General features: G+C 40.5%; 2 protein-coding genes across 2 annotated transcripts; one reads left to right on the top strand and one right to left on the bottom strand.

The window, feature by feature from the left end:
• Window positions 1-23,617: 23,617 nt before the first annotated feature.
• On the bottom strand, window positions 23,618-28,927 carry LOC124777145. Its single transcript, XM_047252445.1, has 2 exons — window positions 28,802-28,927; window positions 23,618-24,286 (listed from the first exon to the last, which is right to left on the bottom strand). Exons 1-2 carry the CDS (start codon window positions 28,908-28,910, stop codon window positions 23,697-23,699), a joined length of 699 nt encoding a protein of 232 aa, XP_047108401.1. The 5' UTR covers window positions 28,911-28,927; the 3' UTR covers window positions 23,618-23,696.
• Window positions 28,928-29,089: 162 nt separating this feature from the next.
• LOC124777144 (GPI transamidase component PIG-T) lies at window positions 29,090-131,056 on the top strand. The gene is given in 11 exon segments (XM_047252444.1): window positions 29,090-29,340; window positions 40,948-41,125; window positions 50,739-50,973; window positions 57,574-57,660; window positions 87,555-87,737; window positions 101,285-101,489; window positions 109,169-109,321; window positions 113,805-113,816; window positions 113,819-114,050; window positions 128,199-128,360; window positions 130,744-131,056. Coding segments are annotated over 11 exon segments (1,755 nt in total). The 5' UTR covers window positions 29,090-29,153; the 3' UTR covers window positions 130,865-131,056.
• Window positions 131,057-144,179: the final 13,123 nt, after the last annotated feature.

Here is a 144,179-nt window from a genome sequence, read left to right as displayed (position 1 = left end):
AACGCTGTCCACGTCCGTGAGTTCTACAGCAATAGGTACAAAAGGTTCCCTAGACGTCTTGGTGTGCTGGCTGGTTTTCACAAGCAGCTCATCTTCTGTAAAAGGATTTGTACCCATTTGTGAAGCTGGATTGGTGTGTGCAGTCCCTTCTGTGACACTAACGAAGCTTTTTTGAGCCTGGAGCTTGAAGTTGTAGCATGTGTATGTTGTCTTGCAGCTGCACGTTTGAAAGCAGCCCCTGTAGTAAGTTACATGTTTCTTACGGCAGCTGCAGCATTGTAGCAGTTCCTTCTAGGTCCAGGGCAGTCTTTGCTGTGATGCTTGCCCACGTACTTGACACAGCTGATTGGTATCGTGTGAAATCGCGCTGCATATTCGAGACCTTGATGTGAATAACACTGTAATCCCCTACGTTTCATGACCTTGTCGAATACTTTGGCTACTGTATCCACCTGGAAAATCTTCTTGTGCTCGATATCATCGAGAAGTACTGTCAAGAAGTGAGCCATTGCCCAGTGGGTTTGGGCGATTCCATTTTGGCCGTGGAATGAGTTCCAAAACCCATATCCTTGAGTTCTTCTCTGAGGTGATCCAGCTTCATGTAGTAAGGCTTTTTATGGTTTAACACCTTGATTAGCTCCAGGGGCTCAGATCAGTAGGTGAAGCTATGCAACTGCTCTTTACTGACAATGTCCATGATCCAGTAGTAGTCTTTAGTGGTGCATACAATTACCTGGTAGAAATAACGACCAGACAGCCATATCGAAAAGTCTGAGGACACTGTCACTTTCAACTTGTTGTAGAGGGATCGAATGTCACAACAAGTGGTAGAGACATGATCCTTTTGTTCTTGCTCTTCTGATGCCTTTCTTGTTGGTGTTATTATTAAAACTGGAGAAATGGTTGTTGATATCTACACAACTGGGTGGGGACAGTGCAACTGCCTTGGTGGTATGCTACCAATTAGGCTTAACAAAGCCCTCTTCGTGGACTTAACAGGTGTTGTTTGGGCCTTTAAGAGATGTCTTACACTGTGAGCACACTTTGGAGTGGGGACACTAGTTGTTGGGAAACAAATATTTTGTAGCCTTTGAAGTAACACTCATGTGAACTGGTCACTTCAGTGATTGAAGCTCCATCTCCACAGTCTCTTCTGCTGACCAAGTATTGATAATGAGTCCCATCATAGAGGCCAGGTTGATGTCTGCTTCCGATGTCAATGGGGCAAAGTTTTCTGTCCCTGAACTCACACCATCAGATGAAGTGAAATCTAAGTTGTCGTTAGCAACAGCAATCACACCAAGCTTGACACATGACAGGCTCAGGAGCATGTGAGAGCATGTTATTGTCCACACCACCACCTTCCTTGCTGCAATAGCTGGTTTACGGGAAACTGCCTGAGTACATTGGCTACTGAATCCCTATGTCCAAAAATCTTGCTACTGCATAAGTGGGAAAGGCTTCTTCTACAGAACAATGTGCGGAAGCTCCTCTTGTTGTGTGCAAGATTTTATACTTGTCAATAGGTGTATACAAGATGCTCTCATCCATACAAAGATTGTGCACCCATGTGCTGTATCTTTTAAATTTTTCAGCAGCATCTGTTGTTGACTGAGAGGGGAGCACACCCTGGAAGGCCAGAAGGCACATCAGAGATGCTGGAGTTGGCTCTTGAAGCATGCATGGTGGGAGTCTCATCTGCAGATTGAGTAGATGCTTGAGGGCCTTGTGCTTTCACTTCACTAAACATGCATCCTCCCACATCAACATATTATCTCGACACAATGGAGCTTCACTGTGGCTAGTTGCTTTGGCTCTCCAGTTCATATACTGGTTTGCTAGAGAAGCACAGGTGCCCAGAGATGGGCCTATAAAGTCACCTCAGGGGACATTAACATCCAAAGCCCCCTGGTGGAGAAACAAACTGCTGACCCTGCATGCGTGGGAAACTTTACTGCAATCTGTGGACCACAGCATGTGCACAGCGACAAGGTGTTTGTACCTGGCTTAGGTGTCCAGGGTTTGATTCTCCATTGGTGCTCTCACTAAAATCGTTTGCTTGTTTGTGAAAATATCTTAGTTGTGGTTCCACTCAACTGAGCTGAACTCCTGTCCTCCACTAATTAAGTCATTAGTTATATGTATTTTGACAACTTCTTTATGTTGACCGCCATGAGGCTACCAGCAGCCACAGCAGAGGTTCACCCCTGAAACTACGAGCCGCCATTGGCCAGACGATTCACTCATTTAGTACAGTTTATAATGGAGTACTGTGCATTAATTTGTATTTCTTGGGGAAGTTGATGTTCAGGGACTCAGATACAGCTACGTTTTTTTGCAACTTTACACACAGTGGAGCCTGTGGCCACCAATGGTCACACAGTGCCAGGCATGAACCTCTGCTGTGTCTGCCAGCAGTCTTCCAGCAATCAGTGTGTTAATAATGGGGACCCAGTATGTCGAGGCTGACGAGAGAATCTGATCTCTCCATAGTTCATGCCACATCCCATGTCAAGATAGTGTTTAGCACTAGCAAATTTTTTTGTGTAACCCCATGTGGCGCGATGTCAACGTTCGGTGTATCTGAATTTAATAATGTGTTATATCTAGGCAAAGTATTATTTTGCACAGACAGAGGATTTTGTATATTTCTGGTCTCCTTAGACCCAGGTTGTCATTTGCGGAACCCAGCATCATTTGCATTCGTGCCAGAGGAGGATAGATAAATTTTATTCAGTGTTTCTTGAAAAGCCTGCAGATTTTTAAGGACACACCGACAACGGGGTAGAAAAGCATCATAGTGGAGTTCTCCGTTTCTCGTGGTTGCTTTAACACACGCTGGTCTAAACATGTTGTGAACTGCTTCTTAGAGCACCTGATCTGGACAAACAAAGAGCAGAAATGGCTAAGCTCTGCTGACTACCTCTCTGGGTTGGAGGTAGCCCGACCTGTACGGACAAGTATCCACAACACACTGTTGCATTCGGATGGGCAATGACATTTCACAGGTCGATGTCTGTTAATCTATGAAACAACTGTGAGTAGAGGAGCAACCTTCTTTTTTATCAACCATGACACCTATAAATAGGAAGTCTCCATTTTTCTCCACTTTGATGGTGAAACAAATACTTGGACAAAGTATCTCCACAAACATTTGTTCGTAGATTTCAAACAGCTGACTGAAGTGTTCTATCCTTGAAGTCTTCCATGAGAAGGTTAGCTACTATAGAAGATAGAGTGCTATCCACAGCCACATAATCAGTTTACTCATTTTGGTTATAGAATAAAAGGAGTCAGAGTAAGCACATTTTTGAAAAAGAGAGAAGTAGAGGAGGAGAAACAGATTGGTGGTGCTTTGGTGGAATAGAAGGCTGTGGAGTGGGACCAGGGAAGGGGATAGGTTGGTGAAGGACACAGACTAGTGAAGACTGAAGCCAGCAGGGTTACAGCCTCAACCTTCACTAGCACCTGTCTCTCACCCACCTATCCCCTTCTCTGCTCCCACTCCAGCACTACACAGCCTTCTACCCATCAACACACCCACCTTTTTTCCACTCCTAGACTTCTCTCCTTTCGTTCCCCCCCCCCCCCCCCCCCCACACACACACACTTCTCAACTACTTAGGAACACTACCCTATCCCCAACATGTCCCTGCATGCTCCCTCAAGCAGCACTACACTTTTCCCCACCCCTATCCTGCTATCTCTCCCCCTCACCATCTATTCTTTACCCCCCACCCCCCATCCACCCAACCACTCACATATTTTCTCTCCCTTCAGATAAAGTTGCCGTGTACAGCCCAGTGTACAGTTCAGCCTCAGCAGCCAGATACAGGGGACTTGTGTGTGTGAGTTGTGCCTGTGTGGACATGTGTGTGTTTTTTACTTTAGAAGAAGGTCTTTAGGCACAAATGTGTTTGTGTAGCAGTCTTTTTGTTGTGGCTGTCTGCGAGTCAATGTCTCCTCTATATGGTGAGTAGCATCTATATTTTTCACTAATGGGAAATAAAAGCCACGACACCTAAGTTGAGCACCAACAATTTGCCTGCAGACACACTGGGGTCCACAGCTTCCGACCAGCTCTACCACACCTTGTATACAGTGTCCGTGGTTTGTTACTCTGGCAGGGGGCTACGATTGTCAATGTCCACCGCAATGACATTATAGGCCCCCTCCTCTTGGTGCCTTCATTTCTTTAGTTAAACAGTGTATATACTGGTGAGCCACAACAGCTAGCAACAATCATAGCTGAAGATGATGAGCAGCTGCCATCTGAAGCAATGTGTGAGAACTTTTCAAGTAGTTTTGCAGGTTGCACGTGCTTCTTTTAAACATCTTGACAAATAGAATTTTGCAGCTATTCAGTACAAAGTCACTGAACAAAAATTTCAGTGATGATATTTACTCTGAGGTATTATGAAATACAGTGTAATGAAATTGACCATTCTGATCTATTCAAATACATTTTCGTATTTTGAGAATCAACTACCTATCTTTGTACCAAGCACTGATAATATGCTATCTTTTCTGCATTCAGCAATTTTTTTCTCTCTCTCATCTTCTGTAGACAACACCACCATACCCGGTCAACATATACATTCATATTTATCGTGCTCCATTTGTGGGTGATGAGCTGAAAGATATACTGATGGCACCTCTCTGTGTGTGGCCCAGTTTTTCTCATTTTATCCTCTTAATTGTTGATGGATGAGAAGTTGGAATAAATACTGTGTTTCTTGAATTCTAGTGGAACACCTGGGATATTTTTTATAAAAAAAAATAAGGACACTAGTACAGCCAGTGGAAGATTCAGGGATTCAGGAAGGGGTTAGCCATAACCTTCACAATGTAGCAACCTTGCTATCCATCTGAAGCGAAATATGCAGAAGGTGAAGAATACTTAAATCTAGATTGGAGAATGGTATTTCTACACTCTCCTCATGAATGTGAGTCCAACACCTTTAACAGCTGTGCCTTCCTATACTGTTGCTGGCAAGACTCCCCGAGATACCTACCATTTGGCAACTTGACTAAGGCATGTACAAATTGAGGCATAGCTGTCCTCACGTATACTGCCCATTAAAGCACTGTATCCATTTATCTAGGCACAATCAGGCATGATGAGAACTACAGCTGTGTATATACCTCACTAACCACTATACCGTGTCTTGTGGACACTTTGTATCACCATCATCAATTTTCTGTCTATTCCATTTGCATTTTTGTGAAAGTATCAGTGTTTCTTTTATGTTGTTACATTTATGTATTAGTAATGTTTGGAGGTTGTCACTTGTCATTATAGAAATTTATTCGGTTAGTTTAGAGTGTCGTAGTTGTGCTTTAGTTGTTTGATGCGTTCGTCCAGTATTGTGGTGTTTAATTTAATTTTTTTAATTTTAAGATGATATTTGGTGTTTTATCAACAATTTTTAATGAGGAAAAAAATGACTGACTGTATGCTTCTGTAGACACCATAATTTATCTTATTTTCATCAAGCCAGTGTGAGATATACAGTGGCGGCATCAGAATGGTCACACGCTCTCTTTCAAATATACAAGGTGGTTGTAATTAAACTTTTGTTACTTGAGTCGATGTAGATGCAAAAATATTTACCATATGGGTACCCAAATTTATAGGAATGATGTTCAAACTATGCCCTGCAGGATTTGCATTGTTAGTAGTGTTAATGTCATAACTTGTGTACAGCGACAAAAAAAGGGTTTGGACAAGCTGAGCAGGGCTTGACTCATAAAGCTGTTTTATCAATACAACAGCAAAAGTGGTGCTGCTCTTCATGAGTATTGATGCATAAAAGAAATACAGGGAGGTCCTTTTACAACACTGGGGTTGAAGAACATGACTCTTAAGTTCAGATTAACTGGCAATTTTGGAACTGTTCCTGGGAGAGGCCAACAGCCAATTGCACCACATATTGTTGAAGAAATTAACTGTTGCCATGACTGAGAATGCTGGATGCAATGTGTGTTTTCCATGTAGTGCATGAGCTGTGTCATGACAGCTGAACATTCCACAGTCTACCATTTGAAAAGTGTTGCAAACAACTGTGAAATGGTATCTGTACAAACTTCATGTTACTCCCCAACTTTCGCCATGTGACAGAGACATTCGAGTAGACTTTGCTCTTACATTTCTTGCATGGGTTGAAAGTGACCTGTGTTCTCAAAATATTTTGTGGAGTGATGAAGTACATTTATCCTGACAGGGGCAGTGAATACTCACAATTTTTGCATTTCGCAATCACCACCGAAAACGAACTTTCGTGAAGTTCCCCTGCATAGTGAATGCATCACTGTGTGGTGTGGCCTCATGGCACAATTCAGGACTCGTCTATTTTTCTTTGAGGAACTTAGAACCCAAGATGCAAAGACATGCAGCATGAAAGGCACTTCACCAACATGATAACCCTGCTCCACAGGAGAGAGGAACTTTGAAATCAAATGTTCTGATGCACAATGGGTCTCCATCTCACACTGCTCATGAGATCCCTCTACTACTCTGTAACACATTTGGTGAAAACCAGATCATTGGCTGATCAATCCAAGCTGTATGTCCATCAAGATCACCAAATTTGAATCCATATGATTTCTGGATGAGGCATTACCTGAAGGACATGGTTTATCAATAACACACATTGTAGGTTGAAGATGAGAATAGCAAGGGAGGTAGCCGACATCTCACCAGAGATGTTTTGGGCAGCAGTAGAGCAATCTCTAGTGCAGTTCTGAGCTGTTGTGGATGCAGGTGGTCATCACACTGAGCAAAGTTTGTAACCTCGAAGGTAAACATGGTATGCAATTAACAAATGTTACCCTCTAATGTGAAAATTAAAATGTGTTTCTTTCAATGGTTTATTCGTTATTTCTCTTCTTGATGTTCTTATTAAACAATGTAAAATCCAGGATGGAATGTAACAATACCAAAGAAGAAAAGTTGCTATTCACTATATAGCGGAGATGCTGAGTCTCGATAGGCACAATAAAAAGATTCACACAATTAAAGCTTTTGGCCATTAAGGCCTTTGTCAGCAGTACACACACACACACACACACACACACACAGTGCAGTCTCAGAGAACTGAGACCACACTGTGAACAGCAGCACCAGTGCATAATGGGAGTGGAGACTGGGTGGGGGTAAGGAGGAGGCTGGGGCGGGGAGGGGGAGGGATAGTATGGTGGGAGTGATGGACAGCCAAGTGTTGCAGTTTAGACGGAGGGCAGGAGAGAAGGTGCAGAGGGGGAGGGGTAAGTAGCAGAAAGGAGAGAAATAAAAGAAATTAAAAAAGACTGGGTGTGGCGGTGAAATGACGGCTGTGTAGTGCTGGAATGGGAACAGGCAGAGGTCTGGATGGGTGAGGACAGCGACTAACGAAGGTTGAGGGCAGGAGGGTTACGGAAACATAGGATGTATTGCAGGGAAAGTTCCCACCTGCGCAATTCAGAAAAGCTGGTGTTGGTGGGAAGGATCCATATGGCACAGGCTGTGAAGCAGTCATTGAGATGTGGGGTATCATGTTTGGCAGCGTGTTCAGCTACAGGGTGGTCCACTTGTTTTTTGGCTACAGTTTGTCGGTGGCCGTTCATGCGGACAGACAGCTTGTTGGTTGTCATGCCTACATAGAATGCAGCACAGTGGTTGCAGCTTAGCTTGTAGATCACATGACTGGTTTCACAGGTAGCCCTGCCTTTGATAGGATAGGTGATGTTAGTGACCGGACTGGGGTAGGTGGTGGTAGGATGTATGGGACAGGTCTTGCATCTAGGTCTATTACAGGGGTATAAGCCATGAGGTAAGGGATTGGGGGTTGTGTAAGGATGGACAAGTATATTGTGTAGGTTCGGTGGACGGCGGAATACCACGGTAGGAGGGGTGGGAAGGATAGTGGGCAGGACATTTCTCATTTCAGGGCATGATAAGAGGTAATCGAAACCCTGGCGGAGAATGGAGCAACTGAATTACATTCTCCGTCAGGGTTTCGATTACCTCTCATCATGCCCTGAAATGAGAAATGTCCTGCCCACTATCCTTCCCACCCCTCCTACCGTGGTATTCCGCCGTCCACCGAACCTACACAATATACTCGTCCATCCTTACATAACCCCCAATCCCTTACCTCATGGCTCATACCCCTGTAATAGACCTAGATGCAAGATCTGTCTCATACATCCTCCTACCAGTTCGGTCACTAACATCACCTGTCCCATCAAAGGCAGGGCTACCTGTGAAACCAGTCATGTGATTTACAAGCTAAGCTGCAACCTCTGTGCCACATTCTATGTAGGCATGACAACCAACAAGCTGTCTGTCCGCATGAACGGCCACCGACAAACTGTAGCCAAGAAACAACTGGACCACACTGTTGCTGAACACGCTGCCAAACATGATATCTCTCATCTCAATGACTGCTTCACAGCCTGTGCCATATGGGTCCTTCCCACCAACAGCAGCTTTCCTGAATTGCGCAGGTGGGAATTTTCCCTGCAATACATCCTACATTTCTGTAATCCTCCTGGCCTCAACCTTCGTTAGTCACTGTCCTCACCCACCCAGCCCCCTCCCTGTTCCCATTCCAGCACTACACTGCTGTCATTTCACCGCCACACCCAGTCTTTTAATTTCTTTTTATTTCTCTCCTTTCCGCTACTTACCCCCTACTCCCTTCGCACCTTCTCTCATGCCCTTCATCTAAACTGCAACACTTGACTGTCCGCCACTCCCACCATACTATCCCCCCCCCCCCCCCCCCCCGTCACCACTCCCATCATGCACTGGAGCTGCTGTTCACAGTGTGGTCTCAGCTCTCTGAGACAGTAGATGTGTGTGCAAGTTAATTACATCATCATTCTTCCAAGAATGCCCATTCAAGTTTTCTAAGCATTTCTTTGACACTTTAGTAAAGCCTATACAATCTCATTATCGTTATGATCCTAGCAGCAGATCTCTCAATTTGTCCAATGTTTGTTATTGTGACTACTTGATACAGACTTAAAACACTGCAACAGTAGATTTGGTCACACTAGCATCTTGTATCTGATTTCCTCTACAGATTGACTTCATGTTCTTAAAACCTTCACAACAAATTTAGGCCTTCCATTTATCTTCCCTAATACTAATTTTAAAAACTATCAAGTTATGAAATAAGTTTCTTGGCCAGTACATACTTTAAGATGGAGAAATTTCAGTACTGCTGATAGACACATATATATAAACACACGTATTATCCTTGTCTTCAGAACAAGTCGCTTCGTCCACAGGGATGAGACAGTGATAGGTTAGAGAAAGTCAAAAAAGAATGGGAGGTCACACAGACCCCAGGATGAGAGGTACCCACTTTTTGAGGAAGAGGTGAGCCAAAAATGTAAAGATGAAGTGGGTATGGGGTCTTAAGAGAGACAATCTGACACGTCTCCCCTTTTTTCTGTTATCTCAGCTCACCTTCACAACAGATGGGCCCTTTTCGTCCTGGTGTTTGGACCTTCCCCAGTCTACATCCCTCTCCCCCCCTGAGGATGGAACTATTAGCTCTGAAAGCTAAGATAGTATATGTAATCTTTTGTGCCTCCATTGGTAGTACTTAAATTTCACCTCTTGAATGTAAGTACTGATCAGCAATTTCCCTCATCATTTTACTGTTTTCTTGAATGACTTTACCTTTTGATACTAATACTAATTTTCCTTGTTTATCAGTGAATATTTATATGCCCACAAAACTTGGACATTGCCACAGTGAGATGGTCTGTGTGTCAATACAGAGCGCTATACCATAGGTGCAACCACAATGGAGCGGCATCTGTTAAGAGACCAGGGTTAACATGCTTTCTGAAGAGAGGCAACAGCCTGAATGATTCACTTGTCTGGCCTTGTAGCATTTAACCAATATGGCCTTGCTATGCTGGCACTGCAAACGGCTGAAAGGAACAGGTAACTACTGCTGTTATATTTCTCTACGACATACAAGTGTCCTGGATGGATTATACTATTCATGAGGATGATATCTTCGGTGGCAGAAGGATAAAAATAAATGATGTTCCAAAAGTCAGAGTATGGAAACGTATGCCTCATTGGTGTAGACAGGTTAGAGATTTTAAAACAGAAATGAGTATGTTGAAGTTGTAGTGGGAAATAGTGATATGCAGTGGCAAAAAGAACAGGTGAACAATGTGTGATCGACCACAAAATGGAATGAGAGTAATGCTGGAGTAGGGGCAATAATTAATTTGAAAGAACAAATGTGGGTGAGCTACTAAAAACAGCACAGTCCAAGCACAGGCACTGCCAAGATACACAGAGTCAACACCTACCCCAACTGTATCAGTTTCTATGCCTACTATCTCCACAGAGGATGAAGAGACTGAAACAATCTCTGATACAACAAAAGGAATTATTCAAATATTTAAGGGAAACAAAGAATTAATTTTATGGGTACTGGAATTCAATAATAAAAAAAGGAAGAGAAGGAAAAATGATAGGGAATGTGGATGCCACAGGATTCAAATTCAGGGGTGATTTAATTGCTTTGACTGTGGAATACTGTCACATGATATAAAGAAAAACATACACAGGATAGTGAAAAATGAAGGAGAAATCACCACTAATGCCCTTAGTCAGGAGATTGGAACATTTGGGAAACTCGTACATGAGGTGAATGGAAAATAGCACAGACTCATCCTCTATATAAAAATATACATAGAACTGATATCAACACTTATCATAATGTTCCTATTGTAACTCAAACTTATGTGATACTCTCAAAATTACTCCGGGCTAGATTGGTGGTGCTAGTAAAGCGTGTCTCAAAAGGAAGTTTACATTATGCCTCTGGCACTCCTCTTTAAATGATGAACAAAATTTTGCACAACAGCTCAGCATGTTGACACTGCTATGGCTCCCACTTTGCTATGGATATTTTCTGTCAATTGCTCCAGAGAAATTGGATTATTGACAAACATTTTAGATTTGACGTACCCCATAAGAAAAAAGCCATGGGGCTCAAATCTGGACGGCGCAGGAGGCAATTTATGTCACGCCTCTTGGAGATCAATTTGCAAGGGAAAATTACACAAACTCGCAATTTCAATGCATTGGACATGTATGTTGAGGCTCTGTCTTGCTGAAACCATGTTCTTTGGTTATAACCAGGAAAGTTTTGCAATTCAGGCACTAAAAAGTCATTTAACATGGGTCATAATGTTCCGAATTCATTGTAACTGCACAACTGCTCTCGTCCTCGAAAAAGTACAGGCCAATTATCCCTTGAGCTGACATCACAGCCCAGACAGTGACTTTTGGTGAATGAAGGGGCTTTCATGCTTCTGTTTAGGATTCGTTGCACTCAAGTAGTAGCAATTTTGGTTACTGATGTGACCATTTGGATGAAAATGAGCATCATCACAAAACAAGATAATGTTAAAAAAAGGGCACTCAGTTGCATCATTAATTAACTACAGCCTATGTCTAGCATCCTGAGGCACCTTCTTGCATCAGTTGGATTTTGTAAGGGTGCCATTTAAGGTATTTTTGCAGAATTTGGTACAGAGATGATCTATGCACATTTAAAGAACTTGTACACTTACAAATGGAAAGATTAAGATTGTCATGAACAGACCAATTTACGCTATCCATGGATTCACCCAAACTTGATGACCTCGGTTGCCCAGATTTCAGTTTCATCAGTGTTGACCCAGTCTCCTCAAAGATTTTGATCGATTTCCAGATAAGTGGAACACATGGAGCATCATTTACATTATGCAATCCACGATCACTGCAAAATTTCCTCCATGGTAAAGTCACTGAATCGTTGTTTTTGTTTAATTCTCGCACACAGAATGCGTGGACCGCCCTTGAGAAGCACTCCTTATCAATTTAATTCCTAAGGCCCAGGCAAGCAATGAACTTGCACCCCCCCCCCCCCCATTCTCCTGCATTCATTGTTCATCCACATAGAGCTCTTCAAATATCAACTTTGTTTTGAGACACCGTGCAGATCATCAAATTGTTAAATATCAAGCTACATTCAGGAAAAAAGAGGTCTGGCATCAATCAGAATCAAGAGTCTGAAAAGAGTTGGGGAAAACTGCATCTCCTAAAGATATGGCAGTGCCTTGTCCACCTTTAAGCATTATTATTTGACACCTTAGCAGAATTTTAAGCGGGACCAAAAGTAGTAGAAATTATTAAGCGAACTCTACCACACTTCTCTTCTTCTGTGTGTTGGAGAAGGTCATCTGAGAATGGGAAAAAGAATTAGTTGGAAAAGGTTTACTGAACGAAGTTCAAATTGGAGATTCACAGAATGGCAATAAGAATTAACAGCCTCGCATTCACCAACAGCTTGGCGGACCTGTCAAGAAACACACAGATACCTGAGGAACGATGAATTTGCTGAAGAAATGAGGAAGAAAAAGCTAACTCCAAATTTTTTTGAGAAAATAAAGTACAAGACCAATACATGAACATTTGATCACCCAAAAACAGAGTTCAGTAAACCTGAAAAGTGGAAAGTTTCAGACACTTCAATGAAATAGTATACATGAAAACAAGCGAAAAAGAAGCTAACGACAGCAGGAGAGGGACAATGTCTACTACTTTTCACAGGCAGCATGTCCTGTATAAGGTAAAGGCAATCTCATGAAAAGCTAAACTCAGGCACTATAGCACATTGATCAAAACTAAATGTCTATATGCAAGTGAATGCCTCAGAACAACAGGAAAGGCTGGGCTGAGAGAAGCCAAGAAGTTTGAGTGCATGGTCATTTGGAAAATAATAGCTCTTAAGGTAACAGACTGAGAGGAAGAGAATGGATAATGAACAGCTATGGAGTCCATAAGAAAACGGCAACTAAAATCCTATAGACATCTATTCAGTATGACTGCAATTCAACTAACAAAGCAAATTTTTAACCTACTGCACAACAGACTTTAAGTATCCAATATGTGGTTTAAGGAAGTAAGGGAGGACCTTCAAGCACATTGGACTGAATCAGGAAGACATCTCAAACTGAGCAAAGTACAGATCACTGATCAAGAACTTCCACAATGAGCAAAAGCAGATCAGTGGTTGGCAAAAGAAGGCAGGTGGCCAGAGAAAAGATGCAACACTTTTGGGCTGCAAAAAAGGCATCCAGAAATGCATTATAGTTACTTGATGTGATTTTAATTGTCCTAAACAAGAACAATAATAGATACAGGATGGATTCTGAATCAGTTTTAGGATAGCTGGAGCAGAGACTGCGATGCAGAAGTGGGCATACGGCAACTCTGGAAATTCTTTCAAGGATATGATAAATATGGTTCTAGCATTTACCTCCACCTCAGAAAATGCACAGACAATAAACTGTGTACGTAACAACTGCAGATGACAAGCTGAGGATCTGAAGATCATTATATCGAGCAAAGACATTCAACATTTCAGGGACAACTTTTAATTCAAATAAACAACTGTTCCAAATAACAGAATATATAAACATAACCACTCCCTATATAGTAGAGAAAATTAGCAGCATATACATTTGGAAAGAACAAGCTGAAGACTGAAACTCAGATTTCAACTATAAGCAGCCCACCTCCACCTACCCCTTTCTTTTCACTTTCGTAAGACAGATATTGCTACTTGATGAGTAATTAATTCTAACAATGATGTATATCATTAGGTAGGCTGAGTATGATGGTACAATGTTTGTTAAAGGATATTTTGGGATGATTACTGTTGTAATCTTTGTTTCTGGTCTATTGTTAATTAACTATTAGCCTTCTTGAATCATCACACAGAAAATAAGTAACATATCATTACACAGGTAGCATTAGAAATGTGAATGACTATGACTAGCGTTCACCATTATGAATATAAGTTTCCACTACAGTAATACTTATTGCCATAGATTTTAAATAGGGAAATGCTAAGTAATATAGACTTCTACTCCAAGGTCTTTGGGAAGTAGCCTCCACTGGTCTTGGAAGAATTACATATGGTCAAGAGATCCCTCATTTTACTGCTTTCCTCATACTGCCTTTTAGTCAATTGTATGTCATTTAGTCTTCTCGTTTAGACATTTGATTGGCGCGAACATACCCACCCCACTCTACAAGGTGACAGATTTCTTAATTAATTGTGACCATAGTGGATAAATATAGAAACTATGACAAGTGAAATAATTTGCCTTCATTGGAATTAGACAACACACACACACACACACACACACACACACATACACACAAACGCTTGACTGTGATCGTGTGCGTGACTTTGAGTGTGATGGCGACAGAGACGTATAACAACAACTGGAGGCAGTGTAGCCAGTAAAAGCTAATCGTTGGGAGTTGGTGGCTTCTGTGGTACATGGAAGTGTATCAGTGGTACTTCATGTGTAGAGGTCAGCATGGTGCCAGCGACTGATGGGAGATTTAGCCATGTTGGCAGCTCGATGCATGTGACAGGTATCATGATAGCATGGAGAGATGCCAGACTTCGCTGTAATCGATGTAAGTTGTATTTACAACATTATTAAAGAAGGGAAATTTTGTTGTAATTGCAGAGGGGATTTCATCTTGCAAATTTAGGATTTGTAAATTGCTTGTTTTGTGAATTATTTATGACCAATATGGATCCTAGTAATGATAGTAGGAGTGATGAGATCACCACTGAAGCAGATGTTGCTAATATTGAGGACAACATTGATGAATTAATTATTAATGATAATATATATGTGGAAAAATGTGCTGAAAATGGTAACCACAGTAGTATTAAGGATGAAGTAATGGAAAATGAATTTAATTATTGTATCTTGAGGGAAGCAGTAACAGAATAACGACAAATGCAGGTAACGTGGTTGAGGAGTATAAAAATAAATCAACGTGCAAGGAAAATAACAAATACTCTTTGTGACATTGTAAACCAGAACAATGACTGTAAAATCTGCAATATCAAGTGTAACTTTATTTGATCGGAGAATGATATTAATGCTGTAGTTTATGAACAGATAGATCAAGTAACAGGTTACAATGAAAATAAAGCATTACTAAAATTAATGAGAAAGAATTAGAAAATATTTTCTAAAAATTGTGTTGTTTGGAAAGACTATGCTCCCTGGTTTGAGGTGCAAGAGCACAATCCTTTCAAACAACAGCTTCAAGTCATGTCATAGTAATGTGAGAAGCTGTGGGTGATAACAATATGAAGTTGTTTGGACGGTTAAAAGTATACCTATTAATTTAGTGTTTATTGGGAGATCAATTTAATGTTTTGCTAAGATGATGTGGCACCGATCACAGATTGAGTATGTGTTACACATTTAAAATATGAGTGAGGAGGTTTTTGTAATTTGAGTGCACGAAGTATGGACTATTAAATTCAGCTGAGCACATAACAGCAGTTCTGAAGATGTGGCTAAGTAGTGCACTGTTGCAGCAAGGCCTTTGCCACAGCCTTTGACAGAACTGTAGGTGAATGACGCAACGGTGATGCATGTACACTGGATCATAAGAGGTCATTTAAAGTTTACAAGCTTGGGAGCTAGTTGCTTGTGAGTTGAAGATCAATATTTTTTTAAAATAATACTTAAGGCATTATGTTTGGACTATCATCCATTCATATAATTCATGATTTTGTAATTATGAGTTTTCAGGAAGATTGTACACACATCAAAAAAAGTTTTGTATCACCCCAGTTCCCAGAACTCCTGAAGTCAGATGTTGACTTTCGGAAATTGTATCACAGACTCAGTCCCTTTGACTGTTCAGAGATGTCACTAAACCCGTCCAAAGATGTTAACGACCATGCATGAGCAGCGCCTATTAGATGGAGGGGATCCGACAACCAATCAGTTCCAGTCCTTCAACCAGGAAGGAGGTATATAGCTTGTGTTTTCTGTAGTTCAACCAAGCCTAGATGGTCAATACTGCGATTCAATCACGTCCGCATTGTTACTTTGTGCCAGGAAGAGCTCTCAACAAGGGAAGTGTCCAGGCATCTCGGAGTGAACCAAAACGATGTTGTTCAGACATGGAGGAGATACAGAGAGACAGGAACTGTCAATGACATGCTTCGATTAGGCTGCCCAAGGGCTACTACTGCAGTGGATGATGGCTACCTACGGATTATGGCTCGGAGGAACCCTGACAGCAATGACACCAGGTTGAATACAGCTTTTCGTGCAACCACAGGATGTCGTGTTACAACTCAAACTGTGCGCAATACGTTGCACAATGCACAGCTTCACTTCCAACGTCCATGGCGAGGTCCATCTTTGCAACCACGACACCATGCAGCACGGTACAGATGGGCCCAACAACATGCCGAATGGACCACTCAGGATTGGCATCACATTCTCTTCACCGACAAGTGACGCATATGCCTTCAATCAGACAATTGTTGGAGATGTGTTTCAAGGCAACCCGATCAGGCTGAACGCCTTAGACACACTGTCCAGTGAGTGCAGCAAGGCGGAGGTTCCCTGCCGTTTTGGGGTGGCATTATCTGGGGCTGACATAAACCGCTGATGGTCATGGAAGGTGTCATAACAGCTATACGATACGTGAATGCCATCCTCCGACCAATAGTGCAGCAATATTGGCAGCATATTGGCGAGGCATTCGTCTTCGTGGATGGCAATTCGTGCCCCCATCATGCACATCTTGTGAATGACTTCCTTCAGGATAACGATATCACTCGACTAGAGTGGTCAGCATGTTCTCAAGACATGAATCCTATCGAACATGCCTGAGATAGATTGAAAAGGGTTGTTTCTGGATGACGTGACCCACCAACCACTCTGAGGGATCCACTCCGAATCGCCGTTGAGGAGTGGGACAATCTGGACCAACAGTGCCTTGATGAACTTGTGGATAGTATGCCATGACGAATACAGGCATGCATCAATGCAAGAGAGCGTGCTACTGGGTATTAGAGGTACCGATATGTACAGCAATCTGTACCACCACCTCTGAAGGTCTCACTGTATGGTGGTACAACATGCAAAGTGTGATTTTCATGAGCAATAAGAAGGGTGGAAATGATGTTTATGTTGATCTCTATTCCAATTTTCTGTACAGGTTCCAGAACTCTCGGAACCGAGGTGATGCAAAACTTTTTTTGGTGTGTGTAATATTGCATAAGTGTCTAGTGTTTGTATTATTTAATGTATGTTGTGTGTATCAAAATGTACGAGGGGCATTTGAAAAGTCCGTGCAAAGTCCGAGAGATGGCATCAAGGTCATGTTTAGTTAGCAGCATCTTTGGAAAGAACGCACACCAAGTTTCAGCCATATTGGTCTATTTCTTTTTGTTTGGTATTCGTGTAAATCAAGGAAGTCGAGTGATTGTCAAAAAATGGACGAAAAAGAATTTTGTGAGGTGATTAAACATTACTTCATGAAAGGCAAAATGCCTCAGGAGACTAAAGAGAAGCTTGATAAACATTATGGTGACCCAGCACCCTCGATTAGGACAGTTTATAAGTGGTTTCAAAATTTTCGGAGTGGCCATATGGGCATCTTTGAACATTCTGGATGCCCTGTGGAGGTTATGACTCTAGAAATCATTGATAAAATCCATGATATGGTGATGGATGACAGAAGAGTTGAGGTGCGTGAGATTGCTAGTGCTGTGGGCATCTCAAATGAACGGGTACATAATATTTTACATAAACGTTTGTACAAGAGAAAGCTATCCGCAAGATGGGTTCCACGATTGCTCACGTTTGACCAAAAATGGAATCGTGTGGTGTTGCAAGGATGGTTTGCAGCTGTTCAGGAGGAATCCACAGGACTTTAAGTGTCGTTTCACGACTGTGGATGAAACATGGATACATTACTATACTCCTGAGACCAAACAACAATCTAAACAATGGGTTACCAAGGGAGAATATGCACCAAAAAAGGCGACGACCATTCCTTCAGCCAGAAAGGTTATGGCGACTGTCTTTTGGGATTCGCAAGGGATAATCCTCATCGACTATCTGGAAAAGGGTAAAACTATTACAGGTGCATATTATTCATCATTATTGAACAATTTGAAAACTGAGTTGCAACAAAAATGCTGGCGATTGGACTGCAAAAAAGTCCTTTTTCCATCACAACAATGCACCAGCACACACCTCAGCAGCTATGGTCGCAAAATGAATGGAAATAGGATTCCAACTTGTTTCACATCCCCTCTGTTCTCCAAACTTGGCTCCCTTGGACTATTATTTGTTCCCCAATTTGAAGAAATGGCTGGCGGGACACAGATTTTATTCAAACAAGCAGGTCATTGGAGCAACTAATAGCTATTTTGCAGACTTGGACAATTCCTATTATTTGGAAGGGGTCAAGAAATTAGAACAGCGTTGGACAAAGTGTGTAAGTCTAAAAGGAGACTGTCGAAAAATAAAAAAAGGTTTAAAGTAAGTAGTTTTTATTTTCGCACAGACTTTTCAAACGCACCTCGTACTATGACAGGAGTAGAGAAAGGTTGCAAATGACATCACCAGCTGGAAGATCAACATGTAATTCTGCAACTGGCCATAGAAAACATGTGCTGAAATAATTTTATAAATATTAGAAATTTGGAGGAGCCAGATTTTATGTGTTTAATTTACAAACATTACTGTATTCCAACAGTAGGGCTGAGCACCTCAGGAATTAAACGAATTAAAAAAAAAAGGGTTGGACTTCTTTCTTTTTTTAATGTTCTAATTTTTTCACAACCAGGTTATCTCACAAAACATTTGGGGGATATGTGGCATTTATGCCACATCTCTGCCCACATTTATTACATTTTTTGTTGTTGTTATGTTTTAATGCACATTATGGGAAGATTCGGCTACAGGTGGCTATCGAGTTGGTAGGATCACAGGAGAGACTCACCAAATGACATGCCAGATGGTCACATAGTGTGACAATGGCCAGGCTAGCAAGAGCCGTATCACCCAGGAGCAAAGAGAAATAGTGGGGATTCACCTACCTTACTGGGTGCCAAGAAGCAAATCATTTATCATTTACATTTACTGTTTGAATATTAATATACAGCTCCATCTGTGCTGATCACATTACTTGCACTTAGAACATGTTAATAATAATTTCACTGTCACTCAGTTCATCAGGAAATGCTAATTACAAATTTTAGTTACTGTCAGTGCTTGTCGATGGAAAGGACGGACCAATCACAAGTGCGCCCTAGGAGGACAGGTGCCAAACTGTTAAGATATCGCACTAGTAGTCTACAATCAGTTTCAGACAAGGTGATACATGAATCCGTGTGTAAAATCTGACCTCATATAAAGATGGAACAGTTTGTTGAAGATTTGCCTTGGATGACGTACTTGTGCGATGTTGTGTTAATCCAAGGCAGTCTATGATTGGTTTTCGAGGTGGCAACATGCAAGCTAGTGTGTGAAATGCAACTCTACATAAAGATGGACTTAATTGTTTAAGTTGCCTTGGAAAACCTATTTGTGTGATTTTATGCTGATTCTAAGACTGTATGCAGAGTTTTTGTGACTTTTGCAGTGTTCGCATGCTAACGATTAACGGCCGGAAATCTAGGTATGACTATTAATGATAGACTGGCTCTGGAATTGTTTTGTTAGTTTTGCGATTCATAAAATGAAACAAAAGTAGTTGGCATCCTTTCGCGACCAACGGAGAAGAAACCAAGCAGGACAATGGCTATGGGACATCTTTAAAAGACGTGAGATAACCAAGTTGCCTCCAGTTGTGCTAGGGAAAGTGATCCGAGTCATTTCTTGCTAAAATGCATGATTTTGCTAATCCTGGCACATCATTATGGCGGGAAGTTTCATTTACTGTAACCCACTGTGTAGCTTATGGGGGTCAAAAGCACATTTACTGTGAGACTACATTTTGCCACCGACCCTAATATTCGTTACATTGTCTGCTCAGTGTGTGGTCCATGTTGAATGACACCACTCCACATAGGGGTGGACTCCCACCCACATTCCATGTCACCGGTCAGGGCAGTTTTCCCTGGCACAGCATCGCAGCATTTGCAGTAGCTTGGGCAAGTATGGCAGTCACCGTTGCTGCCACATGCAAATTTGCCGTTCACATCAGCTTTAGATCATCGTTTCAAGATATCAAAGTTAAGTTTTACAGTCCTGCTACAAACCACTGGCAAACTAGTTCAATGGCAGCAATTCGCAATGACACAAAGTCAAGTAGATTCGTAGTTGCCAGCTTTAGAATATACAAACATGCAAGGGGAATAGCTTTCAGCACTGTCAAAAACAGATTATGTAGATGAACTGTATGAAGCAAAATTAGATAACATTAATATCTCCCCTCAGGGATCAGAACACAAACTGTCGCAGAAGGCAGTTACTGGTTATTGGCAAGCAAAGTTGTTTGAAATGTTCGACAATTTACAATCTGAAGTTAGGACTAGTGCTGAACATTCTTTTCATGTGGTGGCTGCTTTCAAAAAAGAAGTTTCACATTCAATTACAGAATCGACAGACAGCATGAATAAGAAATTTTCAGAACAAAACGGCAGTAGGAAATCCTCAATATGACAAGACTGTTGGTTTGGAGAATAAACTGTCTTCTCAAATTACTAACATATGCACAGAGTAACACAGTGAGTAGAATGCATACACATGAAAATGTCAAAACATCTGTAGGCATTCAGTAATGATTACCGAGCTTCTGTGTCATAAAGTGAAATATGTCATACTAATTAATTATTTGTTGCTAATTCTATTTACAAATTGCATAAAAAGGAGGAAAAACTTACTCACTATGTAACAGAAGTTGATCGCTTGGTGGTCGCTGAGCAGTAGGCTCATGAATCACTTCAAAATAGCAGATAGGATTTAACGAAAATATAAAAAAAAAGATTACAGACATTTGCAAAAATACTGCACAATAGTTAATAAAAATTTCAAAAAGGATTGCACAGCAGGTTTCTGTCATTTCGGCAGAGACAGCATTTATTACATTAAAATCTGTAGTAGATTTGAACTGCAGTGTTTGATACATCCAAAAGCATTTGTTAATGAGTTTGACCATGTATTACTAAAATCCTGGAGTCAAAAGGAACAAACTGCTTTTATTACTGGTGGTAGGGGATGTGGCCAGATGCCCACAGGAAGTTGTGGAAATGTGTACTGGTATGGGTGAATTTCAAGAAATTCTTTTGTGGTAGTACTGATTGCAAGAAATACAACAGGAATTATTGATGGATTTCTGGAGTGGGGGAAGGTACCAACAGTGGTTAGGCTGTACGAAAAGTTTCTGTTATTATTTGTTGTCCATACTACAGTATTTAGGAAAGTTAATAGATACTACATTTTTATAATGGGCTTGGAACAAAAACTTCCATTTGATAAGAGAAGTGCTTTGGTATCAACAACCAGAGGTAATTATGACAAATTTGTCAGATTTTTAGAGTGAGTGGATGTTTACTACACAGTAATGGCCAGATGGCGAGCGCCCAGGTCATTTGAATACGGAAGGCTTGAGGCAGCACCTTAGTTTCACACTTATAGATGGTAGGAAAGTTCGGACTGGTCTTGGGCCATGCTGAGTCTAGGCCAGACAATGCCCAATAATGTGAATGGGGGCGAAACTGGGCAAGATTCTCAAAATTACCATTCTGATATAATGAGGACTGTCCATTAAACTAGAGGCAATCTCAGATATGGAATGAGCAGGAACAAGGCCATTACAGGTCCCACCAAGTTCAAGAGTAGCAAATATAAGAACAGGAGCCGAAGATGAAGTAACGACGGACATACCAGGTGAGGATATCACCACACAATGGCGGAAGGATACAGGGATTGTTCACGATGCAGTTGACAGTACGTCACGTGCATTTTCGAATGAAAAACAGGTTATTAATGATGAAATGATACTAAATCCTAATGCAGTTCTCATGGCAGTAGGCATTTCCAAAAAGACGATGAACGAAAGAGGGAAAGAAAGTAGAGCAAATTTAGTGTGTTCATTCTGGTGGGGGCCAGAGAATACAAAGACAAAGTGAGTTTTAGAGGCTGAGTTAGCCAGGGCAGGATTAAACAGAGTAAATGTTGAAGCTGTGAAATCTATGTCTACTAAAATGTCTGTAAAGCTGCAGATTTGATCTATGAAGTGATATTCAATGAGGATTCAAAATACTGAACGTGCAGAATATGCAACATTGATGAAGTGGATGTCTTATGTGGAAACACAAAGAAAGGTGTCATCACAAGAGTGTGGTTAGGTGTTAGATAGGTTAATCAAAGGACCCATTTATGTATAATTAAGAACCCCACATTATGAAAGAGCTTTCTCCAGCTTGTCCCATCATTTATACACATTCTTCATGCAATCATTATGTCCTCTGTGTTTGACATAATGCGGACATTAATCCAAGACAGGAGTAAAGGGGGTTAAACTGATGAGAAAATGCATTTCATTCTTCTATGATTTACAATGGTATTTCTTCACTCAATGTAATCAGATACTTTTATGCAAACAAAATCTTTCTTTGTTTGCAACTTGGCTCCAAACATCAAGATGTAGACATTCCTTCTAAACTGACCATTTTGAAAGTGATCAGAAGGACTGGAGAGGTCTAGGAAAAGGGGTAGATTTTGGGGAAAGTCCCCCAGACCTAAATATCTCCAGTCCTTTTCCTTTACCCTTCTTCCTTCCCCTTCAACCCTTCTGCCTGAAGAAAGAGCCACTGGCTCTGAAAGCTTGTCAATCACAACAGTCTTTTATGTGTGTGTTCTACTGCCGCTTGGTGAGTAGATTTTTTATCTATCCAACTGAATTACATAGATGGGAATTGTCATCACAACACATCCTTTGTTCCTGTAAACTCAGATAGCCCCTGCCCCACACTAACCTCCATTCCTGCACCATGAACATTTCACTCATCCTGCACTCACACCCTCCTCCTCTCCAGTCTCTCCCTCTCCCTTTGTTCTACACCCCCCCCCCCCCCCCCTACCATTTCCAGTCCACTGCCACAACCCCACCTGCCTGTGGCCAGAATATGCCCACCAGCACCACATTTCTGATCTGTGTGGCTTGAGCCCGCTTTACTACTCCCCATGACATTTTCCCCTCACCCACTCCACCCAACAGAGTCCCTCAACTCAATCAGGCTGCAGTGCTGGGCCAATGTAATCACCTGGGACAATATAGCCATACAGCTGTATTTATGTATATTCTATTATCTCCGAAGGAGGATTCGTCCAAAAGCCAACAACATCAAAAATCTTGTTTACGTGATTACTGGGGATACCTCAACAATACTTCTTCTGTTATTTACATTCCATGTTGTTAACTGCTTCACATTAGTCAGGTAAGCATCATTTCCAACAAAACAAGCAAGTCTAACACTTTTATCACACAGCTTCAATAAACATTATATAAAAAAAAGAACTAGCACAGTTTGTTAAACATTTAAATCTTATTGGCCTTCCTCAAGTTACACCAAACAATTAAACAATGTAAAAGAAATAACACTATATGTAATAATGAAGACTATTTTGGGCTAAGAGCTGGCTACTCTGAGTTCACAATCATTTACTTCAAATTTTGCAGTAGTTACTCAACAGATGACTTTTCCTGTGATAGCGAAAGTGAATATTAAAAATGAGAAAAAGATCAATGTTCTGGATTTATAAAATTAATAATTTACTATCAAAAATTCAGATTATATATACAAGATTCAGCACATGGATTAGATGTTTTACGATTTGATTGTTTGCTTTGCGGCGTGGGCTTTAGCTAATTTTTGGGCAACAAATGCCTTTGCATCAAAACTTTCTGCAATTTTTATTTTCTTTATCAGGCCCGCTTGAAATTTCTTCTCCTTTCTTAGCTCTCTTCGCTGGCGAACTTTTGCCCATTCAAATTTCATTCTTTTACGCAGTTTTCGCAATTTATGTTTCTTCATTTTTCGCCTCCTGATCACTATGAGCCGTGCAGCAATTTTCTCAGTTACATTTCCTACAGTAGGCACACTGATATCCTTCACTGGAATTTCATGTAAATAGTCAATAACACTGCAGGCTGGAAGTTCAAACATATTTGATGAAGTGACATTAGGTGCATCGAGCACAGGTGGAACTGGCCTCCTTTGTGTTACATTAGGTGAAAACTGGAGAAAAGATGTTGTTACTCTGTCATTCAACTGAAATATTTTGTAATTACTTGTTACTTTAGTGCCAGTAAAACAAATTTCTTTGAAATTTGGATTGGTAATTCCTTTTGGCATGACTGCAGTCCCAGAAATATAACTGTGGGGTGAACAGACCAATGCTCTCTGGGAGTAGCATCCTGTAACAAAAATATGAGAAAATTGTAAAGCAAACTACGGAGGAAAGAATAAAATATTTATAATGCAAAGAAAAGAGAGACTGCCACCAGCCATGAATATGACATGATAAGTTACAGGAAAGCACAACTGAAAGACACTAACACATTAGCTTTTGGCCACAGCCTTTGCCAGAAAAAGAAACACATGCACCTTCATTCACACAAGCAAGCACAACAAACACACACACGACTGCCATCCCCAGCAGCTCATATCAAAATGCAACTCTCAGGCAAAGTGGAAGCAGCAATCTGGGGGGAGCAGGGAAGGGGATGGGATAGCAGTAGGGGTGGTGGAGAGAACAGCATTGTCCAGCAGTGTGTGCAGGGACTGGACTACCAACAGGTAGATGGTCAGGAGGCTGTGGGACTGGGAGGTGGGGGAGGGGGGCACACAGAAAGCAAAAAAGGAGAAGAGCAGGGAAACGTGGGCAATGAATTGGCACAGGACGGTACACAAAGAGAATGGGAGGTGAGAATAGGGAAAAGGTGATAGGAAAGAGGGTGTGGGAAATGTTGGGAGAGGCTGTGGGGAAAGTGTGTTACTGTAGCTTGAGGGCAGGATAATTTTGGGATTGGACAATGTGTTGTAAGGATACATCCATTCTCCATAGTTCAGAAAAGCTGGTGATGGAGGGGAGAATCCAGATGACTCAGGCAGTGAAGCAGCCATTGAAATCAAGTATGTTATGTTCAGCTGCATGTTGTGCCACAGGGTGGTCCACTTTGCCCTTGGCCAAAGTTTGGCTGTGGCCATCCATCCTGATGGACAGCTGGTCGGCAGCCATACCACCAGGAAAAGCTGTGAAATGATTGCACCAGAGCTGACATATGACATGGCTGCTCTCATAGGTGGCTCAGTCTCTGATGGGATAGGATAAGCCTGTGACAGTACTGGAATAGGAAGTGCTTGGTGGGTGGGCTGGGCAGGTCTTGCAATTGGGTCTTCCACAGGGATGTGATCCTTCTGACGAGGGAATGGAATAGGAAATGTAATAGGGATGGACTAGGATGTTGTGACCTTTGTAGCAAAGAAGTGTTTAATAAGGATACTGTTTGGTGGGGTCGACCGAAGCGTCCGATCCCACCCGTCGGCTTTGACCCGTGACGTAAGGCTGTTGTGGTGTGTGATGTCACAACGGCGCGGAATTTAGTTTGTGAAAGTGGCGTGTTTTTAGGTGTCGTTTTGATCGGTGGTGCTCTCTGGTGGTGTATTAGGTGATGTTTTTGGTTTAGTTTGAGAATGTGGCGTCGTGTGTGAATTTTGGTAAATTGCTTTTTTTATGTCTTTGGTAGATATGGATATGACTGACAGGGTCAACAGTTTTCGGTTTCGGCTATGATGGGGGACAGTGCGTTGTCTCTAGTAAAATTTCTTCAACTATTCGGATTTTTGGATGAAGTCGTGAAGTGTTCAGTATGTTGTGAAGAAATGAGGCTCACTTAAAGTTCCGGTGTCTCGGACCAGGGACGGCTGTATGTGGAGATGTAAGGATAACAGGTCAAGGGAAGTGTTCTATCCCAATGTGTGGCTGTGAATGTTTGTATTGGTATCGGGAGATGTTTTCGAGCTATATAGGTCAAGGGAAGTGTTAGGTCCTAATTTATGGGATCGGGAGCTGCTGTTGAGCTACATAGGTCAAGGGAAGTGTCCGATTCCAGATGATGTTGTGTTTAGTGGTATTTGGGGAGTTTTGTGATGTCGGTTTTTTTCGTCGTTTTGTATGGGGGTGGGTGTTTAAATTTGTTTATATTTAGTTTGTCCCCACCCAAAAATGCCCTATTTCCTGCGCTTGTCCCGTTAGTGTCATTAGGCTTTTCGTTCTCATAATGTGTGTGTAACGACTTTATATGCGCCATATTGGAATCATGGTTTATGGTCGTTTCCGTCATTTGTGACGTCATGGGTCAAAGCAGACGGGTGGGATCAGACGCTTTCGTATTTCCGTTTGGTGTCCAGGCTGGAATCATTTGTAGCCAGCTCTTTAAGAAGTGGATGTACTGGCAACAACCTCACACAACACTCTCCCCCTTACGAAGTTTTTTTGTCAAAATTTAAGTCTAAATAAAATACACAAGAAGCAGAGAGGAATGCAGCATTCAGCCATAATAATCTTTGTCCACCTACCACCCTTGTGATGTAAAGATTTTAATAGATAATAAAATTAACTTCAAATACAGACTGAAATCATATCTGCTTTACAACTTCTCCTAATCTAAAGAATAACTTCTGAATGGAGACTAATATAGTATTGTGTGTGTGTGTGTGTGTGTGTGTGTGTTTTTTGCATATCTAGATTTGTGGGGCATTAGAATGTGACAGTGGCCCAATGTTGGACTGCATGGGCACACAGGGGCTGGCTTCCTCGTTGTCAAGGTTCTGGTCAACCATATCTGACCTCCACAAGAGAGGACTGCCATAGTGTGCACTGAGCACCAGTAATCTGATAAGAAGTAATGTACTCCCTGCAACATTGTGTGTCATCTTGCACAACTGGTCAGAGACCAGCAGCAGCTGGACTAGGGAATTCCATCCTATGTGTAGGCTGCAACCAACACTTCAAGACAAACAGCTATATTTGGAGTGGTGCCACGACAAGCCAGTATAGTCTTCTAACGAATTGTGTCACACAGCATTTAAGTGATGAACTGCAATTCTGCATTACCCTTGATAACCATTATCAAGCGAGACAGGAACTGGCCCCAATTTAATAAATACAAGTGTAATATGCTGCGAATGCATAGAAAGACAGATCCCTTATCATTTAGCTACAAAATAGCAGGTCAGCAACTGGAAGCAGTTAATTCCATAAATTATCTGGGAGTAAGCATTAGGAGTGATTTAAAACGGAATGATCATATAAAGTTGATTGTCGGTAAAGCAGATGCCAGACTGAGATTCACTGGAAGAATCCTAAGGAAATGCAATCCGAAAACAAAGGAAGTAGGTTGCAGTACGTTTGTTTGCCCACTGCTTGAATACTGCTCAGCAGTGTGGCATCCGTACCAGATAGGATTGATAGAAGAGATAGAGAAGATCCAACAGAGAGCAGCACGCTTCGTTACAGGAGCATTTAGTAATCGCGAAAGCATTACGGAGATGACAGATAAACTCCAGTGGAAGACTCTGCAGGAGAGATGCTCAGTAGCTCGGTACGGGCTTTCGTTAAAATTTCGAGAACATACCTTCACTGAAGAGTCAAGCAGTATATTGCTCCCTCCTACGTATATCTCGCGAAGAGATCATGAGGATAAAATCAGAGAGATTAGAGCCCACACAGAAGCATACCGACAATCCGTCTTTCCACGAACAATACGAGACTGGAATAGAAGGGAGAACCGATAGAGGTACTCAAGGTACCCTCCGCCACACACCATCAGGTGGATTGCGGAGTATGGATGTAGATGTAATCCTCATGCCACAGAGAGGATGAGTGAAATAATTGTTAGTGTCAGTGGTGTTCACAAAGTAAAACTTGTTAAAACTGAACAAGGCCCCAGGGCCTGACAGAATCCCTATATCAGATTCTATAGTGAATATGAGGTTGAGTTAGCTACTCTTCTAACTAGGCCTATAATCTATCTTAGACACCTTGACCAAAGGCCATGCCCAGTTCCCAGAAAAAAATCACAAGTCCCATCCGTTTACAAGAAAGGTACAAGAAGTGATCCACAAAACTGCTGTCAAATATCCCTGACATTAACCTGAAAGAAGCTGCATAAATATTCAGACACACCTTGATAATAATTCAAAGTGATACAAAGATTTCCAAAAGAAACATAAAATTGTGCGCTTCACAAAACGAAAAAACGTGGTATCCTATAACATCGAGTCACAGTTGGAATCGGTCATCTCAGGCAAGTACCTGGGAGTGAATAATCCGTATCTAGTAACTTGACCGGAATCAGTATATAATGCAATTAACACACATATAAAAGAAACATGCATTAGAGGCTATTACTGTTTTGGTGCGGTAAACGGCGAGACCATCAGCGTCCTTAGATACAGATGCCATGCACCTCACGGTGGTTTGCAGAGTATGGAAGTACATATATATGTCCTCATTGATAAACATGATACTGTTCTAGCTTACAGTGACAGAACAGTTCTACGCATAAAAAGTTCGACAATTTGAGTGTCACTGCTGTCACGTTCTAATGAAAATTACTAAACTTACGGGAAATGAGGGGGCATGACGGCGAATATTAACTTCAACAAGAACGTAACAAATTAAAGCAAACGACCATTTGTGCCTCAAACTGCTTAGATACAGGCAATAAATGTCATTTCAGTCGTGATCCTGGAATGAAATAGACTGGGTTTTTAATGATGTTGTATTTTACTTGTGTCTTTCATGTGTATGTGGATTACGATTTACTTCTTAGTCTGTGTGTCAACGTAATGTTGACCCTAGTTTAAACGTCCTAGAACATCATCATCAAGCAAAGTAATTATCAGGGTACCACAATATTACTTACTTGAAAGCTGACGAAAACAATCGAGCAGTTTTAGTTTATTCATAACAATGATCAACGCGTCACCGCACTCACCAAACATAAACACAACACATCTGTATTCAAAGACCATACGCGGCGAAAAAAAGACCCCAGGTTACTAGATAAATAAGCTGGCGGAATAAGTTGTTTAGGGTTGACGTCATGGCTTAGTTTCAATACAGAAATTTGGAATTTGACAACCTTAAATAATGACACAATGCATACAAAAAAATTCAACAGCATTATATTATTTTCAAGACCTTCTGTTGAAAACCGCTACCACACACCGTAGCATATCTTTCAATGAGTTTCCTAGCAGACGCTGTTTGAAACTATGGGGGAAAGTGGTTATGGTACAAAGTTAATTAGTACATTAATATTGTGTTTGACAGTTGTGTTGGCGTCATCAAAAAACGATGTGTTTAATGAAGAGCTGCTATTAAAACCATTACCTGATGATCATGTGTATGCATATTTCCAATTTACTACCGTATGGGATGTTGAACCGGACGCAGAATCTTGTGAGTTTATATTCTGTTTTTATTTACCAGGTTACAGATTGTGTATTAAAAGATTTTTGATGAACAATGGCAGTATGTTCGTTGTAAAGCTCAGAACTGCTGCATCGTCCCTGTATTAGTTCACATTTCAGAGCTACAGATCCCAGGGTAAAAAACTTTCTTTGATATGTAACGAATTGAAGACGCGTTAGGGGAGAAAATATGAGATGAAAAGCCAAAATTTGTGGTTGTGCAGTGAAGAACGCGGGCTGTTTCTAGGTATTATAACAAAGACGTTAACGCCAGACCAAAGTGAACATAGGAGAGTACTTCATAAATGTGCAATTAATCACCATTGCTTTGTTTCATCATCATCTGGGTTTACATAACTTATGTTCTGGTTCTAGAGAAATTTTCCACTAGTTGTCATACTGCACAGCCCTTAGTGACCACAATAGAAATAGGGTGTTCAGTGATCAGAGGTCAAGACATAAAACACACACACACACACACACACACACACACACACACACACACCTGTATGATAATCAAACTGAACTCTCATGCCTGAGAAGCAGAATCACATATTTCACCTAAATTCATATAAGCAAACACGACAAAATGTAAAGAAGGGCTGATGAGAACTGACACTGCTGACCTTAAATTGTTACAAATAAATCAGCTATGTCAGCGAAACTTGTTCCATCAAATGTGTATGTACTTTGATATTATATTGCTAAATATGAATAATTTATTTCCTCATTAGAAAGAGCAGGTGTTTTTATACTAGAAAATATATGTTTGTTTTTGAGACCCTCTGGATAAGGTTTAAAATCAAGCTTTAAAATACTGTTTTTATTATATTTGAAAGATTTTTGTTATTCTTAGGTGATGTAATTTTGTGTATTTGCTAATATTGTTAATTTTGATTTGTATCTATTCTCACCCAGTAAAACTGTTATAAAGAAAGGCTCAAGGTAAGGTGTAGGAAGCTTCTGATTAGACAGACTTCTCCTAGTCGTTTCAAAAGTATTTAAAAAAATTGTGGCAACTCAGATCCAGTATTTCATAGCAGAATATAATGTTGTGTAAATCAGTTTGACTTCCAGAAAGACAAGTGCTGGGGATTATGAAAGTGTCAGATTCCACCTGAATGCTATGACCCATGACTCATCAGTATTACGAAAATGTCTATTCTAAGCATCTCTAATATGGCACCTATGACATCACTATACGCACATGGCAACAAACACGAAAATACATATAAATACGACAATAACATCTCCCTCCAAAAATACAATCAAAATAACAGGACAATGCAGGAAATTGGGGGCTTTAGGGTGCGGACAAGCTAAGTATAACAATAAAAAAACACACCACAATCCAAAACCTCACCAAAAAAAAAAAAAAAAAAAAAAAAAAAAAAAAAAAAAAAAAAAAAAAAAAAAAAAAAAAAAAAAAAAACAGCATTCTGCTACACCACCAAAATCTATAGGAATCTGACACTTCCCTTGACCTATATAGGCCTACCACACCTGAGGATACCAAAACACTAACACCTACAGCTAAAAACTTCAAAAATAGGAATTGGACATTTCCCTTTACCACAGCTGACAAAACCAAAACACCAATACCTAAAACTAAAACTATGAAAATTGGAATCGGTGATTTCCCTTGCCCTTTATAACCAACCACAACTATTGATACCAAAAAACCAACACCTACAACTATGAAAAATAAAACCAAAACCACAACACCTCAGTATAAAAATCAAACATCCCTGCATAAATCAAGACATTCAGTACACCATAAATATACGAAACATCACAACTCGAGAAGAATATACCCAACATAACAATTACTTCTTACCACCGACAAATTCCAGTGCTGGAAACTAGGTCGGACCGCCTCTGAACTCCCCCCCCCCCCCCCCTCACCCCTCACACACACACACACACACACACACACACACACACACACACACACACACACCGCCACATGTACCCATCGCTGGTCCAAGAAAACGGAACTCTGATCAACCTCATGTTCTTGCGACAAATACTAAGCTTCACAATCTCATCAATCAGTCCAAATAACTGGAGGAATTTAATAATGGGCAACATGTCCTCCCTGATCTCCAGCCGCAACATAGCACTGTTACATTTCATCGTCATATCGATACCTAACAACAGAAACCACACAATAAATTAGATGTCTTACTGCACCACAAACAACAAACCAGTAACGCCAAACACATAAATGAATAAAAAATAAAATAATTGATAACTCAATGGAATAGCTTCCAAACCTTACGTCCCTAACTACAAACACTGCCAACAATTTCACACATGGTGTGGCATGGTAATTGGAGCTAGATGCATGGGGCATTCAATTCCAGAAATGGTTAGGCAATTCAACATTCAGAGATCCACAGTGTGCTGAGAATACCAGACTTCAGGCATTACCTCTCACCATGGGCAACACAGTGGCAGACAGTATTCACTTAATAACTAAGAGCAGCACCATTTGTGTAGAGTTGTCAGTGCTAACAGACAAGCAACACTGCATGAAATGACCGCAGAAACCAATGTGGGATGATCGACAAACATACCTGTTAGGACAGTGTGGCAAAATTGGGCATTAAAGGGGTATAGAAGCATATGACTGACGCGAGTGCCTTTGCCAGCAGCACATCATCACCTGCAGTGCCTCTCATGGGCTCGTGATCATATCAATTGGACTCTAGACTACTGGAAAACAGTGGTCTGGTCAGATGAGTCCCAATTTCAGTTGAAAGAGCTGATGGTAGGGTTTGAGTGTGTTGTAGACCTCACGAATGCATGGACCCAGGTTGTCGACAAGGCACTGTGCAGGCTGCTTGTGGCTCCATAATGGTATGGACTATGTTTACATGGAATAGACTGGGTCCTCTAGTCCAACTGAACTCATCTCTGACCAGAAATGGTTATGGTCGGCTACTTGGAGACCATTTGAAGTCATTTATGGACTTCATGTTCCCAAACAATGATAGAATTTTTATGGATGACAGTGAACCATGTCGCCAGGCCACAGTTGGTTTGAAGAACATTGTAGAACAAATAGAGCGAATGATTTGACCACCCAGATCACCCAGCATGAATCCATCGAACATTTATGGGACACAATTGAGAGGTCAGCTTGTGCTCAGAATCCAGCACTGGCAACACTTTCACAATTATGGACAACAATAGAGGCAGCATGGCTCAGTATTTCTGCAGGAGATGTCAAATGACTTGTTGTTTCCGTTCAATGTCTAGTTGCTGCACTACACCAGGCAAAAGGTGGTCTAACACAATATTAGGAGGTATCTCACACTTTTGTCACCTTAGTATACAATTTTTATTCAGAGAATTGTTATAATTTAGTATTTAAAGGGGTTTTTGCTCTTCTGTCTGTCCAATATTTCTTCTTTCTTCTGGATCTTTTTTTTTTCTTCATTGGAGATTACACTTCTTTCGGGAAGTCAGCCATAACTGCATGTCAGGGGAGACTTACCGGATGGGGTGAGAAGGAAAGACTGATTGTTGGGGACTGCCAACAACAAGTCTTTCCTTCTCATCCCATCCGGTAAGTCTCCCCTGATCCGCAGTTCTGGGTGACTTCCCCGAAATCGACACCTTTTACTAGACCTCTCCAATCCATTTCCTTCACCCCTCAATCCTTCTGCCTGTTTTTTCTGCCACCAGTTGGTGAGTATATTTTAAATCTGTCCAATTCAGATATTAACCTAGACCTTAGGCTATACCAATCAGCCCTTCAGCATAGCCAGTTTTCCTCCAGTCACGTATGTTGGCTTTTTCAACTCACAATGAAACTATAACACTAGAATATGAAACAATGTCCCAAGAAATCATGGCATATTCTGAGAAATACACAGAGCATAAAATAAATACGAAAACCAGTAACTAACCTTTTAATCCATAACAGCAAGATCAGTAATCATTGGTCTTGTGCTCTCCATGCTTAGAACAAAAGTAACCTATTCATATTTCTAGATTCAGCATGTATCACTGGCTAGTGTATACTATTTCCCGATTGGCACTGACCAATGGAAACAAATTTTTTTTAGTGTGTCTTTTGGCCACTCAGTGCCTCCTTTGTGGTGAATAGCGGTTGATATTAAACATTAAAATTATTATGTGTAGGACAGGTGAACTTGGATGTTGATCTTGAGTTACCATTTTGCACAATTAAACAATGGAAAATACAGGCTGGAATATCAACAATATTGCTACCCACTGTAAAGATGACACATTGAGTTGCAGACAGGCACAACAAAAAGACAGTTACATACTCAGCTTTTGACCAAAACCTTCTTAAAAAAAAAGGAAACACACACATTTATTCACACAAACAAGCAGACCTCACACTCACATAACCACCATCTCCAGCAGCTAAGACCAGAATGCGGCTGTCGAATCAAACGAAAACAGCTATCATAGGGTGCATCCCCTCCAAGGGTTCACCACTCTTTGACGAGTCTGTGCTTAGCTACCATGGGGCTCCAACCTTTGCAGCAGCACCTATTCCCTTTCCATGCTGCATGTCTCTCCTCCTCCTATTCTTTTTCCCCTCCTTCGGGGAATGTGTGTGAGATATTTTTAGGAATGTATTCTGAAGTTTTAGTAGCCTGACATTAGAACAGTCCCTCAACTGTTTTTTCTTTCTTTCTTCATTCTCCATATCCTACCCTTTCTCTGCTTCAGCATTTTAGGTTCCTCTTTGTTTCTTCCTGCTCGCTGTGTACTCCTGAAGGATGAAGGTTGGGCCATGCATTTGACTTGTAACTGGTGACCAGGTAACTTGTAATATCTGACCTCCAATCGGAAGGAGCACGCCATCAGAGACACTGCTAGTCATGGGGGATTTTCTTGCAATGAGCCAATCATCATGTCAGTCTATGTCTACTAAACATAAACAGAATGAAGCTAAAGATTCAAAGACTCTCCCAGCTGCACCTCGGTGGACTGGAGGCTTTATTCCTCCCTGGCGACCTTTGACAAATGGCATTTCCACAGTTGTGATGACCCGGTAGAGTACCTCAGGAATGTTATTTTTACCAATGCGGAAGGTTACATACGTCACACTTAGTCTCATGGTGGACTGAAGCGTGCCGTGATGCGATTCATGTGTAGAGACATGGTCTCTACATTTTTAACCATCATCCTACTATGGTGAACTGTATTTGTTATAAACAGTTGTGTGTGCAGTGTTGTTGCATTCTTCGTGATAGCTAAAAAGCTAGTTGGATTTCCTGTACTAGTGTTTTCAACAGTTCCACTCCCTCTTTCATCATGTAGGGCAGCCTTTGTTGGCTCTCTGGGACCTAGGTCTGTTCCCTGATTTTCAGCCTGACCGTAGCAGGTGATATCATTGTGGGCCCTATAGCTATCTCCAACACCTTGGGCCAATATTTTCTGGAGATTTTGAGCTCCATCCACTATCAACCCGCCCTCTTTCCTTGGAAACAAGTGGAGTCAGCTTAGATGATACCCTTCTCCTCTCAGATCGTGAATGCTACAATGCCACTATTACTATGAGGGAATTGGAGCATGCCCTTGCTTCACACCGATCTTCAGCCCCAGGGCCAGACGATGTTGGCTTTCAGATGTTGCAGCACCTTTCTCTTGCAGGCAAGCACTTTCTCCTTCATATATACAATCACATCTGGATAGACGTGTTTTCCAGATGCTGGTCTGAAGCCACTGTCATATCTGTATCTAAGCCTGGTAAGGACTACTGCCCCTTCTCTCACCAGCTGTATTTGCAAGGTCAGGGAACATATGATTCATGGCCAGTTGGCATGAATCTCACAATCTACTAACCACTGCACAATGTGGATTTTGAGCGTGCCGTTCTGCAGTTGACCACCTCGTCACTTTGTCAACCCATGTCTGGAATGTGTCTCTGCAGAAATACCAGACTGTGGCGTGTTTTCTGGTGTGGAGAAAGCCTACGATTCCTGCTGGAGGACTGGTATCTTCCATACTCTATAAACATGGAGCTTCCAGGGCTTTTTAAAAGACTGAGTTTTCAAAGTATGTGTGGGTTCTGCCTTGTCGGACATCTTCATCCAGGAGAATGGGGAGTTTCAAGGCTCCATCTGGAGTGTTGTCCTCTTTGCTATAACCATTAACACTATTATGGCCTGTCTCCCACTGGACATCTCTGCAGAGTCTTCAGTGGTTTCAATCGTCTTTACTCGTGGAGCACTGACAGTGGCTTTCGTGTTTCCACTGACAAAACTGTTTGTATGAATTTCTGGCAGTGCAATGGGTTTCTTCCACCATCTTTACACATTGGGCCTGTTGCTCTCCCGTTTGCTGAAACTCCGAAATTCCTAGGGCTCATGGTTGATAGAAAACACTCTTGGTCCTCCCATGTGTGTTACCTGGCTGCACACTGTATCCAGTCCCTCAGTGTCCTACATGTCCTCAGTGGTACCTCCTGGGGAACAGATCAGACCACCCTCCTCCATTTGTACTGATCCCTTGTCTGTTCGAAACTAGACTAGGAATCATTTTGTTTATCCATCTGCACGTCCGTCCATCTTATGTTGTCTTAACACAGTCCATCATCATGAAATCCGTTTGGCCACTAGTGCTCTTTGCACTAGCCTGGTTGAGTGTCTCTATGCAGATGCTGCAAAACTAATTCTGTCATACCGAAGTGATGTTCTCGTCAGCAGGTACACATGCCGTTTGTCTGCCAAGCCTAGCCACCCATCCTATGCCTCCTTTTTCGATGACTCACTTGACCACCAGTATGGGGCACGACCCCTCTTCTCTGTTACCTCCTGGAGTTTGCTTTCAGCTCCTATTCCAGGAGCTTAATTTCATGCTACCTGCCCGTTCCCGATGGATGTGAACCCTTCACCATGTCGGCTTTGTGCGGCGGCCTGTATTCATCTGGGACTTCATTCACTTCCAAAGGAAACTACTTTGGATTCCATCTATTGCAGCAAGTTTCTCGACCTTTGTACACAATTTAATGCCAGCATCTTCGTGTACACTGATGGCTCCAAGACTGACAGTGGTGTTGGGTGTGCCTTCATCATTGGCGCTGACACTTTACGGTATCAGCTTCCAGTACACTGCCCAGTATTTACAGTGGAGCTCTTCACCCTGTATCAAGCCATGCAGTACATCCAGTGACACAGGCTTATAAATTGTGTCATTTACTTTGACTCTCTCAGTGCCCTTCAGAGCCTGTGTGTGCTGTACATAGTCCATCCATTAGTGCGATGGGTCCAAGAAAGATTCCATTTGCTGGCTGTTGAGGCAGCCACTGTGATGTTCTTGTGGGTTTCTGGTCACGTCAGTCTGATGGGACATGAGGCTGCTGACGTTGCTGCCAAGGCTGCAATCCTCGTACCTCAGTCTGCTAGCTTTTTCATGGCTTCGGATGATGTGCGTGTTGCTGTCTATCTGCAGGTGTTGTTGCTTTGGCATCACCACTGGTCTCCTCTTCATGGTAACAAGCTCCGAGATATTAAACCTCTCTCAGCAGCTTGGCACACCTGATCTTGGCACACTCTGTGCGAGGTGATAATTTTAGCTAAGTTGCATATTGGGCATTGTCATTTTAGCCTTCGCCATTTGTTAAGTGGTGATCCCCCAACACTTTGTGCTCGTTGCCGGCAACCTTTGACACTTCGCCATTTCCTAACTGGATGACCTTTTTGTAACCATTTACGTTCTCATATATGTGTGTGATCTAAATTATCAGTGGACAATGTGCAGACTGTCAAACACATTTTACTTTTTATCCAGCAAAACAATATGGCAAAGGGGATTTAATCTTTGGTTTGGGACCTCCACTGTCCTGCAGCATATTTTCTGGACCTTTATACATGAGGAAGTTCTTGTTCTTAGCTCACTTTCTTTTCATGGACTGGGCTTAATGCATAGTCACTTTTAAGTTCTTGTACTTCTTGATGTCCTAAGGTTATAACAATGGCATTTATGACCTTAGTTGTTTTTGTGCCCTAAAACAAACAAACAAGTAGGGGACTGGGTGTGGGTGGGTGGAGAGAAGAGTGCTATCTGGTGGAGTGTGCGGGGACTAGATGGAGGCACGACAAGACTGCCCCAGGTGGAGTGTTGGGGGAATGTGGGTCAGAGAGTTGGGGATGGGAAAATGGCACGTGAAAAACAGAGGAGCAGGGAAGGGGCAAGACAGGCAGGTGCTTTGGCAGAGGGCAACATACAATGAGGGCGACAGGATGTGAATAGTCCTTCTCAATCTCAACACCTTCTCTCCCATCCACTTCACCTAGTCCTCCTAAAACCAGCATGCTACCTTCCTGGACTTTGATCTTCTCCTCTCTGATGGCTCCGTCCACACATTTGTCAACATTAAACTCACCAATGACCAAAAGAACCTGCATTTTGACAGCTGTCATCCCTTCCACAACAAACAATCCCTCCCATACAGCCTGGCCTCGGGAGACAGTATATCTACAGTGACAATAACTCCCTTGCCCAGTAATGCTAATGGTCTCACCAAGGCCCTCACAGACAGGGTACTATCGCGTAGACCTACCCCCAGACCTAGTCTGCAGACAGACTCTCCTCCTACCACCCCGAATAACCAGCTACAAAAGAGTGCCCCCTTCATCGGTCAATACCACTGCAGACTGGAACAACTGAACCACATCCTGCTTGCGGCCATTGTTTACCTATCATCGCGCCCTGAAATGAGGAATGTTCTACCGAAGATCCTTCCCACCCTCCTAAAGTGGTGTTCCGCCACCCACCGAATCTCCACATCATCCTAGCCCATCCCAATGCCACCCCAAATCCTAGTCCTAAGCACTTGTAGAAGATCCAGGTGCAAGACCTGCCCAATCCACTCACTCAGCATTTCCTATTCCAGTCCTGCCACTGGCTTACCCTACCCCATCAGAGGCAGGACCACTTGTGAAAACAGCCATATCATATACCAGCTCTGCTGCAAACATTACACAGTTTTTTATTTTGGTATGACAACCAACCAGCTGTCCACCAGCATTAGTGGCCACTGCCAAACTTTGCCCAAGAGCGAAGTAAACCACCCTGTGGCACAGCATGCAACTGAACATAACATGCTAGATTTCTGCTTCACTAGCCGAGCCATCTTGATTCTCCTCTATGTCACCAGCTTTTCTGAACTGTGCAGATGGGAGTTATCCTTAGAACAGATTCTTCGCTCCCAAGATTATCCCCGCCTCAGCCTACGGTAAACTACTATCCCCTGACCCTCCACCCGATAGTTTATGTCCCTACTATTCTGTCACCTCCTCACTATCCATTGTACGCCACCCTCTGGCAACACACTTGCCCGAATTTCCTCTTCCCTGCTCATCAACTTTTCCATCCTCGGTCCCCCCCCCCCCCCTCCCTCTTTCTTCCCCACCGTTGGCAACACAGTGCTTGAGGCAGTCTTTTCATGCTGCCATCTAGACACTGTACATGTGCCACCAGACAGCTCTCTTCTCTCTCCCCACCTGTACCCTGCTGTCCCTTCCCCTCCACCTTAAGATTACTGCTTTTGCTTCTCCGGACAGTTGTGTTCTGTCTTGAGCTGCTGGAGATGGCGGTCGTGTGTGTGTGTGTGTGTGTGTGTGTGTGTGTGTGTGTGTGTGTGTGTGTGTGTGTGTTTGTGTTTCCTGTCCTGAAGAAGGCTTTGTTCAAAAGCTAAGTGTGTAACAGTCTTTCCTTTGTGCCTGTCTGCAACTCAACATGTCATCTTTATGGGGAGTAGCAGTGATTTTTGTCCTTACATTTTGCATAATTGATTATTTTGGCAGTTCAGAGAGCTGAAAGTGTTTTTTGTAATTGCTGATTGTATTTCAACCTGAGAAACTAACGGTGGTGAAACTACACTACTGGCCATTAAAATTGCCACACCAAGAAGAAATGCAGATGATAAATGGGTATTCATTGGACAATATGTTATACTAGAACTGACATGTGATTACATTTTCACGCAATTTGGGTGCATAGATCCTGAGAAATCAGTACCCAGGACAACCACCTCTGGCCATAATAACGGCCTTGATACGCCTGGGCATTGAGTCAAACAGAGCTTGAATGGCATATACAGGTACAGCTGCCCATGCAGCTTCAACACGATACCACAGTTCATCAAGAGTAGTGACTGGTGTATTGTGACGAGCCAGTTGCTCGGCCACCATTGCCCTGGCATTTACAGTTGGTGAGAGATCTGGAGAATGTGCTGACCAAGGCAGCAGTCGAACATTTTCTGTATCCAGAAAGGCCCGTACAGGACATGCAACATGTGGTCGTGCATTATCATGCAGAAATGTAGGGTTTCACAGGGCTCGAATGAAGGGTAGAGCCACAGGTCATAACACATCTGAAATGTAACGTCCACTGTTCAAAGTGCCATCAATGCGAACAAGAGGTGAGAGAGACGTGTAACCAATGGCACCCCATACCATCACGCTGGGTGATACACCAGTATGGCGATGATGAATACACGCTCCCAATGTTGGTTCACCGCGATGTCGCCAAACACGGATGCGACCATCATGTTGCTGTAAACAGAACCTGGATTCATCCAAAAAAATGACATTTTGCCATTCGTGCACCCAGGTTCGTTGTTGAGTACACCATTACAGGCACTCCTGTCTGTGATGCAGCACAAGGGTAACCACAGCCATGGTCTCCGAGCTGATAGTCCTTGCTGCTGCAAACGTTGTCGAACTGTTCGTGCAGATGGTTGTTGTCTTGCAAACTCAGGGATCGAGGTGTGGCTGCACGATCTGTTACAGCCATGCGGATAAGATGCCTGTCATCTCGACTGCTAGTGATTCGAGGCTGTTGTGATCCAGCACGGTGTTCCGTATTACCCTCCTGAACACACAGAGTCCATATTCTGCTAACAGTCATTGGATCTCGACCAACGCGAGCAGCAATGTCGCGATAACATAAACCGCAATCGCGATAACATAAACCGCAATCGCGATAGGCTACAATTCGACCTTTATCAAAGTTGGCAATGTGATGGTACGCATTTCTCCTCCTTACACGAGGCATCACAACAACGTTTCACCAGGCAACGCCGGTCAACTGCTGTTTGTGTATGAGAAATTGGTTGGAAACTTTCCTCATGTCAGCACATTGTAGGTGTCGCCTCCAGCGCCACCCTTGTGTGTATGCTCTGAAAAGCTAATTATTTGCATATCACAGCATCTTCTTCCTGTCGGTTAAATTTCGCGTCTTTAGCGCATCATCTTTGTGGTGTAGCAATTTTAATGGCCAGTAGTGTACATTCTGGTTATAATCATGAAACAGATTCATCCATTTGCTTCTTTGTGATAGCCTTGCTTCTTACTCAGTTTGAGTTCTTGCAAAAGCATTTATACAATCCATTAGCAAAAACAACAAATTATCTCAATCGATTTTTTTTTTCCAAATTTGCTTTCATGTAATGTGATAATGGTGTATGGTATAGCCTTGAAATTTTAATAGTATGAAGGGTATAAAAAGTTGTGACTATGATCCACATACTTTCATCAAATTACTATTAGTTCCAGTAATATAAGTTTATAACACATATGTCCTAAAGGAGAAATTTTTTTAGTCAAACACAGTCACCTCTTTCCACGTCCACTGGGTGAGATTGTTGCCCAGTTTGATGTACAAGAATTACACGTGAGTCTCACAGGAGGCCTGTGGCGGCACCAACTTTGGGGATATCCTGTGCGTGATGCAGCACCAGGGGCTGAAGTTTGGGCATGGTTTAAGCCGACCAACAAGGAGTAAGTAATGCTGGTCATTGTTTATTAATTATGCTTTGTAAAGCATCTGTAATAGATTAATGTTCAGTAGTAGAATCAATAGCTATGGCTGATCTCCAAGGAAACCACACTCCTGCTATCTTAGAGTAGCAAAAGAATTGATTTTAACTTTAAATGAAATCAAAGACATAAACCATCTGAATATTTCCTTCTTTGCATTCAGTCAGCTGATGTTAAAAACAGTGAGACATTGGATTAGTATTTGGGAGAATGTTGGGAGAATGTTAATTCAAATCCCCATCTGGCCATCCATACTTGGGTTTTCCATCATTTCTCTAAATCGTTTAAGAATAATGCTTGGGAGGGGGGGGGGGGGGGGGTTCCTTTCAGAGGGCACTATTGATTTCCTGTCCTTTCCGAATCTGAGCTTGTGCTCGTTCTTTAATGACCTTGCCGTGGACTGGACATTAAACCTATACTTCCTTCCTTCCCTCCTTCACTCACTCACTACCAACCAACCACAGGGACCTTCTTTTGCAGTCTGACGACGAGCTGTGTTCATTTTGTCTGGCGTGTCCATAGGGGTCTGAGGGATAATCAGGTTGCCACCGGTGCCTTCATCTTGGCCTTCGAGGGTGACCCATTGCCCGAGAAGGTCAAGGTGATGGTCTACAGCTGTGGTGACAAGCCATATATCCCTCCCCCGATGCGGTGCTCTAAGTGCCGAGGTTCGGCCATATGTCATCCCGCTGTATTTCCAGCGTCACATGTTGAGATTGTGGACGTCCTTCGCATCCAAATACTCCATATGTCCTGCCACCCATCTGTGCCCACTGTGGAGGGCATCATTCACCTTGATCACCAGACTGCAGGATTTTACAGCAAGAAAGGAAAATCATGGCATATAAGACCCTGGATCGACTGACCTACACTGAGGCTAAGAGGAAATGTGAGTGCCTCCATCCTGTGGCTATGACCTCCTCTTATGCCACTGCTATGATAACAGTTTTAGCCCCACCAGTTCCACGAATTCCAGTTGGCCCTCCGAGTCAGAAGACTACACTTGCACCCTTGATGGTGGGGGGCACTTCCCTGTTGCTCCCGCACCACCTACCTTGGGAGACTCCCCCCCCCCCCCCCCCCCCCCCCCCCCAGCCATCGGGGACACCAGTCCCCACTTCTCAGCCAGAGAAGTGTAAGTCTTCTTCAGCTCCTCTCACCAGGAAGGGGTCCCTTGGGTCACTCCCTTCCCAGGTTTCTGCTAGTGGGAAAGATGACACCCACAAGCAGCTGGTCGTAGGGCTTCACGATTATCCTCAGTCCTGGAGACTGAATCACAAAAGCCCTGCAAGCCAGAGAAACCGAACGAGCAGTGAGAGAAACCCATAAAGAAGACCCCCAAGACCAAAGGGAATTCTGGTGGCTCCCACACCACCGCTATCTACAAGTTCTGCATATGAGGATGGGGTGGAGATTGTGGGATCACTGAGGACCTAGATCTTGCTGGACCCTCAGACACAATGGATATAGACTGTTCAGGAAATAAGTTGGATGCGGCAGGTAACCCTGAGGCATAAACTGCCTCATTGAATGTTCCATGCCTTCCCAGCCACATGATCACATTATTCCCCCGTGGAAATGAGGCAGTTTTTTCCACCACCTGGTTGAGCTGCAGCAATTGTTAAGCTTTACACCTGCTTTCTGCGTTGCCCTCCAGGAAATCTGGTTCCCGGCATTGTGGACCCCTGCCCTTCTCGACTACAGGGGTTATTAACAAGAACCGTAGTGAATATAATAGAGAGTCAGGTGGAGTTTGCATCTATTTCCTGAACTTGGTATGTAGTGAGCCTGTGCCCCTTCAAACCCCTCTTGAAGTTGTGGCTGTCAGGATACATATGACGCAGGAAATAACTGTCTGCAACATATATCTTCCTCCAGATATTGCAGTACACCTGAACACATTGACTGCACTGATTGCTCAACCCCCTGAATCTTTCCTACTTTTGGGAGATTTTAACGCTCATAACCCCTTGTGAGGCGGCACCATGGTTACTGGCCAAGGCAGAGATGTCAAATCTTTACTGTCTCAGTTCGGCCTCAACCTCTTAAATACTGGGGCCATCACACATTTCAGTGTGGCTCATGGTAGTTACTCTGCCATTGATTTATCACTTTGCAGCCCAGGACTTCTCCCATATATCCACTGCAGAGCACATTACAACCTGTGTGGCAGTGACCACTTCCCCACCTTCCTGTCATGCCCCTGGCGTCATGCTCATGGACGCCTACCAAGGAGGGCTTTCAACAAGGTAGACTGGGAAGCCTTCACCTCTGCTGTCACCGTTGAATCTCCCCCGCATGGTGCCATCAATGTTGTGGTTGAGCAGATAACTACAACAATCATATCTCCAGTGGAAAATGCACTCCCTCGTTCTTTGGAGTGCCCCTAGCAAAAGTCGGTACCTTGGTGGTTGCCAGAAGTTGCTGAGGCAATTAAAGATCATTGGCGAGCTCTACAGCAACATAAGGGGGCACCCTTCGCTAGAGCACCTAATAGCCTTTAAAAGGTTCCGAGTCCGCATTCACCAGCTTATCAAAAGGCGGAAACAGGAGTGTTGGGAGAGGTGTGTCTCGACCATTGGGTGCCATACGTCACCTTCCCAAGTCTGGATGAAGATCAGACGTGTTTTTGGGTACCAGACCCCAACAGGTGTCCGTGGCATTACCATCGATGGCGTGTTTTCTAGCGATGCAAACATGATTGCCGAGCACTTTGCTGAGCACTATGCTCAAGGCTCTGCATTGGAGAATTACCCCCCAGCCTTTCGCATTCATCTGGAGCCAGAATTTTACCTTAATGACGATCCACTCTCTGTAGTGGAGACATATCGATTCTTAGTACTAGTTTTCGATGCCCGATTGACTTGGCTTCCTCACCTTTGACAGCTTAAGCGGAAGTGCTGGCAGCACCTCAATGCCCTCCGCTGCCTGAGCAACACTAACTGGGGTGCAAATCACTCTACACTGCTGCAGCTCTACAGAGCCCTTGTTCAATCCCGCTTTGTCTATGGGAGTGTGGTGTCTGGTTTGTCGGCACCTTCGCCATTGTGTTTACTCAACCCAGCACACCATTGTGGCATTGGACTAGCGACGGGAGCTTTTAGGACAAGTCCAGCGACCAACATCCTGGTGGAGGCTGGAGTCCCTCCATTGAAGGTTAAGCATGCACAACTGCTGGCCAGTTACATTGCACATGTTCGTAGTTCCCCTGCATATCCGAATTACCGTCTCCTTCTCCCACCCACACCGGTTCATCTCCCACATCAGTGGCCCAGGTCAGGGCTTACAATTGCAGTTCATGTCCGATCCCTTCTATCCAAACTGGAGTCCTTGCCTTTACTACCTAATTTTGGGGTCCATTCACGTACATCTCCATGGTGTACAACCAAGCCATGGCTTCGCCTGGACCTATTACATGGCCCTAAGGACTCAGTTAACGCCGCGCTCTCCGCTGCCACTTCTTGTCGATTCTTTACATGTACCGAGGCCATGAAGCAGTTTACATTGACTGCTCGATGGCTGACGGTCACATCGCCTTTGCGTATGTCCATGGAGGACATATGGAACAGCATTCCTTGCCTGATGGCTGCAGTGTTTTCACTGCAGAGCTGGTGGCCATATCTCATGCTCTTGAGCACATCCATTCATGCCATGGGGAGTAGTTTCTTCTGTGTACTGACTCCTTGAGTAGCCTACAAGCTATCGACCAGTGCTACTCTTGTAATCCTTTGGTAGTGACCATCCAGGAGTCCATCTATGCCCTGGAATGGTCTAGTCGTTCAGTGGTCTTTGTCTGGACCCCAGGTCATGTCGGAATCCCAGGCAATGAACTTGCCGACAGGCTGGCCAAACAGGTTACATGTAAACTGCTTATGGAGATCGGCTTCTCTGAACCTGACCTGTGTTCTGTCTTATGCCACGGTGTTTTTCAACTTTGGGAGACAGAATGGCATAACAGTACGCACAACGAACTGTGTGTCATTAAGGAGATTACGAATGTGTGTAAGTCTTAACATACGTGCCTCTCGCAGGAAATCAGTTGTCCTCTGCCGGCTCCGTATTGGCCATATGTGGCTAACGCAAGGTTACCTTCTCCATCGTGAGGACCCACCTCAGTGTCACTGTGGCTCACAAATGATGGTCGTCCATATCTTGCTGGACTGCCCATGTTTAGTCACTCTGCAGCGGTCTTTTAACTTACCCAACACCCTACCTTAGGTGTGGGGGCAACAATGCCTCAACAGCAGCTTTAGTTTTATGTTTTATTTGTGAGGGTGGGTTTTATCATTTCATCTAAATTTTTGTGCCTGTCCTTTGTCCCTCTGCGTCGTCCGCCCTAGAGCTTTTAGGGTGGTGGTTTTAATGTGTTGCAGAGTTGTTGGCTTCTCCTTTTTATTCTTGTCGTCGGCCAGCCACTGTAATCTGCTTTCTTGTTTTACTCTCTTCTAACTGTTTCTCCTGTTTCTTTGTTGTTTGTTGTCCTCTTTTGCTCCTTATAGTGATTGTTACTTTCCTTCGTTCTTGTGGTTTTTCCTTTCTTTCCGTTTTGTGTTGCATGTCTCGTTTGTTTTATTCTCCCTCGTGTGGCATTGTTTTATTCGGAACAAGGGACTGATGACCAAGCAGTTTGGTCCCTTCCCCCCCCACTTTTAAACCAAGCAGCCAACTACCAACAACTTGATCCACTTGGAGTCTGCCATCCGATCGGCCTTCTCCTGGCGACAACACCTTATTGCTGTCTTTTTCGACATGATGAAAGACTTCGATACCACTTGGCTACACCGCAGTCGTGCTACTGTGCATGAGTGGGGCCTCCAGGCCCACTTCTGATTTTGATACGGAACTTATTGTTGCTCCACACCTACAGACTTCGAGTCGTACTTCCTACAGTTCGCCCTATATCCAAGAGATGGTGTTACGCAGAGCACTGCCCTGAGCTTCCCACTCTTTTAATTGCCGTTAATGGCCTCCCACTATCATTGGGGTCCTCAGTATCTCCCATCCTATAAGCTGACAATTTTTTTATATCCTTCTGCTCCTTTTCTATTGATGTGGCTGAACATTGACTGCAAGGAGCCATATGAAAGGCACAATCGTGGGACCACACTCATGGCTTTCAGTTTTCAGCCACCCAGACTTGCGTCATGCACTTGTATCATTGTCATACTGTCCACCCCTATCCAGAACTTGACCTCGATGAGCAACTACTTAATGTAGGGAGACTTACTGCTTTTTGGGACTGGTCTTCGACACCTGTTTAACTTGGTTTCCTCATCTTCATCAGCAAAAGGAAAAGTGCTGGCAGCATCTTAATATGATTGGATACCTGAGCCACACCACCTGGGATGCTAATTGCCCTACACTGCTGCAGCTGTACAAAGCCCTTGTGCAGTCCCGTCTTGGCTAAGGGAGCTTGGTGGTTGGTTCAGCATTGCCCTCAGCATTGCGGCTGCTTGACCCTATACACCATTGTGGAGTTTCGCTTGTGACGGGACTTTCTGAACCACCTCAGTGAACAGCCTCCTCTTAGAAGCTGGCATTCCTCAGTTGGATACTAGGTGAAAGTAACTGCATGTGAATTATACTGCCCACATTCATAGTTCACCTCACCATCCAAATTATTGTCTCCTTTTCCCTCACACTGCAATCCATCTCCCACAATGGCAGCTCAGGTTGGGGTTTCCAATTGCAGTCTGTGTTTGGTCAATTCTTACTGCACTCAACACTTTTCCTCTACCACCTTTCCTGTGGGTCAACTCACGTATGTCTCCATGGTCCATGCCTTGGCCACAACTTCATCTGGACCTATCACAAGATCCAAAAGGCTCAGTTCCACCTGAGGCCCTCCACCGTCACTTTTTCTCTATTCTTGATGAGTTCCAGGGCTCATAAATAGTCTATACTTATGGCTCAGTGGTCGATGGTCACGCTGGCTTCACTTACGCTCACGCTGGCCATACTAAACAGCGCTCCTTGCCAGATGGCTGCAGTGTATTCGCTGCAGAGTTGGTGGCCATCTCTTGCACTCTTGAGCATATCTGCTCCTGCGCAGGTGAGTTCGTCATTTGTAGTGACTCCTTAAGTAGCCTACAAGCTCTCAACCAGTGCTTCCCTTGCCATCCCTTGGTAATGACTATCCGGGAGTCTCTCTATGTCCTCACAATACTTACTGACGGACTGGCCAAACAAGCTACCGATAAACCAACTCTGGAGATCGGACTCCCGGGAACTGATCTCCGATTGGTCCTACACGGCAAAGTTTTTGGGATCTGGGATACTGAATGGCGCACCCTCAGTACACCAAATAAACTATATAGTGTGAATGTGGTCATCCATGTGACCACTCAAAGGGACTCCATTGTCCTTTGCCAGCTCTGCATCTGCCATACTTGACTGGCTCATGGTCACCTCCTCCATTGCAAGGCCCCGCCTCAGTGTCGCTGTGGTTCCCACTTGACAGTCGTCCACATCTTATTGGACTGCCAACTTTTAGCTGCTCTGTAGCAGACTTTTCACCTTCCCACCGCACTGCCAGTGGTGTTGGGAGACAATGCCTCAACTGCTATTACAATTTTATGCTTTATTTGTGAGGAGGGTTTTTATCCCACAGTGTTAAGAGTGAACATCTGGCCTTTTTCTCCCAGGCCTCCACCCAACCTCCATTTTAACCCTTCCTCACTTTTTCTTTGCTGTCTGTTGCCACCAAGAATAGTTCCGAAGTATGATAGTAGCTGAAAAGTTTGTGGGACAAAAGTTGCTTGGGACAATGGGGGCCATAATATGACTTTCGTTTTTTGTTGCTAGATTGGATCACGTCAGAGATATGAAGGTCAACTTTGTTTTTTAAATGGGATGCTATAGTTTTATTCCTATTTTCTGATAGTGGACATTGAGACAAATCCAATGATGTGTAACAGTAAGGTCTTTGAAGGTCTTTGAAGGTCAGTGAAGGTCACAAAGGTGGCATGAACATCCATCTACAGAAGGTGTCCGAAGTGATACCCATTGCTATGAATGCAGTGCTGCAATCTTCTTATCGTGGATTGAATGGTGTTCCTTATCACATCAGCACTTATCAAAGTGTATGCACTGACAATTCTCTCTCGCATATCTTCAGTTATAGTTGGAACATCTTTATAAACAATGTCTTTTACGAATCACAATTAAAAAAAAAAAAAAATCCATAGGCGTCAAGTCTGGTGAATGAGCCAGCCATGACACATCTCCTCCGTGTCCAATCCAACAATTTAGGAATTGTCTCTGCAACTCATTTCTAGCCATCAGCAAAAAATGTGCCAGACACCCATCATGTTGATACCACATTCTGTTCCTTGTTCCTAAAGGTATTTCTTCCAATAATGGACCTATTGTTTCTTGCAGGAGTGTGGTGTACTTCCTACCATTAAGATTTCCTTCGATGAGGGGTCTATAATTCTGTCCTCCAGAATACCACACCATACATTCACCGACTATGGTTTTTGGTGTGCAACTTGCTGCACAAAATAGGGATTTTAAGTTGCCCAATAATGCATGTTATGAGAATTGACATTTCCATGGTTTGTGAATGTAGGCTCGTCAGTAAATAAAATCAAATTAGTAAATGTGTCATCCCTCTGAATCTGAAGTTGAGCCCATCGGCAGAATTCAATATGACACATTCAATCCGTACCGGTTAATTCTTGGTGGAGACTGTTACGGTACAAATGATATTTATGGCGATGCAGAACACGAACAACACTACTCTGGCTCATGCCAGATTCCCTTGCGATTTGACGTGAACTAACACAAGGATCTCGAACCACAGTGGCAAGAGTATCGATTCCTGTTTCCTCATTGGTAACTTTCCTTTGCCAGATATGTTTCAGATGTGTTAAAGATCCAGTTGTTCTCAGTTTGTCATACACATATTTAAATGTACAACATTTAGAGTGAGTACGTTCAAGATGTCTTTCAGCATATAAGTCTCTAGCTCTCACCGAATTTCATTGTCATTCTCCATAAATGAGAAGCATGTAGACTTATTCTTCGAAACAATGCATCATTCACATTCACTTGATTCGACATTACTAGTCTTACTGTTCCTATTAGTGTTGTATTGTAAAACCATCGAATGGTGTTTACATGTTAATGGCATGTTAGATGGATACGCTGTATTCGGCGAATATTTATTATTTGCATGATATACGAGAGAGAATTGTCAGAGCATGTACTTCGATAAGTGCCAAAGTGATGAGGAATACCGCTCAATCCATGTAAGAAGATTGCAGTACTGTGTTGATACCAACGGTCGTCACTTCAAACACCTTCTGTAAATGGACATTCATGGCACCATTTTGACCTTCGTTGACTTTCAAAGATCTTATTGTTACACATCATTGGATTCATCTTGATAGCCGCTATCAGAAAATAAGTACCAAACTATAGCACCCAATTTAAAAAAACAAAGTTGACTATATCTCTGATAAAACCCCACCTAGCAACAAGAAACCAACATCATATTATGGCCCCCATTTTCCCATGCAACTTTTGTCCCACAAACTTTTCAGCTACTATCGTACTTTCGGAGGTATTCTAGGTGGCAACAGTTAGTGACTTGCTTTGTATATGAACCATAATAAATTCCGTGTCCTACATCTAAATAAATACAGGTAAAAAAAAAATAGAAGCTCCATTTGCATGTAATGTTTGGATAATTTAGCCGTTATTTGCATCTCAACAGATGTGAACTATACTTCTAAATGTTATGGTAATATTTGATATGTAATGTATTGCCAAAAATAATCCGGTTACAATTTGAATTACTAAACATAATGCTAGTAATAGTCCAAAATTTCATTAGTTCTTGCTGGTAAATCAAGTAAAGAGTAATTAAGAATTTTAATTAAAGGGTGACTGAGTGAAGTGGTGCTGTGATTAGCACACTGGACTTGCATTCGGGAGGATGACGGTTCAAACCTGCATCCAACTATCCTGATTTAGGTTTTCTGTGATTTCCCTAACCTTTCCCCGTCCTTCCCTAATCTGATGGGACCAATGACCTTGCTGTTTGGTCCCCTACCGTGAATCAACCAACCAACCAACCAACCAATTTAAAGGGCTTCTTAGTCATAAGGGCTTACTTAATAGTATAATTATCTTATTTTATGGATATATCCTTGATTAATATTAGTAATTAACTGTGCAGGGAGTTGTTACCTTTCTCACTACCATTATTTAAATGGTCAAATGTGCATTTAATTCGTATTCTGTTTTGTCAGTGGTGCCACTGTTAAATAACATCTGAATTTTCATGTCGGCAAGTGGTATCCATAAAGTAAACAATGCGGTGCTTCCTAAAAGTTTCCTGTCAGAGAGATTGCAGTAAAAGCTGGAACACCAAAGAGAAGTTGAGGAGAAAAGTTCAGTTGTGTGTTGTGAATTTGGACAAGTTTACTCCTTCTGTATTAATTGAAAGTCATATGCTACTTCTCATCTAGTTTTTGGAATGTAGTTTATAACATTATAAAAGAAAGTAAGGAAATAAGGAGCATTTCGAGTAATTTTGATTACTACCTTGTCATATTTTGCATTTCAGCATTGATAAGCTGTGGAAGGAACTGACGGGTGCTCTCTCTGGTCTGCTTTGTGCATCCTTGAATTTTATTGACAAGTCCAACAGTCTACAGCCTGAATACAGCCTCAGGCCATCTGGTGTGACACTTGATAAACAGTTGAATTCTAGCCTGCTTCGATATGCTGCCCTACCAAGGGAAATTGTATGCACTGAAAATCTGACACCGTGGAAAAAACTACTTCCTTGTGAATCAAAGGTACAGATTGATTTTAAATTTAATTTATCACACAGTAATCGTATTCAGAAGGGATTTATAATGCATATTTCAGTGTACACAATGAAAACCATTTTTACATTCATTTCACTGACTGATTTTTGTATGATCTAGAATAGCAGACACAGAGATTTATGTAAACTCAGTGAAAAATTTGGAACTTGATTGTGGCTGATACTTAACTGGTTAACTGTTAAATAAGTAATATGTCAGTCCACATGTGATCTTTGGGTAGTTTCCTTGATTTTTTATTTAGTTATGTGACAGTTTGTTCTGACGTATTTGGGCGTATGTTACTAATTATCAGTAGTGAGTCATTTCCTGTGATACTGTGTTGTTGTCTTCAGCTACCACTCATTTTCGAATACGTGTTTCTCTCCTGCAGTCTCTTGAGGGTATCGTCATCTCTGTAGAAGCAATTGGGAAGTTGTGAGACCAATCGGTGCCTAAAACAAGTATCCACATATAGTACACTTGATTATAGGTCAAGGAAGTGAATGAATTTGTTGGAGTTTCTGCCCTGTAATAGTGTTTACTGTAATCGTATTTGAACAAATCAAGTAAAGCAGATGTAATTAAATGCCAGAAGATGTTATCTTCTAGCAGAGTGTCCAAAGTATTTAAAATTATGTTTGTGTTCTTAATGGTCCTTTTTGAACAAGACATGGCTGTATTTTAGAAGTACATTATAAGGTCTTTTGATAATACTGAACTCATCGTAGAGGAAGTCTTACTACTTATGCTGTTGGTTTGGCCAATCCATGCTAGCCTGCAGTTATTGATGGCACACTTACATTTCCTTGGGAATTATAACTTGATTATGTAGTTCCTCTATTTCGTGATCATAATTGCCTGAAGCTTCTGCACTTTCAACCACACAAGTTTCTTGTCGTCATGATGATAAGTGTCCACATGTCATATCCAACCCACAGTAGTGTTGATATGACTATTACCTGCTTCTGTTGTGTATGAAACAAGGAAACAGTGAAAACTCTTTTTAATCATACTTTTTGTAATCTTCCCATTCTTCATCATGAATTAATAAATAAACCTATCATCAACCCCGAGATAGGTTTGAAAACTGCAGAGCTTTAGTAAGCAACCTTTTTAATGACATACTGTTTGGTTTTTGAAGTGCAAGAAGTACCATGTTGGACATTACAGAGTTCACAAAAGTGGTACTCAAAGCTCTTGACAAGGTTGACTGTGTTACAGGTAGATTCTTAGGTTTGTCCAAGGCTTGTGAAACTGTTGACCATAAAAATACTACTAAACAAGCTAAAAGCACCAAGTAAAACAAGTGGTTCCAGTTGTACCTGGAAAATATGCACTTCAGCACAAAGATGGAAAACAACTGTTGCATAAAACAAAGATGACAAATCTAGAGATTATGTAACAAACACAAAAATTTTTGGGGCTGGATATTAATGGTAATTTAACATGGAACAAACAAACGAAGATACTAATAAAGAAATATGATCAGCTTGTTATGTTCTTAGGATTCTACCAGTAAATCCCAGATTCTTTAAAGAATTGAATGAACCATCAACCAAGTTAAGCGATAAGCAAAAGAGATCTTCAATTTGGAAGAGCCAGTGTCTTTGGGTGACATACTATTCCAATGTACACTCAATTCTTTTCTGGGAGTTGAAGGCACAAAATATTTACACGGTTTTTAAACTGTGGAAAAGAGCCATGAGTATAATACCTAGGAGCATTAATCAGACTCTTTGTAAGTAACTATTCAAAAACTGAACAGTGAATAATCCAAGATGGACTAACAAAAATATGGAAAATAGATTGCTACTTGTGATATAAAGGAGGCGTTGATTATCAATGCCCACCCCCTCTGTAGTGAGTAGCAATCTAACCTGGTCATATTAAACAAAAAAAAAAAAAAAAAAAAAAAAAAAAAAAAACTGGGCTTCCTTCCTGCACCAAGTGAGTACATCTATCAGTCTGTTGCACAGATCAGGAAAAAAAGTTACTAGGTGTTTCACTAACCACTTTCTATGTAATTACAGGAGAAGAACTGAGGAAAAATGAATAAAAAACTGAAAACAACACTTGCTATTGGGGAATAAAATTTTATAATAAATTCCCCAAGGAGATGAAAAAGATTACTAAAATATATCTGTTTAAAATGCAACTAAATGTAATGTTTACTACTCAGTTAAAGATTACTTAGAAGGCTCAGAGTAGTAGTTAATAAAGAAAGGCACTAACAACAGGACTCTGTCACATTACAGTGCATGATCACGTTGTAATGCTGTTACAGGGAAACTGTGTCAAATTCTGCAGTGCATGGTAGTAATGACATTCTCCCTAGCTCAACATCTTGCTCATCAAAGGGAGGTGGGGGGCAGAGGAGGGTGTTGGATGCAGTCTGTTTTTCAGGCAGACTGAGGGGAGGACATGAAGATTTGCAGGGGCATAGTTGAATGTTTATGGGCATGTAGTTAGTTTTCTGAACATACTGGAGGAGTGCAAGGGACGTAGCAGCATGTTCGTGGTCCAGAGGTCACCAGCAGGTGTCTTTAGTGTGTTCAGTGCTGTAGTGCAAAACTGTTTTATATTATTAAGCTATGTGGTGCAAACTGTGTGTAAAAGAACGTTGTACAATAGGGACTAATCAAATCAGGTAGGGCAGTTGTTAAGACACTGACCTCATATTTGAGAGGATGGAGTTTTCTGTGTCCAGCTATCCCGATTTAAGTTTTCTGTTGTTATATGAATCATTCCAGGCAAATGCCAGGATGGTTCCTTCATGAAGGGCATGACTGACCACCTGTCCTATCCTCAAAGAAACCTACTTATACAGTCTGTACGTATCTAAATTCTAAGTTATTGATTTCCAATGTAATATGATGACAAAATGAGAAAATCCTTGGATGAGTAAATAAAATAAAATCAGACATGGTACTTTTATAAGTGATGAGAGCCTTGCCTCCCTCTGACCTTTGAAATAACTTATGCAGACAGTTATAAGAGGACCTACAGTTGACCTTGAACTCTAAATCAAGATAACATTTAGCATTTTTCATACATACTTATCTTTGGCAGAGGTAAAAAAAAAGTGAAAGGAAAAACATTCTAGTACTTATTGTTATGAGGCAAAATTCTAAGTACTGCCAATAGGCAGATATAACAATAGAAAAACTATCGTACTGAAGTTGCAAATCGTCCACCTGTAGTGAGGACGAGGGGAAACAAAAATGAATGGACGTGTTTATCAGTGGTACTGGCAATTTTGCCACCTGATAGTAAATACTGACCAGCCATTCTGTCTCCTTGTAATTCTCTAGCTTTTGTAAGTGAATTTTCATTGTAATAAAGAAATAATTCAAGGATGGACTAAGAATTGAACTGTGAATTTTTGTAAATGTATTAATTTCAACCCCCCTATCATATCAAATAATGGAAAATCCAGGTTGGAATAATGACAATATTATGAAAAGGATAGATTGCTACTGACCATGTAACGGAGATGATGAGTCGCAGAGGGACATAATAAAAAGATTGTCAAGCAAGTAAGCTTTCAGCCAAAAAGGCCTTCACTCACTCACTCACACGCACACACACATGTACGCGCGCGTGCGCGCGAGCGAGACTACTGTCTCTCTTCTGGCTTCAGCAGCCAGAAACAGTGGTTGTGTGTGAGTTGCATCTGCATGTGTATGTGTACATTGTCTAATTCATAAGAGGGCCTTTTTGGCTGACAGCAGACTTGCTTGACTGTCTTTTTGTTATATGCCTATCCGTGTCTCAACATCTCCGCTATATGGCGAGTAGCAATCTATGCTTTTCATAGTATTGCCGCCACATCATATTTACATGCAACTAAATATTTTTAATTTAGATGTTGATACAAATATCCTTATTTGCATTGATCTGCATTTCCAAAATATAATTTGGAATGCAGACTCCACAGGGTACTCAATATAGCCTTGAAAATATTATATGAGGGGCCCAGTGGAAAAGGGGACATGCCACCAAAGTATGTTGTGTCAGGAAATGGGAATTAAGGAAATATGATTTTTTTATAGTAATATGAACTCGTGCTGTGATACTAACAGTTGTTACATTAAGTAGATGGTGTTTTCAAATTCTGTTAAATATTAGGCCACTTTATTACAATTTAAAGTACAGAAAATGAAATGCTTGACGTGTAGACACATTACATAACACACCATCAATAGTCAAACTCTTCATCAATGTTTTCCTGTTCCATTGAATCGTCACTACCATCACTTATCAATGACTGATAAAAATTTGAATATATTGGAGGCACAAATTGCAGTAAGCTTTGAAGGTCCTTGAACATTGTTGCCTTAATTTGACGTCCATTTGGATACTTAGGAACTAACTGGCAGTCTGCAAACTTCGCAAATCGTCCATGACACTTCTGTAAACTAGCTTGTACAGGTTTCTCAGTTTGATTATTTGAATATCCGATATATACAGAATGTTCACCACTCACTAATCTAAACACCATTGCATTTCTGATGTCTGCAGGCTTTTTGTCAACAGTAACTTTACGTTTGACGATACTTTTCGTGGCATGAAGATGTCTTTCTTCATTTCAGCCACAATGAATGGGTTCTTTTGATTGCCCTTTCATGTAAGCTCAACCCATTTTGCTGGAGTGTCCACAGCCTGTCTCTTTCTTTTCAGCTTCTCAATAACTCCAAAATCCCTGTCACGTGGCACAAACATGTGACCAGGGAGGAGAAATTTGTGCTCAACACCACCAAAACATTTTTTATCTAGGAGGTACAGCCACAGACCTAGGATAATATAGTTATTATTTTGTCCAACACACAAACCAGAATAAATGATGATATTTCTGCACCATGTCTAAAGCCTTTAAAGTGCAGCTAACTACTTCATCATCGGCCCCTCTAGAAGCAACATTCTCGGTCCATACACACATCACTGCCTTCTCATTACTACAGTGGTGAATACAGAAATCATATGTCCAAAGTTGTCTCTTATAAAAAACTGTTTCTGTCAAAATATATGGTGTTGGCAGTGCATGTTGTAAGTCCATGCACAAAACGTTCAGTTTTGACTCATTTGAGTCACTTTTCAGAGCACTATATGCAGCTTCAGCTTTCTCAAGGTGTAGTGTGATGTCTGTGGATTCACTGGGACTTCATCTGTATTTTTAAGATCTTCACAGTACAAACTATACATTCCAGCAATTGAGTGAACAGATTTTGCATTCTATTAAAATGCGATGTGTACCTTGGAAACATTTCGATGTGATTTCTAACCTTATTTTTTCTCTTGTTATCAATGGCATGAGGTCTGTTAGAATGCTGGCCTCTTCTATCCTGTCAAGGTGTATGTACAGATACATTTATTGTAGATTCATTACTCTCAGTTCATTGCTATGGGCAGTCCTCAAACATTTAACAGAAATGGCATAAACGGTTAAAATGCGGCACTACACATTTCCGCCTCAGTAACTGGAGTGTCTTGAATAAAATACCTGAAAGAAACCTTGTCTGGCTTACTGTTGGAACCTTCCTCTTCCTTGGATATACTTTTTTGCACCTATTAGGTTGCACAAATCCAGATAAATAAGCATTGTGCTTACTATAATCTCCCAATTGATAAAACTCTAAATATTGCTTCCTTCTGTCGTTCATTCAGTGTTGAGTATTTGCAGAAACTAGTTTTGCAGCATGGGTCAGTGTCACTACAAAACACTTTCTTGGGCTCAATCTTATTTTTTCAGGATTTATATTCTTTTCCATTGCTTCTTAACCTCTTCCTTTCATTATCTTCCCACTCATTTTCTTTATAATTTTTTTTTTATTTTTTTTTTTAAATGTACTGTTGTATTTTCTTCATGGGTAACATTAATAGCAACACCTATTGCGGCCATCTGGGAAACATATGAACAATATTTGAGAAATCCTTTCTGATTGTCTTTCCAAAACCAAGTCAACCAATCAGATGAATCGACTCGTGAGACACAGAAATACTATTGGCATGGGTCTCTTTTCCACTGGAAATGCATCAGTCCTGAATAACAGAAAATATAATATGCTCTCTTTAAAGGAACGGGCACATGCCACTGTGCTACAAGTTCCCACCTACAACACTAGATGGCATCGGCTGTCGTCCTGTACTAAAATCACAGTGGCATGTGCCCTTTTTCCACTGGGCACTCGTTTGTCACATACATTATGCAAAAATAAGTAATTAATTCTAGCATATTTAGTGTCATATTAATGACACTGAATGTACTAGAATTGATTACTGGGTACAGAAACGTGTGGTTTCATTTTAAGTGGGACTGATGAGCTACATTTCAGTTTAGAAAGTAATGTCTAGGAAAATGATGTTGAACATCTGAAATTACTACTAAATAGAGGTGAAAGAAGTCCAGTGAGTAAAAGTTCTTTTCTGTGTTCACTTTAATTTAATTTCTATTATCTTTGTAATTAATTAGAATTAGTCTTCCTGGTTTTGTACCTGAAATATAGACGTAACTGTAGTTAACATTACTTTCTCACATGTTGAAGCCAACTTCTTATTTTGCGTTACTGTATTGTCTTTTTTATTCCACAGAGAGGTTTGGCAACACTCTTAAATGCTGGGTTTATACACAATACAAATTACCACTCTCTAGGAGTTCACCTCAGACCAATTTGCAGGGTATGTATCTGTTTATGCATTATGATTATGTTTTTGATTTTTGCTATGAGCTTGGAAAACATAATTTTCAAGCAGATTCAATGCCATAGATTTTGCAGAGAGCATCCATTCTCCTCTTCTTTTTCACTTGAAACACCAAACTCAACACTGGCACTATGGAAGGCAAGATTTGTTTATTATGATTACAAGTTAAAAAAGACCCACGTTGCTTGGTCTTTATTGTAATTTGTTTTCTGAGAATATTCCAGATTAAGCAAAAATATTGTAAAAATGAATATTCAGAGGTATCATAATAATGTTAGCATTTCATGCTCAGAAATACTCTTGAACGCTCAGAAATACTCTTAATTACTTTTGAAGATTTCTTTGTGACCCCTGACTGGAGCTCGTTGCTTTCTTAATTGAAAGATTCATCTTGTTGCATTCCACATATAGCATGATGGTTCATCAACATATAGCAGTGTTCTTGTAAATGGATCATTTTGACAAAGTTGGAAAAATGTAATTAATGTTATATTCACAGCTGGTTCACTGCCTACTCTATCTGCAGAGTCTTTTGTAAGAATATGTGTTGACCATTTTCTAAATGCACTGTTTATCAACTAATGCTGGTTCTTTATCATGTATTGGGAAATCCAATATTCGCTAAGCCCCATCATTACAATGTATATATCTGCCTACTTGATACTGAAATATAATATTGTATGCAAAGTTCTGTATGAGAATAACAAATTATTTAGGAATAAAGGAGACGACTCACAGAAAGGCAGAACACTGTGTCATTGACATGTACACAAGCAAAAGGTGCAGAGCTTTGTTAGTTTACAGAATGAAATTCCTTTCTCAAGCTGTAAGACAAACACACACACACACACACACGCACACGCACACACCTGTCTCCCTACACTGCACTCAGCCAACTGAGCACAATTTAGGGAGACAGGCGTATGTGTGTATGTGTGGGGGGGATTTCTCCTACAGCTGTAGAAAGGAATTTCATTCCAAAAGCTAGCAAAGCTCTGCACTTTTTGTTTGTGTACCTGTCAATGACACAGCTCCTCTGCCTTTTGGGAAGACATCTCCTTTATTCCTAAATGATTTGATACTGAAGTATTTCATCTTTTGAATGTTATTTGCTGTTGTCTCTGGTTATTGTGAACACACCCATATCGTTTCCTTTGTGAACAACCCATATCATTCCCTGTGTTAATGTATTTGCACACATGATTAATTGAGTTCACTGAGTTGCAGTACCCCATATTTGTGTGTGCTTGTGATATCTTTTGATAGAAGCAGGTTGTATTGAACCACCCGTGATTATCTAAGTCTCTCTCTTGATTATCCTGTGTTAGTATTTTGGCAATTTTTGGTACTCTGATATCCATCTTCTGTTTGTGTCTCATTTAAATATGATCTTGCATATCACTTTGTCCTCCCCCCATGAACCATAGACCTTGCCATTAGTGGGGAGGCTTGCATGCCTCAGCGATACAGATAGCCGTACTGTAGGTGCAACCACAACAGAGGGGTATCTGTTGAGAGGCCAGGTATCTGTTGAGAGGCCAGACAAACGTGTGATTCCTGAAGAGGGGCAGTTGCCTTTTCAGTATATGCAGGGGCAACAGTCTTAATGATTGACTGATCTGGCCTTGTAACACTAACCATTGACCTTGCAGTGCTGGCACTGCAAACAGCTGAAAGCAAGAGGAAACTTACAGCCGTAATTTTTCCCGAGGGCATGCAGCTTTACTGTATGGTTAAATGATGATGGCGTCCTCTTGGGTGAAATATTCCGGAGGAAAAATAGTCCCCCATTCAGGGCTCCGGGCGGGGACTACACAGGAGGACATCGTTATCAGGAGAAAGAAAACTGGTGTTCTACGGATTGGGGTGTGGAATGTCAGATCCTTTAATCAGGTAGGTAGGTTGGAAAATTTAAAAAGGGAAATGGATAGATTAAAGTTAGGTATAGTGGGAATTAGTGAAGTTCAGTGGCAGGAGGAATGAGACTTCTGGTCAGGTAAATACAGGGTTATAAATACAAAATCAAGTAGGGGTAATACAGGAGTAGGTTTAATAATGAATAAAAAAATAGGGGTGCAGGTAAGCTCCTACAAACAGCATAGTGAATGCATTATTGTGGCCAAGATAGACACAAAGCCCACGCCTACCACAGTAGTACAAGTTTATATGCCAGCTTGCTCCGCAGATGACGAAGACATTGATGAAATGTATGATGAGATAAAAGAAATTATTCAGATAGTGAAGGGAGACAAAAATTTAATAGTCATTGGTGATTAGAATTCGATAGTAGGAAAAGGAAGAGACAGAAATATATTAGGTGAATATGGAATGGAAGTATGGAATGAAAGAGGAAGCAGCCTCGTAGAATTTTGCACAGAGCATAACTTAATCATAGCTAACACTTGGTTCAAGAATCATGAAATGAGGTTGTATACATGGAAGAGGCCTAGTGATACTGTATTGTTTCAGATAGATTATATAATGGTAAGACAGAGATTTAGGAACCAGGTTTTAAATTTTAAGACATTTCCAGGGGCAGATGTGGACTCTGCCCACAATCTATTGGTTATGAACTGTAGATTAAAACTGAAGAAACTGGAGAAAGGTGGGAATTTAAGGAGATGGGACCTGGATAAACTGACAGAACCAGAGGTTGTAGAGAGTTTGAGAGGTACCATTAGGGAGTGATTGACAAGAATGGGGGAAAGAAATACAGTAGAAGAAGAATGGGTAGCTTTGAGTGATGAAATAGTGAAGGCAGCAGAGGATCAAGTATGTAAAAAGATAAGGGCTAGTAGAAATCCTTGGGTAACAGAATATATATTGAATTTAATTGATGAAAAGAGAAAATATAAAAATGCAGTTAATGAAGCAGGCAGAAAGGAATGCAAATGTCTCAAAAATAAGATCGACAGGAAGTGCAAATGGCTAAGCAGGGATGGCTAGAGGACAAATGTAAGGATGTAGAGGCATATATCATTGGGGGTAAGATAGATAATGCCTACAGGAAAATTAAAGAGACCTTTGGAGAAAAGAGAACCACTTGTATGAATATCAAGAGCTCAGATGGAAACCCAGTCTAAGCAAAGAAGGGAATACAGAAAGATGGAAGGAGTATATAGAGTATCTATATACAAGGCTGATGTACTTGAGAACAATATTATGGACGTGGAAGAGGTTGTAGATGAAGATGAAATGGGAGATATGATACTGCATGGAGAGTTTGACAGAACACCGAAAGACCTAAGACGAAACAAGGCCCCAGGAGTAGACAACATTCCATTAGAACTACTGACAGCCTTGGGAGAGCCACTCCTGACAAAACTCTACCATCTGGTGAGCAAGATGTATGAGACAGGCGAAATACCCTCAGACTTCAAGAAGAATACAATAATTCCAATCCCGAAGAAAGCAGGTGTTGACACATGTGTAAATTACCAAACTATCAGTTTAATAAGTCACAACTGCAAAATACTAACACGAATTCTTTACAGATGAATGGAAAAACTGGTAGAAGCCGACCTCGGGGAAGATCAGTTTGGATTCCGTAGAAATACTGGAGTACGTGAGGCAATACTGACATTACAACCTATCTTAGAAGAAAGATTAAGGAAAGGCAAACCTACATTTCTAGCATTTGTAGACTTAGAGAAAGCTTTTGACAATGTTGATTGGAATACTCTCTTTCAAATTCTGAAGGTGGCAGGGGTAAAATACAGGGAGCGAAAGGCTATTCACGATTTGTATAGAAAGCAGATGGCAGTTATAAGAGTCAAGGGGAACGAAAGGGAAGCAGTGGTTGGGAAGGGAGTGAGACAGGGTTGTAGCCTATCCCAGATGTTATTCAATCTGTATATTGAGCAAGCAGTAAAGGAAACAAAATAAAAATTAGGAGTAGGAATTAAAAATGCATGGAGAAGAAATAAAAACTTTGAGATTCGCTGATGATATTGTAATTCTTTCAGAGACTGCAAAGGACTTGGAAGAGCAGTTAAACAGAATGGACAGTGTCTTGAAAGGAGGATATAAGATGAACATCAACAAAAGCAAAATGAGGATAAAGGGATGTAATCGAATTAAGTCAGGTGATGCTGAATGAATTAGATTAGGAAATGAGACACTTTGCTATTTGAGGAACTAAATAACTGATGAAGGCCAAAGTAGAGAGGATATAAAATGTAGACTGGCAATGGCAAGGAAAGCGTTTCTGAAGAAGAGAAATTTGTTAACATCGAGTGTAGATTTAAGTGTCAGGAAATCGTTTATGAAAGTATTTGTATGGGCTGTAGCCACGTATGGAAGTGAAATGTGGACAATAAGTAGTTTAGACAAGAAGAGAATAGAAGTTTTCAAAATGTGGTGCTACACAAGAATGCTGAAGGTTAGATGGGTAGATCACATAACTAATGAGGAAGTATTGAATAGAATTGGAGAGAAGAGAAATTTGTGGCACAACTTGACTATAAGAAGGGATCGGTTGGTAGGACATGTTCTGAGGCATCAAGGGATCAACAATTTAGTATTGGAGGGCAGTGTGGAGAGTAAAAATCGTAGAGGGAGACCAAGAGATGAATACACCAAGCAGATTCAGAAGGATGTAGGTTGCAGTAGGTACTGGGAGATGAAGAAGCTTGCACAGGATAGAGTAGCACAGAGAGCTGCATCAGACCACTCTCGGGACTGAAGACCACAACAACAACAACATATCACTTTGTACTCTTTCCATTACTCATGCATGGTGAATTCATATTTACTCTTCCACATGCACCATGAATCATATTTTCACTCCTATATAGTATAATTCTGGATCCTGTTTTGGCTTCAGAAATTCAGTTCAAATTTTCGATCAGTTTGATTTGGACAGATTTTTTCATGTGACCAAATTAAATTGTGTGAATGAGATGATCCTCATTTCTGTGATTTGAGTGTGTACATCCAGCATATAATGGTTTCAAAAATATGGTACCTTTTAATAACAACCGCGAATCTTATTTGTTTGTATAGAAAAACTCAAGCTATTATGTCATGAGAGCCCATAGGAGCTTGTCCATAAATCATCTTGTCTTTGATCTCCAACCAATATGAATTGCAAGTGAATGTTATGGATAAATCAGGGTGATCACATTTTCTTCAGTAGGTCATAGCATCTAATGTGTACTCGTGCGTGTGTCGTGGACTTCCGTCATAAGGTGACGGTAAAATCACTAGTCTTCCTATGCCATCAACGTTGCCATCATTTGTGAATGTATATCTCAAGTGAATATACTCTTCGTATGGAGTTTCTTTCTATTCTGGCGTATGAATATCATTTGTTTTTCCTCGCCTTTTGCTTATATGTCAACTAAAAAGTGTTCAGATAAATTATGGGGATTGGTAATATGAGTATATCCCTAGTTGTCTTTGATCGTTATGTGATACATGTAAAATTCTTTCAAAGTTACTTCGTTTGTTTGTTTCCACATCTGTATTTAGGTTCACTTGTTAAAACTGAAATTGTGATACATTGTAATCTTTACCATCTTCATTGAACGATTATATCACAACTTGTGTACTCACCGTTGACAATTACATTGGCAATTATTTTTAACTTGAGTTCTCCAACTGCTCTTATCTTATCTTTTGAAGCTACGTATGCTTCTCACTCTCATCTGTTTCCTTTTTTACAATTCACAACTAACAAGATCTCCTCATCTACATCTACATAGATACTCCGCAAGCCACTGTAAGGTCCATGGTGGTGGGTACCCTGTACCACTACTTGTCATTTCCCTCCTGTTTCAAGCACAAATAGAGTGAGCGAAAAACAACTGTCTGTACGGCTCTGTGTGATCCTTAAACGATGTATGTTGGCAGCAGCAGAATTGTTCAGCAGTCAGCTTCAAATGCTGGTTCTCTAAATTTTCTCAATAGTGTTTCCTGAAAAGAATACCGATTTTCCCTTCAGGGATTCCCATTTGAATTCCCGAAGCATCTCTGCACCACTTATGTTTTGTTCGAACCTACTGGTAACAAATCTTGCAGCCCTCCTCCGAATTACTTCAATCCAACCTCGTATGGATCCCAAAAACTCAAGCAGTACTCAAGAATAGGTCACACCAGCATCCTGTATGTGGTCTCTATTACATGTGAACTGCTCTTTGCCAGAATTCCCCCAGTAAACTGAAGTCGACGATTTGCCTTCCCTACTACAGTTTTCACATGCTAGTTCTACCTCATACTGCTTTGCAATATTATGCCCAAATATTTAAACGACTTGACTGTGTCAAACTGGACACTGTATCCGAACATTACAGGTTTGTGCTTCCTACTCATCTGCATTAATTTACATTTTTCCGCATTTAGTACTGCCTCCCATTCATCATAACAAATGGAAATTTTGTGTAACTCATCTTGTATCTTCCTACAGTCACTCAACTTTGAAACCTTACTGTACACCATGGCATCATCAGCAAACTACCACAGACTGCTGCCCAACCCGTCCACCAAATCATTTATGTAAATACAGAACAACAGTGGTCCTATCACACTTCCGTGGGGTGCTCCTGATGATGCCCTTTCAGCATACTGTTAAATGTTATTACTACTTAATACACCTGTTAATCGTGATGGGGGCTGGAGGGTTCCACATCATACAACCCCCGTGGGTCTGTGGAGCTGGGTTGCAGAGTTTAGCAGCACTCATGGACAAACCAAGCTTACATTCATTGTATATTTTTATTGTTTACTTAATAATTTATTCTTTCTATTATGTTGTTGTTGTTGTGGTCTTCACTCCTGAGACTGGTTTGATGCAGCTCTCCATGCTTCTCTATCCTGTGCAAGCTTCATCATCTCCCAGTACCTACTGCAACCTACATCCTTCTGAATCTGCTTAGTGTATTCATCTCTTGGTCTCCCTCTACAATTTTTACCCTCTACGCTGCCCTCCAATACTAAATTGGTGATCCCTTGATGCCTCGGAACATGTCCTACCAACCGATCCCTTCTTCTGGTCAAGTTGTGCCACAAACTTCTCTTCTCCCCAATCCTATTCAATACTTCCTCATTAGTTATGTGATCCACCCATCTAATCTTCAGCATTCTTCTGTAGCACCACATTTCGAAAGCTTCTATTCTCTTCTTGTCCAAACTATTTATCGTCCATGTTTCACCTCCATACATGGCTACACTCCACACAAATACTTTCAGAAATGACTTCCTCACACTTAAATCTATACTCGATGTAAACAAATTTCTCTTCTTCAGAAACGCTTTCCTTGCCATTGCCAGTCTACATTTCATATCCTCTCTACTTCGACCATCATCAGTTATTTTGCTCCCCAAATAGCTAAACTCCTTTACTACTTTAAGTGTCTCATTTCCTAATCTAATTCCCTCAACATCACCCGACTTAATTCGACTCCATTCCATTACCCTCGCTTTGCTTTTGTTGATGTTCATCTTATATCCCTCTTTCAAGACACTGTCCATTCCATTCAACTGCTCTTCCAAGTCCTTTGCTGTCTCTGACAGAATTACAATGTCATTGGTGAACCTCAAAGTTTTTATTTCTCCTCCATGGATTTTAATACCTACTCCGAATTTTTCTTTTGTTTCCTTTACTGCTTGCTCAATATACAGATTGAATAACATCGGGAAGAGGCTACAACCCTGTCTTACTCCCTTCCCAACCACTCTTCCCTTTCATGCCCCTCAACTCCTATAACTGCCATCTGGTTTCTGTACAAATTGTAAATAGCCTTTCGCTCCCTGTATTTTACCCCTGCCACCTTTAGAATTTTAAAGAGAGTATTCCAGTCAACATTGTCAAAAGCTTTCTCTAAGTCTACAAATGCTAGAAACGTAGGTTTGCCTTTCCTTAATCTTTCTTCTAAGATAAGTCCTAGGGTCAGTATTGCCTCACATGTTCCAGTATTTCTACGGAATCCAAACTGATCTTCCCCGAGGTCGGCTTCTACTAGTTTTTCCATTCGTCTGTAAAGAATTCGTGTTAGTATTTTGCAGCTGTGGCTTATTAAACTGATAGTTTGGTAATTTTCACATCTGTCAACTTCTGCTTTCTTTGGAATTGGAATTATTATATTCTTCTTGAAATCTGAGGGTATTTCACCTGTTTCGTACATCTTGCTCACCAGATGGTAGAGTTTTGTCAGGACTGGCTCTCCCAAGGCCGTCAGTAGTTCCAATGGAATGTTGTCTACTCCGGGGGCCTTGTTTCGACTCAGGTCTTTCAGTGCTCTGTCAATTTCCTCACGCAGTATCGTAGCTCCCATTTCATCTTCATCTACATCCTCTTCCATTTCCATAATATTGTCCTAAAGTACATCGCCCTCGTATAGACCCTCTATATACTCCTTCCAACTTTCTGCTTTCCCTTCTTTGCTTAGAACTGGGTTTCCATCTGAGCTCTTGATGTTCATGCAAGTGGTTCTCGTATCTCCAAAGGTCTCTCTAATTTTCCTGTAGGCAGTATCTATCTTACCCCTAGTGAGATAAGCCTCTACATCCTTACATTTGTCCTCTAGCCATCCCTGCTTAGCCATTTTGCACTTCCTGTCGATCTCATTTTTGAGACATTTGTATTCCTTTTTGCCTGCTTCATTTACTGCATTTTTATATTTTCTCCTTTCATCAATTAAATTCAATATTTCTTCTGTTACCCAAGGATTTCTACTAGCCCTCGTCTTTTTACCTACCTGATCCTCTGCTGCCTTCACTACTTCATCCCTCAAAGCTACCCATTCTTCTTCTACTGTATTTCTTTCCCCCATTCCTGTCAATTGTTCCCTTATGCTGTCCCTGAAACTCTGTACAACCTCTGGTTCTTTCAGTTTATCCAGGTCCCATCTCCTTAAATTCCCACCTTTTTGCAGTTTCTTCAGTTTTAATCTACAGGTCATAGCCAATAGATTGTGGTCAGAGTCCACATCTGCCCCTGGAAATGTCTTACAATTTAAAACCTGGTTCCTAAATCTCTGTCTTACCATTATATAATCTATCTGATACCTTTTAGTATCTCCAGGGTTCTTCCATGTATACAGCCTTCTTTCATGATTCTTAAACCAAGTGTTAGCTATGATTAAGTTGTGCTCTGTACAAAATTCTACCAGGCAGCTTCCTCTTTCATTTTTTAGCCCCAATCCATAGTCACCTACTATGTTTCCTTCTCTCCCTTTTCCTACTACCGAATTCCAGTCACCCATGACTATTAAATTTTCATCACCCTTCACTATCTGAATAATTTCTTTTATTTCATCATACATTTCTTCAATTTCTTCGTCATCTGCAGAGCTAGTTGGCATATAAACTTGTACTACTGTAGTAAGTGTGGGCTTCGTATCTACCTTGGCCACAATAATGCGTTCACTATGCTGTTTGTAGTAGCTTACCGGCATTCCTATTTTCCTATTCATTATTAAACCTACTCCTGCATGACCCCTATTTGATTTTGTGTTTATAACCCTGTAGTCACCTGACCAGTAGTCTTGTTCCTCCTGCCACCAAACTTCACTAATTCCCACTATATCTAACTTTAACCTATCCATTTCCTTTTTTAAATTTTCTAACCTACCTGCCCGATTAAGGGATCTGACATTCCACGCTCCAATCCATAGAATGCCAGTTTTCTTTCTCCTGATAACAACATCCTCTTGAATAGTCCCCACCCGGAGATCCGAATGGGGGACTATTTTACCTCCGGAATATTTTACCCAAGAGGACACCATCATCATTTAATCATACAGTAAAGCTGCATGCCCTCGGGTAAAATTACGGCCGTAGTTTCCCCTTGCTTTCAGCCGTTTGCAGTACCAGCGCAGCAAGGCCGTTTTGGTTATTGTTACAAGGCCAGATCAGTCAATCATCCAGACTGTTGCCCTTGCAACTACTGAAAAGGCTGCTGCCCCTCTTCAGGAACCACACGTTTGTCTGGCCTCTCAACAGATACCACCTACGCTGTGGTTGCACCTACGGTACGGCTATCTGTATCGCTGAGGCACGCAAGCCTCCCCACCAACGGCAAGGTCCATGGTTCATGAGGGAGGGGGGGGGGGGCTTTCTATTATGGCTATGGAAATTCCGGGATGAACAAACAAAAATAGGATAGAAGAGCAGACATTAGTTGCAGAGGAGTCATCAGCAGTAGCTAGTAATTAAGGCTTTCTAAAGTAATGAGAGACATACAAAGAATTAAATCACAGATTGACTTTAATAGCAACAACTATTTTAGCATTTTCTCTGGATATTTTTCTCATTCCCCAAGCATTTCATCCCTTTAACCACATACTGTGAGATTATAGGAAAACTATTTGTTTTCCGTTGAAATCCAGATATTATTTGCTGCTGTATGTATTTAGCCTGTCTTAGATGTTGTGGTGCTTTTAGTATGTGTAAAATGCACTGTTTGACTTCATTATCAAATTATACACTGCTGGCCACCGTAAATACAACACCCTGAAGGAAGCATCCGAATCAAGTGAAATTTACACCATGAGTTTGCAGCGATGAGATATGCAACTTATTAGAATTTCAGCGCAGACGCACATCACGCACGCCTGTGGCGCCACCTCATAGCGCCATTTAAGGCTTGGCGATTTCGACGAGCGTACGTTCGGCACGTGTGTTTACCTTGTGGTTGTTTCACAAGACAATCAGTTATGCCTCGTAGACAACAGCGAACATCTTTTGATCAAGTATCCGAGTTCGACAGAGGAAGGATAGTGGCTTACCGAGATTGTGGATTATCATACAGAGAAATCGCTAGTCATGTTGGACGAAACCAAACAACTGTAATGCGGATATGTGACCGTTGGATGCAGGAGGGTACGACGGACCGACGTGGTCGATCGCATTCACCTCGGTGCACCACTGCACGTGCTGATAGGCAAACTGTGCGCATGGCAGTGACGGATCGCTCAGTGAAATCCCGAACCATAGCACAGTACATTGTGTCTGTAACGCATCATCCAGTGTCTGCGCGTACCATTCGACGTCGTTTACAGCAGAGTGGTCTGTCCGCAAGACGTCCATTGCTTTGTCTACCATTGACGCAGAACCATAGACGTCTCCGTTGCCAATGGTGTGATGACAGACGGATGTGGACGGCAGAATGGAATGACGTTGTCTTTACTGACGAGGCACGCTTCTGTCTGCAGCACCACGATGGTCGGATTCGAGTGTGGAGACACCGTGGAGAGAGGATGCTGGACAGCTGCATTATGCACCGCCACACTGGTCTTGCACCGGGTATTATGGTATGGGGCGATATTGGATATTACTCTCGCACGCCTCTAGTACGCATTGCCGGTACTTTAAATAGCCGGCGTTACATATCCAAGGTGCTGGAGCCAGTTGTCCTTTCTTACCTTCAGGGCTCGGCCACAGACATATTTCAACAGGATAATGCGCGACCACACGTGGCACACATTGTCCAAAGGTTCTTCGTCAATAACCAGATTGAATTGCTTCCCTGGCCGGCTCGCTCCCCGGATCTTTCGCCGATAGAAAACATATGGTCCATGGTTGCTCAACGAGTGACCCAGATTACATCCCCAGCTGCCACACCGGATGATCTTTGGCAACGTGTGGAAGCTGCTTGGGCTGCTGTACCCCAGGAACACATCCAACGTCTCTTTGACTCAATGCCGAGACGTGTGGCAGCGGTGATCTCCAACAATGGCGGCTACTCTGGCTACTGATTCTGGCAGGAACCACATGTCACACACGTCTGTAAACGTAATCATTTGATACTTGGTCAACATGTTATCTACAAAATAAATTTTGTTGTGCTACCCCTTGTCTTTCTTGGTGTTGCATTTACGGTGGCCAGCAGTGTATAATCCATGCATTTGTGCTGTGTTTTTGCATGATGGAGCATTATCATAACAAATACTTGTCAGAAAAATCTCACATGAGATTCACTTCTTCACAATGTAAAGTTATAAGTAAACTAATAAGACTTCATCGTTAACCACTTTTGATGATGTATTGAGAGATGACCATTTGTTCCTTCACAAGACAAATATGTAATTTGTAAGGTTACTGCTACCCAAATATTAATATGTGCATACGAGCCTAGCTATCAACAACATCAGTGATGTGTGAGAATAATTAAAACTACACCTGTGGCCGCAATAATTGATGGCTTTTCATTTACGTTTACCAGGACTCTTGGCAGAGTTGTTGGCAAATGATCATGATGAATGATTATTTACATCAGTCAAGAGAATTTGACTTGAGATGATTCATGTGTCGATAAGAAAGTTGATCATGCGAAATGGTTCAAGGTTTAGTTAATTTGCTAATCAGATGGTTCATTTAAGAGCAGTGACACATACTCTTCAGTGAAGCGTAGGTATAGTAGAAAACATTAACAGTAAATGATTATCATCAATCGGAAAGACAATTAAATGAATTTCACGATTCTTACTGTATCCTGTTTTAAGACAAGAGGAAAAGAAGATATTGGCAGTCAGCCAGAGTATAAAGGATGGAACAGTATGAACTCTACTGGCATACATCCAATGATCAGCCCACAGACTTTGCAAGGAACTGTGCATAATAAATAAAATATTAGAATAGCTGGAGTATTTCTTACTCCATATATTCTGATTTTCTCGCCCATTTCTTATGGTTGTTCACTTTCTGGTAGTGGTTCCTACAGGTTATTAGTAATTTTGTTATTTTCCTGTGTAATTGAAAATAAGACTTTTCTCAGTTTTTAAACTATTAAACACTACTGCTTACCCCCCCCCCCCCCCCCCCCCTCTCCACAGTCTCACAACTCTTTTATATGTGCTGCGAAAACATGGTGCCCCATTGCTTGCTGTACTACTACTTCTTCTGTGCTATGTGCCTTTTGTTCTACCAGTCTCTCTTAATAAATGATGCAAGTTGGCAACCTTTATTTTTCAAGGAGCCAAATGCTGTGTCCTCATTACGAATGATAAAATGAAAAATGATAAAGGATGGAAGGTCGCCAAAGAGATCTGCCACCATAGGAATCTGGACAGGCAAGCAAAAGATTAGTTGGCACAAGAGCACTTTAAATAAATATATTTTATTCAGCTTCTTGTAGAAGAACTGGTACACTGATGACAACTTGCGGCAGCTGTGGCTAGCTATAAGCAGAGGCCTGGCACAGGTGTGCATCTATGGACACTGAATAAGGTAATTAGATAGATAATCTACTCACCAAGAGTAGATTATAATTAGGCAAGCTTGCAGAGCCAGTGGCTCCTCCTTCAGGCAGAAGGATTGAAGGGGAAGGAAGAGGGGTGAAGGAAAAGGACTGGAGAGGTCTAGGAAAAAGGGTAGATTTCGGGAAAGTGACCCAGAGCCACAGGTCATGGGAGACTTACTGGACAGGATGAGAAGAAAAGACCCATCTGGTAAGTCTCCCCAGTTCCCTGGTGGACTCAGGAATGCCAAGATGCAGTTTGTCCACAAAGATATGCTCTCCCTGTCTTTGAATGCTGGAGAACTGTAACTGCTATAAACAAATGCATGCAAAGAACTGTCAAGTTAACAGATATAACAAAACAGTGTCTAGCATCTGTTTTTGTTAACTCTCTTAACCATTTTACTCCCTCTTCTTTTGTTTGGGATAAACTTTGCTGTGTTGCTGGCAAAAAGGTCCATCTTTCAACATTTAGTCTGACCATTGTGGGTAGTATCATTGTGGATCCTTTCAGTGTCTCCCAACACCTTGGGCCAGCACTTTGCCAAGACCTCAGGCTCTATTAATTACCATCCTGCCTTCCTATGTCGGAAACAAACAGCAAAGGCTTAGGAAATCTCTTTTAGTTCTCATAATAATGAGTAATACAACAGTATTTTTACTCTGAGGAAGACTGATTATGCCATTCATCATTATGAGGGTGTAGGGTTGTTTGGGGGAGGAGACCAAACAGCGAGGTCGTCGGTCTCATCGGATTAGGGAAGGACAAGGAAGGAAATTGGCCATGCCCTTTCAAAGAAACCATCCCAGCATTTGCCTGGAGCGATTTAGAGAAATCACAGAAAACCTAAATCAGGATGACCAAACGTGGGACTGAAGCATCGTCCTGCCGAATGCGAGTCCAATGTGCTAACCACTCCACCACCTCGCTCGCTCATCATTATGACCATCTGTCCCAAGACCAGATGACATTCACATTTAGAGATTGCAGGACCTATTTCCTGATGGGAAGTGCTTTCTCCTCCATACATACAGTCGTGTCTGGAAAGGCTTCCTGTCTCCTGCATAGTGGTGTGAAGCCACTGTATAGCCAAACTTGGCAAGGATAGACACCTTCCTTCCAGCTACTGTCCCATTTCCTTTACCAGTAGTGTCAACAAGATAATGGGAAGTTGATATGGTAGTCAATAGACAGTGTTAACAAACATTTGCTGCAGCTTTTGTAGACATCACACTGCAGCTAACCATCGTCACAGACCTGTTCACTCCATTGATAACCTCAGCATGTCATGACCGTCTCTACTCCAGATAAACCATCAGTATTAATTTTTGGGGAGCCAAAGGAATTCCTGCCACTAATCTTGCAACTTGATCCAGCTGCACTTCTGTTTGAAATTCTTGAGGTTAACACTTGATAGAAAACTATGTTGATCTCTAATTTATCATACTTGGCAGCAGATTGTGTCTGTTTTCTGAAAAGTTGTACACATTCTAAGTGTTACCTCATGGCGAGCAGATGAGGCAGTCCTTTGTTTCTATCAATCATTAGTGCAATTGAAGCTGGACTATGGGTGTGTAGTCATCTGCACAGCCATCCATGTTACATCACGTTAACACAACTGATCATTGCAAAATACATTTGCCCATTTGTGTGTTACCTACCAGTCCAATAATGAGTTTCTATGTGGAAGCTGCCAAACTGCCATTGTCATTCCCGTGCAATGTTTGCCACTGGAGCTATATTTGCCAATTGTACTGTATCTCCAACCACCCATATTACACTTCTTTTTGTGATAACTCCCTTGACTACCTACACAACGTAAGTTATGCTTCCCTGTCACCTCCTAGAGGTGTGTTGTGGCCTTCTGGAGTTTCACACACAGCTTTGGGACAGCACCTTCATTTATGCCAATGGCTTGAAGGATAACTGCCGTGTGAGACATGCATTAGTTGTCAGTGAACAGTGTTTTAGGTATTATCTTTTGGACCACACTGCTCAATTTTTACTGCAGAGCTTTTTGCTCTTTATCAGACCACCTTGTACATCTAGCATCACAGTCTTTTAATGCGTTGAATGCTCAGATTCCCTCAGTGCTGTCCAGTGCCTCTGAGCACTGTACACGTAGCACCTTTTAGTAACACTGATCCAGGCTTACTCAAGTGGCTGTTGCTGCTACTGCTGCTGTTGTGTGTTTGTAGAGATTTTGGAGTTGCAGCCAGTCATCATAAACTTAATTCCATGATATTTCATTTGGACACCTGCCAGTCATCTTCAGGTGAGCCATCAAAGACTGACAAAGACGATCTCCACTCCTCCTTATATAGTGCACTGATAGTATTGCCACGTGTGCATTGGAATCATGGTGACAGAAGGACTTTTTGGTGTTGACACTCGCCATGATTATTGGAGTACTCTGGCATCTTCATCTGGAACTCCAGTAACTGCGGTGAGCAGCAACGCTGAAGACAGTTGATCCTTGCAGTTACAACAGCAGGGGCGCTGTCACCATGATTCTGACACGTGTGCGGCAATACTATCAGCGTTTTATATAAGTTGGAGTGGAGAACGTCTTCGTCAGTCTTAGAGGGCTCTCCTGAAGGTGACTGGTAGGTATCCAGTTGAAATCTCGTGGAATGAAGTTTACGACGACTGGCTGCAATCCCAAAATCTCTTCGAACAATTAATTTACTGGAAGACTTTTAATTTCACATCATATGCATTTATGTGGAGGAGATGGCCTCACACGTAAGAAGTTTTGACAAGCTACATGGTAATAGAACAAAACTTTTAAGTTCTTGAAGGTTTTTAAGGAGATATCAGGACCATGGTGTTATACCAAAAATTGCGAGGGACACATTTTATTAAGATGGCCACTGCACGGAAGATAACAGAGAAGGCGAGTCATGCTATTCTGAAGGAGATAATTTGTTATACGAAACAAAGGTTGGATGCCATTTCAGAGGAACTATTCCACCTACATCTGAAGATTGTAGCACTGCTTTCTCCTGTATCATGGAACTGGGTTGATGGTGTGACTTCGGCCAAGTTTGATTGTGTATATAAGGTTGCAAGTTATCAGCAGATGTCGAAATTTGATCACTTGGTGCCAAAACAGCTGTTGCCACAGGGAGTAACTGCACGGCGTTCTATTGTTAATTGCACCGAAAAGGATTTGGATGATGAAACACTGTCTGTTTTGGGTAAAAGACTCAATTTTGCACCTATACCAACTGCAGTATCTGTGGTGTTGAAGAAGCTGTATGACCCCTCCTCAACACAGTAATGTAACCTCTGAATAAAGGACTGCATTACGCAGTCTCAGAGAGGATCCGGACATAGTGGTGCAGATGGCTGATAAAGGTAACTCAGCTGTTCAGTTCCCTTGTTGATCACTACCCTACAGCATGTGACTGAGCGAGTTGGCACAGTGGTTAGCATACTGGACTCATATTCAGGAGGACAACATTTCAAACCTGCATCAGGCCATCCTGATCTAGGTTTTCAGTGATTTTCCTAAATTGTTCCAGGCAAATGCCAAGATGGTTCCTTTTGAAAGGGCACAGCTGAATTCCTCCCGTATTCTTCCCTAATCCGATGGGACCAGTGACCTCACTGTTTGATCCCCTCCCTCCAAATCAACCAACCAACAACCAGTCTACAGCACATGTGCAACGGAAGATGTGTACTCTCCTGAATTCTTCCTCGTTATCTCCACAGGCCTTCAAGTGGTTAAGACCACATGGCAGCATACCACCAAGACTGTATGGTCTTCCTAAAATGCACAAAGAAGTTCTACCTTAACGGCCTATAGTGTGTAATATTGACACCCCCACATATGATTTAGCTAAACATCTTGCTTTCTTACTGAGGCTATTGGTTGGCAAATGTCCACTTCATATACAGAGTCCGCAGCTCGTGGTCTAGTGGCTAGCATTGATGCCTCTCGATCCCGGAGTCCCGGGTTCAATTCCCGGCCGGGTTGGGGATTTTCTTTGCCCGGGGACTTGGGTGTTTGTGTTGTCCTCATCATTTCATCATCGTCATTGTCGCCATCATCATCATCATCATCATTTCATGACTGGCTAGATTGGACTGTGTAAACAATTGGGACTTTGTACGGGCACTGATGACCACACAGTTGAGCACCCCACAAACCAATCATCTTATATGGAACTCTGGCGATTTTATCAACAGACTGGGGGTTCTCCACCTAAGTAGTTCAGATCTTCTAGTGAGTTTTGATGTAGTATCTCTTTTTACTTAGGTACATCTTGCTGATTCCTTGGTGCTAATTGGTAAACAGTTTGTTGGACATCACTGCTTTGTTCCAACTTGCTCTTTCCTCAACCTATTTTATGTTTAACCATGAATATTTTGAACAGACTGATGGTGTTGCCATGAGCAGCCCCTTGTCTCCCCTAGTAGCTAACTTTTTTATGGAGGATTTTGAGGAAAGAGCACTTGAATGAGCAGTTTCTAAACCAACTGTTTTTGTAGATACGTGGATGATACTTTCTTATTGTGACCCCACGAAGAAGATAAGTTAATGGAGTTTTTACATCATCTTAATTCCATTCATGAGAACATTTGATTTACTTTGGAATTAGAAATGAAATGATTGTATGGCATTGTTGACCGGGTTTGGAATTAGAGAAAGTGGTTGTCCCACATTCCTGGATGTTTTCGTTAGACAGAAGAGTGACAGCTCTGTGGGGATATTCTGTTTACCATAAGCCCACTCACAATGATTTGTACTTGTACTCTTCAGTTTTCCATCACCCATCCCAAACCATGAGTATGCTTAAAACCCTTGTACACAGGGCCCATACAGTGTTGGATATAGATAGTTTACCTAAAGTGCTTGCGCAATTAAGGACAGCATTCAGAGACAATGGATACTCGACCCGGCCAATTAACAGGGCATTCTCGGCTAAGAACCGGGAACGTGGATGAAGAGGAGAACACACCAGGAAAGTCCCCAGGTTTTCTTCCCTTCGTTGGAGATATTTCCTTCAAAATAGCAAGAATCCTTAATAATTTTCAGGTGAAAGTGATTTTCCACCCACCATCTAAGATTTCAGACCTGCTGGGATCAGTGAAGGATAATTTGTTATTGCGGGAGGCAGAAATTTACAAGGTACCTTGCCGGTGTGGTATAGCCTATATAGGACAAACAACACGCACAGTGGAAGAATGTTGCACAGAGCATAAACGTTGCACTCACCTTCTGCAACCTAACAATTGTGCAGTTGTGGAACATTGTATCTCCAATGGACATTCAAAGGAGTATGGCAGAGCATTAATTTTGGCCACAGCAATGTCTTTTTGGGACTCAGTTATAAAAGAATCCATTGAAATACACATCGCGGAAAATCTAATGAACTGCGACAGCAGCTACCAGCTGGATAAAGTGTGGAATCCCATTATTTCCAAGATTCGCTCCAGATGAAGATGCCAGAACACTCCAATAACTGCAGCAAGCCTCAACGCCAAAGACAGCTGAGCCTAGCATTTCCACTGGCGAGGGCACTGCCACCGGGCAGTGTGGTCCTTCTGTCACCGTGATTCTGATGCATGCACAGCAACACTATCAGCGCACTATATAAGGCAGAGTGGAGAATGTTTTCGTCAATCTTCGATGGCTCATCTGAAGATGACTGGCAGGTGAAATATCGTGGAATGAAGTTTACGATGACCGGCTGCAATCCCGAAATCTCTTCGAACATTTAATTTGCTGGAGAAATTTTAAATTTCACATTTCAGTGTGTGTGTCATGTGAGCTATCAGAGGCTCTAAGCACATACAGCAAAGCCTGTATAATGTGTTCTACTATTTACGTGCTGTAATGAAATTGCAAAGGAAGTATAATTTTCCACCACGAATACTGGTTGTCTTAGAAACTATCTCTGAGCGGCCTGAGCGTTTATTTCATCTCTCCATTATGTTTGTCACTTTATAAGCAGCATTTGAAGTCCATCATTTGCCCTTAAAGTTTTACCAACCTGCTAATGCCATCTGGGCCAGATTTTCCTTTCTTATACATACAAAATGATATTCATTTGCCTCCTCACTTCTCCATCTCAAAACGCAGAATTGAAGGAAAAAGAAGAATTGTTATATATTAGACAGATAACGCTGTTTCAGCAGACACAACAGTTTCAACAGAAACAGAAATAAATATTGTAATTAGCAGAAAAATAATAGAGAAGCAGATTATAAGTATGATGTTTGTGACTGGACGTTCCTTTGTCAGAAATGAAATAAAGGCAATAGTAGGTATAGCAATGAAAGATGTGTGAATTGTGTGACTTTGCCTTTATCAATTATTTGATCTCTTTTCTTTTGTTTGTAACTGTTGTAAGATTAGGCATTTAATCAAAATGCTTTAAACTGATTGCCTTATCTTTTTGCATTAGTAATGCTGTGTTTGACACAATTTTGGGAGGCAATACGTGAAATTTGTGTAGAAGTACAGGTGCTTTGTCCTGGTCCCTATTGATAGTACTGTTATGCATTAATTGAACATATGGGGCTTTTTTAATAATTGAATCCCAGTAGGGTGTTGCAGTTTCCATGCAGTGTAGTGCCACTGATGACTTGTTTAGCTCTCTTTGTTTTATATGGTACATGTGTTCAGCAAAACATTCAGAAATAGTACAGTTAGTATGTCCCATGTAAATACTTTTATGTTCACAGACAATACTGCCTCCGTCAAGAATGCTAACACTTAAAAGGAGAGGTCCCCAGTTGGGCTGTCTTTTTGGAGTAATTGATGAAAAAAAAAATGTGGAGTTTTTTGTTTCTCTCAATACCATTTAAAAGTTATATTACACAGACTGTTTAAGAATAGAAATAGTCAGTCATCAGCTGCATGCATTTTTATTAAATTAACTTCTTGACTAGTTTCGGCAAATTAATTTGCCATGCTTACAATATCATACAATTAAGCTTACATCAAAAAGGAATTGTCTAGTAAACTGTGGATGATGGAGCCCTTCATTAAAATTTTTACGTAGTACTGTCAAGCAGTTAAAAAGAAACGTAAAAAAATGTGAAAATATGGTGACCAAAAAAAACTTCGCATCATTACTTCAGATCAGTCTGTTGATATTAATCATCATATATACTGTGGTTTTTTAATGTTTTGCTTATGATGCAAAGTTTTTTGTTCACCATATCTTTGCATTTTTATGTTATTTTTTAACTGCTTGACAGTACTATGTGAAAATTTTAATGAAGGAATCTATTGTCAAGAGTTTGCTTGACAATTGCTTTGTGATGTAAGCTTAATTGTATGATCTTCTGAGGATATCAAATTAATTTGAAAAAAATGGACAAGAAATTAATTTATCAAAAATTTGTGCAGCTGATGACTGATTATTACTGTTCTTAAAACGTGTACTTCACAGCTGCTTATTGACAGCCATGAATAACATTTTATATAGACTGGTTGTGCGGTGTAATGGATAGGATAAGGGCTTCACATGCAAGAGGTTGTAGGTTTGAATCTTCTCATGTGCTTTAAATTTTTTTATCTTTAAATATTTATCGAAATGACTTTGACCATCACTTTTATTAATTAACTGATTTAGATGTAATTTTTTATTTGCTTTACTTTGTTGCATCATTTTAATGATAATATCAACTTCATTATTTGCTCTCATTTTTCTTCAAATAATTCTTTTTTCACTTGAAATTTTTGTTCTCGTGATTTTAATTAATTTTATGTATTAATTTTGATTTAATTTCATTTGTTTTATTATCCTATTTTTTTCATCTAGGATATTGGATTCATTATGTCTCTTCCTCATTTTGCTTGAATTTCATTTTGCTTATAAAGCCTTCTTTTGTTTAAATCTTCATCAGCATTATTTTCTCCATAGCACAATAGGAATGTTTGCTGTGTTTTAAATGTATTACCATGCAAAGAAAATTGCACCTCTTGTAATGAAAAATACATTTTTCAGACCATTGTACAGTCAGTACAAAAAGGTTATTTCATCTTTTGTTTTTTCAACCAATAGATCATCATTTTCAGATAATTGAATATTATAATAGATACATGTAATTAAATTAACATTCATAGAAATTCGGAGTGGAAAATGAATGATATAAAGAAAAAATTAAACAAAAGAAAGAGTTCATACAGTGATTAAAATGATGTGACAAAGAAACAGAAATAAAAAAGTATTTTTAAACTGATTAACTGAATAAAAATAATGATCACACTCATTTTGATAAAGATTTAAAAATGAAAAAATTTAATGTGCCCAACGAAGTCCGAACCCACAACCTCATGTGAATGAAGGTCTTGTCCTATCTATTACACCACACAACTGGTCTATGTAATATAATTTTTTTAACGCTGTTGAGTGCCACACAATATTCTGAATTTTGTTTCCTCAGTTACTTGCAGATGAGAGCCCACCAGTGTCAATGGCAGCAAGGTGTGATACCTGGGATCTTAACCTAGCTCGCCATATATTTGGTTACAAAAAGTTGGTCCCACCACTGGGGACCTCTCCTTGCTTAGTCTTTACTCCTGCATAATATGACCTGAATCTTCAAAGTCGAAGAGAACACAATTCTCAACTCTTCCTTGAGAAGACATCCTGTTGTGGTGGTCATTGCTCCATGGTAAGAAAGGAATGCTGTTGGCTAATCCTAGTCAGATTATGAATCAACCATTACTGATTGCACCTAAAAGTGAACAATGATCTATCTAAAATATATCTTAAACTCTTGACTTCAAGTAGGAGACGATCATTGTCGAAAATTATGATAGCCCTATGAATTAATGTGCAAGACAGATTTATTGTGCACAGGGTGATGGAAACCTGTCAGCATGGATTGGCTTTCACACTGAGTAACCAACCCAGGTGTCCATATTCTGCTTAGTTTGCCGTCTCTGTCTTCACAGTATATTATTTTAATTTTGGGATTATCAGTATTCATTGAGTATTCATGCTGAAGTGTCATTCCACAGTGAGACCGTATAAAGAATGTATTGTGGAGACACCTAAGATACAATGCCTCTGAATTTTTTGGGTGAAAACTCTTAAAGCTTTTTAAGTAAAACAAATGTTATTAACATTCTACACCTTTATTCTTAATTCTTCATGTGCACATATTTAGAGGCCTCTGCCACTATAGGACCCTGAATTGAAGTGCATAACATGGTGGTGTGTAACTTAACTATGTTGGTGCATGAAAAACAGTGTGCCGTAATCGAATATTTAATTCGAAGAGATTGTCCACACATGGAGCACTCTCTCCTTCAGGATGACATTGCACACACAAGTGCTGCGACATCTACAAGACTCGGACACCTTGGGCCAACTGTCATCGATCATCCTCCATACAGTTCCAACTTGCTCCCATCCAATTTTCAGTGCAGCCTCGTAACAAAATAGGTGCATTAGTGTGGACTTTAGAGCACATTTCACAGAAAGTCTGTTCCACACAAAAATTTGTAACAGCCAATGACAATCGAGGTCACATCTTTGGGCCATCTGTCATTTTGTAATCTTCATTTCAGTATAGAAAGTACATTGTCATTAGAGTGTGACAGAACAGTTTGACAGTGCATGGTTGAAACTATTTGACCCATAGTCTGAGTGTCTTGCAGAGAAATCCTTGTAGAAATTAACACTATATCCAGGTTAAGCAGTATGTTGCTATGACTTATCTTAAGTTTCTTACATGTTTTCATAAATGTTCCTGAATTAATAATGTGGTGCACTCTGTCCCACCTTGGGTGCAGATGTTTCAGACGTCTGTAAGCAACCAATAACAGTGGAAGTTCTTTTTTATGTATCTTTAGCAATCCATAAATCCTTGGAGGCTGGATAGCAGATGGCAGTAATTTATTAATTACTTCATCTCACACACCAGAATCATTTGAATTTCCCCATCATTTTGTTAATGCACTGTGTGGAATCATGATTGAACTTCTGGTACGTGCCTTCATCCAGTAAAAATGATAGTTTCTGATGATAATTTTCAGTGTGAAGAACTGTTGCACACTTCTTTGGACATCTGATCAGAACGCCAGTAAATGGAATTAGTAAGAGGCTATTAGGAAACTTGAGGATTAGTTAAGAGTAAAAAAATTAAGGAAGATGTAAGAGAAATCAAAATTACAGTAGATGACTTAAAAACAAAAGACAAAACCTAAATACTGCTGACACACAAACCAGGCTGTAAATGAAGATAAGTAAAATATCTACTTAAAGGGTAATCTTAAATTAAGAAAAAAAGTAGAAGAATGAAGAAATACTGGGTAGACAGAGGAGCAAAAAACACTTTATAGAATAATAAATTATAACAATTGTACACTGAGGTGACAAAAGTCGTGAGATACCTCCTAATATTGCGTCGGACCTCCTTTTGCCCAGCGTAGTGCAGCAACTCGACATGGCATGGACTCAAAAAGTCATTGAAAGTCCCCTGCAGACATATTGAGCCATGCTGTCTCTGTAGCCATCCATAATTCTGAAAGTGTTGACAGTGCAGGATTTTGTGCACGAACTGACCTCTCGATTATGTCTCATAAATGTTCACTGGGCTTCATGTTGGACGACACGGGTGGCCAAACCATATGCTCGAATTTTCCAGAATCTTCATCAAACCAGTAGCAAACAATTGTGGCCTGATGACATGGTGCATTGTCATCCTTAAAAATTCCTTCATTGTTTGGAAACATAGTCTTCAACTAGCCAAAAATCCGGAGGACCCAGTCCATTCCATATAAACACAGCCCACACCATTATGAAGCCACCACTAGCTTGCACAATGCTTTGTTGGCAACTTGGTTCCATGGCTTTGTGGGGTCTCCACCACACTTGAATCCTACCATCAGCTCTTACCAACTGAAATCGGAACTTGGCTGACCAGACCACGGATTTTCAGTCACCTAAGGTCCAACCGATATGGTGACAATTCCAGGAGAGGTGCTGCTGGCACTATCGTGCTATTAGCAAAGGCACTCGCATCGGTTGTCTGCTGCCATAGCTCATTAATGCCAGATTTCACCACACTTTCATAACAGATACAATCATCGTGTGTCCCACATTGATTTCTGTGATTATTTCACACTGTGTTGCTTGTCTGTTAGCACTGACAACTCTTTGCAAATCTCGCTGCTCTCGCTCGTTAAGTGCAGCCTCTCGGCCACTGTACTGTCCATGGTGAGAGATAATGCCTGAAATTGCATATTTTCGGCTTACCCCTGATGCTGTGGATCACAGAATATTGAATTTCCTAATGATTTCCGAAATGGAATGTCCAATGCGTATAGCTCCAATTGCTATCCCACATTCAAAGTCTGTTAATTCCTGTTGTGCATGCTTAATCATATCAGAAGCCCTGCCACATGAATTGCCTTAGTTTACATGACAGCTCTACTAACGCACTGCCCTTTTATACCTTGTGTACATGACTACTACCGCCATCTGTATATGTGCATATCATTGTACGATGTATTTTGTCATCTCAGTGATTATTAAGTTGCATTTAGCAAGCATCACTGGTTGGTGTGCTGGGGGTCTCCAATTCATACCTGACCACCAGCAGTTATTTGTTGCTTGGTATTTATCATTTGTGGAAAGTTTTTGAAATATATTACTTTTTTATATTCTGGAATATTCAGTGTCTTCATAAATAAATATCAGCATTCAGGGATATTCAATATTTGTTTAAATAGCTGCACTCTTCTTCCAAGGGGTTAATTCTGTTCCAGCTGTACCTCGATATTTATAATAAATGTGTTTTTTGTGTTACCCTGCTCTCAGATTTGGACTTAAGTGTGGTTACAACGTAGCACTGTTTGGTGGAGATGACAGATATTTCAAAATATCTAAAACACTGTTGCTCCAGTTAGGCAACAAAAAAGCCGTGGCTTACACATACGGGAAATGGAGTACAAGCTGCACATCATTCCCACTGTCTGTCTATTCAGGAGACCAATGGATTCCAAGCCTGCAGTAAGTGGTGGACATGATGTGTTTGACAAATGGCTAGTTTTTACTTGCATGGCACAGCACAGCAGTATTTAGATAACAACGAAGAGAAGCTCAATAGTGGAGATAAATTTTAAGCTGAACTGAAGAAAACATTTGCTGACAATCAGCAGAAGAAAAATTGAAAAACAGCACCCAGTCTCATGGTGAAATGACACAGCCATGCCTACAGAATGTTTTGGTCCTATGCTACGTTGTAAATGAAAATATGATTGAAACTAACAAAACCTCACAACTGATGAAAGGAGCTGCAGAAGACACGTATGGTAAAGGATGTCACAACTACTGAGGAATTCATGAAGTGGTACCAGCACATTGAGGAAATGCAACAGAAACGAATTGGATGAAAGATGTATGACCAGCTTCCACATATGGTCTCTATGACAGTTTTGGAAGACCACCACGACCTCGCTTCTGTCAAAGACCAGGTAGTGAGAGAACAGATACAGCATTTTATAACAATCAGAACTGTCGGACTGGTAAGCAAGAGATATCAGCCTGAATGTCAACCCAATACATCAGAAGGTAATAGAGAATCCTGAAGAAGAGATATATCAATCTTTAGCACCACTGTCCGCCACCAACCCAATGGGCCAAGAGGAATGGACTCAGCCAACTTTGACTTATGTCACAGCCATCCAATGACAACCTGGCAGATGCAGCCGACTCCTGTACCAAGCATCACACACCAATGTGCTTCCACTGTGGACACCCTAGACATGTAGTATGTTACTGCAGAGAAAGAAGGCAAGTTTTCAATGCCTACTACACTGCCAGACATCAACCGTCACAACTGTTCTATTCGCAGTAGTCACTTGCAGATGATTTTAGGTGCCCTGTGGGATGAAACCCATCACTGTACACTGGACGAGGACACTCCCCAACATGCCATAGCCATTCCCTGTTGTCATAAAGGTGCCAGTTGATCGCCTAGGTGTGGAATTCAGGAGAACTAAGTGAGGCAAACATCAATGGATGTCAGGCTACCAACAGTGCAAATCCTCTGTGGACAACCATCACTATCATGTTAGGAAATCTTATGGATGTCATCAGCAGCGACCACCCTATCCAGGCACTAGTCAAATTGGGTGCTTCCTTTTCTGTAATGTCAAATGCTTATCACCATCAACTAAATAGGAAAGTGTTCCATGATACAAAAGTGATAGTGCTGAAAATCACGAATGGGAAATACATCCAACCAACGGGAACTTGTATTGCAAAAATAATTATCAATGGCAGAATACTGCCCTTCAAATGTGTCTTTTAACAGAATGTGGTCATTATGTTATTCTTGAATGGGGCTTCTTGCAGGCAGCACAAGAAGTCATCGACTGTGGTAGATCAAAGCTCCAGATTGAAATGGCTATTCCAATAAGCATGCATAGCAGAGAGTGCTCTGGGCAATTGTTTGACATTGAAGATATTGGTATCCTGCTGTCATCAATGAGATAAATTCCAGATGTCAGTTGAGATGCCCAGATTGTAAAAAGCTACTGAGGCTCACAAAATAAATCTACATGCCAACAATGATCATAAGCTTTATAGGTAGTCATTATTTGTCACAAGCAGCCACAAAAGGAAAACTTCAGTTTGCTGATTGTCTTGCGTAGCCAAAACTCATCCTTAAAAGTATGTGCCCTGGGACATCTGAGTGAGTCCAGGAAAGGCAGTTTAGCCTCATTGATGAAATTCTGTTCATCTACCACTACAGACAGTGTAGGGGGGAAGCTACGATGATATTGTAATCACTGAAATAATGTCAACCTATGAAGCTTCATTTCGTTTCCTCTTCCCTTTCTGGGTGCTTAATTATTTCTTCTTATTTATTTACTTATTTATTTTTGGTCAGGTGTTGCATTTGGGTTGTTCACATTGCACTGTTGGATTATTTGTCAGCAATTTTAACCATCTCCATTTGTGATCTGACAGATATATAGTATTAAAAAGCCTTTTTCATACATATTTCTTTCTACAGTGTAATTGGATAAGATAAAAAACCTACCCACCAAGCAATGGCAGAACACACATATAAAGGTATTTAAATTTGAAAACTTTTGGAGTCAGTGGCTCCTTCTTCTGGCAGAAAGATTAAAGGAGAAGGAAGAGTGGTGAAGGATATGGGCTGTTGAGGTTTAGGAAATTAGAAGAGTTTGGAAAAGTTCCTATAACTCTGGATCAGTAGAGACTTGCCAGACAGGATGGGAAGGAAAAACTCATCATGTCTTGTAAGTCTCTCCTGACCAGGGGTTTTGGGCAACTTTTCTTCTGAACTATCCCCATTCAGTCTACAAAGGAGATTGCTTACAAATTACTCATGTGATCAATTCTAGAATACTGCTCAAGCGTGTGGGACCTGTACTGGATAGGACTAACAGGAGATGTTGAACGTATACAGAGAAGTGCAGCATGAATGGTCACAGGTTTGTCTGACCCATGGGAGGGTGTCACAGTGATGCTGCTGAAGAAACTGCTTTGGCAGCCTCTTAAAGACGAATAATTACAGCATGCACAGAGGCATTCAATCAATCATTCTTCCTGTTCTCCATCCATGAAGGGAACAGGAGGAAAACCTAATAACTGGTACAATGGAACGTATCCTCTGCTGTGCACTTCACTGTAGCTTGTAGAGTATAGACGTAGATGTAGATTTCTTAAAACTCACCAGTCCTCCTCCTTCACCACTCTTCCTTCTTCGTCAACCCTTCTGCCAGAAAAAGGAACCACTGGCTACGAAAGCTTGCAAATTTAAATACCTGTTTGTGTATCCTTCTGCTGCCACTTTGGTGAGTAGATTTTTTTTATCCATCCAGTTACATTATATTTTCAAAAATTGGTTATTTTCGTTGATACATTTCTTTGTATACTCCAGATATGATAACGATCTTGTTAAACTGTTATTTGTACGAAACATTTTGTGTGATCTGAGGAGATTTAGCATGTGCTAAGGGCTTTATTATTGTAATCCAAATGTCAATATTAATATCCGCAAAAATTATAATTTCCTTTTTTGTGTATTTTTGGATGTGGAAGATTATTCTATCTAGTAGCTCTGTAAAGGCATCAGTATTGTGATCAGGGGTAAAGTATACAGACACTAAAATTAATTTGGAGCCTGGCAATAATATAGGAGCTCCATCAAATACACTTTCAATGCAGTAATTATTGATGTCATGATTAATTCTTTTTTTTATTTTAGTTTTATTTATTTATTTTATGCAGATTGAGATGTCTCCATAACTGTTCAAACTTCTACATTAGTCTGATGGAACATACAAATGTAGTTGTTTCTTATTTAACCATTGTTCATTAATACAAGAATGCTAAAATCATATATCTTATTTTTTAAAGATTTGATACTGACATGCAAGAATAAAATAGAATAATTACAAGATAGTGCGAGATCTGTTCTGTTTTATGCACTTCACTTCCGTTCTTAACACGTGCGCGAGAAAAGATTTGTGATATAATAGTTGATCCTAACCTAACATTATTTTATGTGTACTTACAGTATGTGAGGCTTGTTTGCTATTACACCTAGCACTTTCTCAGTTATTAGTCATTTCCCACTCTATTTAAATGTAAACCTTGGTAGTATGAAATCTACATCCAATGCTATTTACGTGTATCGTACTAATTTTTTTAAATGTTTATATATTATTTCAAGCTGTTGATTTCCTGCACTTATTTCTTGATCAACACAGGACCACCATGGCAGATCGTAGTGGTGTGGAGTGTTGAACAAAACTTTAGTTTGTGGCAGTAGACCCAAACACATATCCAATTCCAAACAAGCTATGGGTGTTTTATCCTTATAAACATTATTCGAACCTCCAAACAGCACAGTGAAATTGCTGGCTCACCTATTTGACAGTTTTGTGACTTTAATAATTTCTACAAATGACAAACTGAGCTCAATGAGTGCTGCTGCATGTACAGTGGATGTTTCAGTTATGTGAAAATTGTCACCGAGGAGAATTATTTTCTTCTGTAATTCTGGTTTTTGGTTGGATGTAGACTGGGGAACAGAAGTAGAATCCGGTGTGGATTTTCATACCTACTAGTATCAAGCATTGCAAGTTTCCCATATTGTCCTATATGTATTTTTCCTCCCTTTTTATTGTGAAGTTAGCTCTGCAAAATAAGTGAGCCAATTTCATAATGACAAGCTAATTTGCATCATTTTCTGCTACAAAGATACAGTTTACACACGGCTTCCACCTGTTTTTCTTTTTTAAAAAAAAAAAAAAAGTTTTGGCAATATACAGAGACATAATTCTGTATGGCAGTGTATGTAAACAGTCAATAGTAAAGAATTTCTAAAACATTAGACTGTCCGTAGTACTTAACTGTGAATACAGAGCCTGTAATGCTATGAAATGTTTTAATTTGTTAATGTTACAGCAAACTATTAACTCATTTTCTGTAGTATGTAAGATACTTAGTATTATTATTGCCCAGTAATCATATTTTTAAGTGTATTTTGTATTAAGTTTCTAATTTCATTGCATGCATCTCTTATGCTTCATCTTTCACTTGTGTTCTATTCTTTGTAAGTATTTCAAGATGTGACCATTTCCATACATTTAGATTTCTTACTTTCATATTACCAACTGTAATTGTGTTTACTTAAAAAAGATAAAACTATGACATGTTTCACAATTATATGCTGCAGGATGAAACTTGTAACAAGATTTCCCTGGAACTTCAGCAAACTGTTTCCCTTGTGTACGACATTGCAATCCTTTCATTTGGTTCATCAAATTGGTCAATAAGGAAACTCTTTGGCTTAGGTCTCGGAGGGGCCTGTCCACTGGCTAACAGCAGCATGATATATGTCGATTTATCCAAAAATGAGGTCAGTAATCATGTTACAGATCTTATAGATATTAACACACAGTTTCTCATAATAATATGCAATATATGTGTGTGCCAGTGAATTGTGTGACTTCTGTTCTGAATGTTTTCAAATTTTAAGTATATTTTTGTGATGCATGTGAGGCAAACTGGAGCCTAGCCCAAGAGTAATCTGAGCACATGTACGTAACTGCCTAAACACTACATACTTGTTGGCCGGAGTATGAGGCAAGCAATCCTCAATTTCCAAACAATGGAAACTCCAGGTTGAAATATCAACAATATGAGGGGAAGACAGATTGCTACTCGCCGAAAAGATGACACATTGAATTGCAAACAGGTGTAACTAAAAAACCATTATGCAATTAGCTTTCAGCCAAAGCCTTCTCCAGAAAAAGAAACAAATATACACTCATTTACACAAGCAAGCATATCACATGCACACATGACCACCATCACCTGCAGCTTGGACTGGAATGCAACTGGCACATAGGACGGGAGCGGAAATCTGGATGGTGTGGGGAAGGGGAAGAGATAGCAAGGTACGGCTCAGGAGAGAGAAGACCACTGTCTGGCGGAGCATGCAGGGACTAGACTGCCAACATGTGCACTGTCAGGAGGCTTTAGGGGAGAGGGGAGTGGAAAAGGAGAGATGCAGGGAAGGGAAAATATAGGCAGGGGAATTAGCAGAGAGTGGCACACAAAGAGGATGAGGGGACGAGAATAGGGAGGAGGTGATAGGACAGAAGAGGTGGAAACTGCTGGATCGAAGGTGTGGGGACAGTAGGTTACCATAGGTTGAGACCAGGATAATTTCAGGAGTGGAGAATGTGTTGTAAGGATACTCCCAACTGCGTAGTTCAGAAAAGCTGGTGGTGGAGGGGAGAATTTAGATGCCCCATGTTGTAAGGGAGACATTGAAATCTAGCATGTTACGTTCAGCAGCATGTTGTGCCAAAGGGTGGTCTACTTTGCTCTTGGCACCAGTTTGGTGGTGACCATGCATCTTGGTGGATAACCAGTTGGTATTCATACTAATAAAAAAAGTGTGCACAGATTGCATTAGAGGTGATATGTGACATGGCTGGTTTCACAGGTGGCAGGACATGGCAATTATGTGTGCCTGGATCTCAATGTGTCATCTTTACAGTGAGTAGCAATTATCTTTTCCTTAAATTATTGATATTCCAAACTGAAATTTTCATTGTTTGAAATTGCCTAGTGACTTTTCTTGCCTCCCACAATTCTGATGTTTTCCTTTGTAACTATTCTCGATTGCAGTACTCTTCTTTGTGTTCATTCTTTTCTTATTTTCCATGTTTATTCATTACTTTCCAAGCAGCACATAACTTCCAAGCCACACTGTATGAATGATTTCATCTGCGCACGACACACGGCTAAGTGACTATGCGGAGTGTTGATGCAGCTTCTGACGACCCAAATTCTTCCCACCAGTAGTAGTAGTAATAGTAATAATAATAATAATAATAATAATAATAGCTCTTGATCCCACTTCCTCCCTCATCCTCGTGTATTTTCACATTTTATTTTCCACCCGTGCCACACAAAATTATGATCCTAGACCTAACCAATCCCCTTTCCCTCTCTTCTTTTATCCCAACACACACTTACTCCCATATCTCATCCATTCCTTTTGTCCCACATTTGTGTACTTTTTAACATATTTGTGGATATTTTTATGTATCTGTTCTTGCTTTTGCTTGTCTTTATGTAATTTTTGTGTGTGTTTTCTGTTATCCAGTTCCCCCCACAACCCCCTAACAACTTCATTTGTCAATTTACACGTCATTCCTGTTTCCCTCATGCCATCCCTGTCCCAATAGACCCTTGCACCATCATTCTGCACCAGTTCAGAACAGGTACCCCTTTCCCTGGCAAAAACCCAGTCCCACATCCTGTTTCTTAAATTCTGCATAAACCATGAAATCACCCCCTATGGCCCAACCATAAAAATTCCTTTCCACCCCTTCCTTTCACAATGGTCTTAACCTTTACAGATTCTGCCAGTCCCTAACCCTCACAAACCTAGTACTGCAAAAACACATCTTGCCACAGGCTTGCTCCCTCTGCAAGATACTGATGCCCCACAATCTCTGCTACCTACATCACCTCTCTGAAATTGAATTCCTTGCTCTCCAGCACATGCAGGAGCATTCCAGACTCCACCTCCACAAGTTATCCAACCTGCTAAAAACCTACTGTCCACTCAGAGCACCACTGTCCAGTACCTGTCCTACCCACAGTTTTCCTCCTCGTCAACTCCTCATAGCACCCAGACCCTGCCTAGCTGATCTTTTCAACTTGTCATATCTTCCAAAACTCCCTACCAACACTCCACTAAATCTAGAGACAAAACAGTCCTTGAACACTGTTGTTAACATTTCCACCAAAATCCTAAGCCCCACAGAAGTTTCAGTCCTATCCAAGGGCCTCACCTTCAGCAATGCATCCAAATTTAACCAAGTGGACTTGTCAAAAATTTACTCCCTTTCCCCTGATCCCTACAGCGGAAACACTTCTATGCCACCAGTCCCTCCAACCAAAGCCAACCCAATGCTGACATTGAACCCTGCATCTCCCAGTTAATACCATCATCCAACCTTGATCCTCCCTGTGTCCCACCTAACAGTCCCTGGTCACCTTCCAGGAATTCCTTACCTCTGACTTCGCCTCACCATTCTTGTCCAGGTCCCTTCCTCAGAACACCAACCTTTCAGAAGAAAAAAGGACAGCCATAAACAACCTCAGGTCAAATCCTGACATAACCATCCTGCCTGCAGAAAAAGGTTCCACCAATGCCATTATGAGTCACAGTTAATTCTCGTGGTGGAACACCTCTTCCAATTATATGACTACTCCACCTATAAACTTTGTCAGAGTGATCCCATCCCAGAAATCCAACATAACTTGCAATCCCTGCTTAACGCCTTAGGCCCTTCCCAGGACCTCTCCCCTAAATCTATTTCCCTCCTCACTCCTCGAACACCGCACTTACCCACCTTCTACATGCTCCCCAAAATCCACAACCCCAACAATTCTGGATGTCCCACTCTAGCTGGTTATTGTTCCCCCACTGAAATAATTTCGGCCTTCACTGACCAACACCCTCAACCAACCAACCACAATTTAGCCTCCTACGTCAAAGATACCAACCAGTTCCTTCAAAGACTCTCCACCATCCCCACCTCCTTACCTCTGCAATCCCTACTCATCTCTGTTGATACCACTTCCCTATACACCAACAACCCTCATGATAGTGGTCTTACTGCTATTGAACATTACCTTTCCCAATATCCTTCACTCCAAAACCACTGCATCATTCTTCATGCATCTTACTAACTTTATCATCACAACTACTTCTTCTTTGAAGGAAAGGTATACAAACATGGCCATGGGCAACTGTGTGGCACCCTCGATGCCAATCTGTTTATGGGCCATCTAGAGGAGACCTTCCTAGTTTTCGAAGAGACCAAACTCCTAGTATGGTTAGGTTCATTGATGATATCATCATGGCATGAACTCAGGGCCAAGACACCCTGTCCTCATTCTTTCACAACCTCAACACCTTCTCTCCTATCTGCTTCACCTCATCCTCTTCAACCACACCAAAATTATGTGCATTTTGACAGCTGTCATCCCTTCAACACAAAAAAAACCTTCCCATACAACCTGGCATGCTAGGGACAGCATATCTGCAGTGACAAGATCTCCCTTGCCCAGTATGCTCAGAGATCTCACCAAAACCTTCACAGGCAGGCACTATCATCCAGATGAGTCCACAAACACATCCCCTATGTCATTTCACCACACACGCTTAATTCTCCCACCACCCCCAAGAACCAGCTACAAAGGTGTGCCCCCTACATCACCCAGTACCAGCTCAGACTGGAACAACTGAACCACATCCTGCTTGTGTCTGTATATGTGCGGATGGATACGTGTGTGTGTGTGTGTGTGTGTGTGTGTGTGTGTGTGTGTGTGTGTGTGTGTGTACCTGTCCCTTTTTCCTAAGGTAAGTCTTTCCGCTCCCGGGATTGGAATGACTCCTTAACCTCTCCCTTAAAACCCACATACTTTCGTCTTCCCTCTCCTTCCCTCTTTCCTGACGAAGCAACTGTGGGTTGCGAAAGCTTGAATTTTGTGTGTGTGTTTGTGTTTGTTAGTGTCTCTATCAACATACCAACGCTTTCGTTTGGTAAGTTACATCATCTTTGTTTTTAGATATATTTTTCCCACGTGGAATGTTTCCCTCTATTATATTCAAAGCATTAATTTTGTTTGAGTCAAAAACACTTGCAGGTTTTGTTATCATTATTCAAGTACTATGTGTCTGTCTGCAGTCCCACTTTCCTTGATGGATTACCAAAGACATCCCAGTCCATCCCTATGGCACTCCCAATCCCACTTCTTGTCACAGGGATCACAACCCTGTGCGAAGCCTGCCCAATTCATCCATTGAGCACTACTTATTCCAGTCCTATCACAGGCTTGTTGTACTCATTCTGTGAAAGCAGCCATGTCATTACCAGCTCCGCTGCAATCATTCCACAGCTTTTTATGTTGGTTTGACTACAAGCCAGCTGTCCATCAGGATGAATGGCCACCACCAAATTAGCCAACAGCAAAGTAGACCACCATGTGGCAGACGTGCAGCTGAACGTAACATGCTTGATTTCACTGGCTGCTTGACAACCTGGGCCATCTGGATCCTCCCCTCCATCACCAGCTTTCCTGAAGTTCGCAGAATGGAGTTATCCTTACAACACATTCTCCACCCCCAAAATTATCGCTGCCTCAACTCATGGTAACCTACTGTCCCCCCATCATCCATCCAACAGTTTCCAGCCGCTCTTTCCTATCACTTCCTCCCTATTCTCATCCCACACCCTCTAGGGTGCTACCTTCTGCCAATGCACCCTCTTCATATCAGTGCACACTCCGCTGCAGAGTGAAAATCTCATTTTGGAAATGTTTCCTAGGCTGTGTCTAAGCCATGTCTCCACAATATCCTTTCTTTCAGGAGTGCTAGTTCTGCAAGGTTCACAGGAGAGCTTCTGTAAAGTTTGGAAGGTAGGAGACAAGGTACTGGCAGAAGTAAAGCTGAGAGGACAGGGCATGAGTCGTGCTTGGGTAGCTCAGTTGGTAGAGCACTTGCCCGCGAAAGGCAGAGGTCCCGAGTTTGAGTCTCGGTCCGGCACACAGTTTTATTCTGCCAGGAAGTTTCATGTCAGCACACACTCCCCTGCAGAGTGAAAATCTCATTCTGGAATGCACTCTCGCTTTTCCCCTTGCCTGCTGCTTTTTTGCTCCCCATTTGCCCACCTACCCCTCTCTGTCCTACAGCCTCCAAATGTGGCACTGTCCCCCCTCCCCCCCCCCCCACCCCGACCCCACCCTTACCCTGCTACCCCTTCTCCTTTCCTGCCCTCCTCCTCCCCCCCCCCCCCCACCCCCACCCCCCCACCCCACCCCAATCAGATTGCTGCTTTCATTCTACGTGACACAACTTTCATTTCATTGTACCTGTCTACAGCTCAATGTGTGATCTTTACAGTAGCAATGTATCTAGTCCTTAATTTCCTTAATTTTGCTTTTTAACTCAGTTAAAACACGGCCCACATCCAAAATGTGGCTTACATCCTTTCTTGTAGGCCAACACACTGTCTGTTGAGCCTCTGAACATGCAGCTCTTTTTTAATATTAATGAACTTAAATTTTTTTGTATCTTCTGAATTTTCTGTGTAGGATAAACATTGCTTATATCATTCTAAATCCATTGCAACTAATTTTTGTGGTTACTGTATTATGTACTCTTCAATTATGATTTTTGAGTATGATGATATTTTTTTGTTACATTATAAAACTGATGAATTTTAATGTCTTTTTTGAAGATCTGTGCTTTCCTTTTTAATGAAAATTTCTTTTCTGCTTATACGCTGATCACAGAAGGTGAAACATGGTGTGAAACATTGTTGTGATCTTCAGTGTGAAGAATGGTTTGATGCCGTTCTCCATGCTAGTCTATCCTGTGCAATCTTCTACATCACCAAATAATTTATGCATCCTACATCCATTTGAACCTTCATACTGTCTTCATACAATCATTTCCCTCTACAGCTTTCACCTAACACACTGTGTGTGTTCTATAAGCGATCTCTTCTTTTAGTCAAACTGTCCATAAATTTCTTTTCTTCCGAATTCGATTCAGTACCTCCTCATTAATTATGTGATCTACTTGTCTAATCTTCAGCATTCTTCCATAGCATCAAATTTCATAGGTTTATATTCATCTCTTCTGTGAACTGCTTATGTTCACATACACTTCTGTACAAGGTTACACTCCAGATGAATACCTTCAAAAAAGACTTCCAAATGCTTAAATTTATATTCAGTGTCAGCAGATCCTCTTTTTCAGAAAAGCTTTCCTTGCTACAGCCAGTCTGTGTTTTACAGCTTATGTACTTGGGGGGGAGGGGGGAACTTTGAACACACCTCGCTTAAATGTTTAAATGGCAGACACACCTCGCTTAAATGTTTAAATGGCAGTGCAATCCCACTGCATAAAACTTGTTTTTATATTTCACATTTCTCAACAGCATAAATCACAGACAAAACAAATTTTCAGTATTATTTAATTATTTTTGGCACACTGAAGGCACAATTTTTGTCTGGTACAGGCTGTCGGCATATGGATAGACACAGATAATTTCACAGATGTTTGAACTCAAGTTGCCACATTATCATGACTTATTTAATTTCATAGTTGAAAAAAGATCTTTCACATAGGAGTGCTAGTTCTGCAAGGTTCGCAGGAGAGCTTCTGTAAAGTTTGGTTGGTAGGAGATGAGGTACTGGCAGAAGTAAAGTTGTGAGGACCGGGCGTGAGTCGTGCTTCGGTAGCTCAGATGGTAGAGCACTTGCCCGCGAAAGGCAAAGGTCCCGAGTTCAAGTCTCGGTCGGGCACATAGTTTTAATCTGCCAGGAAGTTTCATATCAGTGCACACTCCGCTGCAGAGTGAAAAAAAAAATCTCATTCTGGAAACATCCCCCAGGCTGTGGCTAAGCCATGTCTCCGCAGTATCCTTTCTTTCAGGAGTGCTAGTTCTGCAAGGTTCGCAGGAGAGCTTCTGTAAAGTTTGGAAAGTAGGAGACGAGGTACTGGCAGAAGTAAAGCTGTGAGGACCGGGCGTGAGTCGTGCTTTGGTAGCTCAGATGGTAGAGGTCCCACGTTCGAGTCTCGGTCGGGCACACAGTTTTAATCTGCCAGGAAGTTTCATCTTTCACATAAATGTATCGATAAAAATATTGGAGCTATTTTGCAACCTCATTACGGAGATGTGAAAATTCTGAGGAAAGCAACATAGACATCCTGAACAATTTTAACATAAAAGGATTTGTCGTTAAAATAGGAATTCCCTAGCAGGTCACTTACGTCTGCATATACACAGGAGCACTTTCAGTGGAAACGATAAATGGTCTCGAAAACAGCTCAAAAACAGATGTAAGATTGACAGTGTTCTCAAAACACTTAGGAAACTATCTTTGTAATTCTTTCAAGGCCACAATGAATTCTTCAAACGTCGCATTTTCTTTAACGTCAGTGAGCTTAGGGAATTGGACTGTGTTTGTCAAAGTGTGTCCCACCTATAACCCAATTTTCTTTTTAAATGCATCCCCATCAAATCAGAAAGAAATCGATTCTTGAGTTTCTCCCGGCGTATTTGATAATCAAAATATCCATGGGTATGCTGCCGGTCTATAGTGTCCAACGGGCTCAATATTTCGGCGATCAAACATGTCGCCATCATCAGGTGAACTGACGGACTGAGCTCCTGTGAACGTGCCGGCACGGAGATCCGTACGCTATGGCTGCTCAGAGGGAACTGGGTTCGGTCGCGGCGGCGGCCGATTTAAATACCCTCCGCCCGCGGCGCGCTCCCTCCGCCGTCCGCGCCCAGCGCCACGGTCGCGCGGTGGAACAGATTGCGACGGCGTCTGAGATGACGTCGGTGTGATGGCTCTGTCCGCCGTGGTCGTCACAACTATACGTCTGCTCGATTTACTCTTGATTAACCCGATCACTGGTTCCCAAGCCTTGCTAAGATTATAGCCACAGTCACGGTTTATGAGGTCGTCATTGGTGCGAATTTCGATGGCCTCTCTAACAACGCTGTCCCAGTATCTCGACGTCTGTACCAGAATCCTCGTGCGGTCATACTCCATGGCGTGATTTTCCGACAAACAATGTTCAGCGACCGCCGACTTGCTCGGATACATCAGTCGAGTGTGCCTCTGGTGTTCACGGCATCGATCCTCGACGGTACGCATCGTCTGACCAATATACGACTTGCCACATTCCGTGTCAATGTGGCAAGTCGTATATTGGTCAGACGATGCGTACCGTCGAGGATCGATGCCGTGAACACCAGAGGCACACTCGACTGATGTATCCGAGCAAGTCGGCGGTCGCTGAACATTGTTTGTCGGAAAATCACGCCATGGAGTATGACCGCACGAGGATTCTGGTACAGACGTTGAGATACTGGGACAGCGCTGTTAGAGAGGCCATCGAAATTCGCACCAACAACGTCCTCATAAACCGTGACTGTGGCTATAATCTTAGCAAGGCTTGGGAACCAGCGATCGGGTTAATCAAGAGTAAATCGAGCAGACGTATAGTTGTGACGACCACGGCGGACAGAGCCATTACACCGACGTCATCTCAGACGCCGTCGCAATCTGTTCCACCGCGCGACCGTGGCGCTGGGCGCGGACGGCGGAGGGAGCGCGCCGCGGGCGGAGGGTATTTAAATCAGCCGCCGCCGCGACCGAACCCAGTTCCCTCTGAGCAGCCATAGCGTACGGATCTCCGTGCCGGCACGTTCACAGGAGCTCAGTCCGTCAGTTCATCTGATGATGGCGACATGTTTGATCGCCGAAATATTGTGCCCGTTGGACACTATAGACCGGCAGCATACCCGTGGATATTTTGATTATCAGAAAGAAATCATTCCTCACCTTGCAATGTGTTACTATGGGTAGTGTGCAGTCAAGATGTAATCTTCCCCCTCCTTCCGAATTCCATCTTTTGTCCAGACTTTTATGACGATTTCACAATTTAGGTCTTCATGGTTTTATTGCACTAAATAATTTTGAAGATAGTTGTTGCAGAATTTTTATTTTTAAGTAAATATATTTTCTCACATTTTAGTATATCATACAGTATTTTGATGTTTCACATTAACAAAGCCAATTACAGAAGCTGCAGAAAATCATTGAGAAAATAGACAAATGGTGCAGTGAACACAAACTACACATAAACATAACAAAGACAGAAATGGTAATTTTCGGAAAAGGAGGCAAAACACCCAAGAATGCGGAAATCAGCACCAGAGGACAAAAAATAAAAATCTCATCAGACTTTAAATACCTAGGGGTGACATTGCAACCAACAACCAAATGCTTCACAAAACATACAACAGAACATGCAACCCAAGCAATAATAGCAATACAGGACATCAAAAACATCCACCTACTCAGTCCAGAACAGCCATGAAATTATTCAACGCAAAAATCTTGCCAATCCTGGCCTATGGGATGGATGTTATATGGGACCACCTGACAGAAAACAATCTAGAAACACTAGAAAAGGTAAACTCGACTTATCTAAAAAGAGCACTAGGTCTCTCAAAGACAACAAGATGTAGACTAGTGTACCTGCTAGTGAGAGAGACATTCCTAATTGAAGACATCAAACTTTGATATAGGATGCCACACACACCAGGGCTTCCAGAAAGCAACTGAAGATCATTGAGGACAAATGAGAAAAAATATGGCCGGAGTTCTATGGCACCGAAGCAATGACGAACGCTCATGGACAGCACCAAACTTCGAGCTGCGACATGTCGTAATTAGACTTTCTATTCATGGCTTTCATCATCTAATTTGCAAAAGCAAAACTTATCATGACCCAACCACAACATGTGTATGCAAACTGTAACGAAGCCTGTGAACGAAATCACATAGAACTGTGCAGTAAAAGAGTGAAATTGATAAATGAATATGCAAAAATGTAAAATGTAAACGTAAATGTAAAATGTTAAGCAAAGTAACTGTATATGGCTATTTGGCTGCAATTTTATTAAGTAAATTAACAAAGCCGAAATTACAATGTTGTTACAAAATACAAAAATAAGTCCGCATTCATTGTGCTCAAGCCTGTAACTCCCTCACCCTCTGTGGAAATAAAAATATTCCAAAGGGCTTACAATTTTTCTTAACAAAAGAATGTGTACTAGTATCTGTTACATTATTAATTTCCATTATTATTCCATAAATGAATCTAGAAATAAACATAGTAAACAATCCAGGATTGCATAATTAATAATAAAAATTTTAAGTGTACCAATAATTCATAATTTCAAATGTTTCTTAAAAAAATAATTTAATAATACTGGTAATGCTAGAGGACGATGTCCCGTTACAAAGTCCACTTAAAATGCATGGTCTGCAATCCATTCTGGGTGTTCTAATTTTCGTTCCTGCACTCCATTTTCATTCATAAATTAACAGTAGAGAGATTTAAATTGAAAAATCATTCCAGGCTCATCCCTTGAATTAGCCAATGTACTTTGCAGTAATGGTAAAGTCTCTGTACTCTTTGATCAGTTCCATCAAACTCGATTGCAATTGACAGTGGAATTACGTGTGGGACATCAGAAATATTACTATTTGTATCACCTGTGTCTTCGTGTACTGCATGCCTGCAAATTTAGCACAGAGTATGTGACGTTTGCCCGCTTTATTTCTTCATTGATAGTCCTTGGTGTCGATGTACTGTGTTCTTATACTGGCTGAAAAATGGGGGTGGAAGTTCAACACTGACTCCTGTAAATGATGTAGCTGACAGTTGCACAGTTGCATTTCTCAGTTCTTTATTGTCACAGTTCACCCCCTCCCCCCATATTACACCGTTATCTGGCCAATTCACAGTTCACTAATGGGAAATAATAAGCCTCATTAATAGCTTGCAGGCAAACATCAACATAATGCTACAATAGTTTGCTATTGAACATCCGTGAGCAGTAAATATCTAACCACACAGTTCTTGCAGAATAATAAGGTATGTGTGACACTGTTTCTCAAATAAATTGTATAGACACTGTCATTGTTTTAACACACGGCCTATTAGTGTTACACTAATTCTACTGTTAAGCTAATGCATTACTCTTAACTGATACAGACTTCCTATCCGAAAATCGGCTATGGACTGACTGTCTTGAGGCCAGAAATCAGGCCTTTATATATCCTCACAATAATGGGTACTGAAACTATACATTTACGTTACAGAAATTACAGTTAAAACATAACTCATTCAATTAACTGAATCCATAGAATAATTCCTTCTTTTTAACAGATTCTTCTACCACTAAGGTTAGGCTGAATTATTTGTTTAAATAATGAAATTAACAGATATAGTTATACAAACAATACTTTTGTCAAACATGGTAATTATTTTGGCATTAATTAAGGGCTGGCTTTGCTAATATGTTTTCGAATAGAGCCAAATAAATACTTTAAGCATCCTAGTAGCTCTTCTTCCAAATGTTTATAATTAGTACAGAATTTATATTTGTTTATGTTTATAAGTCAACAACATAATCTAAGCCATGAAAGAATTACTGATTTTACCCTATAACAAAGGTATTAACTAGGAATGGTCAAAATAAATTAGGAAATTGATTACAAATACAAAACTAAGCCCAAAATTAGATCTGATGCTATATTTCTTAAGACTCATACATGGTAATGGTAATTAGTCAAAAATGAAAAAAATGAATTTAAGAAGCAGGCGGCAAAACAAGGGAGGAAGTAGAGAGATCCCAGCTTGCTTCATCACAAGTGCTTCTTAAAATACCCAACAATGAATCCCATCTGTTGATCATTGTAATTCTTTGCTCTTTCATTGTAGACTAAATCTTTAAATTCTTTCTGGGTGGCATTGTAATACTGCTTCTGAATAAATTTGCAGCATCTGTTGCTTATGAAACTGTGTAATAATATATTGAGAATTTTCATCCCTCTCTTCTGTCATTCATTCATTTTTAAAGGCTTGTGACAATAAATCTCTAGACTGCCTCTTTTTGTGCCGACAACCACTGGACCTGCGAATGTCTCTCATACCATGAACAAATAGCGAAGGGTAAACAGTGCTGACACCACGATCCTGTTGAGTGAAGAGACCTGTACCGACCGAAAAATGCCACACTGCTGTACTAAATGAAATGTTGGGCTGTACCAAGTACTTTTGGGAAGAAACGAGCAAAGTGATACAGGCAGAGACTTGACCTGCACACTCAGCCCGTGTGAAGTTTGGGCATGCTATGGCTGGCACTGCTTTAGAGTTTGTGATAACTACATATGAAAAAGACGTGGTTTTAAGCACCTCCTTAAAAGTCTCCCTACAGACTGCATTGGAATTGCTAATTCACATGACAAGCTATCTGAAGTTATTTCTTGGGTCTACAAGTGTAACACTCTCTCTCTCTCTCTCATCAATATGTTCTTCAGTCACTCTTGCTCTTCTGTACTCTTCCCTTTGCAAAGACAGCCAGTGTCTTAAAAGTGATGATATCATCTATGGATGTCATTATCACTTGGAAGATTACAATGGAACTTATGCAGAACACACATTACACTGTAACAACAGATTAAGTCCTTGCAAAATGTAAAACACCAAAAGCTTTCTGTTCACTAGTTGCCATTTTTGCCAGTGGCGCTTACTAACTGAAGACACAGGAATAAGTGCATGTGCACTTTCATTTGATGTATTATTTATAATCATAAGTTGAATGTAATTAATCCTACAAAGCCTTAAAACCCTGATGATTGTTTTGAAACACTGGGTACAATATAGACAATATTATCTACAAAAATAATCAAAAGACTGTGTTCCGTGCATTGCATTAAATGGAACACATATATAATTGAAACAATGGAAAACACAGAATGGAATAACAACAATATGGGAAGGATAGATTGTTACTCACCACATTCAGGAGGCATTGAGTTGGATCTTAGTGCCTGGAGATGACACTAGCGCGCTCTCTCTCTCTCTCTCTCTCTCTCTCTCTCTCTCTCTCTCTCTCTCTCTCTCTGTGTGTGTGTGTGTGTGTGTGTGTGTGTGTGTGCGTGTGTGTGTGTGTGTGTGTGTGTGTGTGAGAAAAGTTGCCCAGAACCCTAGGTCAGGGGAGACTTTGTGGATGGGATGAGGACAGACTCCATGGAGAAAACTGAATTCCAACCATATGTTCTAATTGTTTTCTTTAATCTTCAGTATTCAAAGCATAGGCATGTTATTTGCAGTACCCTATATACTCTTGGCTTGCACCACCTCACAATATGATTTGCTTAATCACCTATGTGTTACTAAACCCTGAATCATAAGATGAGGGCCATAATTATATTACTTGATTGTGTACAAACGTTAACTATTCAGTATGAATAATTTTTAACACTTCAATTCAGACAGGAGTCACATTCCAACTGATTCCTCCTCCTGAAACACGACTGTCCAGTTGGCGAGGAGGCTATGAAACAAAGTATGCTGTCTATGATGTCAGGAAGATAACATTGCCTGGGAGTATGATAAGCATCGCGGCAGAAACATCATCTCCAAAAATATTCACTGTAAATATTCCACCGGTTCTTCATGCAAACCGATATATTGTTGGTAAGTTGAATTGTAAATTTATCAAATATATGGCATTGTGTTAAAGGTGTTAATGTGGGTATATTTAGGCTAAAATTGTACTATTGATTGTAACAACACAGGCTAATCTACTAGACTGGCCCAGGTAACAGGTACCAAAACTCATCTCCACCATTAAAGGAGTGTTATGTGACTGATAGGTGCTTTTGGCAGTGTTATAGTACCAGCCTTTAAAAAGATGTAGAACTTTGTCAAGTCAGCCATATACTAAGTTTGCTAAATCTAATATTTCAATTATTGGCTTCATAACATTTATTGACTGATGAAAACAACTGCTAATAGCATTATGTTACATGAATAATATTCCATGGATACCACGTAGGGAAATCACTGAAATACAGAAGCCTTCAAAGAACATTATTTTGCTATAGTGCAATAAAGCGCAAGGTCTTAAATCTTTGTAATAATGTATTATTAAAATGCCATTATGAACTACATAATTGGCCAAAACAGTACTGCTCAGAAACCCTTTGAAAAATTTCTTCACTGAAATACAAATAGTTAACCAATAAATCTCCGTTTCATTCTTGAACTATACTGTATTATCCCAAGAGATTGAATATGGTCTGAGACAGTTTAGCATTATGGCATAGCTATGAAATAGTAGTACAGTAAAGCTTTGATAATTTTCTCATGATTCTTGTCCCAGCACTATTAAAAATGTTAGTCCTTCAAAGCTTGTTTGATCTTTCTAAAAATGTCATTGTTGAGTTGAATGTTCACAAAGTAAGTGTCTACAGTATCTCCAGGAGGGAAAAAAATTGTGCTCTGGAATTGTGGAAAATTCAAGATGGAAGATAATAAATATAAGGTGATAGATCGATACTCGCCAAATAGAGGAAGCATTGAGCAGTGGACAGCTTTGTGCAGAAGAGCAGCAATATCATCTGTCAGAGCTAAAACAAACTCAGATTTCTCAACACTGATTCTTTGAGCAATCGGGCAGCAGTAGGTCTCCTCTATTTGGCGAACAGAGGTCTGTCCCCTTATACTTATAATGACATTACTCTTTGTCACAAATAACTGCTTGTTACATTTGTTCTCTGTGATTTGCTGCCTTCCCTCATTCCATTTTAGCTGTATTTGTCTTCAGGGCTATTAACTGCACCCAAAGCTTGTGATAAAATAGCTTTTACTTTAGCAGAAAGCACCATCATTTTCCATTACATTGCATTAAATATTTTGCAAGTAGCTGATCCCAGTGCATTGTGCTGTGTCCATAAAGTAACACATTGCCCCTCCCCTTACATGCCTTAAAAATAGTGGGCGAGGGGGATGTGGGACCTGTACTAGTGAAATGCATTTTTGTAGTAAAAAGTTAACATCACTGGAAATCATTAGCCAAGTAAAAGCACTAGGTTTCCACTTGTATCATTAGAGACTTAATTGTTGTAGCATTACCAATGAAAGTAAAAGCAGAATAAAAGAATTTCAGTAACAACCCATGAAGTAACAAACATGGAAATTCTTTTGTTATTAAAATAGAGGTATGTTTTATCCAACTAACATTCAAAACTAGTGTAAGAACTAACTGACCTTATCAGCCTTTCATATTCAATTTTGCCATCAAAATACTGTGACACATTTCTATTATTATTATTTTTTTTCTTTTGTTATTAAATTTAAAGCAATAATTACAGTTGCATTGCAGGCACTCCACTCATCGCTTTAACATTTGTTTGATGTTTGAGTTTACCTAAATTATGAGCCCTTGTGGTTATTGCAATTGATATTATTCTTAGATGAGAACTTTGGAAGACTGTAACGTCTTGAAGTGAAGGCAAAAATCATTATTTTTAAGAAGCCTGGGCACATTCAGTTTGGTAACACATTTTCAGAAAGTGAATGTAACAAACATCCAATTTTTCAGTGATTTCAATGACTTCAACGTGATTGACCACTTACTTCCAGAGTGATTATTCAGAAGGTACCCATAACCAGGGGCAACTGAAATCTCTGCAGAATGTCACCTAATAGCCCTCTCTCTCCATCCTAGCATACCACATGTCACACTTCCTTATTATGCCTGCTTCCCATTGTCATCATTTCTGTTCTTATTTTCTCTTTTTGCTTCCTCACTTTTATTATTCTCTTTAGTTTTGCTTTTGTGGACGGTCTATTTGATTTTCCATTGCATAGCTTCCACTGCTTTCTGCATCCCTCTCGAATATATTTGTTTCTGTTATTTCTCTAACATATCTGTTTCTTGTAGTGCATCTGAGAAAATATGGTAAAAAAAACTTTCATCTGAAAACTCTTAATGTCTTCCATTGCAGTTCATCATCATTCATTTTGTCGTCAGTCCCAAGAACTTTCAGGGATGTGGAACAAATCGAGATATACATTAACGCATGAAAAGCCAATAATTGAAATGTACGTTGTATGCTGTATTAACAGTTAACTATCACTACACTACTTAATACAATTCATATTTATGGCACATAAATTTAATCAAGCACATTAGAAAACTGCTACTTTGAAAGAAGCTGCTGTCTTCTTATTTATACAAGATGGCTGTTGTTGATAGTTCTGTTGTAGTAGTAGTAGCAGCAGTAGTAGTTCTGTTCATTGGAAGATCACTTTTACAATGGCATTAGACATGTCATAGTACTACACTCTCAGAACAATGAAATTAACATAATTCATGTATACAGGCATTCACATACTTACAGCAGAGGATATAAAATGTAGGCTGGTAGTGGTAAGAAAAGCATTTCTGAAGAAGAGAAATTTGTTAACGTTGAATTTAGACTTAAGTGTTAGGAAGTTCTGGAGGTATTTGTCTGGATTGTAGCCATGTATGGAAGTGAAACATGGACAATAAACAGTTTAGATGAAAGGAGAATAGGAACTTTGGAATTGTGATTCTACAGAAGATTGCTGAAGATTAGATGGGTTGATCACATAACTAATGAGAAAGTACTGCATAGAATGGGAGTGATAGGAAATTTATGGTACGACTTGACCAAGAGAAAGGATTGGTTGATAGGACATATCCTGAGACATCAAGGGATCACCGATTTAGTAGTGGAGGGAAGTGCATGAGGCAAAAATCATAGACGGAGACCAAGAGATGAATAGAGTAAGCAGATTCAGAAAGATGTAGGTTGTAGTAGTTACTCAGAGGCCAAGAGACTCACACAGGATGGAGTAGCATGGACAGCTGCATCAAACCAGTCTTCGGACTGAAGACCACAACAACAACAACAACAACAACAACAACACAGTTACAGGTCTAGTTTGCCAAGGATGGGACAGATAATTGGCTGTGGCATTATCATAGGAACCATCCCAGCATTTGCTGAAGTATTTCAGGGAAACCATGGAAAACTTAAATCAGGATGGCTGAATGATGACTGGAGTATGCACACTTCTGAATACAAGACTAGTCTGTTTAAAACAGTGCTATGTCATTCAGTTGATGTCTAATGTACAATACTGTTTGGCCAAAAAGTTGTTTATCGCTGTAAAAGGCTATTGCTAAATTGCTCTTTCATTTCTAACTAAGTCACTGCAAACACTTCATACATTATATACACATTGTTTCATAATCACCTGACGGTAGGACTATAGCGACGATGTTAGGTTTCTGTTTTGTGTGCTGCGTGTTCCCATTTACTAACTCTAAAAACTGGGTCAGAACCCCTCTAAAATGAGTGAGATGTTGAAATCAGAAACAGGGTAAGGTATTATACATTGCATAGCTTTGGGAGTAAGTTTTTCCAGAAAACGAAAAAACAAAACAAAAAACAAAAAAAAGTAGTGTTGAACGTGTTCCACGAAGTGATAATTTTGTTATTGTTGTTGTTGTTGTTTATTTGTATTACATTTTTTGCTAAACTCACACTGTGTTATCTAAGTAATCCTTCACTTTATAGAATGTATTGCTTAGCAGGTATTTTTTAACCACCTCTTTAAATAAGTTTGTTTTAGTAATCTCTTGACTTTCGTTGGGTAGTTTATGGTATGGTTTTATTCCCTTTTGTGACTTTTATGTTCATTCTTTCTTAGTAAATGTAAGTTCAGTTTAGATCTTGTTCCAAGGTTGTGGAGAGAACTGTTAGTGCAGTAGTTATGAATGCCATTTTTTATTTGTACATCTGATTAGTAAAGGTACTCACATGGTGTAGTTAAAATCCCCAGGGTTTTGAACAGATTTTAAAGTGAGCTTGACTACTACTTTTGGATATTATTCATACGGCCCTTTTCTGTAGTTTGAAAACAATGTTCATATTTTGAGCATTTGTTCATTTACTTCATTATATTGATATTTTTCAAAGAAAAAAGTTACCAACAGTTACAGATTCTGATTGCTCTTTACATTGCATTACTATTTGGAATGTAGCTTTACACTGAACACTGCTACTTCCTATGTAGTTAATAGAACAGTCCTTAAATCTTGACATTCAAATGATTTATAGGGAGAGTAGCTAATGAGGTATGTTTTTAATTTTCTTTAAAACTGATTGGGCTTCCCAATCTGTAACATTGCATTAGACGAAAGCTTGTTGAATACCTTTGCATCCAAGCATGTATCTTCTATCTAAACCATAGGATAAAACGTCTACATGAAAATATTGTGTCTTGTATTGCACTTGTGTACCCCAAAGTTCAGCTAAAGCTGATTTATGATGTTGGTAACACAAACAGTTAGGGAATAAATACATTGTGAAATGAATGTGAGAATTCTGAGATCGTTTAAAAGGCTTCTGCAAGATGATCTGCTACTGCGTGATTTTGTGTTGAGTAAAACTTCCTTTTGGGGGAGGGTGGGGGGGGGGGGGTGGCAGTCCCAGAATACAATAAAGAGAGAAAATATGCAAAGTATGCCAACACTTTCATCTTTAGGTGAACAGAATGAGAAAATTCTAAAGGTGAGACATGCGGAACTAGGAGTCTGGATTAGTTCATCTGTGTGTTGACTCCATTGTGACTTGTGATCCAGCTGGTTCCCTGAGAGTATGTGACCACTCATGTCTATCTGTGTTGCTAGCAATTTATTTTTGCTTGTCTGAAATGACAGAATGAACCAGTTGTAGGCATCTAAAGCTACAATCTGAGATATGTTGGGTAAAGCTCATGTGTATTGTATTGTGTATTGAAGCGGGGACCTGGAAACGACAGAGAGGCTTTGTCCTGCTGTAGCCCTCAGTGATTCACAACCCCATAATAGGCCACAGCAGTCCACCCACCCCACCGCCTCCCCACACCGAACCCAGTGTTATTGTGCGGTTCGGCCCCCAGTGGTGTGTTTTTTTTTTTTTTTTTTTTTAGAGGCTATATAGCTAATAGACATATTGTTGAGGATATTATTTCAAATTGAACTGTAGCACCAATCAAGTGCTGACACATGTTCACACTGCTCAATTTCATTGAAAATTTGGCAGAGAACCCCAGGCTTATCATCTAATTTCAGCTGTGAATGAGAGAGGATAGAAAATAGGGCCTAAATGTCCTGTCAATGATGAAGTTATTAAAGAACAACAGCTCGCTTGGGTTGGAATTTTTTCAGCTGTGTCATTTCTACATTTACATCATACTCCGCAAGCCACCTAATGGTGTGTGGCAGAGGGTACTTTCGGTACCACTATCTGAACCCTCCAACCCTGTTCCACTTGCGAATAGTGCTTGGGAAGAATGATTGTCAGTAAGCCTCTCTATTGGCTCTAATTTCTCGAACTTTCTGGCGTCTGTTTTTCCCCGTATCTGTTTTATATGGTCATTCCACTTAGGTCGCTCTGGATGGTTACGCCTAGATATTTTACGGCAGACGCTGTCTCCAGCTGTTTGTCATCAATAATGTAGCTGTACAGTAGTGGATTTCTTTTCTTATGTATGCACAATATGTTATATTTATTTACATTCAGGGTCAACTGCCAGAGTCTGCACCATTCATCAATTCTCTGCAGGTCGTTCTGCAAATTGTTACTATCTTCTTGCATTGCTACTTTGGTATAGACAACTGCATCTTCTGTGAATAGCCTTAAAGAGCATCCAAAGCTTTCTACTAGATCATTTATATATATTGTAAACATCAGTGGTCCTGTCACACTTCCCTTTGGTACTCCGCATATTACCTCTACATCTGTTGATTTAGTTCCATTAAGAGCGACGTGTTGAGTTCTATCAGCAAGAAAGTCTTGAATCCAATCACAGGTGTGCTCCAATACTCCGTAAGCTCGTATTTTTTTCAGTAAATGCCAATGTGGGGAGGTGTCAAATGCCTTATTGAAGACAAGGAACACGGCATCAGCCTGAGTGCCATTGTCCACTGTGCTGTGGATCTCATGGAGGAACAGAGCAAGCCGAGTTTCACAGGATCTCTGTTTGTGGAATCCATGTTGATTTTTGTAGAGATGTTAATTTTCCGAAAATGTCATAATCTTGAACATAAAACATGTTCCATAATTCTACAACAGATTGACGTCAATGATATAGGTCTGTAACTATGTGGCTCTGTCTTACGGCCTTTCTTAAAAGCAAGAATGACCTGCACTTTTTTCCAGTTGTTAGGTACCTTCTGTTGCTCAAGCGATCTACGATACATTACTGCTTGAAGGGGAGCAAGTTCTTTTGCATAATCTTTATGGCATCTTACAGGTATCCCATCTGGTCCTGAAGCCTTTCCACTACTAAGCGATTGTAGCTGCTTTTCAATTCCACGATTGGTTATCTCAATATCTACCATTTTGATGTTTGTACGATGATTGAAAGGACGGACAGTGTTAAGATCTTTCCCCATGAAACAACTTCGGAAGACTGAATTCAGTATTTTGGCCATGTTTCAGTGCCAGTGTGGTCGCTGAAAGAATGTAGATGATTTTGACCCACTTACTGATTTTACATACAACCAAAATCTCTTAGGCTTTTTACTCAGGTCGGTTGACAATGTCTTACTTTCAAAATCATTGAATGTTTCTCTCATTGCAGGAATTTACAAAGAAACCATCCCATGATTTGCTTTAATCAATTAAGGAAGCTGACATTCCTTATTCACACTGCAGTTAAACAGTAATAGAGAAATTAGTTGTAAAAGTGAATCCAGGAATGAAATATGCACTTTAAACAATATTTTTGGGTAAAACACATTGTCTCTCTCTCTCTCTCTCTCTCTCTCTCTCTCTCTCTCTCTCTGCCTGTGTGTGTGTGTGTGTGTGTGTGTGTGTGTGTGTGTGTGTGTGTGTGTGTGTGTTTGCCACCGGTCATGCAACTTCCATTAACATAATATATTGATTTTGCTCATTACTGTATCTTTAATAATAAGTCATTTATTATTATCTGCACAACACTAAAATGTCATACTTCATTTATTTAGATACTTCTCATATGATGATGAGTGTAATTCACTGTTCATGCACAACACCAGTGATAGCTTAGGGCTTTGTTTTCATAAGAAATATTCAAAAATCTACTGACTGTTGGCTGACACTTTCCATTTCCTTGAATGATGTCATTCATGCTTAAATTTTTGAAACATGATGTGTAAGAATATATTTGTTTCTTAGAGAGTTATTGAGTACTCGAAGTATAAGGAACCATATAAACAAGTTCATTTGTTTTGTCTATACTTTACTTTGAAATGTTTCATTTTTTGAGTGGCGTCTTCTGTTTTTTCTAAATAACTTCTTTTCACTTTTTAGGCTATGGCCAGGAACGTGGTGGCATTGTCACAAGGATTCACAACACACATTGGAAAGAAATAGATGTAGTTTATATGGAAAATATACCATGGTTTATACCAGTTTACCTCCATACACTCAAAATAACATCTCAGGGTAGGAAAATTGAACCAGGTAAGCTACAGAGCCAAAATCAATTCAAAACAAATCACAGTGAAGGTTCAGTTTTCATCTTTTTTGTGTGCTAATAATTTCCAAAATGAACTGTATAGTTATATTTGTTTCTACATTACAATGATATTTCACAAAAGCAGCAAGGCTTCAGGATTTAGATTACACACCCTTTCTTGAAATACAAAGTTTATTAGAACTGGCGACATTGTTTCTCCAACACATATGTTGTCATAGTTCTCCATGTAATGTCACAATCCTGAATGGAGGAAGATGGGGAAAGTCTGAGCGTTGCTCGTTGTGAGAAGAAGACAGGTTGAGCAGCTCAAAGAAAGAAAGAATTACATGACATCGCTGTGTTGCACAGATCTTTCGGAGGCTGTGCTTCATCATATATTGGGAAAATAAAAATTTATGTTTACCGTATGTTGTTTTCATCACAGTAAATCATTTGGTGAAAAAAGTGCTTTGGCTGCTCTGTGTATTTCAACTTAATGATGAATTTAGTTTAAGTATATATTCATTTATAGCTTCATACTTGCACAGGGCAATCTAAAAAAGGATTTTGATTTTTCTGTACATGGTATGTTTATGGCACCAGTGATAGGCAGTATCTTAACAAATCTAGATGGTTATTAGAATAAATAGATCATTAAAAAAATTGATTTTTGGGCTTTTATTTGTTATTCATAACTAAAATAATGAACAATGTAGAATACAACTGCATTTTCTCTGTTTACTTCTGAAACAGAACTCCCTCTCACATAACCAGCATTTTTTCATTTGACTCTGCACACTTTCTGTTTGTCTTGTCTTCTGTGCTCCTTCCTTCATGCCCCAGTCATTAGTCACTTCCTTTCCTTCACATCATCTTCTGTTCTTTTTCTTCCTTCCCTATCAATAGTTTATCTATTTATGGATGTTGTAGTTCTCTCTTTTAATGTGGGATTTTATCGGCTTTAGTTAATCTCAGGTCGTAGGGTCTGATGACCATGTAGTTCGGTCCCTTCTCCAACCAACCAACCAACCAGCTTCTGTTTGATGAATAAGTTATTAATGATTGGTACAGGACTGTGTCTCTGTGGTTTAGTGGGTCAAGTTTCAGACTACAAAACTAAATGTCTAGGGCTCAATCCCCAGTTGGTCCTAGATTTTGTCTATCACTTATTGCTTATTTCCCCCCTAGCAATGAGAAAAATGCCACATCAGGTCGCACTGTGTTTCAGAGTCTATGTTAAAATATAGGTCTCCCTATAATTCCTAGAAGAATCGTTTCAGAGGTCAGAGAAAGGCAAGGGAAAGCTACATCCAATATAACAATGTCTCCTAAAGCACTCCAGTGTTCAGACTAACCTTATAGTTGAGCTCAGCTTAGTTGACTTGCAGTGTAACAAATACAACATAAAAATGGATCATTTCCAAGCGGTCTTATCAGTAACACTAGAATGAACAAAGTAAGGACTCGATGAAGGGCATCACTAAACTATACAAAAATAGAACACTTTGTGGAGTGCTGCTGGATGTTGAAAGTCATTTTAAATTAACTGAAAGTGCTTTGTGACTAACTCTGAGTATGCCTTGCATTACAAGATGAATTAATTTTCCCCTGTCTGAGATTGTCTATGCAGTTACATAGATGTTTGAGATTGAAAAAATTCATAAGAGACACTGAGTTTGAGTATGTAAGAGTACATAACACGTTACGAAGCTCTGGATATACTCCAAGGCAAAAAAATGTGTCCTGTGGATTATTAGTGCTATGCAAAATCCAGCGGACTGTCTCCATAAATATTGCAGCACACTAGAAACTTCAATTCAAGAAAGTGGCAAGAGATGATTTGAAGGTTTTTCTCACCTTCCTACACCAAAGGAAGAACATAAAACTATTCCATCACAGTTTATCTGCCATTTAAAAATAAATAACTCATCTGTACATCAAGGGAGACTTAAAACCAAGTTCAGACAGATGATAACCGCAGAAATGTGGAAGAAATTAGCTGAAGAGTTTCAAATCAAGTTATGATAGAAAAAGACATTTATCATTAATTTTTATTTTGAAAGGTATTTGTATTTGAGGAGGAGGGGGGGGGGGGGGTAGTTGATATGGAACCACAATGAAGTTATTCACTAAAAACTAGAAGGGAATTGATTATTTCTCAATTTTTGCTGAAGATGATCATAATTTAAAAGTCTTGCCATGTTACCCCATTGCTTTTAGGTAATGTTCAAGAGATATAATTAACTGTTACCCTCTTTGTCATGCATGGAACATATTGTTTTGTAAGTTACAATGAAAAATCTTCAAAAATCGAACAAATATTCTGAAGAAATGTTTGAAAAAAGGATGGTTTTAGAAACTACAAAAGGTACATTTGTTTCATAAACGATAAAGAATTGGGACAATAGCTGTATTTGGAGATCAATTTTTTGTTATTTGCAACTACTTGTATTTTCAGGTGATAAACAAATGTTTTTATTCATTTAAATTAATAATGTTTTGAGTAAATATTTTAACAGTTATTCACAATTAACAAATGATAATTTTTATTTGTATTTTTCATCCAAATAAATTTTTCCAAAGTCTTTGTGTTATGAATGTAGAACAGTAGACCAAATACTTAACATCATAATTTTGTTTAGCATCAAAAGATAATTAATAGTATGAGGATGACACTCAGCTAACAAATAAAAACAGCCACTACAGAGAACTGTGATTTCACCCCCCCACCCCCCCCCACCCCTCTCCCCTCTCGTGACATATTTATATTCTAAATCATTCTATCCAAGTGCAGATGACTTGTAAAAAATCTGTGACATAACGCAATCATTATTCAAGTATACAGCTAATGATAATTAGCCAATATTAATATATTTCTGTTATAGATAGTATCTGTCTCATGAAGTCACTAAGCTACATCATGCGTGAATAATTCCACCAGATACTGACATTTCTCTAGCAAAATATTCTGGGCCCTTCTTTTAATTGGACCAAATATTATGTCTTTGCTTCCTACTTCACTGTAGATTTTCAGTCCAATATTCTATACACATTAATTTCAGTCAATTGATGAACAGTATAAAACTTTTTTCATCAAGTTTTAAGCATAGTCAAAATGATTTTCCACAAACATTTTGAGCCAACTTAATAAAAAGACTTTAATTTTTACCTGTATAGAGAGGAAAGAGTTAATAAGAATTGTTTTCTAAACTAAGGATTATTTTGACTATGCAATAGATTTGTTTTTGACAGTTCTGCCTTGCCGCATCAATTTCTTTAGAGTTCTCCCAGAGGACACACATAAAATTTAGTGATGAATCAACATCTGTACATTTTGTCACCTGGAGATATTTTTGTTGGCCTCATTTTGATTTATTTACACAGATGAGCAGCTTTGCTTTGGCTTTCAGGTCAGTAAGAGGGAAATAAGAAGAAATGTATAATTTGGTATATGTGAAATTATGTTGGTATTTAAAACGAAGAAGGTAATTAGATTAAAAAGTGCAGCAACAAACAGGATGCTAATTAAAAAGTGCAGCAACAAACAGGATGCTAGTTGTAAAATGAACTGATTAATAATATAATGGAAGGAAACATTCCACGTGGGAAAAATTATATATAAAAACAAAGATGAGGTGACTTACCGAACAAAAGCGCTGGCAAGTCGATAGACACACAAACAAACACAAACATACACACAAAATTCAAGCTTTCGCAACAAACTGTTGCCTCATCAGGAAAGAGGGTAGGAGAGGGGAAGACGAAAGGAAGTGGGTTTTAAGGGAGAGGGTAAGGAGTCATTACAATCCCGGGAGCGGAAAGACTTACCTTAGGGGAAAAAAGGAGGAAAAAAGGACAGGTATACACTCACACACATGCACATATCCATCCACACATACAGACACAAGCAGGAACTGATTAATAAGATACTTGTGTAAACAGTTACAACAGACTTTAAATAAGGAAATATTTAATAAACAAAATATACTCACCAAGCGGTGGCAGGCGGGCGCGCGCGCGCGCGCACACACACACACACACACACACACACACACACACACGCGCTCGATCGCATCTCGCACACACGAGAACATAGTCTCTTGCTGGTGAGGCCAGACTCGCTAGTTTTGCCTCAGCAGCCAGAGACACTGTGTGTGTGTGTGTGTGTGTGTGTGTGTGTGTGTGTGTGTGGTGGTTATTTCTGACGAAGGCCTTGTTGGCCAAAAACTCACTTTCTGACACACTTTTTGTTGTGCCTATCTGTGACTCAGCATCTCCACTACATGGTGAGTAGCAAGTGTCCTTTTCTTACCTTCACCCTGGATTTTTCATTTTTTAATTTGTGACTTAGATATTTTTAAGATTTATGTATTTACTTGAGTTTTTTTAACAGATAAAGTGTTTCTACCATTACTATATGGCATGATCATATCATACAAGAACTTTGATTAGATTTGGCTGTCAGGAACAAGTTGTTACCTGTTACAGTACTGAAGAAATACGTCCTGGCATGGAGCGAACACGCTCCTATTACCTGGAGATCTTGATCCGCCTGCCACAACGTTCTGTAACAGAGATTTCTATAGAATTTGAGTATGTATTCCTGAAGTGGCAGGAATACCCTCCAGATGCAAATCATGGATTTTACGTTGGGGCTGCAATAATTACAGCTATGTTACCCCTGGCAAGAAGCTACACTGCTCTTCCACAGGATGTGTCACTCATTTCTTCCAGGTGCAGTAAAATTGTTTGTTAATGCCTTTGACTTCACATAAAGGTTTTCTATCTCCTAGCTTTGTTGTTACCTCATATTAGTGATACTGTTTCATGAATTCTGAGTAATAATGTAAAGCAACTTTCCTACAAACAAGTTAGAAATGTTCTTTGCACTTTTAGCATAGTGAACTTGCATTATTTTGTATGCAAATATGTTTATGTATGAGGATGTCCTGAAGAAATGGAAAATGATTGATTAATTCATATATATATGAAAGAGATTGGATGTCACGGGAGGAATGATTACTGTTCTGAGAGAGCGTACGCGTGATCAGTTTGTAGACAAAGGTTAACAGTAACATGCAGTTGGTTCCGAATGGCTGTCCAGATTTAAATGTTTCCTTGTAAGTGTAAGATTTCCTATTTATTAACAGTATGTTCTAAACCATTTTTCCGAAGTTTCTCCATTGCGTTTTCCAAATCATTGGCAACGGTTATATGTTAATCATTACAATATTCCTTTGTAGTGACAAAGTATCCACCATTTGAGCACATGTAGTAACATGTCTTTTACAGACCTCAATGTGCGTCCAGTCTGATAAACAATAATCTATGGATTATTTTCACTACAATTATCAGAATACATTTCATTCTATTTTCAGATTAATCTGCATATTGAAGAAACTACAGTTAGTAACACTCGTCAGTAACATAATTATCAAATCTGATTGCTCAGGTTTTCTTGATGTGATTGATTAATAGCGTGCTTCAGCCATCTTCTTCAGCTACCTTAGTTCTTATGGTTACATGTACTCACTGGCTGGACTTCAACTGTTGTGGGTCTGGTGCTACCATTTGTAGCTGAGTACGATTCCTGATACCAACTTTGCCCCTTTCATGCTCTTTAGTTTTTCACTGTAATATTCTGTGAAATGCAAATTCTCTCAGCATCTTCCAACTCTGGTGAATCTGATTGTCGGTGAGATTTTTATAAATTGAGTGTCAGACTTCAATCATTATTTAAATTGAACCACCATCCCTATTTATTAAGTTTTCTGACATCTTTATTCTGATAAACTGCTTAATTATGGTGCCCCAGAAACTTGGACAGTTGTACCACGGTACTGGTCTTGTCATATTTAATTTCGTTTTTATATCATAGCGAGTGCTCCGTGACAGATGACTTGCTTCATTTTTTAGTGGAGTGTGTCATTGATGTTCCTCACATATCTCCTTGGCTGTTCTGATAGCCTGTCCCATGCCATGCCGTATCAGAGCAGTCGAAGAGAGATGTGGAGAACATCAGTGACAAACCTGATTAAAACAGCCAAGCAAATCAGTTGTGTTTACAATTTTGGGACTAACTTATGGCACTGTCTAGTTCCAGAAGAGAGAAACAAAATGCTTTTTTAGTTTTTTGAAGGTCTTGCATTGCAAAGATGAACAAAAATTATAAAATTAGAATAACTTCCAGTGGTCATAGGCTCCTTTCTCTACTGTAGTAACCACATACAGTATCACAGAAAAGAAGCTGGTGACCACTTGAGTTATTTTTACTTTTACATTTACATTTTTGTTCATTTTTGGAATCAAAGACCTCTACAAACAGTGCAACATGTTACCCCAAAGTTTAAACACAGCAAATACAAGTGAAATTAATTCACACAAATGCTCTTTATCTGGGAGGTTTAAACCTACGAAACACATAGTGGACATAAAATAAATTGTGACTGGTAATTAAACTTGTTGCTTCAGTAGATGTCAGTAACAGTCACATAAAGCCTAACCTAAAGTGTTCGCATTTAGAGAGACTAGTGTGTTCTGGTTTGATTACTTCATAACATATAAAGGAACTTGAGACCCGTCATAATTCTCTCAATTTGCATTATGACATAATGTAGGCTGGTATGTATTCCAGCGATACTGATGTGAGTGAGCAACATCTTTGAAATGACATTGTCCATTTAAGCACAGCCACCCATTGAACCCTCTCTAAACCATATTTCAAATTCAAGTAGTAATAATATCAACTGTATTCTAAATAAGATACAAATGTGAATGTAACAGATTTGGTCACCACTTTATATTCCATGCCTATCTCATCTTTTAATCAAATGAAAAAGATGACAATCTTTTAAACTGGCTTTTGATATTCAGCCACCTACACCCCTCTTAATCAGATTATCAAATTCTGTCATCCAGGAAGAATTTTCTAGTTATGAGCCATAGGTAGTCTTACAGCCAAAATAAAGGCTCCTCATGATCTTGGTGAGACAACTAGCAAAAATTATGAGTACCTTTGCCCATCCAAAAGGTCACTTAAAATAGTGGAAACTAATAACACATCATTTATTGATCAACACAGTACTGATTGAGAACTAAACTGTAATCTTATAGCTACCGTATCGTCATAGCTTTAGGACTTTAAGAGACTAAATGACTATTACATGTATCACAGACTCTGTTACAGGCAAACTCAGATTCATGGCAGAGAAGTATCATTTGTATCAATAATGTTGGACTTAAATCCAGTTGATTTTTTTAATTGATTAGTTTATTTATTTATTTATTTATTTATCTTTTAATGTGAATGAAATGAGCACAGCATACTACTGTATTGCATTTGCTGTAGATATGTATATACAACATTGAGAAATAAAGCAGTTTTTTGAAATAACAACATTTGAGTGAGGTTGTAGGTGTCTGTGATTGTCAATCTTAAAAATAATTACATCAGTGTGGAGTAAAGTTAGAGATTAAAGTGTGTTCTTTGGTTTCTATATGTTATATACTGGATTCTGTGGAATACCTGGACTACGATGAATATATTGTGAGGAGGAAGAGGTAGACATCCCAAGAATGAGGGCTCTAATGGAGAGATACCCATTTGCAAAGTATAGTGAAAGTGATTTCAAAGAGCAGTTTGAGTTTCATAAGGAATCTTTTGAGTCTGTGCTTGGTATGCTGGAGTCGTTACTGCAGCATAATTCTTTGTCTCCTAGGCTGCAGTGAATCTTCCACACTGGTACTTATCAAATCGTAGCAGGGGATCTCATTAACAGCTGTCGTATTACTGCTGAAAGAGCTTTTAACAATGTGATAAACAGCTTAATTGTCTAAAAGCCACTGTATGTGTCAATGCCACAGAACCAAGAGCACATATAAAGGAGCAAGAGGAAATTCTATTAAATTGGTGGATTCCTGAATGTCATAGGTGCCATAGATTGCGTACATACTTTGTCCTTCTGGGGCACAAACAAAACCATACAGAAATTGGAAGAATATATTTTCTATCAGTACACAGATGTGAAGATTTTCAACATTGTTAATCTGTTGGCCGGGTTCCATGCTCGATGCACACATTTGGGACAATAGTAGAGTTGCTGCAGGATTTGAAAATGGACATTGTGATGGGTTGCTTGTTGGAATTGGTAGATGTGCCCTCTCCAAACATCTTATGACTTCGTGTTTCGACCCCACTTAGGAGCCGAAGGCCACTACCATAGAGCCCATATTGCTACCAGATGGATAATAGTGCATACATGCAGTGTTTGGAATAAATGTTTCTGAATTCATGCTAAAACAATGCAGCATAAACAAAACAAATGTGGGAATGCTATTGTGGCTGGTGCAGTTCTGCAAAACTTTAGAGCAGAATTTGGAGATGCTTCACTCTGAGGTTGTGGAGGTGAATGACATGGCCCAATATGCATTTCAGCCAAAAGCAGAAGCTGCAGGCCAAGTTTTCAGAAAGTCTATTATATTTAATTATTTTAATTAAAATTGTACATAAATTCTGGTAAAATAACAAGTTACTGTAAAGACTTTTCCTGCTTAACCCTCAAGCGGGTGTGCCTATGTATAAACTGCGCCAAACACAAATAACGTTGTCTTGTACCATGGCATTGTTTTTTCACAATTGTGATTCCATCTCTATTCTTTCATTATTGCTTCAGCTAACACAGTGATAAATTGTGTTGTCATATGTCCAAGAGAGCATCAGTAATCTCTATATACAAAAGGCAATGTCCTGACTGACTGACTGACTGACTCATCACCACCCAGCCCAAACTGCTTATGACATAGCTTTGAAATTTGAAGAAGGTGTAAACCTTATACTGTAGGTGTCATTTACGAAGGGATTTTTTGGAATTCCAACCCTAAGGGGGTGAAATAGGGGATGAAGGTTTTTTTTTAAAAATGTCCCTGTCAAGGCAATTTTGAAGCTACACCTACAAAAATTGGTATTTGGTTTCTCAGTCAGGAATAAATAAATATGTGTTTCAGCATTTTTGGAAATTTAACCCTATGGGATGAAATAGTGGGGTGAAACCTTTTTTTTTTTTTTTTTTTTTTTTTCAAAATATATCATTATTAAAGAACTGCTGAAGTATTTTAAAGCTACATCTATGAACATGGATATTTGACTTCTCAGTTACAAATTAAAAAAAATTGTGTTTCATTGTGTTTGGAAATTGAACCCCTAAAGGGGTTAAATAGGAGATGAAATGTTTTATGAAAATATTTCATTGCACAAGCATTTTTAAAGCTAAACCTTTGGAAATTGGTGTGTGGCTTCTTGATTACAGATGAAAAAATACATGTTTCACTGTTTTTGGAAATTCAACACCTAAGGGGGTGAAATAGGGTCAGACTAATTCATTGACTCATCATCGCCCAGCCCATATCACTAAGAATAGAAACCTGAAGTTTGATTACAAGCTGCTTGTGAGTTATGGTGTCAAAAGTCTTCTGGAAATCTAGAAATATAGAATCAATTTGAAATCCCTGGTCAGTAGCACTTAACACTTTGTGTGAGTAAAGAGTGTGTTGCGTTTCACAAGAATGATATTTTGTAAATCCGTGTTAACTGTGTGTTAATAGACCTTTCTTTTCGAGGTAATGTTCAAACATAATATATGTGCCAAAATCCTGTTGCGTATCAACGTTAATGATATGAGCCTGTAATCTAGTGGGTTACTCATATTGCCCTTTCTCAAATATTGATGTGACCTGTGCAACTTTCCAGTTATTAGGTATGGATATTTCGTCAAGCAAGTGGTTGTATGTGATTGTGAACTATGTAGCTATTGCATCAGAATACTCTGAAAGGAACAAAATCAGTATACAATCTTCACCAGAAGATGTGCTTTTATTACGCGATTTAAGTTGCTTCCGTGCTCTGATGATATCAACTCCTAAGTTACTGATGGGGGCAGCTGTTCTCAATTCTGGAATATATATGTCTTCTTTGGTGAAGGAATTTCAGACAGCTGTGCCTAGTAACTTACACTTTACTTCTTTGTATGTTTCTTAATCCTTAACTTGTCTTTGGCCACCTCCATGTTACTGTTAGCTTGTATGTCAGACTGCAAATAAATCGTACATAGAGCCAGTTAAATTAACACATCACCCACCACTAATGGACAGCAGTAGCTGTAGATGGCGGGTTTAAGGATTGGACAATAGCTTCATCCATTAATATCACATTTCTTTTTCATAATACGCTGACCATTAATAGAATAGCATTTAGCTTCTTTTAATTTTAATAACCTTTGTAGTATAAGTCACATTAATATAATGTTATTGTCAAAACATGAATTGATAACATCGATCGACGATCCTTATCTTGTGAGAGGTAATGAAATGCACATGCCAGCAGTGTACAGAAATGACTTGCTTCTTTAGTGAAGAGTTGTTACTGCTTTAGTTACAACTGAAAAAGTAAATAGAAACTTGAGCTCTGCAACAGTTAATAAAAGAGTATATTACTACAGAATTAATTTTTTTTCTTCGCCCCCCACACCCCATCCTTTAAGTAGTTTGTGTTGTTCCACAGTGTTCAAGCTACCCCCATACCAAATTTCATTGAAATTGATTCAGCAGTTAGTTGTGAAAAGGTGACAGACAAACAAATTTGAATTTTGTGTGATTGTGCTGGATGATAAACCACTTTATGAGACTCCTCATAATAACATTCTTTTTTTCACATTGTTTCGGCTTCCTCATTGATGTGATGCACAAGCGCCAGTCTTGGCCATTGCATGAGGATCATGCTTCAGAACAGGATTTCTGTGCGTAGCATAGTGGCAGGCATAATCTTATTCTACACATTCACAGAAGCAACAAACAGCTTGCATGTCTATGTATGTTGCACTTGGGTGGATGCGTAGTACAATATCCACAATTTCATCCAAACATGACTTGTCTAGTAGTCCACTGTAGTATTGCGATAACAATACATGGCAAATTCTATCAGTTTTATGTTACTGAAATTATCTGAAAAGATAGTTTATTTTAAACTCAGTCATTGTAATATATATATATATCTCCCATTCCTGATGTCCAGGCGGAGCTTCAGGGAATCCTCAGAACCTTAGGCCCCCCTACAAAACCTTTCACCTGACTCCATCAACCTCCTGACCCCAACGACACCCCGCACCCCCACCTTCTACCTTCTTCCTAAAATTCACAAACCCAATCATCCTGGCCGTCCCATTGTAGCTGGTTACCAAGCCCCCACAGAACGTATCTCTGCCTACGTAGATCAACACCTTCAACCCATTGCGTGCAGTCTCCCATCCTTCATCAAAGACACCAACCACTTTCTCGAACGCCTGGAATCCTTACCCAATCTGTTACCCCCAGAAACCATCCTTGTAACCATTGATGCCACTTCCTTATACACAAATATCCCGCACGTCCAGGGCCTCGCTGCGATGGAGCACTTCCTTTCACGCCGATCACCTGCCACCCTACCTAAAACCTCTTTCCTCATTACCTTAGCCAGCTTCATCCTGACCCACAACTTCTTCACTTTTGAAGGCCAGACATACCAACAATTAAAGGGGAACAGCCATGGGTACCAGAATGGCCCTTTCGTACGCCAACCTATTCATGGGTCGCTTAGAGGAAGCCTTCTTGGTTAGCCAGGCCTGCCAGCCCAAAGTTTGGTACAGATTTATTGATGACATCTTCATGATCTGGACTCACAGTGAAGAAGAACTCCAGAATTTCCTCTCCAACCTCAACTCCTTTGGTTCCATCAGATTCACCTGGTCCTACTCCAAATCCCATGCCACTTTCCTTGATGTTGACCTCCACCTGTCCAATGGCCAGCTTCACACGTCCGTCCACATCAAACCCACCAACAAGCAACAGTACCTCCATTACGACAGCTGCCACCCATTTCACATCAAACGGTCCCTTCCCTACAGCCTAGGTCTTCGTGGCAAACGAATCTGCTCCAGTCCGGAATCCCTGAAGCATTACCCTCCCGACCTGGTACAGAAGCAAATAACCAGAGCCACTTCCTCAATCCTCTCAAACCCAGAACCTCCCACAGAAGAACCACAAAAGTGCCCCACTTGTGACAGGATACTTTCCGGGACTGGATCAGATTCTGAATGTGGCTCTCCAGCAGGGATACGACTTCCTAAAATCCTGCCCAGAAATGAGATCCATCCTTCATGAAATCCTCCCCACTCCACCTAACCTTCGTAACCTCTTAGTTCATCCCTATGAAATCCCCAAACCACCTTCCCTACCCTCTGGCTCCTACCCTTGTAACCGCCCCCGGTGTAAAACCTGTCCCATGCACCCTCCCACCACCACCTACTCCAGTCCTGTAACCCGGAAGGTGTACACGATCAATGGCAGAGCCACGTGTGAAAGCACCCACGTGATCTACCAACTGACCTGCCTACACTGTGACACATTCTATGTGGGAATGACCAGCAACAAACTGTCCATTCGCATGAATGGACACAGGCAGACAGTGTTTGTTGGTAATGAGGATCACCCTGTGGCTAAACATGCCTTGGTGCACGGCCAGCACATCTTGGCACAGTGTTACACCATCCAGGTTATCTGGATACTTCCCACTAACACCAACCTATCCGAACTCCGGAGATGGGAACTTGCTCTTCAATATATCCTCTCTTCCCGTTATCCACCAGGCCTCAATCTCCGCTAATTTCAAGTTGCCGCCACTCATACCTCACCTGTCATTCAACAACATCTTTGCCTGTGCACTTCTGCCTCTACTGACATCTCTGCCCAAACTCTTTGTCTTTAAATATGTCTGCTTGTGTCTGTATATGTGTGGATGGATATGTGTGTGTGTGCGAGTGTATACCCGTCCTTTTTTCCCCCTAAGGTAAGTCTTTCTGCTCTCGGGATTGGAATGACTCCTTACCCTCTCCCTTAAAACCCACATCCTTTCGTCTTTCCCTCTCCTTCCCTCTTTCCTGATGAGGCAACAGTTTGTTGCGAAAGCTTGAATTTTGTGTGTATGTTTGTGTTTGTTTGTGTGTCTGTCGACCTGCCAGCACTTTCATTTGGTAAGTCACATCATCTTTGTTTTTAGATATATATTTCCTACGTGGAATGTTTCCCTCTATTATATATTTTCCCCTCAATGAGTGATAATCTTTTCTCCTATCGTATTATACATTTCACCTGAACCACACCTTTCTGTGATTGATTTGTTTAATGCAACAAGCACATGAAAGATATGTTTTACTAATTTCTTCCCTCTGGGGTAGACAGCCATTACAGACCTAATATGTGAAGTTATTTTTAACTTTGGAAAGTTCAGAATGGAACAACAATAATATGGAAAGGATAAATGTTCACCTCATAGTTCACCTCATAGAGGTCGTGTTGAGTCCCAGAGATGCGCAATGGAAAAGAATGCTGAAATATTTAAGCTTTTAGGCAGAGTCCTGCTGCTGAAGCAGAAAATACACAGATTCACACAGACATGACAGACACCCATGGTCACTGTCTCCAAGTACTAAGGCCTGACTGTGACTGTGACTGTGTCTGACGTCGTGTGCAGCAGTCTAACTGGGGAGAGTGGTGAGGATATGGAAGAGGCTCGTGTTGAGGATGGAGCGAGGTAGCAGTGTATGTGTAGAGGATGCAGGGATGTGTTCAGGACAGGATAGGGCTACTAGGTGCAGGATTGGGTAACAGTGTCAGTGGTTGGTGGGGGGGGGGGGGGGGGGGGGGGAGGGGGTGGAAAGAAGAGGAGAGAAATAGAGAAGGGGAAAGGACTATGTAGGTGTGCTGCTGGTCAAGAACACATGTGTATTCATTTTGTGGGAGCAAGTAAGGGGATAAAGAGGTGGAAGACAGAGTCTAAGGTGGAGACCAAGGATGTTCTGGGAATGGAGCATATGTTGTGCAACCATGTCCGTGGACACTCCCACAGATAGCACTAGCATTCCCCTACCCCTATCGTAGTATCCCTTTGGCTGTCCACCCCATCTCTCTCTCTCTCTCTCTCTCTCTCTCTCTCTCTCTCTCTCTGTGTGTGTGTGTGTGTGTGTGTGTGTGTGTGTGTGTGTGTGTGTATGTGTGTGTGCGTTTTCTACTTCAGGAGGAGGATTTTTTCTGGAAGTTAAATATTTCAGCATTCCTTCTCATTGCCCCTGTGTGCAACTCAGTGCCTCATCTATGTGGTGAGTAGCAATTGCAAGCTTTTCGGTACTGTTATTTTTAACTTTTGTTGTCCCGTTATCCTCAGTTACGTGTAGCATTATGTTGATAACTTCCACAGTAGTTCCATCTATGTAGGGTGTTTGACTATTATAGGTACAAAAAAATGATTGAGAAGAAGATAATGAAACATGCAAATTATCCAAAGAAACATAGATCCAGAAACCAATGGTTTCCCTTATACAATGTAAGCACAAGATGCAATCAAGCAATTGTTGTAACACTGTTCATATATAAGGCTATGTTTATGTTGCAGCTTCACTGCTGGCACATTGCTGTTGTTTGGTTGAGTACGTGACTTTCATTGGTGTGAAGTGAAGATTGATCTTGGAGCAACCAACCACAGCTCAAGTTTCTGGCCATGCCTGTGTACATGCATTATTTGAAGCTGTTGCCATGGATCCATACACATTTTCAAATGAATAAATGACAGCCACCCACTTCGTTTATGAGCATGCTAATGGCAGCCCACAGTTGTATTACAAATTGTATCCTCAGAGAAGATAGACAGACAAGCAGGTAACAGCAGAGGGTTCACTAAGTCCCATCTGTGCTTGCACAAGATGGATTCATTTAAATGCAACATGTAGGTGGACCAAGAACAGTGTTGATGCCACAAATGGTGGAGCACGTATTACAACAAGGGGACGCAATGCCAAGCATAAGAACATGGTTTTCCTTCCACCATATGTTGCATATTACATGAGGGATGATTGTATCAATATCATGCACAAAGTGTGCCAGGCATAGCCGCACCTTACTTTCCAGTCAAGATTGCCCTCTGCATAAGGATCCACAGGCAATGTGGGAATGATTCACAGTTCCTCGTGCATGTGTTATTTACAGACAAAGCATGCTTTACACGAGATGGTATTATGAACGTCTACAATACACTTTTGGGCTTTTGAGAACCCACATGTATTGCAGTGGCAAAGCAGCAGAGATTTTTCATGAATGCTTGGGCAAGTGGTCATTGGAGACTTGTTGATAGGGCCACATTTCCTACATGACCAACTTGCTGGTGGTTGTGTGTACCTTAATTTCCTGCAACCCAAACTAATAGACTGTTTGGATGATGGTCCTTTTATTGAAAGGGTGCATATGTGGTACATGTTTGATGGTTAACTGACACACTTTCATGGCTGTTGTTATTTAACAGGAATCTTTGATAAGTGTCTCAGTCATGGCTTCCCAGGTCCCCTGACTTGAACTCGTTGCACTTTAACTTTTTTTGTGGCATTATTAAAAGTGTTGGGGTATTCCAACCCTGTTGACAAACTCCAGGAACACATTTTGGATAGTTTCAATGCATTCAGAACATACCAGCAATTTTTGAACATGTGCGTGCACTGATGACAAGACATGCTGAAATCTGTCTTAATATGAATGGTGGTCACATGGAACACTTGCTTGTAGTATGTTTGTTCCCAAGTGTATACTTGCACTTTGGATCCCCAAGGCCTCTGTTATGGCGTGTTAACACTTTGCTGTCCGCACATCTTGTACAAATTTATTCGCTTGGCACCAGCAGCACTAATTCGGATTACTTGGCTTGTCACCTTTCCGTTGATGACAAGCTTCAAACACATTGACTTCTGCACACTTAAATTTTCTGAAAATCCTCTATTTTGCCACATCATTCCACAAACTCGAATTTTCTTTTCAAGTAACTTCTCTGCAAGTTCTACACTGTTATAGTTATTATCCGTGCAGAGGTGATGCCACTTTCCATCAGAAGGTGTCAGTAGTCCCATCACTGTTTTTGCTGAAGGCTGTCCAGCACCAGAATGTAACTTGAATCACACAGCATCCGAATGAGGATGCCATATTTCGTAATTTTTGACAGATTGTAAACTTTAAAATTTAACCGTCCATGCCACTGTATCATTCCTTCATCAGTTGAGATGATTTGACTTAGATTAAACTTTTTGGAACTATAATCAATTACGAATTGCACTTTGACAAGCTGGTCACCATTATCCGGTTTATTGTTGCTGTCAGAAAAATGTAAAAATTGTAATATTTGTCTGAATCGGTTGCGGGACATCATTTTGCAAAATATCAGTGTGTCTAGCAACAGATTCGTTGACCAATAATCATCGATCCTTGCTTTTTTGACAATTCCCATAAGGATAGCAAGCCCAAACCATTTTCTAAGTTTGGGCCCTGTAACGTCGAGAAATTAGCCATTTTTTAAAATCCAATTTCCTTCTATTCCAATTTTGACTGTAGTACTTGTTGGTTTCATTGCTAATATATTCAAATAGATCATTCCCAATATATAATTCTATGATATCCTCGGCACTCTGTGTATCTTTGGGAAATATGTCTGGACCTGGGGATCCTTCAAATTTATTGTTGGTCCTTGGTAAATCAAAGTCTGACCAGTGTGCACTGTCTTCTTCGTCTGATTCAGCCGAATCAGTTGGCAACTGTAGCGTTCGCCGAATTCTTCTTGGACGTATTTCACTATCTTCCTATGATTATGCTTCTCTTTCATATTTTTGATATCCAATGTCTTCTTCCCAATCGGCCAAGTCGTCCGGAACGTCAAACAAGATAACTGTGCATTCATCGTAAATAATCCTATCGTCTCTTTCATCTGCCATGATGAAAGGGCACAAGTACTTATAAAAACAAGAAACTTGTTGACATGTGTAACTTATTGTTACCTAAACAAAACACTAACAGAATGCAAAAGATACTAAAGTGCTGCAAAAGATACTAAAGTGCTGTCGCCACCCACTGCGCGATACTATGCTCACAACACCACTGTAGTGTCAATGGCTGTTGACCACTACTTCGCGCATAACACCACTGTGGTGTCGCCGGCCGGCATAGTGTTAAAACTTGTTTTATTCAGTTGTATATAGATAGATCTACCATGAAAATTATCAGTGTAAAGTGAAATTATTCTTTCTTCATTGGCTACAGTAATTAGATAGGAAGTCAACACATCACATACTGTAACTTGTAGAATTCTATGAGGACAGCCAATGAAGGAATAGTGATGCTTCTTATAACTTAAAAACCCACTACATGGTTAATCTGGACAGACGGAAAGTGGGAAAGAAAATGTATTCACCCCTTACCCTCTTCTCTCCTTCTCTTTACCTGTCAGAAATGGTCATAAAATACTTTTTATGTATCACTGAGGCCTGACTAGACCTAGAATTATAATTTACTTAGATAGTATCTCATATAAACTTGAACATTTTCTTTAAAATATTAGGGACATTACTATTACCTTCTGTACATATAATAATTAATTATGTTATTTATGAGGTGTGGCAAGTAAATAACCGGACTGGTGAGGCTACAGTTATGTCACTCAGTCTTGCTGTAGCAATTGTCCTGTGAAGTACTTACACCAGTGTCTTGGTGGAAAATGCAAAGTGCTCAGATAGAATAACAAGTTAACCTCAGGTTTCTTGTGACACTGGGAAAACTGCTACAGAAGCTCATGCCATTTTAACGGAAGTGTACGGGAGTGAAAGTTTACTTGAACACAAGTTTTTGAATGGTTTAAGAGGTTTAAGGCGGGACGTGAAATGACTGAAGACAATTGGCACCCTGGATGACCCTCAATATCAAAATCGGATAACGACATAGAGAAAATTGATAAATGATCCCTGAAAATTGTTGCCCAAGTGTCCAAACTCATGCTGAAATGTCAGGAATTTACAGTGTGTACAGTATATTTTGTATGGCTCATGCAACATGCACAGAGTTTGCACAGAAATGGGGCCAAAGCACCAGCCCACTACACCTTGTCTCAAAAGATGTTCTCTGCAAAGTATGGCATCATCACGTTAAACTACCCATTGTATTCTCCCAACCTGGAGCCCTGTGACTTTTTCTTGTTTCCTAAGATCAAATCAGCTTTCAAGAGGACAAGATAGTGTGGAAGTGGTGAAAGCCAAAGTGATGGAGGTTCTCAACAAGCTGATAGAAGAAGACTTCGAATACTGCTTTTAAAAAATGGAAAATTCATCTGGAGCATTGCAGGGATCGGCAAACTTTCTAATGTGGCTGGTGATCAGTGAAATGTTTTATAGCAGCAGTCCAGTTATTTAATTGCCTCGCCTCGTATATTGCCTTTGCTATATTGTAAAAAATTGTGGTTAGAGTTGGAGCTAATAATAACATATGTTAAAAACTAGGAGAACATGTAAGTTTTCCTTTTACTTACCTGATGCTGAAAATAAATTAATGCATTTTTATGGCAGCTTTTTTTAAAGGAAAAGCTAACTTTGGTAATCTTTCTACATTCTATAGATACAGTTACTAATTTACTGTTTTCATTCATCATTATTATTCATGTTGTTGTTATTTCAGTTGAGAAAATTTTGAACAAGCAAGTGGACTTTTGTAATTCATTCTAATTTTGTATAAACTGCTTAGGAGACTGTTTTTCACAGTATGCTGTGGCATTTTTAATCTGTATAAGAAATTCTTTTCAGAGCTTTTTAAGAACTTTCTTGTTTTAGAAGATACCGGAAATGGGTTCAGTGTACAAAAATTGCCTGATATTTCATAATGTAACCAGATCCGGGAATAAACTAGATGAAAGTGGGCTCTGGTTTCATTTAATGAGAAAGTGCAAGGCTTGGAACTGATGAATGCTTTTTATTGTTATAACACATACTGACATCATTACAGTTTCAATGCATCACGAGAAGGTTACCTGGTGGAATTGCGGACTGAAACTCTCATAGTGACACTGCCAACACCGGACTTCAGCATGCCATACAATGTGATCTGCTTAGCCTGTACAGTCGTTGCATTGGCTTTTGGTCCACTGCACAATATCACTACGAGAAGGTGAGTACTTGACTGCCACCAAGTGTAGTATGTTCTTTCCAAGCAGTACTCGTAGTGGAGTTGACATATGTATATAAGCAACAGTATCTCACATTGAAGAAGATGGAGGGTACTAAAAGCCCTATTGTGGCCAATCTGGTTTAGTTTTTCTGTAACTCAGAATTTCCTCAGACATTTGTTTGGATGGTGTCTTGAACAAACTCATTGCCAATTTCTTCTGAATTTATTCATCAGTCTGCTCTGGTGCCCCAATCTTCAAACATATTTTTAGAGGAATATTAAGCTCTTAACTTAGTGTGCTACACATTTGCTTCTTCAAGCTTTGAGGTAGTTAATTTATGACAAATTCAACACTAGAAATTCCTGTATGGAAACAGTAAATAAAAATAGGGAAAGTGTGTAACTGGTTGAGGTGTGGCACATGGAAACACATAACCACACAGAGATGTTACTAGCTCTTCAATTACAACTCGTGTAGTTGAACGAGGTATGGTCACACACAAGCATACAGTCACCCAAATGTACCCACTTGTGGCTATGGTGTTCAGTGATGGATGGATGGATGGATGGATTTAGAATGCTTTTGGTTGTGGTACTGGTTTATGAGTAGCCACCATTGTTAAAATCAAGAGCAAATACCATCAACTTAAGCCATACTCATAAAACAATTCATATACAGTCTCTAGCATAGCTATTCATACTGTCGTACATTAAGATTATTAATAAAACAATGGATGGCATAAAGATGGCTGGTTAATCATGGAACACATAAGATAAGCCAGCCACTCAAAAGCACATTGAAGCATCCATCTAATTAAATTGGGCTGGAGTCCTGATGCCACACAAAACGTCAGCAGTTTTCTTGTTATTGTTTCCTTGTCACCTAAAATTGAGATAAGTCCCTCAGCAGACGCATGGAGCAAAGCATCATACAAATCACTCACTGTTAAAAAATTTGCACTGTGAGTCAGATGCTGCGAACACTGCACTCCGGTGGATCTTCAAGCCATAAGAGATAAGCATGCATCATTGAGCAGTGCCCGATACGAATGCAGTTGAGGACCACTTCATCCTTTCTTGTAGTGCGAAAGGAAATGCGCCATGGTGAAATAGTTTGTTTGACTGATGGCAGCTTGTTACTGGCCTGTTTGAGCCACTGCCTTTCCCACTCAGCCAACACACTCTTTGTTATCCGTGACACAACAGTCTATAGGGAGATGTTGAGGTGAACTGTAGCAAGCTGTTTTTGCTGCTCTGTCAGCTTCCTCACTCTCCTCAACTCGCAGGTTTACAGTGGCCCAGCAGAAGTTCACCTTTTCTTCTGTCTGTTCAGAAGTGGATAGTGTCCTGAACCATCTTATTTGTTGGAAAAAATTGCTTCAGTAGCCTGCAGAGCACTGAGAGAGTCCTTACAGACAAACAGCTTCCCTTCATCAAGACATCTCAAGTGTTCTAGTGCCTTCTTGACTGCCCAGAGCTCTGCATAGTACACGCCTTGAAGGGACTCAGTAGGCAGAATTTGGTGATAATATGTGGGAAGATAACAGAATGACAACATTGTCCCTGTGCTTTGATCCATATGTAAAAACCACTATATGCTCACAATACTTTGATAAAATGATGCTAGAACCCTATTTAAAAACTGAGGGTAGAGTGGTGAGCTTGTTGCACTCCATCATGTACAAGTTAAGAGCAAGCCTGCAACCATCCAGGGTGTTTTTTATTTGCTCCATCTGTGTTTAACAGTTGGTAAGTCTCCTTCGAATTGTTCAGCTCCAATAATGTCAACAGGATGGTCGAAGATGCTGAGAGTGTGTACTTAAACTAGAAGATGAGGGGTAACTCTTGGCCCCGCCTTCTTGCTGTTACATGTTTCTACATGACACACAGTTAGCTGGAGGAGAGTTGTTGCATTTCCTCTCGTTTGTTTATTAATTTGTGAATAACATGGAAATCGCTTCAAGCTGTAAGATCATTCGGAATCTTTGTTGTTTAAAAGCAAACATATTGTAAGATGCAGGAAGAGAAAGAGAGGTTTCCTTTCCAACAGAACTGCTCAAAATTCTGTAGCATTAAAATAATAATGATAAACACTATGTGACTCTTACCTGTGTGGAATTAAATATGTAGAAGTAATTATCACTTCATTTAAACATTTAATTCTTATTAGAAGTAGAACTGTCCACACATATAATTTAATCACCCTGTCTCCCTCTTTGGTTACAATTAGTCACCCATATACGCTTTTCAAGTACCTCAGATATCACAGATTCCAACAGAGAGAATATGTTGTTAGTGCTTTCCAGCATATGACTATGTATTTAATATTTGTGAAGTTACCTAAATAATAATATCTGTTTCTTTTGTCCCTGCTATTCTCTAGGTTGCAAGTTAAGGAAAAAGGAAAGGGAAACAAACTTATTAACTGGATCAAATCACAGTTGAGAAGGAAAAGTGATTCAGAGGGGCAACCTCAACAGACACAGCCTGAGCCAGTAAGATAATGCTGAGTTAAATTCTAGTCAGTTATTTGCATTTTGCTCAGGAAGGTGTTGCAAACCATTAAGCAACCAAAGCTTAATTGCTGTGATAATTAATTATTTTGCAGTATATAATTGATAAGTATGTCTTCTAAAATAAACTTTGTATAGTAACTTTTCAAAGTATTGTTCTGTTTAGTACTGTCATTGATTCAGTCTGTACTTTTTGTTTGAATAAATGTTCATTGACAGTATAAAATTCTTCCAATGTCTGATTCTATTAAATGTGTGCGCGCGCACACACACACACACACACACACACACACACACACACACACACACACACATATATCAGGGATCTTTCAGGTGTAACAAAAGCATTTGCATCATTCTGTTCTGCAAGAACTTGTATGTTGTGGTGGAATAGGTCTTGCAACTGAGAATTAAACTGTATTTGTAAGATTACTCCAAGGTAACAGAAATCAGACACATGAAAGAGAACACCATCCTCACTTTTGAGATTCGTCACATGCCACATATCTCAATGTCAGGTTGATTTTCTTTTATGTGGGGGTAAGACTTGCCTTTACATGACTGGAACTCAAAGCTGGTCCTATTTGCAGATGAAACTTGAGTATTGATTGAAGGAAGATCATCTTACTAACTCTGCAAAAGTTGCTATTGAAGAAATGTCATCATGGTTTTGCCAGGAACAGAGTAATAGCAAATACTCAAGAAACAGTATATATGCACTTCCATTTACAGAACAGAAACATAGTACACTCAACATTTCATGTGGATGATTAGGACTTGGCACACACAAAAAAAAGTGTGAGCAGCAGGAAAACACGCAATTTTTTCAATACCTAAAACCCTTACCTCTTCCTTGTATTTATATATTTTTAGTCATTTATTTCACAAAAGTATATTAAGCAAAGAATTTTTTTCTCACAATAATAGTCTGTATGCTTACAGTACAGGCTATACAGTAATACACGTCAGTCATTGCTACACCATCTCAACGACAGAGGTCCATACCGTTTTGGGACTAAACTGTATAAGAAGGGTGCCTAGTCATATCAACTTTGTTTCTGAACTATATGGTTAGTTTACAATTATTATTATTATTATTATTATTATTATTATTATTATTATTATCGATATTATCATTATAAATTACCTGACTTGACTCACAGTTTCTGCTTCAGCTTGCAGTACTTCAAGCATGAATGTGTATGAATCAATTACATTTTTAATGAAGCTGTAAGTGTGCAGAATTTGTAAAACTGTTTATTACTAAAAATGTTTCAGTATCATGATCCGACATTATCTCACTGGGGACAAAATTATTATACGTGGAAAGATGATGTCGATTTTGATGCGATGACGGCATATGCCACCTGAGGGATAGTAGATGTAAGGCAGCATAGTGGCATAGCTACCAAAGTGCCATCTTTGTCTACCTTTAATAGGGAATGCTCACAGCCAGAAGGCTTAGTGTGGTGCAAACTTGTGAAGCAAGCAGGCAGCCATGCCACAGAATGCACTCATTCTTCCTACAGTCACCTGAGCATGTTTGAAAGGGTGAAGTTGTGGCCTTTCAGGTGGCAGAATGGTGCTTTCAGAGCATTGCCACAGAAGTTGTATGTGCTGTGCCAGTTGGGCAACAGTGCTTGTATCAGTGTTCACACACCTTTAGAAGAGGTTCTGGGTATCCACACAGCACAGATGTCTGCAGAGTTGTCGTGCTGGAAGAGCAGCAGTGGCAAATTGTACAGCTACCACAGCACAGATAAGGGGGCTTCACACAAGCCTCTAGCCCATCTTTCAAACACGCTCCACATCATCAGCATGCGCAACTTGACTGGGGTTGTCAAAGGATCACCTGGAATACGGAATGGCGTGCTGTGGTCGTCAGCGAGGGAAGCAGATTCTGCCTGCATGCAAGTGACGGTCATTTGTGCTATGGCGTAAACCTGGCGAGCGCTGCCTCATTGCATGCACTTGTCCAAGACACTAGCCCCAGTCCGGGCCTTATGGTGTGGGGTGGAATAAGCTGGAAACCTTGTCCACCTTTGGTGTTTCATAAGGGGATGCTAACCAGTGCTTGGTATGTGCAGAATGTTGTTAGACCCATTCTTTTGCCATTCTTGCAACAGGAAGGTTGTGTGTTGTTCCAGCAGGGCAATGTTTACCCATACACTGCCTGTGAAACTCAACATGCTCCGCAAGATGTGCAGAAACTTTCATGGCCAGCATGATCTTTGGACTTGTCATCACCTATTGAACATGTGTGGGGATACAATGGGATGAGAAGTGACTCATTCGACTCTTCAACAGACAACTTTCACAGAAGTACATTAACAGGTTGAGCAGGCATGGCGTAACATATCCCAGGACAATATTCGCCATCTGTACAATCCACTGAAGGCTAGAGTCAGCACCGCTCGTGAAGGCTACACCCCGCACTAACAAGGGTGTTTCAGCACGAGTCGATACCTGTTACTTCAGAACGGCTTGTGTTGTTGATCTGTAAATAAAATTATTTCATGCACACCATAAGCACTATTGCAGCAATGAAACTTGAGTGAATTGGAAACCTCTGAAAGATTGTACTAATTTATTTTCTGTCAGTGTAGTGAAATAAGATATTGGCAAATTTTATATATGGCATAAAATATTAATTTTTTTCTCTTCCCCTTCGCCCCCCCCCCCCCCCCCCCCCCGACCCCCCTCCCCTCCACCCCCTCCCGCCCATCAAGTGTTCTACAGTGGAGTTGATACTTTACGGAGAAAGTCCAAGAGTGACTATCCCTGAACTGATATTGGGATGTACCACATTTACTACCTAACAATTAAGAGTAGCAACACAAGGAGAAATTGTCAGTCTTCTGCCTGTAATGATCTAAAAAGCTGTGGGCATCTGTGATTAGCAGTAGCACAGTATCATGAATAGCAACCACATTTAATATGTAACAGTAATAATTGTGCCTTATGTATTCTTTGTTAGGCTGGAATTTCTGTTGCATTTAAGACTGTGGAGGGCTTGTGCTGCATCCTGTTGTCTCATTTAATGTGTCTGAATGTAACACAGAATGTTGATTAGAACTGCCATACTTCAGTTTGAGAGGTGTTTTTATTAGGGGGTTGAGGAAAGTTGGTCAATTACGAATATTTTCTTCAGGAGAATAAGTTAGGAGTCTGCTCCTGTAACATGGTATACTGATTGATAGTCTTTTGGCACTATCAACATCAAAAATTTTTTGCAACATATTTCATTCAGGAAAAAGTAACAACAATAATGTGATTATTTTATGACTTTATAGTAGTGTGCTTTAAGGATAAAAGTAGTATTGCACCCATGAGAAGTTGTGCTTTTATACTGGGTGAATATAATTAAACTTTTTAATTTTTAGTCACACTAGACAATAAATTACTTATTGCATGTATATCAAACTTGATAGAAAACTGTATAGATTATGGATCAAAAGATTTTCATTGTTTCCAGTAGCACCATCCGTGTCAACCACAAGCCATAAGAATTTGATTTTATTTTTGTGACATAGTTACCCAGTCTGCTTAGGCCCTGAATGACCTCGTAAAATCCAGTGGTAAAGAAAACGGAGGTAGAATGTACACAAAATCATTGATGGAACAGTACTACAAAACTAACTCTCTGTTGATTTATTCCACTTGGTAGTCTTCAAAAATGCTCAAAAATTTACAATTCTACTCAGAATACTTCACAAAATTACTTCCTTTGAATATTTAATCATGAACACAACCATTATACCTCCTCTTTTGACTTCTAAACTCAAAATACTTTCTAATTAAACTGTATTATTCATGGCTCAAGGCCTCACAATGCAAAAACTAGTTCTGTCTGCTGGGGGTTTCCCTACTGTTGGCAGGTACCTGTAACTTCCTGATTTTCTAGAACTCAAACAATATTAACAGAAAATGAGCGGGTAATATTGGCATTTTTAATGGGGTGACAGTAATGGAACCCTTACAACTCGTAACAGAAAACTCTTATTTTGGAGAAATGGCAGATTGATCCCATCCCATAAGTCTAACATAACTTCCAATCCCTGCTTAAAGCCTTAGGACCTTCCCAGAACCTCTCCCTGAATCCAGTTCTCTCCTCACTCCTATGACACCCTGCACACCCACCTTCTACGTGCTCCCCAAAATCTGCACACCTAACAGTCCTAGATGTCCCATTCTGGCTGGTTATTGTGCCCTCACTGAAATAATTTCGGCCTGTAATCTAGCATCCCATGTCAAAGATATCAACCATTTCCTTCACTGACTCTCTACCATTTCCATCTCCTTACCTCCTGGATCCCCACTCATCACAGCTGACGCCACCTCCCTACACACCAACACCCCTCATGCCTATGGTCTTACCGCTACTGAACAACCCACTACCTCCTTCCTCGTACACCTTACTAACTTTATCCTAACACACAGCTATTTCTCCTGTAAAGGGAACATATATGAAAAAAATCTGTGGTACAGCCACAGACACCTGCATGGCATCCTTGTATGCCAACCTGTTTATGGGCCTTGTAGAGGAGCCCTTCCTAGCCTTGCAAAACACCAAATCCATAGTCTAGTTGAGATTCATTGATGATATCTTCATGATCTGGACTCAGAGCCAAGACACCATGTCTTTATTCCCTCACAATCTCAACACCGTCTCACCCATCCATTTTAACAGGTTCTCCTCAACCCAGCATTGACCTCCTCCTCTGTGATGGCTCCATTCACACCTCTGTCCAAATTAAAACCACCAACAGTACCTGCATTTCGATAGCTGTCATCCCTTTTCCGCAAAAAAAAAGCTTCCCATACAGCCTAGCCACCAAGGGATGGCTTGTCTGCAGTGACAACAATTCCTTTGCCCAGTATGTAGAGAGCCTCACCAAGGCATTCACAGGAAGGCACTATCTCCCAGACCTAGTCTGCAAACAGATCCCTCATGCCATTCCCCCCTCACACCCCCAATCTTCCCATCGTGCCATAGAACCAGCCACAAAGGAGTGCCCCTTTGACACCTAATACCATCCTGGACTGGAACAACTGAACTACATCCTTTGCCAAGGCTTTGATTACCTATCGTCATGCCGTGAAATGAGGGACACCCTACCAAAAAACCTTCCCACCCTCCCAAGGTGGTGTGCTGTCACCCATCCAATCTCCACAACATCCTAGTCGATCCTGAAGTCATCCCCCAATCCTAACCCTAAGCTCTTGTGGAAGAACAAGGTGGAAGACCTGCCCAATCCACCCACCCAGCACTACCTATTCCAGTCCTGACACAGGCTTATCCTATCCCCTCAGAGGCTGGGCCAACTGTGAAAACAGCCATATCATATACCAGCTTTGCTACAAACATTGCATTGCTTTTTGGTGTGACTACCAACCAGTTGTCCTTCAGCATGAATGGCCACTACCAAACTTTACCCAAGAGTGAAAACCCACCCTGTGGCACAACATGCAGCTGAATATAACATGCTTGATTTCAATGGCTGCTTCAGAAGCTGAGCCATCTGGATTGTACCCTCCACCACCAGCATTTCAGAACTGTGCAAGGAGAAGTTATCCTTACAACACATTCTCTGCTCCCATAATTATCCCACCCTCAGCCACAGTAACAAACTGTCTCCACACCCTCCACCCAACAGTTTCCACCCTCTCTGTCCTATCACCTCCTCCCCTTTTACTTTCAGTTTTCCCTGCCTCTCTACCCCACATGACAGTTTCATTGTGGTCCGAGCTGCCTGAGTTGGCGGTCATCTGTGCATGAGCTATGCTTGCTTGTCTGAATGAATGGTGTACATTTCTCTTTTTCCAATGAAGGCTGATGTCGAAAGTTTAGATGTAAGTATCTTTTAATTGTGCCTTTCTGCAACTTAGTGTGTTATCTTTATGGTACATAGTAATCTATCTTTCCCTACACTGTTGATACTAATAATAAACAATTTTTAAATTATGTAATTAACAATTGTTGTGTACATTCGCAATATGCCAGTATAAACAAGAATTTGGTGACTTTTTTAAATTTATTTATTTTTTCCTGTGTAGGAGCTGAATGTCATGTAGGTACCACATGTTTCTAATGTACAAATGTCTCTTAAGAGGGAATTCCTTGGATTTGGGTTCCTAAACTTATGCCAAAATATCTCATGTTAATCTGTAGAGTTTATTTTTCCCTCGAGCAGGCATTCCTGTGTATAAAGTGCGCAATTCTCAAATAGCATTGTCTTGTACCATTCCATTGTTTCTTTCTAATTGCAAGCCTGTACCTATTCCTTCATTATTGCTTCAGCTAACACAGTGCTAAATTATGCTGTCATACATCCAAGTGAGCAGCAAAAATATAAAATATACAGCAAGATAGGCGAGAAAAAAGATACGATCCGTGTAAGAAAACAGACAGATTCTGAGCTAGCAGCACAATGCCACAATAGGGCTATTGTATAAGAGGTAACTAGCAATTGAATAAGTGGTTGGCTATGATCTGATCCAACACTGCTGTTTAATGCTTAGAGTGTGTCATTACTATGAGGTAACCCCTGTATGCTGCATCAGAGTGATATAATGAAAGTTTGTTTTTTTATTTTGTAGTTAGACAGTGCTTTAGCTCATAAAATATAAGTTTATTTTATCTTTGCTTAGTTAAAATAAAATTAAAGTGTGATTTTGCTCATACATGATTACCTCGGTAATATAAAAACAGCTATTCTTCACATGCATATAAAGTGCACAACTAGGCCATGCGTCCACTCGTGTTACAAAAAACACCACACCCACTCGAGGGTTAATGTTTTACACTGTTTTTGTAGCAATAGCAGCATCAAAAGTTCCTTTAAAATGTTAAAACACTTCAACTTTTCACCTAATACACCCCTTTTCCAGACATTTGGGAGGATGTTCTCCAGAGTGTTGGCCACACCCAAAAGAGATTTGATGGTAGATTTTGTCACTTGCTTAAGGAAAAGAAAGGTGAACTAATGAAGATGGAAAACCACTAGCAGGAAAAGATAGGCTTACACTTAAAGAAACTGATTCTCTTTAGCTACTCTATGGGAATGCCATTATAAAAAAGACGCTATCCACCAACCAGACACCAATGCATAATTTGTGCCCAAAAGAAAATTATTGTAAATATAACACAAGCAAAGAAACTCATTCACATAGGCACTCACTAACAGAATCTGGTATGGTTGCCATTGAGCATATGTTCAGGATTCTTGTACCTTTATTTATTGAATGAGTGTCTTGATGACAAAACACAAGCTGAAAATTAAAGACTAATTTAATTTTGGAACAGATATTTAAAGACTAATTTAATTTGGAACAGATACCCAAAAATGACATTTTGTAGATTTACTGTATTGAAAATTGATGTCTTGTGATGCAATTTTATTGTTCAATGAGGAAACTAGTGGCAGAATTGAAGTATTGAAGAAAAAGTTAGTATGGACAAATAAAAATTGTTGTTGTTGTTGTTGTTGTTTAGTGCAAAAGCATTCTGCACCATCGATTAGAGAAGATTCAACAAAATTGATGAAGCACTATGTGATTGTGAAATATGAGCCAAACAAAATAGAAGGGAAGGGAAGACAAGCCTGAAGGATGAAGAATATCAATACTGAGTATTTTATCATTCAGGTTATATGATCTCAATATAATGGAAGGAAACATTCCACGTGGGAAAAATTATATATAAAAAACAAAGATGAGGTGACTTACCGAACAAAAGCGCTGGCAGGTCGATAGATACACAAACAAACACAAACACACACACAAAATTCAAGCTTTCGCAACAAACTGTTGCCTCATCAGGAAAGAGGGAAGGAGAGGGGAAGACGAAAGGAAGTGGGTTTTAAGGGAGAGGGTAAGGAGTCATTCCAATCCCGGGAGCGGAAAGACTTACCTTAGGGGGAAAAAAGGACAGGTATACACTAGCACACACGCACATATCCATCCACACATACAGACACAAGCAGACATATATGTCTGCTTGTGTCTGTATGTGCGGATGGATATGTGCGTGTGTGCTAGTGTATACCTGTCCTTTTTTCCCCCTAAGGTAAGTCTTTCCGCTCCCGGGATTGGAATGACTCCTTACCCTCTCCCTTAAAACCCACTTCCTTTCGTCTTCCCCTCTCCTTCCCTCTTTCCTGATGAGGCAACAGTTTGTTGCGAAAGCTTGAATTTTGTGTGTGTGTTTGTGTTTGTTTGTGTATCTATCGACCTGCCAGCGCTTTTGTTCGGTAAGTCACCTCATCTTTGTTTTTTATATATAATTTTTCCCACGTAGGTTATATGATCTAAATTTTTAAAATTCATTTTCTCGGTTTTAAATTTCAGATACTAGAAGCCCATTTTCAAAAAACATGGGCTTATGCAATGAATTTTCAGTTGTTTAAAACATACACTCTAGGACAAGAAAAGAGGACACAAGGAAGGAATTATTCAAATTGGAGTGAAGTTGATACATGTGATGTACATGTACAGACAAACAAATGTTTACAATTTCAGAAAAACTGGATGTTTTGTTGAAGAGAAAGAGGTTCACAAACAGTAAGACAGTAATGCATTGGTCCACCTCTGGCCCCTATGCAAGCAGTTACGCAACTTGTCAACTAAGTGGTTCCTTGTAAACGGACTCTCACTGAATTTTGATAAGCCACAGTACATACAGTTCCGTACAGTAAATGGTATGACGCCATTAATAAATATATACCTTGATCAGAAGCATATAGCTAAGGTAGAATATTCAAAATTTTTAGGTGTGTCCATTGATGAGAGATTAAATTGGAAGAAACACATTGATGATCTGCTGAAACGTTTGAGTTCAGCTACTTATGCAATAAGGGTCATTGCAAATTTTGGTGATAAACATCTTAGTAAATTAGCTTACTAAGCCTATTTTCACTCATTGCTTGCATATGGCATCATATTTTGGGGTAATTCATCACTGAGGAATAAAGTATTTATTGCACAAAAGCGTGTAATCAGAATAATAGCTGGAGTCCACCCAAGATCGTCCTGCAGACATTTATTTAAGGATCTAGGGATATTCACAGTAGCTTCTCAGTATATGTACTCTCTTATGAAATTTGTTATTAACAACCAAACCCAATTCAAAAGTAATAGCAGTGTGCATAACTACAATACTAGGAGAAAGGATGATCTTCACTATTCAAGATTAAATCTAACTTTGGCACAGAAAGGGGTGAATTATACTGCCACTTAAGTCTTTGGTCACTTACCAAATAGTATGAAAAGTCTGACAGATAACCAACAAGTGTTTAAGAAGAAATTAAAAGAATTTCTGAATGACAACTCTTCTACTCCATAGAGGAATTTTTAGATATAAATTAAGGAAAAAAAAGGTTGTTATAATAACTTAATTATGTTGTTAAATTAACTTAATTATGTCATGTATTGGAAAATTTGACTCGTTCCACATCATTACGAAATATCGTATTCACGATCCATGTAACCAGTATTAATCTAATCTAATCTGATAGAGTAGTTGCTGTCCTCCTGAGAGATATTGTGCCAAATCCTGTCAAACTGGTGTGTTAGATTGTCAAAATTCTGAGCTGGTTGCAGGGCCCTGCCCATACTGCTTCGAACTTTCTCAGCTGGGGAGAGATGCGGTGACCTTGCTGGGCACAGTAGTGTCTGGCAAGCACGAAGACATGCAGTAGAAACTCTTCCCATAAGTGAGCGGGCATTATAGTTGTTGAAATGTAAGACCAGGATGGCTTGCCATGAAGGGCACCAAGACGGCATAGAGTATCGTCAGTATACCACTGTGCTGTGAAAGTGCTGTGGATGACAACTGAAGGAGTCCTGCTGTGAAATGAAATGGCACCCCAGACCATTACTCCCGGCTGTTGGGCCATATCGCAGACAACAGTCAGGTTAATATCCTACTGCTGTCTAGGGCATCTCCAAACGTGTCTTTGCTGATCATTGAGGCCTGGAATCTCTTTGACTGGAACAGAATTGAATTCAGGGACGAGTCTCGCTTCGAACTGAACCCCAATGACCAGCGAAGATGCATCTGAAGATGCCCCAGGCAGTGTTGGGATACCAGCCTGACTGTCACCTGTTGTAGAGCCCAGGAACCAGGAGTGATGGTCTGAGGTTCCATTTCATTTTACAGTAGGACCACTGCAGTTGTCATCCATGGCACCTTACACCACAGCAGAATGTCGACAATATTCTTCACCCCTTTTTGTTGCCTTTCATGACAAACTGTCCTGGCATTACATTTCAGCAAGATAATGCCCACCTGCACACGGTGGTATTTTGCTTGTCTTCGTACTTGTCAAACCCTACCTTGGCCAGCAAGGTTCCCAGATCTCTCCACAAATGAGAACATTTGGAGCATTATGGGCAGGGGCCTGCAATCAGCTTGGGATTTTGTTGATCTAGCACCCCAATTGGACAGCATTTGGCACAGTATCCCTCAGGAGGACATTCAACAACTCGATCAATCAATGCCCAGCTGAATGACTGCTTGCATAAAGGCCAGAGGTGGACCAATGCATTATTGAGTTGCTCAATTTGTGAAGCTCTTTCTCTTGACTAAATCATCAAATGTAATCATGTATTTGTCTGTACATGTACATCACATCAACCAATTTCTGTCCCGTTCAGATAATTCCTTCGTAGTACATCTTTTTTTCCCTTTGAGTGTATATCTGCTTTTTAATGAAGAAATAACTTTCCTATAATTAAATTGTGATTTCCAGGGATGCTTGTTACAAAAAATATTTAATGGATTGTTCCAAGTGCAAAACTTTGTAAATAATAAAATTTTAAATATATATTACCCATCATGGGTCAGTAATATTGAAACACACCCACAATAAGACAATGAACTTTTAAAATTTATTGCACAATTAGAAATTCAGTTACAGCTTTTTATTTTAAAAAAAGGTAATCAAAAGTAAATAATAGTATTTATTCCAAAATGGTAATCATGGATCTTTCAGTTTATTATTTTAAAATACAGGTCTTTATATTTACATATGAAAACATTCAGAAGTGTAACTGAAAAACTGACTGTAATGACTTTTTCAAGGAATATTTACATTTCCAGCAACATCCACACCTGAAGGAGGCTGAAGGCTGCTGCTCCATAGATTTCAAAACAGTTTAAAGTGCTTCGGAAGCTTTTGTTGATAAAACAAGTTCCTCTCCAGGACATTTGTCATCACCAGACACTTGTTAAGATGCTACAGGGGGGCGATAAAAATATGGAAACAACCAAAAACACAACACATTACATTGCCTCATATAGTGTAGAAAAACTGTTGACAGTCAAAACAGCTTCCAGTCGTCTCAGAATGGATAAATACAGGTCCTGGAAGGTTTTCAAGGGAATCGTATACCATTCTTCCTGCAAAATACTGGCAAGTTCAGGTAACAATGATGGAAGTGGTTTACAATCCCACAACTGTCTCTCCAAAAGTAGACTACAAAGGCTCAGTAATATTGACATCTGGTGACTGTGATGGCCAGGAGAGATGTGTTGTTTTTGTGCAGACACTGTTCACGAGTGTGACATTAAGTTATGCAGTGACTCTTGCAGCTGTCACAATCCTGTGCAGTGACTGACTGTCACGATCAATCATCACACACTTTCATCCACATTGTGACTTTGCGGATGATGTTTTTCCGCTTTCCTTGTAAGCAGTATAAATCTTCGATAAGGTGCCTCCTGAAACAGCAAACATTCACCAACAATATGCTCACGTTCGAACTCGTGTAGCCTTGACATAATGCACTCACAATTCACAGAACACTGTTCTGACATGACTGACACTTTCAAAATATTAACGACATTGCATAAGAGCCATTCATAACCAAATACACAATAGTGCAACCTGCAGGTTTGGGTAACATCTGCATTTATGTTCGAGAATGTATTTCTTACAGCATTTCCATATTTTTGTTTAGCCCCCATACATCTGATTTGTACTTCTATGTGGTTCTGAAGGAAGGACAGTAAATATGACAGAGCAAAGAAGACAGAGGCCTTTAAAATATATATTTACCTCAGAATGATTAAAATACCCTAGGTACCAACAATAATTAAGTACTGCAATGAATATGCAAACAGCAAGAAATGTTGACAATGTTTAAAAGAAGGAAAACTGGAAAGCTAGGACGTATTTTACGGAACAGCAAATGTACACTTCTACAGTTGATAATAGTAGGGAAGACTGAGGGTAAAAGAAGAAAGGCATGGAGAAGAATATCTGGAAAACAATGGACAGTGTTATCAACTGCAGATTAACTTACGTCTGTACTCATTGGAGCTGAGGTCATGGAATTTGCATTCAGAAAATAACTTCGTATAATATTTCATACAGCTGTTGATCATCAAATAATATATAAGTTTCATAAGTCAAAAGGGGCACATAACAGTAAAAATGGTCTCAATTTCTTGTGGTGGTATCATTCTCCCTAAGTGGGAAGCAAGTAATGTTGCGAGGTTAGAGGAAGAGATACATAACACTATGATGCAAGGAGGTGGACTGTGATATATGGAGGTTTTGATTGGATAGCCAAAGTGGTTCAGGTGACACTTTGCATTAATGAGAAATCCAGTGTTGAGTCCTGGTTCAGCTCAAATTTCATATGTCACATTTTTTTACCTGCTGTAGCTGCAGTCATAAAATTCACATTCAGCAAATAGTTTGGAATAAAAAAATTGCAGATTAACTACTACATACAGTGGTTCATAGAATAGTGTTGGTAGGCTGAAATGGTGTGGCCACATTAAAAGAATGGGACCAGAAAGACTTCCCAGAAGGATCCTAGTATGGACAGAATCTGGACAAAGACCATGAACAAGATGGAGAGACCGGGTTAAGGATCATGTGAATTGAAGAGGGCTGCATTGGGACAAGATTCTAATGAATAGATTTTGGGAGAAATGAGAAGCTTGGAAGAGACACTGTGAACAACCCACATAAGCTGAAATTTTTCAAGAAAAGGAAGTGTTTCAACCACACTGCTGTGTTCCACTATAGAATTCCTTGAAAATCAGTCTGTGTCCTTGTGTTTGCGTCCACTTTTGTATACCACTGTCACATCATACTCCTGAAGGCTCAGTGTCCATCTCATCAGTCGACCTGACAGATCCTTCAAAGCAATCGGCCAACATACGGAAGTTGGTCTGTCACAGCAGTGAATGGTTTGCCAAATAAATAGGGCCAGAATGTGTTAATGGTCCAAACAACTGCAACGGACACTTTCTTTGTTGTAGAATAGTTCATCTTGAAGAGTTCTCTGGAAG

Source organism: Schistocerca piceifrons, chromosome 2 (genome assembly GCF_021461385.2).
Source record: "Schistocerca piceifrons isolate TAMUIC-IGC-003096 chromosome 2, iqSchPice1.1, whole genome shotgun sequence".
NCBI lineage: Eukaryota > Metazoa > Arthropoda > Insecta > Orthoptera > Acrididae > Schistocerca > Schistocerca piceifrons.
This window is presented reverse-complemented; position numbering and strand designations above follow the sequence as displayed.

What these genes read in the sequence shown, in the direction of transcription:
- LOC124777145 (XM_047252445.1), bottom strand. Translation starts at nt 28,910, where the DNA reads ATGGTCTTTGAATACAGATGTGTTGTGTTTATGTTTGGTGAGTGCGGT. An exon ending in TTGTTTTCGTCAGCTTTCAA is followed by an intron (nt 24,287 to 28,801) that starts GTAAGTAATATT and finishes TTTTTGTTACAG; the next exon opens with GATGCTACTCCCAGAGAGCA.